A 143176-nucleotide genomic window follows, 5' to 3' on the forward strand; every position below is an offset into this window, starting at 1 on the left:
TTGGTTTGTACATAAAGACATAAGTATATTTTTTAGCTTAAGCTGTGTGCGTGATACACTGTGGTGCATCGTTATGTCAGTTAGGGGACACTGATAGTGCATTTATGTATGTATTATGTGGATGAAAAATAAAATTTAAAAGGGGAGGTGGGAGAATCCCGATGTACATTGATCATGAATTTTCCGCGATAAAGGCGTCCCATTTTTTCTGCCATGTGGTGAAGCCTGTGTCCTTCAGGTGTGCTGGTAGTGAGCTGTACCTGCAACAAGAAGAAGAACGGTTTTAGGGGATTGGATCCAACTTTCCCCCCCAAAAAATCTATATAATTATTTTTTTTTTTTCGAGAAAAATATACGACGACGTTTTTGGACTAATGTCATAGTATAGTATGTCGTCCAAAATTGGTCAAAAACATCATAGTATGTCGTCCAAAAATGGTCAAAAACATCATGCGCGACGTCACATTCTGTGTGCGCTCACCCAGCGCATATGCCAAAAAAGTTTTTTGTGTTTATTTCCGGGTTATGGGGCCCATAGAGCATCCGCAGTAGTGTCACTACCATTTAAAGATCTATAAAAGCCTGTGTCCATGTCTCGAGGTGTCCTGTGGTCACTTTTACAGGCGTCTCTTTTACTATTGCGGTCAATGGGAAAATTGCTTTTTGGGCTTTTATGGGGTTTTTCTGTTGCAGTGGCCACCATGTAAAAACAGTCTTCAAGGCAGAGGGAGCGGAGCTCTGTCCAGTTCATGTAATACATCCATGGCAGGAGGAGACAACTGGGAGGACAAACATGTGGTAACTGGAACCTGGAATTGATGATTGTCAAATGTCTTCTCTTTTTATCCACAAGCCAAACATTATTCTGCAATTATTTCTTTGTTATAAGGAACAAAGAAAGCAGAATATAAAACAATTAAAGAACCACGACTACTATTACTACTATTACTACTTTTACTACTACTACTACTACTTTTACTACTACTACTACTAATTTTACTACTTTTACTACTACTACTACTTTTACTTTTTTTGGACCACATACGATTATCCTATGACGTTTTTGACCATTTCTGGACGACATATTAGAGTATGATGTTTTTGGACGACATACTATACTATGACAAAAATGGTCAAAAATGTCCTAGTATGTCGTCCAAAAATGGTATAGTATAGTATGTATTGTCTTCACATACAAATGTTGTTTTCTGTTTGTTACAGAAAGACAAAGACTCCAGGAAATGTTCATCAATGTTTGTCAAACCTGGAATTGATGATTCTCAAATATCTTCTCTTTTTTTTTATCCACAAGCCAAAAATGATTCTGTTTTAATTATTTCTTTGTTATAAGGAACAAAGAAAGCAGAAAATGTTCAACATGTGTAATAAAATAGAACAATTAAAGAACCAACAACAATTTGTTGATTATTAAATTAATTGCCAATTAATTTAGTAATGATTTAATAATGCAGTAATCCTTGCATCCCTACTTGTTTTGGGGGGGCTTGAGCACAGCCCCGAGCACAACCATCGAGTTATTTCTTGGGACTGCGAGGTGGAATCAAACCAACCACCAGCAGACTGGCACAACCTTACAGGTGCGAATGAAACCACTACGCCACACGTCCCTGTGTGATTTAGGAGTTCTTGGTGCTTTTCAGTATTCACTTTGTATGTGGAGCCTTAAATGTTGGAGTATAAGTGGATTGAACCCACAAGCTCAAGATCCTGAAGGCTGCTCCTTAACCAGTTGAGCTAACTGCACACTCTTGCTTTCATTTTGTAACTGTTCGGCTGCGTGTGCTGAACTGACGTTATTAAGTAGTTCAATACGTTGAGGTCATGGGTTCGATTATTGAAAGGCTCCCAAATTTTGCAGATAAGCGCACAAGGACAAATAGCTCATGGGACTAAGAGAATGACTCAAGTTCCTAAGATTCGTGTGAGTATGGGTTCAAATCTTGCATGGACTGATTTTTAAATACAATATTCAACCAGATAGAGTAAATAGGAGTTGGAAAAACGAAAGAAAGAGTCTGGAGTTAGCTCAACTGGTTAAGAAGCAGTCCTCTGGATCCTGAGGTTATGGGTTCAACCCTTGGTTCCTGTGAGTATGGGTTTGAATTTTAAATACAATATTCAACCACAAACAGTAAATAGGAGTTCGAAAGATATAAGATTGAGTGTGGAGTTAGCTCAACTGGTTAAGAGGCAGTCATCAGGATCCTGAGGTTATGGGTTCAATCCTCTTATACGCCAACATTTAAGGTTCCACATCCAAAGTGAACACTGAAAAGCACCAAGATCTCCCGAATCTCTCAGGGATGTGTGGCGTAGTGGATGAGTTCACAACTGTAAGGTTGACTAGTCTGGTGGAGGCTGGTTCGAATCCACCTCGCGGTCCCAAGAGATTACTCGGTGGTGCGGAGCGGCAATAAAGTGGAGGGTAGGAGTAGGAGTAGGAAGAGTAGGAGAGGAAGAGGGAGGAGAGAGTAGGAGAGGGAGGACAGGAGAGGAGAGGAGAGGGAGGAGAGGAGAGTAGGAGAGGGAGGAGGAGAGTAGGAGAGGAGAGGGAGGAGAGGAAGAGGAAGGAGAGTAGGACAGTGAGAGGAGAGTAGGAGAGGGAGAGGAGAGGAAGAGGGAGGATAGGAGGAGAGTAGGAGAGGAAGAGGGAGGATAGGAGGAGAGTAGGAGAGGAAGAGGGAGGATAGGATAGGAGGAGAGGAAGAGGGAGGGTAGGAGGAGAGGAAGAGGGAGGGTAGGAGGAGAGGAAGAGGGAGGGTAGGAGGAGAGGAAGAGGGAGGGTAGGAGGAGAGGAAGAGGGAGGGTAGGAGGAGAGTAGGAGAGGAAGAGGTAGGAGAGGAAGAGGGAGGATAGGAGGAGAGTAGGAGAGGAAGAGGGAGGACAGTAGGAGAGGAAGAGGGAGGATAGGAGGAGAGTAGGAGAGGGAGAGTAGGACAGGAAGAGGGAGGAGAGTAGGACAGGAAGAGGGAGGAGAGTAGGAGAGGAAGAGGGGGGACAGGAGAGGAGAGGAGAGGTAGGAGAGGGAGGAGAGGGAGGACAGGAGGAGGAGAGTAGGAGAGGAGAGGAGAGGAGAGGGAGGAGAGGAAGAGGAAGGAGAGTAGGACAGTGAGAGGAGAGTAGGAGAGGGAGAGGAGAGGAAGAGGAAGAGGGAGGATAGGAGGAGAGTAGGAGGAGAGTAGGAGAGGAAGAGGGAGGATAGGATAGGAGGAGAGGAAGAGGGAGGAGAGTAGGAGAGGAAGAGGGAGGATAGGAGGAGAGGGAGGATAGGATAGGAGGAGAGGAAGAGGGAGGATAGGATAGGATAGGAGGAGAGGAAGAGGGAGGATAGGATAGGATAGGAGGAGAGGAAGAGGGAGGATAGGATAGGAGGAGAGGAAGAGGGAGGATAGGATAGGATAGGAGGAGAGGAAGAGGGAGGATAGGATAGGATAGGGGGAGAGGAAGAGGGAGGATAGGATAGGGGGAGAGGAAGAGGGAGGATAGGATAGGGGGAGAGGAAGAGGAAGAGGGAGGATAGGATAGGATAGGGGGAGAGGAAGAGGGAGGATAGGATAGGATAGGGGGAGAGGAAGAGGGAGGATAGGATAGGATAGGGGGAGAGGAAGAGATAGGATAGGATAGGATAGGGGGAGGATAGGATAGGATAGGGGGGTAGGATAGGATAGGGGAAGGGATAGGATAGGATAGGATAGGAGGAGAGAAGAAAACAGAAGGATGACTTACTCCTCTCCTGGAGAAGAGTAGGAGAGAAAACATCCTTCTGTTTTACTCTAGTCCTGTCCTCCCTCTCCTACTCTCTCCTCTCCTATCCTATCCTATCTGTCCTACTCTCCTCCCTCTCCTACTCTCCTACTCTCCTTCCTCTCCTCCCTCTTCCTGTCCTCCTCTCCTATCCTCCCTCTTCTCCCTCTCCCTCTCCTACACTGCTCTCCTCCCTCTCCTACTCTCCTACTCTCCTTCCTCTGCTCTCCTCCCTCTTCCTGTCCTACTCTCCTTCCTCTGCTCTCCTCCCTCTTCCTGTCCTACTCTCTTTCCTCTCCTCTCCTACTCTCCTATCCTCCCTCTTCCTCTCCTACTCTCCTCCTCTCCTCCTCTCCTTCTCTCCTTCCTCTCCTCCCTCTTCCTGTCCTCCTCTCCTATCCTCCCTCTTCTCCCTCTTCCTCTTCCTGTCCTCCTCTCCTATCCTCCCTCTTCTCCCTCTTCCTCTCCCTCTCCTACTCTCCTCCTCTCCTACTCTCCTCCCTCTCCCTCTCCTACACTGCTCTCCTCTCCTTCCTCTCCTCCCTCTTCCTGTCCTACTCTCCTCCCTCTCCCTCTCCTACTCTCTTTCCTCTCCTCTCCTACTCTCCTATCCTATCCTCCCTCTTCCTCTCCTACTCTCCTCCTCTCCTTCTCTCCTCTCCTACTCTCCTCCCTCTCCTACTCTCCTCCCTCTCCTACACTGCTCTCCTCTCCTTCCTCTCCTCTCCTCCCTCTTCCTGTCCTACTCTCCTCCCTCTCCCTCTCCTACTCTCCTCCCTCTCCCTCTCCTACTCTCCTCCCTCTCCTACTCCTACTCTCCTCCCTCTCCTACTCTCCTCTCCTCCCTCTTCCTCTCCTCCTCTCCTCTCCTCTCCTACACTCCTCCCTCTCCCCTCTCCTACTCCTGCTCTCCTCCCTCTCCTATCCTCCCTCTTCCTCTCCTACTCTCCTCCCTCTTCCTCTCCTATCCTCTCCTACTTTCCTATCCTCCCTCTTCCTCTCCTCCTCTCCTACTCTCCTCCCTCTTCCTGTCCTACTCTCCTCCCTCTCCTACTCTCCTCCTCTCCTACTCTCCTCCTCTCCTACTCTCCCTACTCCTACCCTCCACTTTATTGCCGCTCCGCACCACCGAGTAATCTCTTGGGACCGCGAGGTGGATTCGAACCAGCCTCCACCAGACTAGTCAACCTTACAGTTGTGAACTCATCCACTACGCCACACATCCCTGAGAGATTCGGGAGATCTTGGTGCTTTTCAGTGTTCACTTTGGATGTGGAACCTTAAATGTTGGCGTATAAGAGGATTGAACCCATAACCTCAGGATCCTGATGACTGCTCCTTAACCAGTTGAGCTAACTCCACACTCAATCTTATATCTTTCGAACTCCTATTTACTGTTTGTGGTTGAATATTGTATTTAAAATTCAAACCCATACTCACAGGAACCAAGGGTTGAACCCATAACCTCAGGATCCTGATGACTGCCTCTTAACCAGTTGAGCTAACTCCACACTCAATCTTATATCTTTCGAACTCCTATTTACTGTTTGTGGTTGAATATTGTATTTAAAATTCAAACCCATACTCACAGGAACCAAGGGTTGAACCCATAACCTCAGGATCCTGAGGACTGCTCCTTAACCAGTTGAGCTAACGCCAGACTCTTTCTTTCATTTTTCGAACTCCTATTTACTCTATCTGGTTGAATATTGTATTTAAAAATCAGTCCATGCAAGATTTGAACCCATACTCACACGAATCTTAGGAACCTGAGTCATTCTCTTAGTCCCATGAGCTATTCGTCCTAATCTGCAAAATGACCAAGTGTGCAGTTAGCTCAACTGGTTAAGGAGCAGCCTTCAGTATCTTGAGCTTGTGGGTTCAATCCACTTATACTCCAACATTTAAGGCTCCACATCCAAAGTGAATACTGAAAAGCACCAAGAGCTCCGGGATGTTCATTCCCACCTGTAAGGTAGTGCCAGTCTGCTGGTGGTTGGTTCGATTCCACCTCGCAGTCCCAAGAAATAACTTGGTGGTGTGGTGGTGGGAGATCGGGGCTGTGCTCAAGCCCCCCAAAACGTAGGGATGCAAGGATTACTGCATTATTAAATCATTACTAAATTAATTTAATAATCAATAAATTGTTATTGGTTCTTTAATTGTTTTATTTTATTACACATGTTGAACATTTTCTGCTTTCTTTTTTTGAGGACTCAGACCTCATAAAGACATCATCTCAAAAACATTGCACGAATCAAAGGAGCTGCCAGAGTCCTGACCAACAGTAAGAAAATGGACCTGTCCTTAAATCATTGCACTGTGTGTCAAAGGATCGAGTTTAAAATCCTGCTACTAGGACTCATTGTGAATCCTCGGATCCTCCAAATGTTGGGAAAACAATGCATGGAAAACATGAGACGCTACAGTTGGCTGTGCTCAAGCCCCCACAGACATGACAGGAGGCGGTAATGACATTTTCTATATATAATAATAATATATATATAAAACAAGTAGGGATGCACTACTGCATTATTAAACCATTCCTAAATGGCAATTAATTGTTGGTTCTTTAATTGTTTTATTGTATTACACATGTTGAACATCAATTCCAGGTTTGAAAAACATTGATTAAAATTGATCAAAAACGTCATAATATAGTATGTCGTCCAAAAATGGTCAAAATGGTCAAAATTGGTCAAAAACGTCATAGCATAGTATGTCGTCCAAAAATGGTCAAAAACGTCATAGTATGTCGTCCAAAAATGGTCAAAAACGTCATAGTATGTCGTCCACAAATTGTCAAAAAAGTCATAGTCTGTATGTTGTATCATAAAAGTCAAAAAGTATAGTTCAGTATGTGGTAGTATGTGTGACATACACGTGACAAAATGATACCAAAATGTTGCCAGAAGCTCATGATGCAGTAAAATGTGGTATAAATCAGATGGATCAGGTATGGATTCCTACCTTATAGAATTGAGGGCCAGTTCTTTCAAAGTGGCCAGGTTTGCTTTCAGTCCTCCGATGCCCACAAAGGCTTGATAGAAGTCGTAGGACAGGCCTGTGGTCCCAAACAGAGACGGGTCATCAGAGCTGATGACCATGGGGTGACCCTCAGACATCAGCACAGCAGCAGGATGGTTCCTCAGGTCCGACACCAGCTTCAGCACCTGGAGGACACAGGTCACTTAAGTTGACATTTTTAATTCCACTGTGCAAAAATAAGAAAATAAAGTTGTCTGACCTGGTTTGAGATGGGGCACAGCTCCACAGCCACGTTGTTTTTCCTCGACAGCTCTTTGGCAAGTGGGTGATGTGCCAGAGCAAAGCCGTGACCGATACGTGTGGTGTTGAACAAAAGGGCGTCGAGAAGGTTCTGATCTACATCGGTGCCTTCATCATCTACAGCACACACACACACACACACACACACACACACGGCAGAAGTCAATAAAGTGCTTTTTAAATTAAGGACTTAATTATCCACTGCAGCACAAATATCAGTGATCTTTAGTTTGCTGAGACACAGGATTTGTCTGTTGGGACTTCAAACACAGGGGTTTGACACCCCTGTCCCTGCACTACAGCTTTAATTATAGAACCCGTCACCCGTCTCTCCTGCGTGAAAGAAGTACGGTAGTGTGACTCCCATGTCAGCGGGCAGCGACAGAGCCTCTCTGAAGTTCCACAGTGTCCTCCCAGCGTCCTCCCTGCCAACCTGACAGAACACAACTTTGATTTAAGAGAAATTACAACCCTCAGTGTTAAAGAGTCTGCAGAGGACAGGGTCACTTCTTACCAAGTCGAATCCTGCGACCACGTCTGGAAAGTCCCTCTGCAACTGAATCGCCTCTTCAATGGCGGCTTTTACCTCAGATACACTCAGCGCTCTGAAGGAACAAGGATGTAAAGTGTTTAAATAAGTATTTATATATATATAAAGCTGGAGCATTCCTTCCATTTAAGATGAAAGAACAGTTCAGTCAAAAGACAGTGATGTCCTCAACTGCCCGTTCAGTGACTGACTCTAATTTAATAAGCTATTCCATGAAAAAGCTAATTCAATTGGGAAAATATTTTTTAAGTAAGATTTCATCTAAAACTGGGCCATTGAGAGATTAGTCTCAAAATGTCCATCTGGACTTTGTTTTTTTGCTTATTTTAACCATAAAAACAGTTTAAAACCGACCTGTGGACAGAAATGATGACGCGGGCCCCAAGAAAGTCTGGATGATCGGCTTTAAACTTCCCCAAAACGTCTTCAAACATCTTCAGAGTCCAGATCTTATCGTGGACGGTTCTGTCGAGCTCGTACGCCTGCAACCCAAAAATACAGATATGTGAGATCTGCTGCCGCTCTACTGAGGGTGGTGCTGTTAGGGGGTCTGTAAACAGCGTGTAAACAGACACCTTAGACATTCCACTCCGCAGCTCCAGGTACATGACGTTGTCTTGGTGAAGCTCCTCCAGGCCTTTGTAGTAGTAATCCCTCATCACAGGAGCATAAGTGATCAGCCCTGCGGCTGCAATGAAGGCGTTCTCAAACTTCTCCCACACGGCGTCTTGGTCTGGATACGCTTTGTCTGGATCGTCGGTGAAAAGAGTGAGGTGCTGCATTAAACTGGAAAATAAACAACAAAAACTGTGTTAACTCAAGTTCTCACATTACATTCAGAAGTGTACAATTTTGCTCCTGGTCGCTCTATGAACCAATTTTTCCTTTCACCCCAACCTGTCTAGGCAGCTGCCTGCACATATTTGATTTCTTCCTGTAGTCCATTAATGGTCAAAACGTCATAGTTTTATATGTCGTCCAAAAATGGTCAAAAACATCATAGTATAGTATGTCGTTCAAAAATGGTCAAAAATAATCAAAAACATCATAGTATAGTATGTCACCCAAAAATGGTCAAAAATGACGTTTTTGACCATTTTTGGACGACATACTATACTATGACGTTTTTGACCATTTTTGGACGACATACTATACTATGACGTTTTTGACAATTTTTGGACCACATACTATACTATGACGTTTTTGACCATTTTTGGACGACATACTATACTATGATGTTCTTTACAATTTTTGGACGACATACTATACTATGATGTTCTTTACAATTTTTGGACGACATACTATACTATGACGTTTTTGACCATTTTTGGACGACATACTATACTATGATGTTCTTTACAATTTTTGGACGACATACTATACTATGACGTTTTTGACCATTTTTGGACGACATACTATACTATGACGTTTTTGACCATTTTTGGACGACATACTATACTATGATGTTCTTTACAATTTTTGGACAACATACTATACTATGACGTTTTTGACCATTTTTGGACGACATACTATACTATGACGTTTTTGACCATTTTTTGGCCACATACTATACTATGACGTTTTTGACCATTTTTGGACGACATACTATACTATGACGTTTTTGACCATTTTTGGACGACATACTATACTATGACGTTTTTGACCATTTTTGGACGACATACTATACTATGATGTTCTTTACAATTTTTGGACGACATACTATACTATGACGTTTTTGACCATTTTTGGACGACATACTATACTATGACGTTTTTGACCATTTTTGGACGACATACTATACTATGATGTTCTTTACAATTTTTGGACGACATACTATACTATGACGTTTTTGACCATTTTTGGACGACATACTATACTATGACGTTTTTGACCATTTTTTGGCCACATACTATACTATGACGTTTTTGACCATTTTTGGACGACATACTGTACTATGACGTTTTTGACCATTTTTGGACGACATACTATACTATGATGTTCTTTACAATTTTTGGACGACATACTATACTATGACGTTTTTGACCATTTTTGGACGACATACTGTACTATGATGTTCTTTACAATTTTTGGACGACATACTATACTATGACGTTTTTGACCATTTTTGGACGACATACTATACTATGACATTTTTGACCATTTTTGGGCGACATACTATACTATGACGTTTTTGACCATTTTTGGACGACATACTATACTATGACGTTTTTGACCATTTTTGGGCGACATACTATACTATGACGTTTTTGACCATTTTTGGACGACATACTATATACTATGATGTTCTTTACAGTTTTTGGACGACATACTATACTATGATGTTTTTGACCATTTTTGGACGACATACTATACTATGACGTTTTTGACCATTTTTGGACCACATACTATACTATGACGTTTTTGACCATTTTTGGACCACATACTATACTATGATGTTCTTTACAATTTTTGGACGACATACTATACTATGACGTTTTTGACCATTTTTGGACGACATACTATACTATGATGTTCTTTACAGTTTTTGGACGACATACTATACTATGACGTTTTTGACCATTTTTGGACGACATACTATACTATGATGTTTTTGACCATTTTTGGACGACATACTATACTATGACGTTTTTGACCATTTTTGGACCACATACTATACTATGATGTTCTTTACAATTTTTGGACGACATACTGTACTATGACGTTTTTGACCATTTTTGGACGACATACTATACTATGACATTTCTGACCAATTTTGACCATTTTTGGACGACACACTATACTATGACGTTTTTGACCATTTTTGGACCACATACTATACTATGACGTTTTTGACCATTTTTGGACGACATACTATACTATGATGTTTTTTACAATTTTTGGACGACATACTATACTATGACGTTTTTGACCATTTTTGGACGACATACTATACTATGACGTTTTTGACCATTTTTGGACGACATACTATACTATGACGTTTTTGACCATTTTTGGACGACATACTATACTATGACGTTTTTGACCATTTTTGGACGACATACTATACTATGATGTTCTTTACAGTTTTTGGACGACATACTATACTATGGTTTTTTTTGACCATTTTTGGACGACATACTATACTATGACGTTTTTGACCATTTTTGGACGACATACTATACTATGATGTTCTTTACAATTTTTGGACAACATACTATACTATGACGTTTTTGACCATTTTTGGACGACATACTATACTATGACGTTTTTGACCATTTTTTGGCCACATACTATACTATGACGTTTTTGACCATTTTTGGACGACATACTATACTATGACGTTTTTGACCATTTTTGGACGACATACTATACTATGACGTTTTTGACCATTTTTGGACGACATACTATACTATGATGTTCTTTACAATTTTTGGACGACATACTATACTATGACGTTTTTGACCATTTTTGGACGACATACTATACTATGACGTTTTTGACCATTTTTGGACGACATACTATACTATGATGTTCTTTACAATTTTTGGACGACATACTATACTATGACGTTTTTGACCATTTTTGGACGACATACTATACTATGACGTTTTTGACCATTTTTTGGCCACATACTATACTATGACGTTTTTGACCATTTTTGGACGACATACTGTACTATGACGTTTTTGACCATTTTTGGACGACATACTATACTATGATGTTCTTTACAATTTTTGGACGACATACTATACTATGACGTTTTTGACCATTTTTGGACGACATACTGTACTATGATGTTCTTTACAATTTTTGGACGACATACTATACTATGACGTTTTTGACCATTTTTGGACGACATACTATACTATGACATTTTTGACCATTTTTGGGCGACATACTATACTATGACGTTTTTGACCATTTTTGGACGACATACTATACTATGACGTTTTTGACCATTTTTGGGCGACATACTATACTATGACGTTTTTGACCATTTTTGGACGACATACTATATACTATGATGTTCTTTACAGTTTTTGGACGACATACTATACTATGATGTTTTTGACCATTTTTGGACGACATACTATACTATGACGTTTTTGACCATTTTTGGACCACATACTATACTATGACGTTTTTGACCATTTTTGGACCACATACTATACTATGATGTTCTTTACAATTTTTGGACGACATACTATACTATGACGTTTTTGACCATTTTTGGACGACATACTATACTATGATGTTCTTTACAGTTTTTGGACGACATACTATACTATGACGTTTTTGACCATTTTTGGACGACATACTATACTATGATGTTTTTGACCATTTTTGGACGACATACTATACTATGACGTTTTTGACCATTTTTGGACCACATACTATACTATGATGTTCTTTACAATTTTTGGACGACATACTGTACTATGACGTTTTTGACCATTTTTGGACGACATACTATACTATGACATTTCTGACCAATTTTGACCATTTTTGGACGACACACTATACTATGACGTTTTTGACCATTTTTGGACCACATACTATACTATGACGTTTTTGACCATTTTTGGACGACATACTATACTATGATGTTTTTTACAATTTTTGGACGACATACTATACTATGACGTTTTTGACCATTTTTGGACGACATACTATACTATGACGTTTTTGACCATTTTTGGACGACATACTATACTATGACGTTTTTGACCATTTTTGGACGACATACTATACTATGACGTTTTTGACCATTTTTGGACGACATACTATACTATGATGTTCTTTACAGTTTTTGGACGACATACTATACTATGGTTTTTTTTGACCATTTTTGGACGACATACTATACTATGACGTTTTTGACCATTTTTGGACCACATACTATACTATGACGTTTTTGACCATTTTTGGACCACATACTATACTATGATGTTCTTTACAATTTTTGGACGACATACTATACTATGATGTTTTTGACCATTTTTGGACGACATACTATACTATGACGTTTTTGACCATTTTTGGACCACATACTATACTATGACATTTCTGACCAATTTTGACCATTTTTGGACGACACACTATACTATGACGTTTTTGACTATTTTTGGACCACATACTATACTATGACGTTTTTGACCATTTTTGGACGACATACTATACTATGATGTTCTTTACAATTTTTGGACGACATACTATACTATGACGTTTTTGACCATTTTTGGACGACATACTATACTATGACGTTTTTGACCATTTTTGGACGACATACTATACTATGACGTTTTTGACCATTTTTGGACGACATACTATACTATGACGTTTTTGACCATTTTTGGACGACATACTATACTATGATGTTCTTTACAGTTTTTGGACGACATACTATACTATGATGTTTTTGACCATTTTTGGACGACATACTATACTATGACGTTTTTGACCATTTTTGGACCACATACTATACTATGACGTTTTTGACCATTTTTGGACCACATACTATACTATGATGTTCTTTACAATTTTTGGACGACATACTATACTATGACGTTTTTGACCATTTTTGGACCACATACTATACTATGATGTTCTTTACAGTTTTTGGACCACATACTATACTATGATGTTTTTGACCATTTTTGGACGACATACTATACTATGACGTTTTTGACCATTTTTGGACCACATACTATACTATGACATTTCTGACCAATTTTGACCATTTTTGGACGACACACTATACTATGACGTTTTTGACCATTTTTGGACCACATACTATACTATGACGTTTTTGACCATTTTTGGACGACATACTATACTATGATGTTCTTTACAATTTTTGGACGACATACTATACTATGACGTTTTTGACCATTTTTGGACGACATACTATACTATGACGTTTTTGACCATTTTTGGACGACATACTATACTATGACGTTTTTGACCATTTTTGGACGACATACTATACTATGATGTTCTTTACAGTTTTTGGACGACATACTATACTATGATGTTTTTGACCATTTTTGGACGACATACTATACTATGACGTTTTTGACCATTTTTGGACCACATACTATACTATGACGTTTTTGACCATTTTTGGACCACATACTATACTATGATGTTCTTTACAATTTTTGGACGACATACTATACTATGACGTTTTTGACCATTTTTGGACGACATACTATACTATGATGTTCTTTACAGTTTTTGGACCACATACTATACCATGATGTTTTTGACCATTTTTGGACGACATACTATACTATGACGTTTTTGACCATTTTTGGACCACATACTATACTATGATGTTCTTTACAATTTTTGGACGACATACTGTACTATGACGTTTTTGACCATTTTTGGACGACATACTATACTATGACATTTCTGACCAATTTTGACCATTTTTGGACGACACACTATACTATGACGTTTTTGACCATTTTTGGACGACATACTATACTATGATGTTCTTTACAATTTTTGGACGACATACTATACTATGACGTTTTTGACCATTTTTGGACGACATACTATACTATGACGTTTTTGACCATTTTTGGACGACATACTATACTATGATGTTCTTTACAGTTTTTGGACGACATACTATACTATGATGTTTTTGACCATTTTTGGACGACATACTATACTATGACGTTTTTGACCATTTTTGGACCACATACTATACTATGACGTTTTTGACCATTTTTGGACCACATACTATACTATGATGTTCTTTACAATTTTTGGACGACATACTATACTATGACGTTTTTGACCATTTTTGGACGACATACTATACTATGATGTTCTTTACAGTTTTTGGACCACATACTATACCATGATGTTTTTGACCATTTTTGGACGACATACTATACTATGACGTTTTTGACCATTTTTGGACCACATACTATACTATGATGTTCTTTACAATTTTTGGACGACATACTGTACTATGACGTTTTTGACCATTTTTGGACGACATACTATACTATGACATTTCTGACCAATTTTGACCATTTTTGGACGACACACTATACTATGACGTTTTTGACCATTTTTGGACGACATACTATACTATGATGTTCTTTACAATTTTTGGACGACATACTATACTATGACGTTTTTGACCATTTTTGGACGACATACTATACTATGACGTTTTTGACCATTTTTGGACGACATACTATACTATGACGTTTTTTTGACCATTTTTGGACGACATACTATACTATGACGTTTTTGACCATTTTTGGACGACATACTATACTATGATGTTCTTTACAGTTTTTGGACGACATACTATACTATGATGTTTTTGACCATTTTTGGACGACATACTATACTATGACGTTTTTGACCATTTTTGGACGACATACTATACTATGACGTTTTTGACCATTTTTGGACGACATACTATACTATGATGTTCTTTACAGTTTTTGGACGACATACTATACTATGATGTTTTTGACCATTTTTGGACGACATACTATACTATGACGTTTTTGACCATTTTTGGACGACATACTATACTATGACGTTTTTGACCACAAAATAATAAGATAATAACACGAATAAACGTTTTTATGCAGATATAATACATAAAAAACAATCGTTTTTTTTCATTTATGAACGTTAAGAACTACAAAATGTTTAAACAGTTTATACCCAACCTCTTATAAAGTGGAGCAAAAATAAAGCCCATATTGATGTAGACCTGGTTCTTCCATTGTTTCATTCTTTGTGACAAAGGATTGAAATTAAAATGAACCCACTTTGAAATAAATTAAGATGGAAAGGACATCAAAATGTGTGCTTAATATTGCATTTTACGTCGACGTTGGATGTGATGCACACACTTTTATTTGTCGCCTTGTTCTCTAAAGCTACAAGGAGCCACTGCAGAGTGGTCAAAGAGCCACATGTGGCTCTAGAGCCACAGGTTGCAGACCCCTGGTATAGTATGTCGTCCAAAAATGGTCAATAACGTCATAGTATAGTATGTCGTCCAAAAATAGTCAAAAACGTCATAGTATAGTATGCCGTCCAAAAATTGTCAAAATTGGTCAGAAACGTCATAGTATAGTATGTCGTCCAAAAATGGTCAAAACGTCATAGTATAGTATGTCTTCCAAAAATGGTCAAAAATAGTCAAAAATGTCATAGTATAGTATGTTGTCTCATCAGATACCTATCGTGCTTGCTCAATGTGTGAACTGCTGGGCTTCTCTGCGCTTTATAATGTTGAGATAACGTATAAACCAATTAAATATTTTCAAAAAGTGTCATCTCCGTTAACCTGTTATCAAAGCGGGTCAGGTCTTTCGTTTGGGCCCTCAGGGTCTTGAGCAGCTGCCAGCGGAAACAGTTCCATCGCGGTAAAGGCAGGCTATCGGAGAACAGGAAGCGGACCGAGTCGTCCCACGTGAAGCACACGTGGCAGTGAGGCCTGTAGGTGACGTTCTTCACCAGCCACTCGGCGCTCACCAGAGTCGAGCTGTGGACGTGGAGCGCCGCGCCTGGAGGTGACACAGCAGCAGCAGCAGCAGCAGACTGAAGGTCATGGAAAGTTCTCAACAATGATGTACAATTGTGCAAAAAAACAATTGAGTTAGTGAACACTTTGGGTGCTCTGTGTTGCAGTTTGAAGGCTGGAACGTCAGCCGCTGTACGTGGTGTGTACGATTATCAATGCGGGGGGGGGGGGATTTTGATGGTGCCATTGTTGACTTGAGCTGGTTATGGAGCATCCGTGGAGTAACATTTGGCTCACCAGGACATAAGACGACGGAAAATAAACACATATTTTTTAAATATGTGACCTTGCGTCCCCTCACCTTTCGGCATCTTCTGCAGCAGTTTGAACACTGCACTCCTCTCAATGAGCTCCTTTGCTTTGAAGAAGTGTATCGAAGGAGGGAAGCGGGCCGCAGACATCTCCTGCTCCTTTAAGCGGTGGAGGTAAGCGTCCAGCTTCTGCTCGGCCGCTGTCAGGGTCACGCGACCCCCGGTCTGCCTGGACGCCTCCTGAAGCATGAGCTGCTCCCTCTGCTTGGAGTCGGGCATCCCGTCGGTCACGCTCGCGACGAGCCACAGCAGGGACAACAAAGTGACCAACATCTCCGCGTCCTTCAAATTCCACCGGAGAGGCGTTCTCATGACAACACACACACACACACACACACTACAGCCAGCTGTAGTCATACGAGGTGAGAGGTGAACAAATGACATGGGAATGAAGTGGCAAACAAACTTGACAAACTTGTTTCGGGGGTAAGTGACGTGATACCAACAAACATTACAGCACTGACTCCATTCATCGTCTTGGCTGAAGGAAAAGGACGAATAATTCTAAAAAGGACACTTAAAATAATAAAGAAACGCAGACAAATAAAAGTACTTTAAATCATTAAATAAGCACTCACAAGGAAGAAGGAGCTCCCGGCGTCCTGCTCTCACTCAGTCGTCTGTCTTCCCTTAAAGACTCTGCTTGTTTGTCCCCACACTGAAGTCAAACCATCAGCAGAAACAGACGCAGCTGCTGGATAATTGGGAGCAATTTTTTTGTCTGAGAAACAGCCATGTGATAAACTAATGAATGAATGAATGAATCACGACTGAATGAATGGCCAGTGTCTGGCAAACAAACGCGTCGAAGACAAGGACAGACCGACGGAAGAGGAAGAGCACGTGGTAACTAATGATTTAGATTTTATTACGTCGCACATTTCCACAACAATACATTATTATCAGTTTGAGACACAATCGAAATAAACATAAAAAAAACAAAAAAAACAACCACACATACATATATAATTTAATCTGGAAACCTCATATACATACAGTACAGTACAGTACGGAACAGTGCACCCCTCTGGAATGATCTCACCCACTCTTAACTCATGACAGAAGAATAACAGACAGTTGATAATTAACTCTTAAAAGGTCAACGATGTTTGTTTGTTTGTTTTCCCTCTGATTGGTTGGAGCAGACATCCATTAGCAACACAATGCCCCCGTGCAACTTAAAATGTGGGGAAGAGGTTAATGAAACTCAGATGCTGCGTGCGTGTCACTCAATGAGAGGAGTTCAACCCATGTTACGTCTAACGATTGAACTTAAGGTTGTTATTTTTTAGACTAAAGGAGGTTTTCCTTACCTTGTTAATCGCCGTGTATCTTCATTCCGTCTTCCTCAGAACTGCCACCTCATGCCAGGCGGCGACACACCTACTCAACTATTGTTGTGGAGGTGTGGTCTACCAGTCCAACCTGACAAGGAAGGTCACCATTATCAGGTGACAGATTTGAGGAAGGGCGGAATGAAGATATGAATGAAGAAAACCAGAGGGAAACCTGATCCAAACTGACGAGCCGGTGTAAACCCAGACTCAGCACCAGTAAACTGCTGCAGCACACGTCACGTCCCTTAATTCACAGGAAAAAGAACAGCAAATACGCCACACACACAACAAGGAGTCTCACAGACAAAGAGGAATGATATCTTCTTTTTTTTTTTCTTCTCTCTCTCCGTACGATAACAAAAAATAAAAAGGGGGATATTTTTCCTTCATCTTCTTCTCCTAATACAGCACAGATACTCAGTCCAGGAACTTGCGGTTTGGATTAGCACCAAACAGAGCCACGCGGATTTCGGGCATCATCTGCGAACACAGAAACATCAATGAGTAACGCACCCACAAATTAATTATGAAGATGTGAGTGTGCCGGTGTCTCAGGTGTGACGGAGTCTCCAGCGGCTGACAAGCGCACCTGCATCAGCTGTCTCTTCTGATGAAAGGTGCAGCGGTGGAAAGCCGAATGACTTTTTTCGCAGTTATTTTGTCATCGTACGGATTAAAATGTGATAAGGAAATGTTCTACTCAACGTTCAAGTCCCATTTTCTTACAACAAATTAGCCCGTAACTTTATTTTGGAGCATTTAAAACATTGTAGACTGACGTGTCTTCACCTCAGCATCCGTTTGTCTATTACCACAACGAAAAGTTTATTTTTCTTCCAGTAGCTGACATCTTGCTGTTCAAATACTCCTTACAAACATTACAACCTCTTAAAAAAATAGATGCAAAACAAATGGATTAAAACTACAAAAAGCTTCTTTGTTTTCGTACCTGCTGAGCCATGAGGTCCAGTCTGCTCTCCAGGGTGTTTGCCACCTTGATCTTCCCGTTACCGTTATAGATCTCCACTCCACCAGAGCTGTGACGAGGGGGGGAAAAACAGTCCAGTCAAACATTTAAAAATAAAGTTTCATTACACTCAGGAGTCACTTTTTTTTTTTAATGCGACAGCGCTCACATGTCTGGAGACAGGAAGTTGTCCTGATCGACGCGGACCTCCAGGTTGTTCTTCACGGCCGCTTTGTAAATGGGAATATTCCTCTGGATGGAGGCCTGGAATAATATAAAAACACTTCAACTGTCCCGTAGGGCTGGGAATCACAGGGTAGCACACCATACGACACCAATAATATCCCGATACAATATCAATAATATCCCGATGCGACACCAATAATATCACGATGCGACACCAATAATATCACGATATGACACCAATAATATCACGATACGACACCAATAATATCAGGGTACGATATCAATAATTTCAAGATGCGATATCAATAATATCACGGTACGATATCAATAATTTCAAGATGCGATATCAATAATATCACGGTACGACACCAATATCACAATACGATATCAATAACATCACGATACGACACCAATAATATCACGATGCGACACCAATAATATCACCGGACGATATCAATAACATCACGATGTGACACCAATAATATCACGATACGACACCAATAATATCACGATACGATATCAATAACATCACGATACGACACCAATAATATCACGGTACGACACCAATAATATCACGGTACGATATCAATAACATCACGATGCGACACCAATATCACAATGCGACACCAATAACATCACGATGCGACACCAATAATATCACAATGTGACACCAATAACATCTCGATGCAAGACCAATAACGTCGCGATGCGACACCAATAATATCAGGAAACGACACCAATAATATCAGCATTGATATCGTACCGTGATATCGTATCGCGATATTATTGATATTATATCACGATACGATATCACGGTACGATAGCAATAATATCACGATGCGACACCAATAATATCACGATATAAGATCACGATACGATATCAATAATATCGCAGTACGATATCAATAATATCACAATACTATAGCAATAATGTCACGATGCAACACCAATTATATCGCGATACCAATAAAATCACGATATGATATCAATAATAATACGATAGGACGATTTCTGCATTAGTTATGTGAAAATGTGAATCACATCAAACTGACTCTGGGGAAATCAGTAGAAATAATCGTCTGTTTTCATGATGTCACTGAATTCACTCACCTGCACCAGCTGCACGTCCTGTTTGCGACAGCGAACGGTCACCTTGGTCTCCAGAAGCTGGTAGAATCCCTGATATACGACAGATTATGAAAAAAATATTACACGAGTGCCAGTTTTTTATGTACGTCTAATGCAGCCTGTTACAACAGAACTATACATTGTTATGATGTGGATAATGTCGAGTAAAGACTGTTGTCGTCTATTGTGCCAATTTCTTGTGCAGCTTCTTAAATGTGAATATTTTCTCGTCTTTTCCCCCCTCCACTCTTCTAAGACTGTAAAAACATTAGAAGACGTCTTTGTGAAGATTTGACATTTAAATGACCAAAGAACTAATAAATTCATTGAGGAAAATAATCACGAGATTAATTCATTTAGAGTGAAGTGGTAGAAGATGGATGTATGGCTGTATCCCTAATTGATGACATAAACCTGTATAATATAATATAGTACATTAAATATATTAACAAACCTGTAGCATGAGTCCGTCTAAAATAGCCGGATACCTCGCCGGATCTTTGGCGACTTTGCCAAGTCGCTGACGAGCCTCGTTCAGCATTTCCTGAGGACGCAAACACACAAATGTTTTGATTGAATGAATGGAATCACAGTAAATGATGTGTTTTATTTACTGACAAAACAATTTCAAAACATAGGAAAATCAGAACTATGAAAGCATGAATTAATGGATATATATAGAATCAATATCAGGCTTTTATTTATGTATTTTTTTTGAATGCTTTTATGCAGACTTTTTCCAAGACTTTCAAGACCTGTACAAGCTCATGTGATGGTTGGGTAAGTCCCTAAATAAACACTTGACACTCGACAGCCAGTGTTTAGACGCTCACCGAGATCATGTCATCGCGAGCCTTGAGGACTTTCAGGCGAGCCTGGTTCATCAGGTTTGACATCTGACTGTTTACGAGGAGACAAATAAGACACAATTCATCAACTCATTGTCAGTGAAGAAGCCTAAAGAAAACTGTGTGTGTGAGACACAAAAGAGTCACTGTAGGAAGAAGCAACTGAACACAATTAAGGAACATTCGGCATCACACACACACACACACACACACACATACACAGGTTTATCTTTGTTCTAAAAACGGCAGCGACTCGTCGTCATGACTCACATTTTCTTCTGCTGCTCGATCTGCTTCTCCTTCTTCTCGTAATACTCCATGATCTTCAGACGCTGAGTTTGGACCAGGCGTCCCTTCTCGATGTTGAACTCTTCCTCCGCCTGCAGGGGGAGACACAGTTCACTCACAAACCCTTCATGCGGAAAAAACCACACACTGGAATTACGTCGCGTACATTTACACAAAACTAGATTCTTTCCATCCTCATTTCAAGTATAGAGCATTTTTACAATTAATTTGTCTATTAAAGTTACTCCTTTTTTTCCCCCTTACACATTAAGAGCCCATGTGACCGTGTTAGTTGCAGAAATACCAAGAGACAATACAAAATAATTCATTTTTCAAAGGTATAAAGGCACAAAATGCAAATCAACAAATGTTCAGGGGGGTTATATTTCTTGAAACTGACAAAAACTGATAAAACCAGTTCCAAGATCAGATTAGAAAGTCATTATTTGTTATATGCTTATTAGCTAGAACTGAATATCTCAGTTTGGTGTCTTATTTTTTAAGGGGGGTAATTCAAGGCATTTGTTATATTATATTATATCATAATAATACTATTTATGCTTAGTGCAGGACTGGTAGCTATCAGAGGTTAGCAGAGCTGTTCTTATGTGCACAAAAAACACTGACTACAGGAAGAATAAGCTCCCTGTTTGGGTTGTGTAGCATTCGATTAGCCGACGTTCACGTCGTTGATTTGTTTACTGGAAATAGAAAGACGCGTGTTTAACGGAGATGGAAAATCAAGCGAACATTGGAAGAAAATCTGAAGCAACACAACTTATTCTTCTACAATAAAAACAGGCCTTCAGCACGTGGACATAAAGGCACACGAACGCCCTCCACTGTGTGCTCATACCTTTGCATCAATCTCCTCTGCTTTCTCATTGGCCTCCTGCTCGATGAAGGCCATCATGTGCTTGATCTGAAAAAAACAAACAGGAAACGCACGTCAGGGCAACTGATGATTCTTTTCATAACTGATTCATGTGTCCATAATACTCTTGTTTGGTCCATATAATGTCAGAAAAATGTTGATCTAGGTTTCCCAAATGTCTTATTTTGTCCACAAACCAAAATTGTGTGTGTTTTTTTTTGTTATAAGAAGCTCAAAACTCTTAATTATAAGAGAAATTGATTATCCTTGAGTATACTTGTTTCAAACAGAAAACCAAATAATACAGCGCTCAAAAACGAAACCAATGACACTTTATTACAACTGGTGATCGTCGGGTTTTTCCAGAATCAGCAAAGACTCCTATAATAATAATCTGGATGAAAAAAATACTTTGGATTCTGTTGCACAATAAAGGTTTAAACCAACTTCCCCAGTTCTCAGATTACTTCCCTGATTTCTTAATGTGACACAATCTAAAACATCCGTAAATATATAGAGAGAATAACAAAGGGTTTTATATGCTAATTCTATGTTTTAATATGGGATGATGCAGGGCAACGATGTCCACGGCTCTTCACGGTGGCTTCCTCAAAATTAAAGAAAGGTTTTTCTCGCTCTGCTGTGAATGAACTCTGCTGCCTGTTTCTATCACTGTGGTGAGGAATGAGGCTTTGATTGTTCCTGTGACCTGTAAAAACCCCACTATGTCACTTTACATTAGTGCAATAAAGATCACTTTTTGTGTTTGTAAGACTTGTAAGGCTTGTTTTTGTGTGCTCTCTGTTTATGGTCCGGGAAAAACAGAAAAACTGTCATTTAGTTTGGTGGGCGTGTGTTTCATATAGGTGTGCGACCACTTTGAAATAATAGTTTTATGTCAACTTTAGGCAAGGGTCTTGATTTACAGAGGCTGCCATCTTGTGTCATAACATTTCTACAGCGGCCTGTGAGGACAAATCAGCCGGAAGTGTGTGTTTTTGCTTTTGGAATTTGCTTTTTGGGAATGCAAAATTCATAGATCACAGTTGGCAGGGAGGAGACTCAGCATCTTAAGCTGCGTTTCCACAATGGTACGGTTAGGTTTGGAATAGTAGAGAACCTCAGTCATACTTGCATTTCGACTAACAACAGTCTCTTTACTTGGTAGATTTCACATATTTCCAATTGTTATAATCCACAAACAGAGAAGGCACAAAGACCTGAGCCTCCACAGGCTGATTTTTGGTGAATCATCCAGAACATTTAGCACTGATAATATGTTTTGTTACCACTCTGCATCATGTGTATTTACTATAAATAGTCTAACATAGCCACTTAGCCTTGATTGAACAATAAACCCTAATGAAATCAATCTTATTTAATAACCTAAGTTGCCCCCTCAGTCTCATCACACTGTTATCAGGCCTTCAGTTATTTCCAACTTCCTCATCATGTGTTCATCATGTGACTACGTGGAAATATGAGTCTGTGCATCCTCGGCTTCAGCTTCACTCAACACAGGACACACAATAACTGCTCGTTTCTATTGTTTATCCTTTTCACGCAAAGAAAAAACACCCACAAGTGATGTTTTAATGGCTACTTGTTTGTAGCTAACCCCATGCTAATAATGCACTGCACCTTCGTCAATGTCATTCTCCTCGCAAACACCCACATTTGAAGGAGAAATACAGCACAAAAAGACACAATTCGTGGTGTTTTCATGAGACGAATGTCAGCGCACACTGCGACTGCAACATTAGCGTCGTGTCAGCGGTTAAATTGCGTCATTTTGAAGGTTAAATCGCTCCATTACCTGCTTCTGAACGTCGGCATCGCTGAGCGCCATGGCTGCGGTTGTCAAAGATCCGCCCGGGCCTGGACACACACAGAAAAAATACAAAAATAGTCAAATCAAACACACCCGGAAATATAGGAGGTCGTATGTTACATATGTGGCGTTTAAATGTCGCAAAATTGGCGTCAAATCGACGGTTATTTACCGGAGAATCACAGACGAAGAGGTTTGAATTAATCGCCGCAGTCGTGACTCGTAAAGATGTCCACGGAGGGTCAGCTGATCTGCGAGGTCACGTGATGTTTACTTCCGGGAAAAGGCAAACCAGAGGAGAGCGCCAGAGAGGCGTTTAAAGGTAAAAAAAGAGGAACTATATTTGTTTATTTTCATTGATTTAATGTTAGATTATATTATTTTTGTCCCATAATTCATTATATTTTTGTTGCTGCTTATTTTAATTTTTAGATGTTTATATACTGTGTCAGAAAACATTAAAACATATATATTTATTACATTTTTGGTTATTTTCCATGATGTTCCTCCCTTTACTGACTTTGTTTATAATCAATGTGAATAGAAACATGAAATCTTACCTGTCATGTGCAGTATTATTTTTTTCCAGTGTGAGCAATAGTATATATTATTATATATATATATTATGTGTAATTTTACACTCATTATCATGTACATTTTTATTTTAATTATTGCATTTATATTGTTATTTATGCCATATTTGAGTAATATCTAAAATGTTATAGTTTCCACCATATCCTCTTACAAAGTATTTTTCATTAGATTTATTTTTGTAAATGCTTAATTTTAGTTTTTATTAGTTTTAGTGTTAGATAAAAAAAAAATAAAAAATATATCTACTAACACGCATCAAACAACAAAAGGATTATGTATGAAATTAATTAACAAAGACATAAACTAAGCACATTTTCAGTACAATCTTACTTAGTTTTAGATGAATTGAAACCACAGATAAAAGCTGAATTTGTGTAAATCAGTGTGTGATCCTAATCTTTTATTCACCCAGCGTGTACGAGCGTGTGCAAACACGCTGGTACTGGAGTTGTGTTGTGTTTTGCCAGCAGATGGAACTGTAGGGTGCAAAGTCAGCGTCAGGATCAGCTCCTCTTTCTGTCTGATGTGCATTTTCCACTCACTGTGGACTCGCACGCTGTGTGAAGCTGCTGTTTGAACAGCAAACACAGAACCGAGACCACAGACCACTCCGCCACCGATCTGTAGCTCCCCCACCTCCCAGCCCTCCTCACAGAATGAACACAAAGGTTAAAGTCTGATTCCAGGCAGACAGATAATCGCAAAGTCACCACTGACGCGTCTCCTGCCAACTGTTGTGTCACGGATTTGAGGGGAGAGAGAGAGTGAGAGAAAGAGAGGGGAGGAAGGAAGGGAGGAAAGAGGGAGGGAGGGGGACAGAGAGACTCTTCAACAGCTTGTCCAGCTTGTCATTCTGGTGCCAGGCCCAGCTCGCATGTCTGCCGCCTCTGTGTCATTCTGTGGCTTCGTGTCTGAAAGCGCTCTGATTTTTCCAGCACCTGCTCCTCACCTCTCAGCTCATTCAGCACGACACCGAGAGGACGCAGGTACGCCACAGGGGTTTCTTTTAAAGACGACATAAATAAATGAATGAATGAATGCATGAATGAATACATAAGAATGAAGAAAAGTTGGAGCAAAGCTTGTAATCACGAGAAAAGTCTGTGTGAAAACCAAAGATGTGATTTGATCCTGTGTTTCTGTGACAGCAAGAGTGTTTTCATGTGTTAAAAGAGTCACAGTGGTTATGGGTCACTGATGTGGTCAGAGGACAGAGGTGTTTTGTCTTTAATCTGATAATCATTATGTCCTCTTCAAAATCACAGCAGCACAATAAAAACCCACTGATCATTGATTTCAACACAAGTCTGTTGTCTCTGGACGAGGATCAATGGGAATCCAATTACTCAAGTAGGCCAGTGAGTGAGGGAGGATCACAGGGGAAAAGGTCGATTGGTCTCTAAAAAAAAAACAGGAACACAGTCAGTAGGTGTGTTTGTTTTGTGTGTGTGTGCGTGCGCGTGTGTGTGTGTGTGTGCGTGTGTGTGTGAGGATCGAAACAAAAATGTATAAACCAGAAGAAGCAACAGAGGTGGAAATTTCAAATTTTACTTCAGTGCAAGTAAATGTACTGGTCTCAAATTACTCAAGTTAAAGTAAAAAAGTAGCTTGTTTAAAATGTACTCAGAGTAAAATTTACTTAGCTTCTTTCTTGTGTCATTTAAAAAGGACAAGGGAACACAAATCTCATGTGAATTTTTTTCAAATATTATATTGGCAAAACTTCACAAATTAAAAGTGCTGACGACAAAATAGAATATGTAAACACAATGTATCAGTCAACATGGGTCAAAGGTCACTCAGGGGCCAACGCAATTCACCTGTCCTCATCGGTCACCTGTCCTCTTCACTCACCTGTCCCCTTCATTCACCTATCCTCTTCATTCACCTGTCCTCATCAGTCACCTTTACTCCTCAGTCACCTGTCCTCTTTGTTAATCTGTCCTCTTCGTTCACCTGTCCTCATCGTTCACCTGTCCTCATCATTCACCTGTCCTCATTGGTCACTTGTCCTCATCGTTCACCTGTCCTCTTCGTTCACCTGTCCTCTTCATTCACCCGTCCTCTTCGTTCACCTGTCCTCTTCGTTCACCTGTCCTCTTCATTCACCCGTCCTCTTCGTTCACCTGTCCTCATCGGTCACCTTTACTCCTCGGTCACCTGTCCTCTTCGTTCAACTGTCCTCATAATTCACCTGTCCTCATTGGTCACTTGTCCTCATCGTTCACCTGTCCTCTTCGTTCACCTGTCCTCTTCATTCACCTGTCCTCTTCGTTCACCTGTCCTCATCGGTCACCTTTACTCCTCGGTCACCTGTCCTCTTCATTCACCTGTCCTCTTCGTTCACCTGTCCTCTTCATTCACCTGTCCTCTTCGTTCACCTGTCCTCATCGGTCACCTTTACTCCTCGGTCACCTGTCCTCTTCATTCACCTGTCCTCATCGTTCACCGCTTTGCACAGCATTAATAAGGTCAAATAAAAATAAAGCTACAAACGTATAAACGTGTAAAAGGCTTGAATGTAAAAAAAAAAAAGTTAACTTTTAAGACACTTTTTTGTCATTTCTACCATAATCGTACAAACTGAGACAAGAGAAACAGAGAAAACCCACTTCATTTAATTCAACCTCATGTCACAACTATCATGTCATCACCAATTACAACTATTTGTTCTTTCTTTTTTTTTGCATCACCTCTTATGAGTTGAATTGACCAGTCAGTGTGAGTGAGTGTGCCAATGTAACCGATATTCAAGCTCCAGAGACACCGTTAGAGGCGGGGGATTTGTTCTTGTTAAGAGACGCGATGTGAAAGCGGAGAAGCCTCAGACACAAGGCCATATGATGAGAGCGTGATACAACATTAGTCAGTGAGGAACAAGTGTTGAGGAAATCTATTCTGGGGCAGACACGCGAGGGTGAATAATTACGAGGCACATGGAGGAGACAAGAGTCACCTCAGAGACGTTTGAGCTGAATTCGTTCAGTCATGCTTCACATGTGGCTGTCCTAACTTATCCTTTATTTAGACATTATAATATCAATAACCAGCCACTTTATTTGCGCACACAGGACATCTAATAATCTAACATCTAATCCTCTGTTTGAATCTCAGCAGTGCCATCACGTCTAAATACACTAAGCTGCTGCCATGTGATTGGCTCACAAGGTTGTTGTTGTTCACAAGCATTTAAGCAGCGGGTACCTAATAAAGTGGCACTGACCGATCATTTTGTCACTTCCACGAGCCAAATTCTCACGACACGTGAAATCGCCGGAATAGCTTCCACTCCTGCGCGACACATGGAGATGCATATGGCGACTAAACATAGTAAGGCATGCAGGTTGAGGCTATAGATAGCCACAGCCGCTGTACCTCAGAGCAGCCAGTGAGCAAACTTTTTCCATTCATCAGCATTGCTGATGTCACCGCAAGAGCCGAGGCACAGCGGAAGAGCAGAGCCAACAGATTCAGCAAGTGAAATATCATAAAGTAAAGGGGCTTAATATTATGGAGATGTCACCATTTCTTTGATTCAAAACAGGAAAAATAGTTTGCACAACTATCGGGAACCAGGTGTGTAGGGAACAAGATTATAGGACATAAAACTGCACAGAAATCATCAAATATGTACGGGTGTAACTGACTTGAATTCAGTGTATTTATCCAATAATAATAATATTTTTTGGACTTATTTCATTATTAAGGCTGAAGATATTTAAGATAACTGGACTTATTTCAAGGTATGTTTGATCTTGTTTCGTTGTGTTTTCATTATATTTGGTCAAAATTGGAGATAAATTTGAGCAAATTATAATTAAAGAGTAATTGTTTTCTCATTTTCAAAACTGTCTATATGACATTTCTTGGTTGCCTGGTTTGTGGTTTGGATCGGTGATGTTGCCTCACTGCCCTCTGCTGGATTTAGTCAACCATTACTTCCTCTCCGACCCACTGAGATCACCTTCACAATAAAATCTGAAGCAGCCTGTATCTTACCATGTTCCCCATGCTTTTATTATGGTAACCCACTTTTTAAAAAAGTGACAAATCACTTTGACCTAAAAACTGTAATTTCTATAGAAAAACTATGTTTTCATTTAAAAATTGATTAATTCTGGTCTAGATTGACCTGCTGCACCCATAACAAAGATGATTAAAAATGCTGTTGACCACATCGGCTTTGTTGAAACTGTAGCCTGTAACCATTAAATACTAAGGGACATTCAAACCATTAAAGTACACACACACACACACACAAAGCTGGTTTTAAGCCAATCAGACAACACACACAAGTTCCTCTGTGCAGCCGTGTCAAGACCTCGTGCTGGAAGTGATTTCATTTATGTCTAGACAGACTGAGGCAACAGCGTCATTGCACTGGTCAAATGAGAGAAAGTGAGTGTTGGAGTTTATTGTATGACCTATGAACTTCTTGTATTATTAAAAAATACAAAGAAGCGTCCACGAGAAGTTCTTGCCTCCTGACTTTCTAAAACTTCTTTTGTTTTAGAAAGCATCCAGCTGTCATTCTGGAGGGAAAGGCCCCAGTCCAGTTCAGCAGGGAGGATGAAGGTGGTGAGGAGGCCACCTCCTCAAGCCCCGGCCTCACCGCGCTGCCTCTGACCCACGCAGAGAGCGCCACCCCTTGGCAGAGCGAGAGCCTGCTGGCAGAGTCCTGGTCCACGATGGGCGACGTGGACGTGGAGGACTCCAAGAGCCTCGACAGCAGCGACGACGCACTTCAAGGCGAGGAGGAGAACCACTTCTCCAACAACGACATGGTCCACCTGGAGCGAGAGGAGGTGGAGATGCTTGAGGAGGCGGATAAGAGACGAGAAGAGGAAGAGGTGGAAGACGAGGAGGAGATGCAGATGAGCGTGATGAGTGTTTTAGGTGGGGAAAAGGAGCTGGAGGAGCTCGGGGAGGAGGAGCAGGACATCGAGGCTCCGGAATCTGAGGAGATCCTGGTGTCAGCAGAGGAGCCTTATGTGGAGAAGGAGCCAACAATGTTCAGGCAAGTGGTTCCTCCGATGGCGCTGCCTCATCTGCCTATCCTCAAGCTCGATCCACCGTCCGCAGCATCCACCCCGGTCTTTTCATCCATCCCCTTTGAAGCTGAGCAGCTTTATTCCGGTCAGGGGCTCCACCCTCCATCTATCCTCGCACCGATGGAAGCGGAGCCTCCAGTAGTGGAAAGTGTGGAGCATCTGAAATTCTCACAGATCCCTCTTTCAGATCCAGAGGAACATTCAAAGTCTGAACCGGCAGCAGGAAAGGTGAAACCACAGCCACCTGTTCCAGAGACTGCCAAACATCTGAGCTCCACAGAGCTGCTGTGTGGAGGCGCTGCTTTAGTGGCCATTGTCGGCGTGGTGGCGTACGGTGCGGTGGCCTACTGCAGGAAGTAGTGAACCTCTCCTTCAACCCTGAATCACACGTTCAACACAGTCTGTTTCTCAATCTATTCCCGATTCATTCATTTCACTTCACTCTTTCTCAAACTCTGGTTTGCACCACAGACTGTAAATAAACAGTGGACGCAGTCTTCTGGTTGCAAAATGAACTCTAATGAACTCTAACTCTAACCTAACGGACGACATCAGCATATGCTCCATGATCTATCATCAGCATCATCTAAGAGTCACAAAAGCATCAAGTTCCACTGAAGAACTCATGACTGAGACATTAACTCTTCAGGACAATGTTTACTGACTATAAATCAAATGAGAAGGAGCATCATTTTCCCCATTGAGTTATTTTTGCAACCAGCGGAGTCGCCCCCTGGTGGCCTTCATATGCTTCACTTTTTGAAACTGAAAGACTGCATCCATTTGTATATACAGTCTGTGGTTTTCACTCTTTGTGTTGCAGTTATTTAGATTTTTTTTTTCCAGGTCTGTTTTCTGCTACCTCAGCTCGCCTCAGAGCTCATGGCCTTTGTCATTGTTGTGTGTGTTTTTTTTCCTCTCTATTCAATCGGAATGTAACTGATAAAGTGTAAAATCGTGTAACGTACAATTTTAAAGAATCCCTGAAACTTGACATTGTCTATTTGAGGTTTTCTTTGTGTGATCGCGTCTCTTAGTACATCAGCAGAACTCAAACATGGAGGATGAAATGAGCCCCAAGCTAAAAACCTGAGGACATGACGCGACGGATCAACACACACTCACAACCATGTTTGCAGAGCATTTCGTATACATAATGCACCCTTAACCTAACCTCAACCATCACAACTAAATGCCTAATGACCCTAAACCCAACCTAAACCCAATTCTAACCCTAACCCTAAAACCAGGTCTTAACCCCCATAAAAAGCACTTTAAGGAAGTGAGTACCAGCCAAAAATGTCCTAACTCCTGGTGGTTTGTACAATTGTTGGTCAAAGTTTGGACAGTTTACTCATGAGGGTGTATTGGTTTGGGTTGAATCTCTCCACTGCCACCTGCTGGTCATGCAGCAACACAACCGAGTCCAACCTTAGGTCAACAGGACGTCCTGTTCACATTTTAACTGATGGGCCAAAAATAGATAATTATTGGCATTAAAAGCTGTAAATTATATATATTTCCTAATGATTTATTTTAGTGAGACTAGGCTTTATTTGGGTAGAACAGATAAAAAAAATGAATCATGGATCAAACACATTATAACATGGATCTGTCGTGTATGACTTTCAGATAATTCCAACCTTCAAAACTGTTCATTTACGTCGGGTGCAAATCGGCAAAATGGACGCCACAATCCAAAGCGGCCGACTTCTTGTTGAGTTGAGGCCATGGTGCCAGTGGACTTTTTTGGTCGTCTTGGGCTATAACAAGTGCCCACCAAGTTTCATGAAATTTGGTCGAACTCAATTTTGGCTTCAACACATGGGTCCGAGCACTATGACAATATCGCATTTTCGCCTCCACCTGACCTCCGTGCCAAGCGTCCAGAGTTTTTATGCACGTTAATCTGCTCAAAAATAACTGCAAAGCCATGGATTTGATAATAATCTGAAGGAAAACAACAGGGCCTGAGCACAAATTCATGGCAGGGGCCGAAGAATCACCAAAAGTTACATACTGCAGCTTTAAAAATGGAACAAGTGGGATTATCTGAAGAAAAAAATAACTTAGCCAGGCCGCATTATTTTACAAAGTGGAATAAATGGTGATAAAAAATAAAATAAAAATAAAAGGGAAAATAAGTGCATTTTAACAGCAGCAGTTTATTTTACCTGGTGTTCTCGCCCTGCACACGAACATGATATCACTGCAGATAATGATTGTAATTCTGCGGTCGCGCCCGCACTCGGGGCCTGACAGACTAATCATACACCAGCGGCTTCAACACTTCTTGATTTTCATCTGGTGACAGTAAATAAAGAAGAACAATGGGCCCGACTGTGCCGCGGCTGTTTCCCACATCAGTGCCAACAAGCACGCAGCTATTGAATCGAGAAGGGGAAGGAGAGCTCTTCTTTGTTTGGAAAGATAAAGCTGCAGCGGTGTCGGCCAAAGACAGACAGTGTTACAGTGCCACGCTCACAGATTCACATCAATGCACCATCTCACCGCATATTAAACACGGGGACTCCCTCCACATTAGAATGTCCAGATAACAGCTCCACTTGAGCCAAATGTGAGGACATTAAAACCATTATCTGCTTTATTTTACAGGTGAACGCAACAACACAGAAGCTCAACTCAAATATTCATCAGTGCGCGTGTGACAATAAAGAGGAGAAGAAAGAGGAAACACTGAAAACCACAAAGGTTTAAGACTTTCAGTATCGCGGTAATGAGGAAGTGGACACATGGGTGTCAAATGTGGTGACAAATGGATGTGAACACACAAAACAACTGGTCGGAAACAGGCGGCTCGTGGACCACAAGTGGACCGCCCGGGCTTCAGTATTTGGCCCCTTAATTCAGAGCCTTTACTGTGAAAAAACAGGATTCGGCTGCTAGAATTAACCATAAAGTGACATAATATTTAGTCTGGATAGAATAACAGATAAATAAATAAAACACACTTTTCCTGAGAGTAAATGTCCTTAAAATTACTATCAGTATATGTTCAGTCAGGCCTCAAGCTGATTGGTCCAATTTCACAATAACGTCTACTGATTGGCTGGGTGAAATCCACGTGTTTCTAAGACACTAACAGTCCAAGGTGTATTTTAGTTACTTTTTTAAATCAATACATTCACTAAATTTGTTTTTTTTTTATGTACAAGATTGGATAGTTGAAAAGGTTTTACCTGACAGATAATGATGTTTTGGCTCATTATTCAATCGCTTAGAAAAAAATTGGCCCGAGGCTGAGCTTACAGCTGACGTCTAAATCTAAAAGAAATGACGAAATTAAAGATTAAGGATGATATTCAGTAAAGATAACGTGGATTAAATTTCACTCACAGTACGTTTTAGAACAGGGAATGTTAAAGAATGTCAAATAAAAGAACAGAGGTCAAAATAGCTTGGGATTTTTCTTTAGTTTTATTTTTTTCGTAATATTGAGTATTTCAAAAAGTTGATAATAAAACTATTGTGTGTCAAATACAACCTTTTAGAAATTGCAGACAGAGAAGAAATAAACACACTTCACATGAACACTAAAGGATTATGAATGACATTAATTTACAAAGATGAAAACTTTTAGTTAGTTAGTTAGTTAGTTAGTTCCTTTGTTTTCGCTCTCTGTAATAACCTCGAATAGAACAGACCAAAAACAGAATGAGATAAAAATGGATAATAAAAGAAAAAAAATAGGACAAACTCGTTACTCGACACTCTGCAAATGAGTTTAGTGATTTCTGACGACAACTTTATCTCAAAAAGAAAGAGGAAAACTGTGTTTATGCAGTAAAAAACTCTCATTACACACACACACACACACACACACACACACACACACACACACACAGCTGTCAGGCCGACAGGTTGTGGTCTGTAATTTATGAAATTTCACAGTGAATGGAGAGGAGAGACGGAGCAGGGGAGAGGACGAGGTTTGTGGTTCTTTGTTGTTTTTTTTTATCAGCGAGCAGCACTGGCAGGAAACACACAAACACACACGCGCACACACACACGGACGCACCCCCGCACGCACACGCACACACACACACACACACACACACACACACACACACACACACACACACACACACACACACACACACACACACATTATGGCATTACTTTTGATTAAAACCTTTAATGAGTGACAATTACAACACATACTGTATATAATCAGTCATGTATAAAGTTACCAGAAAATGACTTTGGTAGAAGTATCAAAAAGTAATTTTCTGTTTTAGAAGTAAAAGTATTAAAAATAATTGAGGAGTTAGGATCGAGCCACGGTGGCTCAGTGGCAGGGTGGGCTGTCTTTCTGGAAGGTTGAGGGTTCAATTCCTGGCTCAGCTAAGTCTATATGTGTCCTTGAGCAAAGACACTTAACCCCATGTTATAACAAACTGTAGTGTAAAGCAGCTCTATACAAATACACACCATAATACCAACTCTACACAATACAAATTAACGTAATGAAGTTATTTGTTACTTTGTTACATTACACCATGGGGCATAATCTGACATAATCTGTGCAGCATCTAATCTTTGCGTCTCACTTTCCGTGACGTTTCCCCGGCGCGACTGCTCACGCTCAACCTCAGCAAAAAGGCCAAAAGGGGAACTTCAGGAGCAAGTCAGTTGATATTTAAACTGCACGCCTGAGATAAATGCACTTCTCAAAAAAGAAGCCTGTGTTTATTTGAACAGGAGGGGCGGCGTGTGTGTGTGTGTGTGTGTGTGTGTGTGTGTGTGCGTGCGTTGTTTTGCACACACACTTCAACAGCGATCACCACAACATTAACCATTAACCTTTACCATCGCAGCCACTTGAAGCTTATGACACGGTCAATTAATTGATAAAGACTTTAGATTTAAAAAAATATATAAATGTTTTTTTAATTTACTTGATGAAATACAGAGTGAATACTTTACAAAAAAAAAAATAAATAAATATATAATTATAATAATTTCCCCCCCAGCTCTATCATGAGAAAAGTTTCATAATAAAGGATAAAAAAGACCTTTAATATTGTTTAAAAGTTGTTAAACATGTTTTTTAAGCCACTTTTAATGAGTTTTATCACTTTATGTTCAATTTATAACAACAATAATACTCACAAAAATAATCTTAAGATACTCTGTTGTGAATATAATTACTTACTACTATTTACTGACGAATAAAACCACAGCAGATGTTGGTTTGATTGAGCTATAGAAGAAAAAAAACTGAAGTAAATCAGTCAATAAATGAAGAAAATATCTTAAAGTTGAACATGAATGTAACTGATGATAGTGGACGATAAACAATAATAATTTTAAAAAGGACACATTATTGTTGTATTCTTGACTTGAGATGGTTTATGTTGCTTTGTGAAGCATGAAAATTTTTTAATTTAACATTTTAGCCATTTTAAATTCGTTTTCATCACTTTTAGTTCAATTTAATGAACTATTTCCAGTTTAAGCAACCCAGTGATACAAAAATAAAAGCCTTTAGTTTCATAATAAGAGAAAAGATCAATTCATGTCTAAATCAAGTGGCCAAAAGTTAATAGTATTTGTGGTTTGTTAAAGAAGTGCAACCAGTGAGTCTCGTATCTTTTTATGCAAATCTTCATCACTCACATCATGTTATTGCCTGACAAACAATCAAGTGCCACATGGTTAAAAATTCCCAGCACTTCTTCAGAGCGAGAGGGGGAGAAAAAAAAAAACAACCTTTAATTTAAAGGAAAATGTAATACTGAACAGCAGCAGCGAGTCAGACACATGTATCTCTGGCCTGGTTTATGCAAATTCCTTGGTCAAGTGTGGAGAATCAGTGGTTTATCCCTGGTGTTGAGTGTTGTTTGTAGATTATGATCGACGAGGACGAGGGTGACGCTCAGGTGTCAGCTCATCATCTCATCTGTTCGTCCCGACAAAAAAAAAAAAAAAAAAAAAAAAGAAGAAGTGCGCGGCTGCAGTCCATCGTGAAGTTAACATATTATTTAAAATTGACCCGCCCTGGAGGTCTGTGACGCATATATATGTCCCTGTCCAAAACCTGGACACCTGCACTCAGGCAGACTCACACCTGTTTGCACAGTAAAAATGGCCTCAATGGAGGGAAACACTCAGATTTATAAGCAGGTGAGATATTATTATTATTATTATTATTATTAGTATTGTTCTTTTATTAGTATTGTTTTATTATTCATTCACTGACGCTTCTCTGCCCGTGTCTGTGCATTCTAGACATCACTGGATACTGATATCAACCAACACTTCCAGGACGCCATCGATGTGATTCAGCACCATTCGAATAATTCATATTATGACTCAGGTACTGGAGAAAAAAGAGAAGAAAAGCAATTATCATTATTATTATTATTATTATTGTTATTAAGTCTAATTTGTGCTTAAGAAAACAAAAACATGTCTTCTTTTATAATTAAATTTAAAGATTTTGAGGTTTTAGTTCACTTTGATTTATTGTCAGAATTAGCCACAAATAAAGCAACATTTATTTAACGTATAAAACACAGTAATTAGTGAGTTATACCAAGATTAAGTTCATTCAAACTTAACTAAACAGTGTCTTTATATATATAACTCACTGACTCAAAGTCTGATTGTGGAAACACTGCTGTGATGTTTCTACCACATCTTGTTGAATGAAGACATGAATTTATCCCAGTAAAACTATAAATAAAAGTCCTGACTCTCACTCATAAATATCTTCTATATATATTCTGTTTTTCAGAGTACCCGCACTATGAAACCCTGGTTGCTCAGCACCACTGCCTGGTGACTCCTCCGCCAGACGCTCCAGCTGCTGCATACGACTGGAGTGACGCGGCTGTGAGTACATGAATGATCATAAAAGACGTGGAGATATTTGCTTTTTTTTACAGGCGTTTTTAAATTGGGGGGGAAATATGTGTCTCTTGCAGCAGCAGCAGTCGTGGCATCAGGTCATCCCCGATGTCTCGCTGGGTCACTCCATACCAACTGAATCTCCTCAGTTCTACTCCATCTTACCACCACAGAGGACCAGCAAAGGTAACCAGAAGCTTAAGAGTTTGAGTCCCCACCAGGTCACAAAAAGGGGCTAGGAAAGGTAGTCAACCCCCACAGGTGACTAGGAGAGGACGGGTTAAATGCAGAGAAGGAATTTCCCAAATAAAAAAGTAAACTAAATCATAAAAAAAGGCCTAAGTTTTCAAGACAAAAATAATGGGAGCTGTGTAAAGTAGTGCACTTTTTCCTTTTTTCAACGGTCAAATCAAGTCAACTTTATTTCTAGAGCATATTTAAAAATGTCGACCAAAGTGTTTTCCAGCAACATAAAAGGTATAAAAACATCAAATCAATATAAAAAAGTAAATGGTTAAAAAAAAAACTAGATGTAGGGGTCCAAGTTGACTATTATTTTTTATCCTGGTGAAGTCCAAGAAGAAGAGGTGGATGTGATTCAAAATTTGAAATTCATAATTCAAAAAATACAAACAACACTAGAGAAATAGGAAAACAATTACCAAACGATTAACCCCCTAAAATAGTCCAAATGTAATTCCAATTCACTGGTTTGTTTGCCTTTTCTACATGTGTCTACATTGTTGTTTTTAAAGAGCCGTCTTTTAATGTTTTACATATAATTTCTTCTGCGCAGTTGTTCCATACAGTCGCTCCTGTTGTTTTTGGACTTTTGGAACAATCAATAAGTCAACAGTTATAAAAATTTTGATTTTTAAGGACAGAGAAAACATGTGTGTCCGACTGTCACCGAGTATCTCTTGTCAGTTGCTATTGATTCAATGACTGTACTGCCGCACCAATGAAGATGTTGCAGTGAAAAACCCTACACCCTACACCCTACACCCTACACCCTACACCTAACCCTACACCCTAACCCTAACCCTAACCCTAAATTTACCCAAACCCAACCCCAAACCCCAACCCCAACCCCACATGGACAATGACTTTCTAACCCTACTCCGTCCTCTCCCCGCAGGTCGAAAGAAGCTCAGACTCTACGAATACCTCCACGAGGCTCTGAACGACCCCAACATGGGCGACTCCATCCAGTGGACGGACAGCGGCAGCGGCACCTTCCACTTCATCTCCAAGAACAAGGAGAAGCTGGCCGAGTGCTGGGGCCAGCGCAAAGGCAACCGCAAGACCATGACCTATCAGAAGATGGCGAGGGCGCTGAGGAACTACAGCCGCACGGGCGAGATCATCAAAGTGCGCCGCAAACTCACGTACCAGTTCGACCCGGCCATCCTGCACAAGCTGGGCTCCACGCAGGTGTCCCTGCACCTCCCCTGCCACACTGCACAGGAGGAGGTCCACACCCAGCAGAACCAGAACCAGAACCAGGCCGAGCAGATCTACTTCGGCGGCTCTGCAGCGGGCGACTGGCCCACCTGGTACGGACACTACCAGCTGCAGGAGGACTACGACCTGGCGTCCAGCTTCACCTCACACAGCACAAGCAAACTCTGAGCCGCAGGATTCAAATTCAAGATCGGTTTTAAAACGAACCAAACAACACGATTTTAATCACTTGGACACTTTAATACACTTTAACTCTGCCTGCACTACACACACACACACTATATACTACAATCTGATTCTATAAATACATCGGTTAATGGGTCAATACCCACTGTTTTGGGGGGAAAAACTATACAAGAAAATTACGTTTAAAATCATTTGTTATAATTCTGTCTTTTGTTTTGTTTCTTTTAACCGTTAAAATTAAAATCTTTTAAGCCGTAGTTTAATGTCAACTTTCCATTGAAGGCCATATGCAGCAAATTTCAAAGAAATACAGCAAAAAACGTTAAAAAACATGAATATTTTTCTTATTATGTTGTGTTTTTATCTTGCCTTATTGTCAAAATGTTAAGTTATATGTAACATGATGTCATCTTTTTAATGTTTTCTTTTTATACTATGTATATTTATTGTGTATTATTATTTTTATCTGACCACTAAATTCATATGTGTGCTTTCGCATGTGCTTAATAAAAAGTAAAACAAAATAAGTGGCATTTTCACTCAATAATATATAAAAAAAAGGGTATGGTGTTGTATAATTTGGCACTTTCACTACTGGAGTGAAATATTACAACAGGCAGAGCTCAGAACAGAAAAATGAAGACACATCCTGAGAGGAAAAATATGGCAGCAAGTGTGTTTTTCCTGAAAAGAGCGCTCTGCGCCTCCAGGCCAGGTCTTATCTGCTTGAGCGGGGAGGATGTGGTCAGCTCTGGGAGGCTTTTTTGACGGGTTGACTGCTGGTGTCGGGGCTGTTTGGGACGGTGGTCATTGTTCCTGTGAGAAGGGGGTAATAAGAACATGTGTGTGGGGCTTTGCACAGAGCCCCGTTCCTGTGTGTGTGTGTGTGTGTGTGTGTGTGTGTGTGTGTGGGTGATAATAAGAGTCGCGGTTCTGGAGCATTTCAAAGTCAGAGTTTGTGAAATTCTCCCAAGACCTCATCTCTGATGGTAAAGAGGCGACTTTAACTGCGAGGGGCAACAGACGCTGATGCTGTGTTGTTGTTGTTGTTTTAAAACGATTTTATCTTTGTCGAAATTATCTTTCCAGGAGACTCAGTCTGACTTTGAGGTGATCTTGGAGTTCCTGGAGGAGTACTACAGGCAAAACGCCACAGGGAACGGTAAGAGGGAAGATTTTCTTATCGTGAAAGACGATTTTTACTTCTTTGAGAAACCTTTTGGTATTAACTTATTCCCCCCCCCTTCCAGAGGATAAGGTGTACGGCACTGCACCTGTGGATGAGGCATCATGTGAACAGCGCTGGATGTGCTATGATCCACCTGTGAGCATTGAAGAGTGATTTCCATATTTTCAATTCCAATTTGATCTGCTCTGTTTTACTATAATGGAATATGATATCGATACATGACAGCGCATTTGGTGATATAGAGGAAGTTTGACAGCCAGTGCTATTTAACTGCTCAGGATTCATTTTCTCCATCCTTTCCCTCATATGTCAAGCGTAACCCTCAGCCATTCCTGGCACACGAAGCCCCGGCAACGCTCTGCCAGAGCCCAACAGCAACACTGTCTGAGCATGGGTCACTGCCAGACTTTGTGTCAACAAGACAAACAACCAAACACAGGGCCACAGCAACAGGGAGTGGTGAGTTCTCCTTTTTCTGGTCACTACATACTGTTATTACCCCGGCTGCTAATAGCCCCGAGGGAAACAAAAACCAAGAGAGCAAATAAGAGACCTTCCCTTTATCGTAAAAAAAACAATGGAGGTGTGCGCGGCTTAAGCTCAGAAGCGGTTTTTACATATCCATCAGATAACAACATTTACGGCTCTGGCGGCTCCATGAGATTAATGGCATCTCAGCAGTGAAGATTTTTCAGGGAATCGTTGTATTTGAGGAAATGATTAACCGTAATCCAGCTCCAACTGCTTTACTGTGGCACAGCAGCTGTGATCTTCTTTTTCGTACAGGGTACATGCAGGAATCCTGAAGTTCATTTCAATGACCTTAATCAACAACACATATTTAACTTGCAAAACAGTTGTAGTTTGCAATCAAATATTATTTCGCACCATAACTTCTAATCAGCCCTGTCATAAATAACACGCCCTGTTTCCTCACCGGCTGCAGGTAGAAAGGTGCGACTCTTTCACTTTCTCTTTGAGATGCTGGAGGATCCAAACATGGCCCACTGCGTGTCCTGGGTACCGGCGGCCACCGCCGGCGTTTTCCGCTTCTCCTCCACGAACAAGGACCAGGTGGCGGCGCTTTGGGGCCAGAGGAAAGGCAACAAGAGGCCCATGACTTATCAGAAGATGTCGCGGGCGCTCAGGAACTACGCCAGGTCAGGGGAGATCTTCAAGGTGAAGAAGAAGCTCACCTACCAGTTCAGCCAGGACACTCTTATGTCACTACAGAGGTGTCATCCAGGAGACTTGTAAATGTTGTGTTCCATCGTCATCTAAAACTCTAAATGTGTATATTTTTAGCCTCTTTTTTTTTAAGTCTAAACATCTTTCTTGACAGCTACAGGTGTAAATATTACAACATAAATATAAGTTACTGTTATTAGAGGTAGTGGTTTTACGAGTTGCGGGCGGTGGCGGTGACTGAAAATCAAGGAGTAGATAAAGAAGAAAAGATCTAGTTAATGTCTAATTAAATATGCAGCACACAATATAAATATATGCTATTATTATTATCCAATGTTATTATGAGTTATGTCTGCATTCATGTCATCCATGTGTGACGTCCTGCTGTTTGTATTGTTGCGTTGTTTTCTTTGTTGAGTTCTGCAATCTGTCATTACCTGCATCTTCAAATTTACTGTATAGTTATTTTATATATAAACACTATATAAAAACCGACTCTGCTATGTCACAATTTTTCAGCATTTAAAACTCTTGGAATGTGTCAACATATTTTCTGTCCCCACCATAATAAGAGTAAATCACATTTGTGAGTATATTTCTTGGCCGGTGAACATTTCCACTATAATCCAAAAGAAATTAGCCTAACAGCAAGTTTATTTTGGGTTTATAGAGCTGTGACGTGTCTAATGAGGGTTATTTATTATTATTATTATGTTATGTCGGCTATTTGATTTTTACCATTTTGCACTTCAGGGTAATTTATTGTAGAAATATACTTGATTCGGAGATGGTTGTTCATCATGTGTCCTCAAAAATGGCATCTTTTGTTGAGTTTTTTGACACACAACACTTATTATAACCTTTTTGAATCTTGCACCTGGCAAATACTCCAAATTACATGAGCAAAAAATAAAACCCACTCTAAAAACTGATTAAAACTAACTCATTTTAAAAAACAAAAAGCCAAAACTAACAAAAAAACTATTATAAATTTGCTCTCAGCCATGTATGTTGCTTGTATGTGTTTTTTGATGACTGTGAGACACCAGAGGGTGTCAGTGTCGTCCTTGTCACTGCTTCAAGTGTCTTTGTTGGGGTGTTTTTTTTTTCTTTTTTTTAGAGACCTGACCTCATGGCTAAACAGCCTCAGTGATGTGAACTCTCTGCTGTCCCGGGCAGCACCAAATGGTTTTGTGGTCGTTGTAGTGGACCCGCGTGATACTCCCTTAATCCTAGTATTTACTGCTGGAGCCCGCTCTAAAGTTATAAATGGGGCTAACTGAGCTACAGGTGTCTGGTTACTAAGAAAAGGCCACATTCTTTGACGCTAAATGATGAAAACTGTCTTTGAAGGGAAAGTGCACATTCCTATATATATTGACATGTTCCCGCATTAGATTGCGTGCATCGGCTTGGATTATATGTGTATTTACAGCGCGAGGGATCTCCTCACATGCTGTGGTTGTCGTGAGTAATGATGGTATGAACAAAAAAAAGCTGCATTCTGCTCTCAGACAGTAGACATGGACCGAAAATAGAGCTGCCCTGCTGGCGTGTCTGAAGAAATAATTGTGCATGCTTTAAATTCACTTCCACGTTGAGATCATTAGTACTTTAACACAAGGGCTCGTGATATTTTTACTGCATTTCAATATGTTTTTTTTAAGCCTTTCCTGAATAGGTTTCTGAAAGATGAGAAACTTGCGAGTCAAGAAAGAACTTGCAAGTCAAAGTCAACGTGTTGAGGTTATTACGGTAATTTCACTCGTGCTGTTGCAGGAAGCCGGAGAATATTAGTTTTTGATAATTGAAATAAAAACTCACTCAAACAAATGCTACTTTAAATGTGGTATGCTGTTCACATTTCAAATTAAACACATATGGTGTTCATACATATGGTGGTACTACTACAGTTTTTTTTTTTTTTTTAAAATAAAACGTTTTGTTTTTCTTCATTTCAAATTGTTAATACACTACACTCTTAGAAATTAAAGTGCTAAATAGAACCATATAAGGACTTCGGCTTGTCCTCATAGGAGAACCCTTTTTGGCTCCAGGTAGAACCTTTTCTATAAAAGTTCCACTAGGGACCCTTTTAAAACTCTTTATTCAGGAAAGGGGTTTGAAAGGGTTCTCTGTATTAAAATGGTTCTTACTGGAACCATTAGTGTTACCAAGAACCCTTGAAAAACCCTTTCTTTTGGGAAAGGGTTTTTTAGAAGCAAATGGTTCCAGGTAGAACCTCAGCCCTTGTAGAAGGACCCTTGTGGAACCCTTATTTCTAAGAGTGTATTTTAACATGCAGACAGACATTTTGAGGCTTACGTGTTAAAGGGTTAAAAGAAAAATCCCTGCTCTTGCTGCTGCTTGTTTATCTAAGCATCTTTCAGCCTCTGTGTTTACTGCAGGACTCTTTGGTTTTCTTTGCTGTTGGATGTGCTAAACAGACTAATTAGGCCCAAAAGAAGCAAACTCAAAGACACAATACACAATGAAACCCCCGTTTCATGTCAGATTCACACGTCAAATGTCAAGGTTTATGGGAGCTTCTAAGTATAGGCCACAAAACCACCAGCCAGGCATCTCCCCCTGTATTCATTTGCCAACTCAAAAGGCCTGCTGTTCTTGGACAGCGTTCCTCCCGGATTAAACTGATATCTGGCATCTGGCTTTAGTGCAACGCATGTCATCTCAGTCTTTTCTTTTATGAAAGAAATCCAGAGATTCTCTGACCATGTTGTATATATCGCCTGACCATAACGCGGGATTGTCGGAAAGTATTACATCAGCCTCAGACCTGTGACAATGACGACACCTCGTCCTTTTAGATGCCACCGCCCGATGTCCCGAGTCCACTCCCTCTTCACCTACTTCTGTAGTGCAATAACAAATGATAATAACAATAATAAAAATAGCACCTGTTACCGCTGATTTGTCACCGGCAGCCGCACAACTCCTCTGGGACGACAAATGGGCAACAAATGCAGTTCAATTCAATAAAGAGAATACACAAAATCCAACATAAAACCTTTTTGTGCCACTTGTGCCACACATACGAGGCAGATATACAGTACTCCAGAAAGCACAATGGATGCGGGCGGTTTATTTTTAAGTTGATCCCACACACACACCATCCTGCAGCTTTAAATACTTGGTGGGACACTAAATCTGCAGACACAAATAGTCCCCCAATACATTATTTTCTTGTGATTAAGTGTAGAGCTGGAACTATTTTGATCATCGATTAATCAGTTTGGGTGTTTCTTAAAGTTTTTCCGCTTCTCAAATGTGAATATTTTCTGGTTTCTTTGCTACGTAGAACATTTTTTCAACATGTCCTTACATTTTACGGACCAAACAGGTCCTCGATAAATCCACAAATTAATCACCAGATTAACGAATATGAAAATAATCCTTAGTTGCAGCCCGAATAACTACAGTGCACAAGCCATCATTTAAAATTTGCATCTGCTTTAGATACTAAAGAGCTTAGCAGAGATCAACACATCATTGCCTCTGTGCTTAAAAAACATAGATTTGTTTCGATTTGACATGATTCTGGAAACTTCTCTTGGCGACAGCTGCATTATCGTTTTGCTGCAACCTTTAAAAACTTGGAATATGAGGTGTCCAAGTTACAGAGACATCAAGCGAGGGAATGTGTGCTTCACCACATCGACATGTCCGATCGATGTTGTGTTGAGCTACAGTCAACTTTCCAGTGCTTTGCGTTGGCAGAAAGCCCTCAACAGGCTGGAGAATCACATTCTTAGCTTGGTCTCTTCACTGGATTTGGTCAACAATGACAAAAGAGAATGAAATGCAACTGTTGTTTTGAAGATAATTTCTAAAAATAAGTACTTGCTGTTGCCTCTTTTCCACAAAGCTGGCACAGCAGCCGCCAGTGGATAGGGGGACAGTGATGCTGCAGACATTGTAAGACAGAGCTCCACTGTTAATTATAAAGAGGAGGAGCATGCCACCTTGCTATATAAGGCCTGAAAGCCTGTCCCCCCTCCTGTATCTGTCACTGGTCCTCTCTCCTCCCCCACTGAGATTTCCAAGCCGTATCCCCGCGCCCTCCTCATCTCCCATCACTGTGGCCTGTGGGGTCCCAGAGGTTTATCCTGCCACTATCCTGTCCTTATCATCACCACCGTCTCTCTCTCTTCATCTTGGACTGAACGGACTCCCAATCTTAACCTGTCCTCCCACAAGGTGTCCACTGACCTGCACCTTTTGACTCCTTGTCGATTTTCTTTGGACACGGCTCAAGATGCCAGAGCCCACAAAGAAAGGTAGGAGTGTTGACAGAGGAGATGGACTCGGCATGTTGCCTGCAGCAGCGAACAGATCTAACGTGCTGCGTGTTTTGACTGATTCATTGAGTTTTGACGGCTGCAAACAGCAAATTTTGATGTTGCATGTCAACCGTCTTTGATCAAAGTTGATACTGGCTGCAGGGAGCTCCATCACTTTGTGGCTGGCTTGCCAGCTTGTTCGCAGGAATTCTCAAAGTGACTTTGACAGTGGTGTTGTATTACTGATGTATGTGAGGTTCCGCCATCCTGTGGAGCAACACAAGATCTGAGGTCCATGCACAGATGCTATTGTTGCTATCTGGGGTTTGCCAGGTCTGATAGTTCTAGGTGTTGCAACTGGAGAGAGGCACGATGATGAAGCACGGCAGAGGAATGTTGATGAGTGGCGAGTCGAACACAAAGTGAATATCCATGAAGGATGATGCAGTTAGGATAGACTGCATGAATAATAAACCAGTGTCGTCCCCTCGGACCAGTTCTCCGCCCATAATTCCAATCCATATTTAACCACACACATCATCTTATCTCATCTCATCCCCCCGGCCCCGCCCCGCCCTCATGTTCTCCACACCATAACGCCACTCATCTGCATCATCATGTCCATCAACAGTCCTGTTTAATCTGGTCCTGTCTGTCGTCTGTCATTACGATATGGTATTACTCCCACCCTCCCCGTTAGCGGTACTTTTTTGTTTTGGTTTTGGGGGGGTTGCTGATGAGCCAGGCATGCCCATGTAGCGAAAATAGAACATTTTAGTTGGCCTCTTGGAAGCCACCCTAATGACTGCTGGTGCAAAAAAGCATTAAAGATCCGGGTGAAAAAGATTAACTATGTCCTGTCTTTGAAAGAATCAAGATTAACTTTTTGAGACTGGGTCTATTGAAGCAAATTGGAGTTTGGAACAAACTGCTCAAATGTCCTACTTTGCATCATCAAAACAGCCAGAAGCAACCAGCCAAGCCTCTAAAATGAATGTATGTACCTTGGTGCAGATGATTGTGTGATGAGTGTACGCCCCAAAGTGATCATCCACTACCATAAACATCTATGATCCCCTCCGAGACAAAGCTACAGAGAGAAATAGAAGCAACAGATTCCAGCCTGCTGCAAACACTCCCCAGAAATAGCTGCACGGCCCAGAGAAGCAGATATATGAGGGTAGAAAAGTATTGTTCTTTAAGTCTGAACAGCTGAAGAGGAGGAAGCCAGCACTGTTGTTTTAGACACCCCACTCTCAAGCCTTTAAAAAGTCTGAACAAGAGATGACGAACTGGCTGGAGCGGCTCGGAGATCTCTTGGGACTGGGATTCTTGTCCCGGGAATAGTTCAGAATGAGTGCCCTTTTAATCCCTATCCCTTGTTCCCTGCCATCTCCCTTCACTGCCACCTACCCCAACCCCGCGCCCCCCACCCCACCCCACATCTCTCCTGTGCCACACGCCAAAACAGACACCTCCCCGCTACCCCTGCATTAAAGACGGATCACTCAGAGGTCACCCATCAAATGTCTGACCCTTTGCCCAGAGTTGCGATACTGCAACGGTTTGGGTTTCAGTCGTGGTGAAAAGTCTGTGTCTTCGCATCATGAGATTTACTGTCACAGTCCATCACTCTCCTTGGATTCTGCCCTCTGACATTGTAGCTTTGTGTTACAGAATACCACCTCATAAATCAAACAGGGGAGAATACAAAGAGAAAGGCCTGTCAGCAGCTAATTGTCACCCAAGTGAGGCTCTCACCCCGCACGCAGATTCTTAAAGGGTTATTTAAGTTCCATGTTATGATATTTTTCCAACCACAATTGCAATAAACACGTGTCAATCTAAAACACAGAATGAGGGCTCATCCTGATTAAAGTTATAATGATCTATACACGGAAAAAAGAAGCTGTCTGCAGTTTGGCTCTTGCTGGAGCCTGTATGAGCCCCTCTGTCTGCAAGCCAGCAGGAGCAACAGCTGAAAATACCTGCAGCTCCGTCAGCTGCACTGGGAGTCCTCAGAGGTAAAACAAAACCTTTCTCCACTCTCATTATCTCAGCGGTGATGAGACAGAGAACGAGCAAGGCCCATTCTCGGGTGCATGATGTGACCCTCCAGGATTGTGGCCTGGTGGCCAGCAACACATTGTTTTGAAGTGAAGTGAAGCGAGAGAGCAGCTAATTCTGACAAAGGAATGCTCAGCGGGAATCGTTGCGAACAGAGGAATATTAGGAGGGGAGGAAATGGAGGGTAAAAATGGTGCCAATAGTCATACAAGGAGTTGGGTTTGCAGTACCCACCTGGGAGATGCAAATAGAAGTGACTTTGATAGTGGCATGTTAGTTGGTGCCAGACAGGCTGGTCTGAATACTTCAGAAACCATCACTAGGGATTACAGAGAAGGGTCAGAAAAGGAGCTAGTTCTTTGGGTGAAAAGGATTTGTTGAGGTCAGAGGAGAATGGCCAGGCTGGTTTGCGACAGAAAAAGTCATTCAAATAATCCACATGTCAAATCTTAAAGCAGAAGACCACACCAGCTACTACTCCTGCCTCTTTTAGGGATCCAGTATACCTAATAATGAGGCCAGTGAGGATACAACTTTAGAGAAACTGCTCTTGTATTATTTTTCTACATTGATGCACTTGGTCCACCAATACGCTTTCCAATCCATGCGTGAAAGAAGGTCACATCCTGACCATCCTCAATAGCACCATCAATCTTCACCATCAATCTGAAAGTAAAGACCACCCACCCAGGTGGGAGTTTTTGGTTTCACTGTCACCTACAGATCTTCAAATCACCTACGAATTTACAAATATCTGTGATTCAGTCAACAGTTATGTTTTAAAATTGGAGTTGCACCATTTGTTTCCAGGTGAGGATCGAACTGTTTGAAGTACCCTTGTAGGATTGCTTCCAATGGATCCAAGGCCAAGAACCAGGCCTAGGTCTGGGGGTTGTAGAGCCCAAAGCCATGTCTGTCAGCTATACATTTGCCCACCTTGCGTTACTTGTCTGAAGCTCCCCTGTGTTCAGGACAACCTCTGGATGCTCCGTGTGCCATTAACCCACTAATAACAAAAGAGGTTAATTTTTTCTAAGCCAGTCATAGCTTGCCAAAGAACTGTATGGATGCTTTGATCTGCTGAGGCCTCGTAGTGAGTGTGAGTGTGAGTAAGTCTAGACGAGGCAGAGGGCAAACAAATGGTGTGTCATGGGGGCGTCCTGCGTAATCACTTAAGATTACATAGGTCTGAAGATCCAGTCACCCAAGGATTAGTGCTGAATCAATAAAGTGGGTCAATGTTCACAAACAGAAGGAGGTTTTTTTTGAGTGTTTGTGTTGATTACATCAGAGCCACATGATCTTGATGTCCTGTTTGATTTTTATCTCTCTTTAGATGAGATGCCCAATGGCCAGCCAGAAGGTAAGTGAATGGCGACACTCATCAAATCTCTCCCCCGACAACTTAATATTCTTAATATGATTCTTTACAGATCATATCTCGACAAAAACTATCAGATCATATCTCGACAAAAACTATCAGGTCACTCAAAAAATGCAGATCGTTTCACAAGAGAGACAAAGTAATCATGCGGTGTCGGTACCCGTGTCAAAAAGTTTGCAGAACTGAACGCGTCTTTGGGTGTAACGCAACAATCGATATGCCGAGCTCCAGAGTGAGCTGCGGCGACAACCGAGCTGTGAGTATCTCTAACATTCCACTCGCCGCTCAGCTGATCCTTCTTTGTTGATTCAGCTGACGCCCCCCCAACCTCCCAATGTGTGTCGGTGCTGGGCTTTGACCTTGGAGCCGCAGCATCTTGAGGTTCCAACATGGTTGTCTTTTTAGGGCTAGACTAAAAATGTTCCCGTCAGATAAATACTGCATAAATTTAGTGATCCAAGGATGCCATTCAGATCGTCATCTTATAAAAAGCAATTATCAATAATAGAGTACTGTATGTAATGTCTTTCACGGTCTGTAAAAATGTCCTCATGATGCGTATCTATCAATACTGGTCATGATAAATGAAATAATGTACAGAGACAAACATACAGAAATGTGTCATATTTCCAGGGCATTAGTATCAAAATATAATAATATATAGAATATAGAGCAGAATGGACACATAATACTGTTTGATAAAGCATGACATTTAAAAACTGTGACACAATTATCAACCGTTAACAAAAACAACAACACTGAATGGTATGATCCAGGCTTGTCCAGTCTTGATAAAAAAAATCTCTTTAACTCGGTGTGTTTATTGATAACGACGATTTCTGCAAAAACCTCTAATACAGCCTAATCTTGAAATATTAACAGCACATTTTTCACAGAAAAATAGTCAACAATATATTGAAAAATAAACTATAGGTCCCCCCCCACGAGTTATATGTTCAAATGAACTGTGAGAATGGTCCAAAACGATATCTGGTTCTGTACAATGTGATATGTTGTGAATGTCTACAGGAAGAGGCAGGTGGGTGGATGTACACATATGTGTTTCCATGTCTGTTTGTGTCTGTGTGTGATTCTGTGTGAGACTGAGAGACGCAGTGCAGAAGCTGCAGCTTTGTGCTTATTAAAAAGCAGCTCTTCCATCCACCACTATATTTGTCACACGCTCAGAAAGTGTTGCCCCAGACAGTAACGGTGCTCCGCCCCCACCTGAGATTACCTTGGAGGTTTCTCCACCACCAGGTGGGTAAACCGTGATGGACACCCTGACCCCCACCACCCGCTTTCTACAGAATGTTTAGGTCTTTTCATCACACTCACATCACTGGTTTGTTTGGAGTGTGTCGTCACGGTTTTTTTTTTGGTACTTAATTCACTCTGAGAGGCCTGAAACTGCACTTTTCTTGTGAAGGTATGATTATTAAATACACCTTTATGTTCACGGAAAAAAAAAAGTTAACTGGGTTATCTTTAAATCTGCCACCCCTCACTCACTGTGCACATATACCTGCACTGCTCTACTGTATATGTGCTTGCCTTGGGTCTTTAGTGCCGTCTCTAACTGCTGCCGTGTTTTGCTTCTGATATGTGTGAGTTAATACAATGTAGGGATTGAGGAAGTTGGGATTTACTGATTGGTCAAATGAAAATATGGAGCACTAGCAGTGATATAACAAAGTAAAAGATTTTATAGTGCAAATAAAGTATCTTGGGGTTCTGAGCTGCGTATTGGACAGAGTAGTAGATTCTAAGACATTGCAATCATAACCTTGTTAAGAGCCAACAACCCTTGTTGTTTAAACCAAATTATTGATCACTTAATAAGGGAAATAACTGTCAGATTAACTGATTATTGAACTGATAATTGTCCAATGTGGTTTCAATTGTTTTTATATTTAGCTATTTTGATTTTGATTGCAATAGTTTTTACACATTATATCCTTAATGTTCAGTAAATCCAAACCTCTTTGATCCCTTTCAGTAAAGATACCGTATGACCAGAAAGACAACCTATTAACATAGACATCATGGAGATGCAGATAATTTATTTATTGGTTGAATTTTGAACACAATTGTGGCTTTCTGGTGATATGATATCTACCTAATTTAAGCAGCCGTTGCCTTGCAAAGGCATTGTCTTGCCTGTGATGCTTGCTGCTCCAGCCTGGCACTTTGTCTGATGTACAGAATCGGTAGCAGAAGTGAAAGAGCCAGTAGAGACTGTTGGGGAGAAACCAGAGCCCTCAGAGCCATCAGAGCCCTCAGAGCCATCAGAGCCCTCAGAGCCCCCAGAGCCCTCAGAACCCTCGGAGCCTGAGCCGTTACAGGCTGTGGCAGCTCCAGAACAGGGTACCACCACTGAGAATGGCTCAAACCAACCGCAGCCTGGTGAGACTCAGGCCAAAGAGCAAACAGAGTCTGCTAACTCTGCTGTAAAGGAAGAGGGCCCTCGCTCTCCCCCACCAGTTGGTAAGTATTCTGTTTAAATACACACAACTCCCAGGTCGCTCCTTGTTTAAATGCATGTTTCAATCCCTCCAGCAAATCAGTCGTAAGCCTTGGAAATCTTCTAGATGGCTCAGCAGCTTTGCTAAACCGGCCCTTTTTTATCCTACAAGACCTAAATGTCGGATTAATTTGCAGCAGAAAGCTCAAAAACTGATTTAATTCTCAGTGACTAGAGCCAAACATTGATCTGACCTCAAAGAAATGCACAAAATATCATTGCACCTGGCCTGGCCACGTCCTCCTACTTCCTCCAAATGTCTTTCACGTTTTTTCTTGTTGGATCTGAGGACATATTCGGGACAGATTGGGAGTATTTAGATAGGGATTTCGCATGATCTGCATCACTCAGGACAGAAGATAATGCCATGTTTGAACACTCAGAAATATACTTTGGTACGGTCAAATTCCTTTTGTCCAAAAGTTGCATGTCATGGTCCACTGAAAGTCATGTCCCGCATGTGATCGATGGCCTCGTTGGCCTGCCAGTCTGCCAGTCTTGAGTCTTGTTGGCCTGCCAGTGATGGAGCTTTTTGATAGGTGGGTCTATTTGTCAACGACATCTTTATTGCAGATAATGATGTGACAGCAAGTACCAAATCCCCAACACCCCAAGCAGGTTGGTACCCTTAACAACCCTACCACTTCCTATTTTTGTCCCTCTTCGTATTACTCTCTGAGGACGGTTGCAATGGCAATGGACCGCAAAGCATGAGATGAGGTCAAATCAATGCCCAAAATGGTGCTTTGTGAAATTTGTGATGAAAGTATGGAAGTATTCATACGTATGTTGGTGTTAAATCAGCAAATATTCCTACATGTAAGTCTCTGCACAGCCATACATGTAGTAAAATGTGTGATTTATTTATGCAAAATGCCTCCTAGAAACACATCAACCTTTATTTACATATCTCAAATAAAGGTAAGACTGTGTCAATATGTCACATGTATATATCCTGAATAAATACATGGATGATTTTGATGGGTTTACGCATATTAATGCACTCGACCGCTTATTATTTTAATCAGTGAACAAGCTTGTGTGTCTATTAGAGGGAACAGTATTGAATTTCAGATTTTGTTTCTTTGGATACTTTGGATGAATTCTCAGTTGTTCACATAAATGTCAAGTGTGTTATATTTAGGAGGGTTTATTGGCAGAAGTGTAATATACTGTTAAGTGTATAGTCACTTTTTGACGTTTATAAAGCTATACAAAAGTTGTCTTCTTGCTCCACCATGTTTTTATGTCTTGTCTTCCAAAGTAAAAGTTTACTACACAAACAAAAAAGGACATCTTGGTATGCAAAGACCACCGCAGTTTCCCCAACAAGCTTGGGGAAATGGAGGGGTGACCACAGGAGGCACAATATTGTTCTAACATGCAGTGTCACCATTAGATGTCACTGGTTCTGACACAGCGTATCTCCATAACTGTGCTTTTCTTCACAGAGGACGCCAGTCCACACAAGAAAGTCTCTGTTGATCTGCCTAGTAAGAGCCCTCTGTTAAATCCTTCCACGATTTTAGTGTCAAACACCCAGTTGCTCACTCTAAAATCGGAATGACCCACCGTCTGAACACACTGTGTAAAACGTGTTTATTCATAGGTGTTTTGGTGTGTATAGAATTTTGGTTTTCAGCACAAGGACCTGACGGTGTTGGACTTTCCCTTTCTAACGTATTAATCTACACCCATTAATGGACTGGTGCCATTCTTTTCATTTTCCATTTTAATTACTATTATACACATGTCGTGTTCTTGTTTTCTGTACACATAAATTGCCATTTATGTGAGTACATTTGGAATTCTGGTCAGTCACATCTAAGTGACGCTCCCTCCAATCACCAATCAGTGTTCAGTCAATATCCAAAATTTAGTCTGAACTCCAAAAAGAGCTTTTGATTCAGAATTCCTTGGGCCTAAGCTTGGAAGTCTTTAATCGCTTGCTGGTGAGTGTGTGCTTGCTTCAGTGGACTTTACAGTACTATTCCTTACAATATGCTGTAAATTTCTCTCTGTCTTTGTTCAGATGATAGCGCCTCTCAGTCAACCAGGGGGAGAAAAGACTCAGGTAATAAAGTGACAGTCGAACTGTAAGATACTTATATATATATCTGGTCAAATCAATCCTTGCCCCGCAGCTTTCCAGGTATTCTGAAGAGTGTTTTACGTCTGTAATGTCAAAGTGTAATGAATTCACATTCACAGCTCCAGGATCGCACAGAAGAGCGGAGCATCACGGGTTCACAAACACAAACATTTTCTTTATACATCCAATTTTGTGTTTGGTTTACATGGCCTGCAGAACAAAGGATCTGCCTTTGCTGCATTTCATTATTGTCCGTTTCATGCTTTCCATGTTGCAAAGAGCTTAAAATCTGTTGCCGTATGCGGTGCGAATGTTGAACGTGAGAACATGTGCGTCTTTTAGTCTTTCTGTCTGTCTCTGTTACTTTACCCTAAACTTTAAGATGAAATGTGAAAGGTGGGTGTTGTGAATTCCTTAATATTCTTACACAGTGGCTGTCGATGAAAGATCTTTGGCTCACAATTGTTTTTTTCCTGAATGACCAGTGTGGTCTCTGGGCGAGGGCCAGAACCCAGACGACCTGGACAAGCCCATTGACACTCCACCACTGTCTACACTGCTGATAGAGAAACCTCAAAGTGGCTCCATCCCCGTTGGTGAGTCATGGTGCAAATAATAGGTATTAAGATAGAGAAAATACCACTAAAAGCAGCCTTGGCAACAGTAGAAACCATAAACACAAGCTGTCTCCATACCGAAGATAAAGCTGGCCTTGCAAACGTTAGCCACCATAAACTACTGGTCATAAAAGACCTCAACAGTCATCATCTATTTTCAATGTAATATCTCAGGAATATCTTGAAGGATTCCCTTCAAATTTGGCATGAACATTTACTTGGACTTGATGATGACCACATTTGATCTTGGTGGTTAAACGTCTCGATCTTTACATCCAAAAGTCATAGTCAAGGTCATGGCTGCCTTAATCAAATAATACACATAATCAAAATAGGTCTGGAAAAATGTAGACTTAGACTGTTGATAGGCTGAAAATAGTCTTGTTATTAACGTGACTTAATTGACTTTCTGTGTCCAAAGGTGGAGACATCAACTTCGTTGCCAAGGTGGAGGCCAAAGATCTTCTCCGCAAACCCACCGTCAAGTGGTTCAAAGGAAAATGGATGGATCTGGCCAGCAAAACTGGGAAGCACCTACAACTGAAAGAGACTTTTGACCGAATAACTAAGGTCCTTCTGTCATTAATGGGGTTGTGAGCACCATACTTGTAATACTACATAAATGTTGTTACTAAACTCCTTTGTATCGCCCCTCCCTGGCAGGTCCACACCTTTGAGATGCACATTATCAAGGCTAAAGACAATTACGCTGGGAATTACAGGGTTGAGGTCAACTACAAGGACAAGTTTGACAGCTGCTCCTTTGACTTGGAAGTCAGAGGTTTGTTAAAGCGGCATCGCTCATGACATCAATCAATCTCGGCATAAAATGGCACAAAATGCAGACCACTGTGTTGCTGTTCTTACAGAAGCTGGACAAGGCTCACAGAACATTGACATACGATCAGCGTTCAAACGAAGGTAATAAAAAAGAATGTGATGTGACTGCAAGGCGTGCTTATTTTGGACAAAGTCGACAGCAGCCATTTTGAATACAGTATTTTCACGGTGTTTCCTTTGCAGCTGAACTACAACCAGAATAAATGACATCTAACAATCTCTCAGTACTCATGAATAGACTTGAACTACAGAGAAATGTAGAATAATGAACATTTCATTGGTTGTAATGTCATTAACCTTTTACAATCCAACAGCTCCTTGTTGAATTAAAGGCCAACACTTGCATTTTTTTTTAGAATTCCTCACAAACAATGGAAGGCAACACAAAGCATCACAGTTTCATCGTGTTATCACAATGTTGCTGCTCAGTAATGTTGCCTCAACATTGTGGCAATGATTCATGGGACATCTGATAATGTCTTACACAAACCACCTCATGTCGTGGCACAAAAAAAGTGCCACGATGCTTGTGTAAGCATCAATCGCGTTAGCTCGTGCGGCTAACGCAGTGATTGACGTCAGAGGCTGTGCTTTGTGTTGCTCTGTTAGCATTGTTTTATAATGCAATATAGTAAGTGTTTCCTTTCTGATTAAATCTCTATTAATCTCTCCTTGTTAACAACAGCAGTGAAGGACAAGAAGATGCAGGGGAGCTTGACTTTAGTGGTCTCCTTAAACATAGGTGAGAATCACATCCCCAACACCAATGGATTTTGGTCTTTTCACAGTTTTTAGGCCGCTTTTTCTTTTTGGATGTGCTTATTTTGCTTCTTTAAAAAAACATTTTGTGAATTTGATTTGTGTTAGGTTATGAGTGGCAAGCACATGTCTACATGAGGAGTACAACAGGGGTTTTCAAAGTCTGATTTGCCTGTATATATTTAGGTTTAGGTTACATATCGCCACGTCCCGTCTATGACTCACTTTGAAATCCAAGAAAGCTTAAAATCGCAATGCTTCAGACACGTTTGAAAACCTCTGTGCTACGTGGTGGTTCAAAACACACACCATCATGCATATATGCATATTTGAGATGATACAGTGCAGCGTTTAAGTGTGAGTACTAAAAGGATGTAGGCGGCTGCCAAAAATATACATTTATTTTGGGCTTGTCTCTCTTTCTCCCCCCTATATATTCAGAAATCAAAGGTTAGTACAGAGAAAACCATATAGGTTTTAAAACGATTATACCTTACTGCGGGTGAGTATGTAATCCTGTAGAGTCCCCAGCATGACATGTAGATTTAGGAAATGGACGAGCAAGAGTGTTGGCCTTCTGTAGTACGGTAACACTTCATTTGAAGGCAGCATTCCTAACCGCTCTGTCGGCAATCAGTGATGATGGAAATGGGCTTTGCATCATAAACAGCAAACTGAGGTGACTGCTTTACACTGACCTGTAAAAGTCACCCTTTATGAGGTAAAGATCGCCATTTTGGATCATTATGGATGTGCACGTGGGCCACTGAGAAATGATGCTGTAGAATAGTGTTATCGCTACATTGTCGCTTTATTTCGATTTAGAAATATTCAGACAAATTACCACCATTGTTTATTTTTCCGTAATTGCCTGAAAATAAACGGATGAGAAACACATGCAACGATATGGAATAATACTCTATGCTATTCACTGCCAATCTTTCAGACATTTGGGTAAATGTCAACGAAAGACTTGACTGAATGTTCTTTATATAAACTAATGTAAACTCTACACTCATATCCGGGGCAATGTCTCCTAACATCTCTGCTAACATCTCCTATAGTCGTATACATCATCTAACAGCGCCAGAGCATTTTCTGAAGTGATCACTCAAACCAAACAGTAAACAAAGGGATGGGCCAAACAAAGTAAACATTATTTCCCATGTCACGGTTGTTGCGACCACACGTTTTCATGACGAGACGTACGTACTATTCTGTGGCTTCTCCTGGTGAAAGATTGTGTATCGCGAATAACTCATCACAAGACAGCATATCGCGTAGAGCAGAATTGAATATGACTCGGGGCGGCATTAACCAGAAATGAGCCCCAGACCCGAATCAGACAGGTGTTCTGTATTGTTATGGTAAGAGTCAGACACAGCCAGGGTAAGCTAAAGCGTACTCGGCACAAACCAAAGCCAGTCTAGGGGCCAATTCCTATCTTAACCCTCAAGCTCAACCCTTAATCTTAACTGGCCCTCAAAACCAAGTGTTGAGGGTTATTTTGTCACTTAGAAATGGGACACCCCTTAAATGCAGATACGTCTTCAGACTGTAGGGGGCAGAATAACGCGAAAGCTGCGTCCAGTCTGTCAACTCCAAAAAAGAAGAAGAAGAAGAAGAACACATTTACGTCACGATTGACAGTTACCACACACGGCTTATTGAAAAGTAAACGATAGCAAACGATCGCTTGTCCGCACCGGCCGGCTATTGACAAAAGATCGTAAAATAAAAATAAATGTTGCGCAACAATGACGTAAGTAATCCATAATATGGGCCTAAACTAAGATAATACAATGGTTTTCAAATTTCATATTCATATATTCTATTAAAAAAGAAAATACTGAATTTGTAGTGTTTCGCTGCTTTCGGCGCCATCTGTGTTCTGTCCAAACACACAATGCATTCTGGGTAGCCCTTGCTCCCAAGGGTGGTCTCGGAAAATCTCAATATTGAGGATGATACAGCGCTTAAACTTGCCCCTCAACTTAATTTTTCTGTGAATCGGGACAGCACTTGCACTAGAGGGAGCGTGCATTTTTGAGATTGAGGGTTAAGAAAGGAATTGGAATTCACCCTAGTTCCCTCAGGAGTTAGTGAAGACCAAAACAGAGCTCTACCAGTCTGTCTTGAAGAGGAAACAGGGCATATTTAAACCTCAACAACTACAGATGATGGAGAAAACACATCTGTGTTTTGTATCAATAGTGCTGCTACCCTGTCCCTGTTGACATAATGGCTCCAGAGCCAGTATTAAAGCACAGCTCACTATGCCCATCCCTTTGTGTGACATGTCCCGAGGAACACTCTAAAAAGAAGTAGATTTAAAATTACTATCAGAAAACATTGTTCCAGCAAAAGAATAAAATGCTGAAGTCAAACTTAAAGCAGGTGGGAAGCAGCGATAAATCTCCTACCTTTCGCAGCCTCTTCCATCAGAGTTTAGTGAGCAGTTCCTCGGGACACGTTGCAAGACACCAGCCAGTGACTCCTTCCCTCACAATGTTCCTTCATATACGGCACCACTAGGGAGCCGAAACCGGACGACACTCCTGAGGTGGATGTGTGGGAGATCCTGAAGAACGCGCGGCCAGACGAGTATGAGAAGATTGCCTTTATGTACGGTATCACAGATCTGCGAGGTCTGCTGAAGAGGTTGAAGAAGATCCCAAAAGAGGAGAAGAAGAGTGAAGGTGAATTAAATAGCGTTTAGTCTGACAAACGCACATTGACAGTGACTTTCAATGCCGTGCACTGATTTTGTTTGTCTTTTCTAAGCTTTTGCAAAGAAGCTTGAACCATCCTACCAGGCGGATAAAGGTGGAAAGATCCGCATGGTGGTCGATCTGGCTGACCCCACTGTGGACCTGAAGTGGTACAAGAACGGACAAGAGATCAGACCCTCGCCCAAGTATGCAGCGACCTCTTCTTTTTTTTTCCATCTGCTCTACTTCCTGTCAACACAGCACAAATGAAAAGCATTTTATTTATCCAAAAAAAAATGCAACTCATTTGTGAAGATTTGAAGTATTGTGTGTTTTTCATTCTGTCAACACTCAAAAGCACAATGGTTGATCAGGTCAGGTTTGTAGTGTAACCACCACACTATAAATCACTCTCCTCATATGTGAACCATTGACAGCTGATGCCAGTGAACAAATAACAACACCTCTACTCTAATGTGGCTCTAATCAGTGTCCGTACAGTCTCATACACAGACATATTATAATAATCATGATGTATTATTATAATTACCACAGAGCTACATTTGGGTGTCAACGCAGTGTATGATGTCTACTGTTGCCAATAACTGTTGTATATGTCCTTCTTTGTACAGGAAAAAGGTGGTACCTCCTTCACAGGTCTTTAACAAAGTCTGGCTTTGCAACAGATAAAATAGATTAAATACAGAGTATGTTATGTGAAAGGTGTCAAAAAGGAAGCTATAATAAAACCACAAAAAAACTGAGAAATAGCAGGTGGATATAATATTTCGTAGCTACACAGCCAGCCTAGTTTCCTTCAGGAGTTGGTGGTAACCAAAACAGAGCTAAAAGGAGAACAGACAGCTGCTTTTGCCTGCTACGGTAGAGTTTGGAACAACCCTTATATGGCTTAAGTTTCCATGGCAGGGTGTGTAGACCATAATATATGATATGACACGTCCTGCTAGGGCAACATAGTGTTTTTGCTTTTTTCATTCTTTAGCAAACTATTAAGAAGTGCATGTGTCTCGTTGTAACCTTTACCCCCCGCACAAAGGTGCAAAACCGTGGGACAGTACAGATCAGTTATTTTGGTGGACAATAAAGCAAATACTGTAACCAGGCAACGTGTCAAACTGAACTAAACTGTGCTTTAAAAAGTGCTAATATGGTTACATCTTCAACAAATCGACTGTTACTCACTAACATTATGCACATAAACTCAAACTACTGTTCAAAGCCATTCCAAGTTAAAGCCATTTGGGAGGTTATTGCTGTTTTCTGGTTTTGGTCACCTGTGGCTCATTCTCCAGAACACCGTGTTCTTGAGACCTCACTGTCTGCTGTAACACTTTTGCTGACTGTACCCATCCAGGCATGATGTCTCTCTGTCTTTTGTCTGTTTGTCTGTAATGTTATGGTGCTGCTTCCTCTCTGTGGCCCTATTCTGGCTCCACTGCCGACCTTTAGTCAAAGGAAGTAAGTTCAATTGTACAGCAAGTTCTGACTTCATCCTATCGTTAATGTCAAGTCCAATTTGTGTGCATTTGATGCATGTCTTTTTTTGTAATGTAATTGGAATATTTTTAACTTTTTGTAGCTTGTACTGTGATTGTTTATTGACCTCTCTCAATACTTTATTCCCTATTAGAAATGCTTTACACACCATATTGCCTTGTGCATATCCACGGTTCCCTTAGTTGGCTTGTGATGTAACTAATGGACTTCCTGTTTAGGTATATTTTTGAACATAAGGGCACACAAAGGATCATGGTCATCAACAACTGCTCCATGAACGATGATGCAGCCTATTGTGTGGCTGCAGGAGATGAGAAGTGCACCACAGAACTGTTTGTCAAAGGTATCTGGATTCAAAAAAATTGGCAGCTTTTCTTGACAGATGCTTTTACTCAAAGTAATCAAAAACTGACTTCCGTTTCCTCCTTCCCATCGTGTCTTAAAGAGCTGCCAGTTAAGATAGTTAAAGGTATCGAGACTGTGAAGACCACAGTGAATGAGAGGATTGAGCTGGAGTGCGAGGTTACAGAGGAAGGTGCTCAGGTCAAATGGTAAGTAGAAAATAATCTATTCAAAGGCGTATGATTATGTCAGTACGCAGGAGCACTGCATTGATGAATGCGTCCTGCTTTCAGGATGAAGAACGGTGTTGAGGTTCCAACAGGAGTGCGCTCCAGATACCGAGTCAAATGTGAGGGAACCAAACACTACCTGGTGATTGATGATGCCTCCAGAGAGGACACCGGGACATACTCCATAATGGCCAGTGGTGGCACATCTGAGGCTAAAGTACAGGTCGACTGTATGTAGAATTTTGACTTTCCTTTTAAGTGTTTTTATTACTTAAAAAATTGTAATTATAACATCCTCTATTATGATCTACCCTTCAGTGAAACCACTGAAGGTCTTCCAGGACCTGCAGAATATGACAGTGAAGCTGGGCCAGCCCTTTAAATTGCACTGTGAGATTTATCCAGGCAACGTCCCAGGCCGTTGGTACAGGAATGGACAGCTGATCCAGCCCAACGACCGGATCACCATTATACACAGAAATAGGTACACTGTCTCTGATAAACTCAGTCATTCAAAAGCAGTTCCAAAAAGACGATAAGATGATATCAATTTGTTGTTTTTTTTAGGGTCCACCGCCTTGAAATTGAGTCCAGCTCTCTTCACGATGCAGGAGATTACACTTTTGTACCCGAGGGATATTCACAGAGCCTCGCTGCCAAAGTTCACATCATTGGTATGAACAAAAACAATGCATCCCTCAATTGGAACATTTAAGAACATTTCTATCTTTTCATTATTTTATTTTATTTTATTTTATTTTTACAGACCCTCCACAAGTGCACTTGGAAGGCTTGAATTTCCCAGACAACACTGTGACAATTGTGGCAGGAAACAAACTTCGCTTGGAGATACCCATCAGTGGAGAACCAGCACCAAGAGTAGTGTGGATGAAGGGAGAACGAGTGAGTCTCAGTCTTAAACTCCAGCAAAATCTGAATACATGGGCAGAAGTTGTTTGTAGAGAATCCTTCATTGCTTCATTGTCTTGTTCTTCAAAATGTCACCTGGTAGTCACAAAGCCTTCTATTATACTTCCTTTTAAAGGCTGATTTTGAGTTTTTTCTGTCTCTCTTTGTCTCAGGTCATTCTTGAGACAGGCCAGCGTGTCCGAGCTGAGACATACCCCGATCATACCAGTCTGACAATTGAAGTCACAGAGAGGGAGGACACTGGGAACTATAAGATAGTGCTGCAGAATGAGGCTGGTGAGGCCACAGCCAGCGTCAAAATCAAGGTAGTAGGTAAGACATCGCGAGACTTCAATCTAAAGAGCACAAAGCAAAAAAACAAAGTTTTTTTAAAAAAGGATTTTTTTTGGATGCTCAATACAATTCTGTGTTTCCCGCAGACATTCCTGATCCTCCAGAAGCTCCATTGGTCCCAGTGGTGGGTGGTGACTGGTGCTCTATGACATGGGAACCACCAAAGTATGATGGGAGTTCACCAATATTAGGTATAATTATTGTCTTAATTATTACCCCAGTTTAAATGGAAGTGTCGGTTTTACACGTCAAGCTCTCTGATCCTTTGGTATAGGCTACTTCATCGAGAGGAAAAAGAAGCAGAGCTCCAGATGGATGAGACTGAACTTTGACCTGATCAAAGAAACATCATTCGATCCCAAGAAGATGATTGAAGGCGTGCCGTATGAAGTGCGGATCTTTGCGGTTAATGCCATTGGTGTTTCCAAGCCCAGCGAACCATCCAAAGCATTTACTCCCCTTGGTGAGTAAGGTCTCCAAACTCTGGCCTTCAACATGTTACTTGTCAGATAAGGCTTCACTTTATCTAACCATCATCTCCTAGTAATGGACAGAATTTCAAAGTGTGGGCTTATGATAGCCCATGTGTGATCTGACCCTAGTTCCCGGGCAACACAGCTGTTCCTCCACCTACTCCACCATCCCAAGCATTCTGACTGTGACATGCAGCGGCTTTAGAGGATATTAAATATGTCTTTATAATCGCTGCCAAATAATCAGTGGATTAGAGGTTCAGGAGCGCAGCTCTTTTGGGAGGTGGGTCAATAGAAGTATGAATCAGAATACAAGAATAGACTGCAAGAGTGGGGAACAATGAGATCTGATAGGGAGGTTGACCAGCCTCCCCAGTGATTTACCAAAATGGATGTTTTCTGAACTTCACTTTCATTGTTGGCAATTAAAACTCTGACCCTTCTGATCACTCAGCTGTGACCAGTGAGCCCACTATGCTGACTGTGGACGATGTTACCGACACTTCAGTTACCGTAAAGTGGCGCCCTCCGGAAACTATTGGCGCTGCCGGTCTGGACGGATACTTGGTGGAGTACTGCATAGAAGGAAGTGAGTCAATTACCAAGCCAAGAAATAACCCTTGAGACTGTGCAGTACAACACCTACAAAAAAGTTCCAAGCCTTGGTCCCATTTACAGTATAGTGTATGATAGATACATTAATTCAGTGGTCCTAACTGGACTGCCTAACTGGACTGTTATTTTCCTACAGCCGATGAATGGATATCATCTAACAATGAAGTGACAGAGAAAACAAAGCACACCATCACTGGTCTGACTCCAGGGTCTAAAATCATAATTCGTGTCAAGGCTGTCAATGCTGCTGGAGAGAGCACTCCGAAGACCCTTCAGCACTCTGTCATGGTCAAAGAGGTTATTGGTGAGCTGTGACAGCTTTGTTATGTGTTGTGTCGAAGTTTGGAATAGGTTGAAAAGAGAATGTAACATACCTTCTGATCCATCTCGGGCAGAACCACCCAAGATCCGTGTCCCACGACACTTGAAGCAGACATACACTCGTAGAGTTGGAGAAGCGGTCAACCTCGTGGTGCCATTTATGGTAAAAATCTTCCGATTCGGTTGTTCTTCTGCGTCTTGGTGTAGAATGATTAACCCATGCTGATCGGCGTGATGTGTGCAGGGCAAACCCAGGCCGAAAGTCAACTGGTTGAAGGACGGTAACCCCATCGAGCCAACCCACGTCAGCATCCGCAACACAGACTGCGACAGCATCATCTTCATCCGCAAGGCAGAACGCAGCCACTCTGGGAAGTATGAGATGACAGTGCAGGTTGAAAACCATGTGGACACAGCTATTATTGACATACAGATTGTAGGTGAGAAATTGGACCATGCACTTTAAAGTTTTCACTACTGATACTACCAACACTACTGAATCAGATGATAATATGCGTCTATAGCAAACTGTGAGCTCACTGTCCTTTCACTGACCGTTAGATCTACCTGGACCTCCCTTATGTGTGACGATTGAGGACGTATGGGGAGGAAATGTGGCTCTGGCCTGGACACCACCAAAGGATAGCGGAAATGCCCCAATAACAGGCTACACCATTCAAAAGGCAGACAAAAAGACAATGGTAAAACATGGATTTATGCTAATAGTGATATTTTACTTATATTTGACTTCTCTACAGAGTAAACACCATCTGATTCACTCTGCTTTTCAGGAGTGGTTCACGTGCATTGAGCACTACCATCGCAACACCATCACCATTACAGAACTGGTGGTCGGGAACGAGTACTTTTTCAGGATCTACTCAGAGAATATGTGTGGCCTGAGCGAAACTGCCACCCAAACAAAGAAAAGTGCCCTCATTGTCAAAGAAGGTACTGGTGACTGTGGTGTTACTGACTGTGGTGCGACTGGATGTGAATGGTTATCATTTCTGATGGGGGAAAATGCTTCCAAAGTTTTTACTTTGGAACAAATCACACTGGTATTGCAGACTGAAACTGTTAATGAAGCATTTGTTTACTTTTCTGTCTTCTGTCAGCTCTAAAAATACGACAAGGGTCAGTCAGGCTATGACCGACAGGCCCTTGAAAGTTTGTGTCTCAGTCTCAGCCGATGATAAATAAAGAACAATTGTCTTTCCCTCATCGCTTAGGCAATTCCCCGCATGATACCGCCCAACGACAGTATCATGCACGACCCCATTCCTTTACCCTTCCCCCAACAGGCATGCAGCTTAAAATACCCGAGTACAACGACCATGACTTCGAGGAGGCGCCAAAGTTCACACAGCCGCTGATCAACACTTTCGCCGTCGCCGGCTACAATACTACTCTCAACTGTAGTATCCGTGCCAACCCTAGGGTAGGTGCAAGAACAGCAGGTAAAAATGGTAAATGCTCAAATACTTCTGTCATTTCAATCATTTCTGTGTCTGCCCACAGCCCAGAGTGATGTGGATGAAGAATAAGATCATCATTGTTGACGACCCACGCTACCGCATGTTCAGCAACCAGGGAGTATGTACTCTAGAGATCAGGAAGCCCAGCCCCTACGATGGAGGCGTCTACACCTGCAAGGCCATCAACAATTTGGGAGAGGCCCAAGTGGAGTGCAAGCTGGAGGTCAAAGGTCAGTGTGCAGTGGGAGGCTAAAGCGGTGTGCCTACCTGGGTATCTGTCTATATCAGAATCTGGTTTCCCAAAGTTCCTTTTCTTAATTTCTGTTAATGTTTTCATTAGTCACATCGAATATTAAAGCATCGCTCTTTTATGGGGATCTTTACTGAATCGTCTTCATAGAAAGAATTAAAGAAGCATTTACGATTACAGTCATCGTTAATTTAAAGTAAAGAGTGTTAAAAAAGGCAACTTTAGGAAACCAACTCCACCAGATATTGTTGTGTTTGAACTGTGTGTTACAGTCCACCAAATGGCTGACCATACAGGCGATGGACATGTAAGTATCTCGACTGGGTTGCACCAGATATTTGTAAATTCATTGCTGAGGTTCTTGAGCCAAAGTCTTTCTTACAATTACAGAGACCTATAGCCAGTTTCAAACTAGTCGTTTTGTATCAAAACTTAATGGTAAATTTTTGAAATTACTTATTAAAGATCAAAATCAGATGCTAGGAGACCCAACATTAATCATATTTGCATGCATTGATAAATATGTGTGGATAAATGTAAAATATATGATGAGAAAACATGATTTGGTCATTTAGTTGTAAATTATTACAACTTAGTAGGCTAATGTTAGCTTTGACAGTAGCACAAATAGCTACATATGTGGCGTAACTGGGTGTAAATATGAAGTAATAACTCATTTAAAATGCAAAATCTGTAATTTGATTATAACCAAGGTTCGAACTTATAAACATCTGGTGCAATGGACTCCTGGTCAACCATTTTCCAAAGAGACATAAATAATGACATCATGATAATCCAGTCACGTGTGTGCACAGCGCACACGGTGACACTCCATCACCACAACATGTAAAGGTTTATCCCCCCTTGTGTTACTCAGCCATCATGTCCATCATCACAACACACCACATCAGCACCAGTCACACCTCAGTAGACATAACGTGTAGAGCCGTGATGTTCTTTTGTGTTGTATTATTTTATGTCTCCACAGATTCCAGTGTGACCCTCGGGTCACGCTGTTAACTCCTCATATAAAAGAGTTCAGTAATAACCCCAACTGTATTCCCTGGTGAACACATATAACTCCATGTAAACATTGTGTTAACCCCTCTTCTCTTTCTCCTCTCTCTCCCCCAGTCCAAACTCAAGAATTGTGAATGTAATGTTCTTAAAAAGGTAAGCTTTCATATGGTTTTGACATATGAAGCTTATGTCACTCATTATGCATCTCTCGACCGGTGTTAGCAACCTCGCTATTCTCAGTCAGTGGCACTGAAGTGGCTTCTCGTCCGCCGAGAAATCAGGAACCGCAGAAAAAAAAAAGCAGGATTTGCATGGCTGCTGTTTGCTAAATGATATACCACAAAGAAACCCTTAGCTGGCTGGCCTAAATCCAACCCTGTTTTGAATGATTTAATTGAAAGTGTGTGCATTTAAAGACTATCTGTCATGTTACTTGAACCACAGAAAAGGTGAGTAAAAAACGTGTACCAACTCAACTCAATAAAACAAGCAAACTTACAAACAAAAGAGAGATAAAAACAAAACAAACTAACACTGGGTATGTATGTTGTACGTGTTTGGATATAGGATTTTGCTTTTTGTAGTTGACTAAAGACAGCATTCACATGGATTATTGCACTATTTCAGAGCAATCAACTACATTTTAGTTCCATCTGAGCACATACTAATTCCCACGATTGTTAGCAGGCTTTAAACTATACATTAATAAGTTAAATTGTATAATTAAAGCCACTACCATACACTATACATATATAGCAATACATTATATTCTAATTCTAACACGCAAAAAAAAAAACCAATAGGTATGGAATCAGCACACACAACACGATAATTTAAAGGCACAGTGTAAAATTTTGCGTGTGGGAGGACCTATACAAGTTGGAAATGTTTAGTTTGTCCATTGTGGGCTATTGTAAAAGAAAAAAAAAGGGATAGCACTATACCACTTTTCCGTGTCCGGTACCAATATCTCATACGATACTGATATCGGTCCGATACTGTAATTTTAGACCCTTTAAACTATGAAGCTGTTAACAACACATTTGTGCAATTTCAAGCTATTTCAAAGACATAATTGTCCAACTGTGTGACAAATATTCTTCTCCCATAAAGAATAAATAAACAAGCTACAACATGAGTGAGCAAAAATGCTGTTGCAGATTTATATTTACTTTTTCACAGTCTTCGGATTTCAAATTTGTATCCTTTCCGATATCTGATAAACATAAAAGGCTCAGTCTGGAGTTATATCAAACAATTTATACAATCATGTGATTGTACATATTGAAAAAACAAACTTTTACACACTGCACCTTTAAAAATGTTTGCACTATATATTCGTATATGAGCTTCTCTCTTTTTACTCTCTGTCCAGAGCTGTGAACATCTTGCTTTTGTTTGTTTTTTTGCTTCATCAGCCTGTTGCTCTTCCTCCTCCTCCTACTCTCCTTCCTCTTTCTGTTCTCCCTTCTTCACATTTTGCCTCTGTATCTCCTCAACAATATCGTGAGAGTTTTTCCCTCTCGTCCCCCAGGGGGGTTCACCTTCTACGAACTCATGCAACGTGGAGTGCCCCTCAATCTGATTGACAAGTACATGAGCGAGGCGAAGGTTGTGGAGCAGGAGAAGTAAAATCGGACAGAATGCGATGAGACTTTTTTAGCTTGACGGACTTCTGCTGCTATTTGTGATCCTCTTCTCTCACCTGATCGAGGCTGGCGGCCTGAAAGTGGACGGAGGCGTGGATGGTGGGACAGATAGAAGGAGTGTGTGTGTCCTTTGTCTGGGCTCTAGTGTGCTTTTTACCATAGGGATAATAAAGTTCACTTCTTCGTCCGTCACCCTGTAGTGTTTTGAAAGACTATCAGCTCAGATGCATGTCAGCAGTGTTTTGGTTCCAGCTTTAACTAAGTTCATGTAGTGTGTAAAAGAAAAAAAAAACATATACAAAGCACTTATACACAAACATTGACACACGTACAGTAGTTCTTTTTGGGGAGTGCTTGTCAAAGAGGAGATAAGGGGGAAAGTTTGGAAAAAAAAGACTTGAGTGATGTTGTATAATGAATGTGTTCAAGATAATTCACTCTGAAATGATTCATTTCTGTGTAAGTTATGTCTAATAGAAAAATGTAGAGGTTTACACACAGTCCACTGCATGATACATTATGATTTGTGAATTCATATTGGACTTGATGCTTGACTGAGGCTCAGTCATGTGTGCATGCCTTTACCTTTGTAATTATGGGAAAAATAAAATAGTACATGTAAAATAAATCATAACAAAGTGTCATTCTTGGGGAAATTAATCTAAGTAAACTAATACATTTGGTACGATCCAAAACCTTTAATATTGTGATTCCAAATACATGTAACCAGCCAGAATTATTTAGTTTTCAGTAGTATATAAAAAAATTGATATTGACCTCATAAATATTGGTAAACAAGATCATAATTACTAGTTAATATACATTATTGGGACAGGAAAGTACATCAGCTTAAGTAAATATAATAGCACTCTATTGTTAATCCATTGTTAGTTAATTTGATGTAATTCAATTTCTAAAATGTAAACAAATAGTCTTATTTTTTTTAGAAAATATTTTCAAAAATACATGTTAAATTTAACCACAAGGAAGATAAAACAGCCCAAAACAAATACCACTTAGGTGATAATTTTTTACTTAGGTAGAGGTGAATTCTATAACTTTTGGAGGAGTAGTATAGTGGATATTATTTAATGATTATCTACTATAATTTGTGAATTTGGTGTATGAAGCGTTTACTTTTATTATTATTCGGGTATATAAATAAATATATGTTTTATTAAAGTTTAAAACAAAATGTTAAGATGAGGAAAACATACCTGTTTGATATCTCACGGTTTTCTTGAGGGTTAGTCATGACCTCACTGTAATAGCTGAAAATAGCTGTATATGAATTAAAATCCTGTAAATAGACGAATAACTGTGCTTTTAAAGCCCGTAAGTTGCTATATAAATTGGGTGTAAAATGTTGTAAATGGCTAAATAAACAGTATTTATGAATTATTGAACGTAAATAAACTATAGTTATAAACATTCTAAACATAAATCAAATCCCGGCTCTCATTCCTCGTTTGAACTTCCCGGTACATCAGTCATTTCATTCCCTTCCGGTCTCTCGCTTCCTGCCAAGACGTGACTCGATCAGAAACGTACGAACTATCGACATCTTATGGTTCCGCTGTGGACATGGCCTCGTTGGACTACTTAGCTATAAACGCTAAATGAGCCTCTGTTCTTTGGGGTCGCCCGAGAGAAGATAGCCCCGGTCCGAGTAAACTACACGGAGCTTGTTTACGGTAATTTGAGGCGGTGACGAGGCAGAAAGAAAAAAACTATGCCACATTTCCTGTGGCCGGAGCCGCTGTCAGCAGCTCAGCTGAAGCGGCTGGAGGAGCATAAATACAGCGCGTCTGGTCGGTCCCTGTTTGAGCCACCGTGTCAGATCTACTGGAACTGGCTGGTCCAGCAAATTCCGACATGGGTCGCACCAAACACGCTGACTATTGTAGGACTGCTGGTCAACATCGTCTCCACGGTGGTGCTTGTTTATTATTGTCCCACGGCAACAGAGGAGGTGAGTGGAGCCACCATGGCTAAAGTTCCTACACGTCAACTATACCGAATTGCGAAACCCCCTTCCAGAACTTCTTTAATTTAAGGTTTTAGCAGCTATTCGCAGCCTTGATGTGTATGAACGCCTGGATATGTTGACATTCTCTTCATAAACAGGATATGCTTGTTAATTCGGCGCAGCAATGTTAAATTATTAGGGTTAGGTTTGCTGACGCCCTGGGCGTTGTAGTGGTAAACATAAAGTGGGTGTTTTCATTAAATAGAATATGTTTAGTGCACACAAACATACCCCGAACTGTATATTATCTTGTGTTGCTTCACTGATTTATAATCTGTAAAGGTGTTATGACCACATACACTGTCAGAATGCTTAAAACTCTCAGATTGTTAATGGGATTCAGTAATCCTGCAAATCTGACATCATCATCATCATCATCATCACAATCAAGATGCTGCTTTTTTTTTGTTCAGTTCATCTTTTATTAGAGACAAGACTTTTTAGTTCAACAACACGGGTTATTGGTAAACACAATCATCAGTGCATGTGACCTAAAACTATGTAAATGTTGAATTTAATTTAATTTGATATGGAATGTCTGAAGATCCATCTCATATTTAGACCCAGCCACATAACGCTAAATCCTTTTTAACCTAAAATCAACTGATCCACTTTAACTGTGTCTCCAGGTGATTCAAACTTTCTTAGGACGGTTCTGGGAATGCATTATGTCAATGGGTGTCCTCACTACGACTGCTGTACAAGAATGTGTGTGTGTGGGGTTATCAGATGTACACCTTTGTTCAATCCAACAATAAGACCCTTGCAACCGAGTCCACAGTCCATTGCAGGCTGCTGTTACTATCAAATTCCACGAGTGCAGCAGAGGCCTTTCAGATTTCTCAGATAATACAACAGGGACTGAGGGAAAATCTGCCACATGAATGAGATAAGAAAGAGCTGCGCCAGTGCAGACGAACGCAATATGATCGGGACTTGTGTATGTATGAACCCACGGCTGCAGGGCAGAGTGTCCCCTGAGGCAACCTCTGTTTCCCCCTAAACAAGCAGACTCTCTCCGTCGATGAGCGTCCCCGGGCCGCGGAGTTTTAAGGACAGTGTGGAATTCTTGATCCCTCCAGAAAAACAGACTCTCTTTGTCTCTCACACATTGGCATTGTCGTGGTTAAAAAACGCACTGTGTTGTTGGCCAGAGCTCACGTCCAGATGGTCGCTAACCTCCACCCTAGTTGGAATCCCTCCTGACAGCACACACACACACACACACACACACACACACACGGTGTGGTGCAACTCCAAAATACAATTTGTTACAACATGTTTTTGTCGTCAGAAGAAACCCACACCCATATATTACTGCTTCAGACAGGGCTCTGCTTCTACAGACAAATAAATTAGTACAAATTAGTTGGGAAGTAAGCAAGGAAAGATAAATAATGCGTAAAAGTGGGAAGGAAAAATATGTTATCGAGTGCATAACTATGTCCTAGATCTATAAATGAATGATCAGATACCCTCATTAGCCACTTTATTGGGTACACACGATGACTCCTAATGAAGTGTGGTGCCCTAGTCTATCAGCTTTTGGTTATATATATATATAATGTGGTTATGAGTCACTGAACTGTGGATCACTGGATATTTCCTTCTTTTCATTCTCTGTAAACTCAAGATATGGTTGTGTGTTTTAAAAAAAAAAAACCAGCCTGTCTCGCACCAACAACCAGGTCACGTTTAAAGTCATATAAATTAAGTTTCTTCCTCATTCCTATGGCTGGTTTGAATTTCAGCAGGTCGTCTACACGCATAATAAACTCACTGAGGAGCTGCCACGTGATTGGCTAGTTAGACGAGCAGTAGAACGAGCTATAATCTGCCAGATATTAACCTCATGAATAAAACAAAAAAAGTCATTTTGAGGCAAGAAAAACCTTAAGGTCACAAGGTCAGAGCTGTAATCACTTTATGACAAGTGCAGGTGAGCATTTTATGAGTTGTACTGGTCATTTCAAGTTATTCAAACTAGTAAATGAACGGCTGAGGTAGAATCTGCCAGATGTTACCCTCATGGATGAAACCAAGTGATTTTGAGCCAAAAAGGTTTCCTCCCAAAACAAACAGAGGTCAATTGGACGCTCCAGTGACCCATGGCCCTCATGTGAAGGATAAAGATGATGAATGAGTGAATGAATGAATGCTCCCTAACACTTTGTCCTGGTTGCCTCTCAGGCTCCGTGTTGGGCCTTCTGTATGAGCGCCCTCGGCCTGTTCATCTACCAGTCTCTGGACGCCATCGATGGCAAACAGGCCCGCAGGACAAACAGCAGCTCACCCCTCGGGGAGCTCTTTGACCACGGCTGCGACGCCGTCTCCACAGGTGCTTGTCATTCAGTTGTTCTGCCGTTTTATTTCTGGAGATAATTATAAAAATGGACTCGCTGATTGTTGGTGTGTTTTTTTTCTTCCCTCCATTTATTTGCAGTGTTCGTCGCTATCGGAACATGCATCTCATGTGGAATTGGCAGATTCCCAGACTGGACGTTCTTCTGCGGATTCATCGGGATGTTCATGTTCTTCTGCGCCCACTGGCAGACCTACGTGTCCGGCACGCTCCGCTTCGGCCTGTAAGTCGCTCCGCTCTGTCCGCGCGCTCACCCGCTGAGCTCGTTCCTCCGGCCGCTACAGCCGAAGCTAATCTCGCTCTCCCCTGTCACTCTCTGCACAGGGTCGACGTCACAGAAGTGCAGTTCGCCATCGTGATCATGTATCTGATGTCCGCGTTCGGTGGCGTGAGCCTTTGGCACACCATGGTAACCGAGTAGAGAGCTGTTTTGTGGCACATACCGTACACACGCGCACTCACAGAAACACTGTCATTTCACCTGGAGTGTATAGTAAGAGACTCTTCTCCTTTTACTTTTTCACACTTTTACTAATCTCTCAACTGCATCGTTTCCTAGTTTTTCAGTCGTCTTTCTTCTACACCTTAAAGTAGAATTTGTGTTTTACTTTCACTCTGTGCTGCCTTTGGAGGCTTGACTTAACATCACATGAGCGAAGTGAGAAGGTAAATATGGGTAGCTAATGCCGTGGCCACAGGTCATCAACTGGACATGATCTGGCTCAAAAAGCTGATGATGTCACCTGCATTTTTTTTTTCCTTTCTTTTCTTTTCTTTTCCTTTCCTTTTATTTATTTGCTTTGCCTTCCCATCATGCTCAGCATGCCAGCAGCTTCCATTGAGCACCATTGTTGAGTTCTCGTGAGCAGATTTCCATCGTCACATTCATTTGACCTCCGTGTGTTTCCGTAGTTGCCCGTCCTCGGGCTGAAGATGTACGTCTTCCCCATCATGGGCATCATCGGCGGCGCCCTCTACTCCTGCTACAACTACTTCTACGTCATTTTGAACGGAGGCGTTGGCAAAAACGGCTCGACTGTGGCTGTGAGTGAACACACATTTACACGTTAATGTAAAAGAGTGTGTGCGGACGTTGACTAATAATGAACCTTCCTGTCGTGTAGGACACCAGCGTCCTGAGTCCTGGTATGCACATCGGTCTCATCCTCACGTTAGCCTTCATCATTTTCAAGAAGTCGTCCAGCCACTTGTTTGAGCACCACCCGTGTCTCTACCTGCTCACCTTCGGCATGGTCATCGCCAAGATTTCAAACAAGCTGGTGGTGAGTTTCAGAATTGTCACTGTTTTGTTGTTGTTGTTGTTGTAGTGCTGTTTCCATGATGTCGTTTATGATCATGTCTGCGTCTCTGTTGCAGATCGCACACATGACCAGAAGTGAGCTTCATCTGCCAGACACGGCCTTCATTGGCCCCGGCCTCCTCTTCCTCAACCAGTACTTCAACAGCTTTGTAAACGAGCACATCGTCCTCTGGATCGCTATGGTTAGTATCACGTTTCTATTTTATTTTTGAAGGGCTGTGTTAGGAACATTACAGGAAAGTCAGTATGTAGTCCAAAAATTGACAAAAAAAATATTTTTTAAATAAACAAATAAATTGTCCAAAACTTGACAAAAAAAGTAAATACATTTTTTTTTCAAAATATTACCAAAAAGTCATACTATAGTATGTTGTCCAAAAAATAATTTGCCCAAAATTTTACAAAAATGTCATAGATTAGTATGTTGTTCAAAATAAGTCAAAAATATTTTGCCAAAAATCTGCCAAAAATGTCACACAAAAAAAATGTGTCAAAAATTTGACAAAAAGTCATAGTATGTCGTCCAAAAAAAAATTTGCCCAAAATTTGACAAAAATGTAAAAAAAAAAATTGTCCAAAATTTTACCAAAAAGTCATAGGTTAGTATGTTGTCCAAAATAAGTCAAAAAAGATTTGATGCCAAAAATGTAAAAAATATGTGTTCAAAATTTGGCCAAAAGATTAAAAAAAAAAAAAAAATTGTGTGATGTATATTTAAATACATATTTGAGGTTTGTGTTCACTCTGTGTCGTTTAATATTGAAACTCACACTAAAACACGGAAAGGAAAAGTAAGTCATAGGCTGCTGCGACTGTTGCTGAGTCACTAAACCAGAAAAACAACCAGTCAGTTCCAGATTTCCAGATTTGAACTTGATTTGGACGACGGCTGCAGCACAAACCTGTACGACAGGTACAAATCTCGAGGATCCACCCCGGGGGGAAAAAACAACGCAGCGTTATGTGTTACACGTGAGGTTCAGTCACGCCAGCCACCGGCTGTAGGGTTTATATTCCATCTAATCAGAGACTCGCTGCACCTGTAGTTCAAGGTTCACTGGACACTTTCTCTGAGAAGAACCAGATAAATCTGACTTTGCCTTCTCTCCGTGAACTCTAACGGCACAATCTCTCAACCGCACGGCGATAAAATTTGACTGCAGATGGGTCAAAAAGGTAACGACAGTAAAAACATCAGACAATAAATAATCACTGCAATAAATGATAGATAATTAAAGACTGGTTTAAGCTGAGTGAAAGTGGAAGAAACCAGTTATTGAGGAAAATTATATAATTCCTGCTTTTTACCATTCAAAGATTTGTACCAATTAAATGTGTATTTAATGAAGTTTGTCATATAAAGCAGGACTTGATCAAACAATGTGTTTTATTTAAGGTTTTACCTTAAATAGTCTGTCGCGTCCAGGCGTCCCACAGTGACGGTGACTCGGCGTAAAACGACACCAGGACCCTGAAACTGAACTGAAACTAGATTCAAGTGCATTCAAAACCATTGTGTTGATTTTTTTTTTTAAATATACCTTAATTTGCATTTTCATTATAATTTTTCTCCATCTCCGATGTCGTATAATGATCGTTTTTACGACCAAATGCGGCACATTTGAGATAAAAAAAAAAAAAAAAAGATTAGCCTTTATCTGAACAATGGTAAGTCAAAGTAATAAATAGTACGCGTTTTATGCATTATCAACACCGTAAAGTACAACAAAGATAAGAAATATTAACATGCTGGAAAGGTTTAATGTACATGAACTCAAGTAGGTAAATAGTGCAAGTGGCTGTACAGTCCAACCCTAAATTTGAATTAAAACAGTGCATGTCAAAAACAAAATAAAACATGTTAAAACTGTGGTTAAAGGAGTTTAGTGATGGCTGTACAGCCTAAAAGCTCCTCAGACCTTTTTTCCTCTTTTTTCCCCGCGCACTGTACCTTTAAATCACATGCTCCTCCCCCCGCAGGTCCTCTCTCTCGTGGATCTAGCGCGCTACTGCACGGGCGTGTGCCTCCAGATCGCCTCGCACCTGCGCATCCAGGTCTTCAGCATCACGCCGCAGACGAGCCACGCCCACGGCGACTGACGGCTTGCCCGGCGGGAGAAGGCGGGGGGGGGCGCGGACCTCTCCCCGCTCCTGGAAGCAGACGAGGACGTGGACGACGACGACGACGTCGTTGTCGAGACGTCCTCGACCCTGAGCCACTGCAGCCTTGACAAAGTGACCACTTCAGAGTAAAACTGCCTCCTACCACACGGTACAATAAAACCAAAAAAATATTTAAAAAAAAAAAAAAACCGGTGACATGAACCAGAAATGTACGAATGTATCATACTAAACTATTACCAGAGTTTCCCTTGAATACATTTTAATTAGTGCATGTCAAAAACAGAATAAAAACCTAGATTTTTACATTAAAAGGGCGCTCTACTCAAGTTTTTTTTCCAGCGGGTAATTTATAGCTTGGTCAAATACCGATTCATTTAAATTTAAAAAGATATTTGTTAAAAATGAAGGCTCTCTTGCATTTATTCAACACATAAATAAATAATAAATAAATAAATAAACAGCTAGTAAACTATCAAATATTTGCCCAAACTGAATACATTACCCATTGGAAGAGTTTCTTAACATCTGTTTTTATTTATTCAATGAATGTGACTAAAATACGAAGTAATCGGAGCTTGAAAATCGTTCATTTTTTTTTTTTTTTTTTTTTTTAAATGACCTCAGGAACCTCAAATAATTTCCAGTTAAGTTTTTTTGCGACTTTGTGGTCTGGCAGATTGTCAAGGAGCGAGTGTACGTGAAGGGTTAACGGTCTTTGTGTTAATGCTGAAAATGTGGCGGCTCGTGTTTTCCCCACGCAAACTCTTCTCCAGTTTTTTATTTATTACCCTTTTTTTCTCATCTCATCTCATCCATAAAACCTGGAAAAAAAAAATAAGGAAACACGGCACCCTAACCTGCAGCCTTCTGCGCTGTGAGCTGATGACGCATTAACACTCGACCTGTTCTGCTCTCTCTGTTCTTCTCCCTGAAGGGCTAATGCTTATTAATTATATGTGATTGTACAGAATTCAACTGAAGACGCCTTAAATATTTTTGTTGTAATTACCGTTTAACTTGTGCATATTTAAAGGGGTGTTTTTTTTTTTCCTCACTGAAATGTCATGTAAACATGAACAATACCAGTGCTTTTTAAAAAATTAAAAAAAAATCGTAAATAAATCATGACATTTCTTCACTTATACACACGTAGAGGATGATGATTTGTTTTCTGAGTTTACTTGTAATTTTTTTTTCAATCATATATAGAGAGATTACTTTACATTTGATTCATTATTCAGGTGTATTGGGATCAAAAGGGATATTTCTGTAGTGCCGGTAAAACAAAAAAAGTATTCTTGATTTTACACGTTATAAAAAGGGGGAGGCGTGCGTCCAAAATTACGAAGAATTTTGGCGCTATGCATCGAAGTGTACATTCATCGTTCTCAACACCACATTGCACTGTTGTGATGACACAGTAAAATGCCTTTCTACTAACAGGTATGAGTGGAAAAGATTGTAATAAAGACGATATTTTTCCTCCGCGTGTTTGTGTGAGTGATTGAATGACTCGGCATGAAATAGTTGCAAAGTTTGGTGCCATTTTACAATTAGACTACAGGGTTTTTAAATGCTCGCTTATTCATTGTATTAATTAATTAATTAATTGATTAATTAATTAATTAATTAATTACCATGTAAATACTTTGTTGATAAGATGTTAAAACTCATAAGACAAAAAGGGCAACAGTCATTTGTCGCTTGCCAGATAGTGAGCCCTTGGCAAACTTGCTATGCTACTGAATTTACACGATAGCGCCATCAGATAATATTACGAGGATTTAACCTTCGTCTTCGGGTTAATCTTCAAGTTTAAGACTTGACAACTTGATAAGACGACTTTTTATATGGAGGTTTTGACAAATGTTTACCTGGATATTTTCAGCTTTCTCGGTCATTTTCACAGAAGAGAAGTTCCTGATTTGCCTTGCATTACATTTGTTGCATGGTGGACATTTAAGTTATTCATATATAATATAAAGGCTTTTTTTCATATATACTTGTAAAAATATGAAAACATTATAATTATCAAGTATTACTCGTGCTATTTACTTAATGATAATCCATTTCTAATGCTTTCTAAGGGTAGCATTAACTGTGAATTGGTATGGAGAGTGGCACTAGCTAGCTAACCAGCTAGCCAACATAATGCACCGGTTTTAACCTTTTTTTATATACTTAAATATTAAAAATATGTATATAAATATTAAAATATTACATTTAACTTTGTAAAGGTAGTCTTAAAATCTGTTAATTGGTATGGTGAGGGGAGCTAGCTAGGTCACAAAGCTAGCTAGCTTTTTTTTTTTTATAGTCTGTCACAACAAAGGTCTTGCTTATATATATATAAAAAATGGCCCTTATAAATACAAAATGTTCATCGTGGTGAAAATACTCATTTGTACCACATGTTTGAACTTTAAATAAACGCTAGAGTGACATGGCAAACAACAAGAGGACTGAACCAAAACTCTTTTATTTCAGTCAGGAACCTCATAAAAAATCTGATGATATTCCATTTCCGACAACATGTTACTCATCGCGTGACTCTGAGGAAGCGGAAAACTGCTGACGGCGTCAAGGAGTCACTTCCATTTGAGTTTGACATTCTATTTGAACAACAACAGCCAAAGTAAACACATTTCTTATCTTTAAACTGGTGACAAGCATTGAGGCTACAGATGCACCGGTCACTTGGCTCACTGTTACGATAATATTTCACCAAAAATAAGTTACACAACATGCTGAGGGAGTCTGAATTTCAGACAAGTTGCGACCCTGTCGAGTCCCACAGGGACGCACATACAGGCGGCTGCAGTATCACATGTTGCTCCAAGAATCAGATGCATTGTACCACAGTAAGAATTATCATATCATCCAATATCTCATTCATTTTCATTGTAAATAACTAGATAAGGGTGCGACGAGCACGGGCCGACACTTACAATATCATAAAAAAAAAAAAAAAAAAATTCAAACAAGCAGGAATGAACAAAGAAGGCACTTCAAGTTTTCATGTCATGAATGACAACAGACAAAGACGACACACAAATTAACTCTTCATCCTACACGTACTTCATGCTCCTCATCCTTAAAATGAACCCACGTCACGAGTAAAAGGTAAAACTCAACCCCACAACAACAAAATGTTTGGCATTTTCAAGCGAATCAGAATTATTAATGTTTAAAATAGTGGCACTATTTTCTTTTTTCTGTGTGTTGATCCATCTTTTAACTTCAATAATGACCCACATTTCCACAGCGATCCTTTTAAGAACTCAAAGGGAACAAAGCCTTATATTTTCTCTGAACTCAACAACAACCACTCAATGCCTAACCTTAACCTATACGACAGGGTTAGGGGTTCTCCTCAGAAGTTATGTTCCGTCTCATTCGGACCAGATTTTGGTCTCCTTGACACACACACACACTTTCTTGTACTTGCTGCATACTGAGGACCGGGTAAAAGTGCTGACAAAGTGAGGACCAGCATTTTCCACTTTATAAATCAACACAATCACATTTATAAAGAACTACTGGGTTCAGTAATGTCTGCAGGTGGAGCTGGAAAACTGTTTTTCTTGTACCAAATTGAGGTCCTCTGTCAACTGTGTTAAAAACAGAGTATAGCATGTTTACAACCTAAGGAAGTGATTTCAATGAAAACAAAGTGAGGACCGGCCAAAATGTCCTCACTTCGTAAAAATGACCTCACTTTGTTGGTTAAAAACCATCCCTGGTCCCCAGTGTGACGCACGTACAAGAACACACACACACACACACACACACACACACACAAGTCCTTACCTGCTGCTATCAAGTGTTTCACATGTCAACACCACATCAATCAATGACACAGAGAGGACGTGACATGAGGAGTGGGTACAGTGTGGAGTGTTTTATGTTTGTTTGTGTTGTGTAAAAGTCTCCGATGCCCCCCGGTGGCGGGAATGAAGACGCACAATCGCGCCTCGACACTGTGGCGGTTATTTTTGTTCGGTCCGTCCGTCAAAAAAAGAAAAAATGTCATCACCATCTCACACGGGTCTCTGTCATCCACGTGCGCTGATGCAACACAAGCACAGAGGACACCCACGTCCACCCTCACCACCACCACCACCCTGTGTCTCCCGTCCACTGCACTGAGCAGCAGAGGAGAGAGAGTGGAGGATGAAGTGCAAATAGAGGAGGAGAGTCTTCCTCAATCACACCCGCTCGGAGTTGCTGTCTCTATTCGCCCTGCGTCTGGGAAACAGCTTTCGCTTTAGCAGAATAAGCTGCAGGAAGAAATGGCTTCATTACAATTTGCACACACACTGGCCACTTTATTAGGTACACTAAATCACAACTACATCAAAGTCTTAATATAGAGCAAATGACTTTGCACGCAGATAAAAGAAAAAGTCTATCTGAGGACGACTGATACACGAGGAGGGCGTCGAAGTGCAGCCGCGCTTGAGAAATAGAGGTAGTAATCACTTTCGAGGCTGAGTGTTAAATCATTAAGCGTTACTTTAAAACGGTAGCAAAAAAAAAAATCCACCGGCCAGGAACTCGTCTCCTCCACAGCTTAACACTCGCTTGATCATAGCGCACATCAATCAAAACTATTTTAAATAATCAGAGAGCTGCTAACTTCCTCCTTAAAGTGTTTGTAACAACCTTTGGACATCTGCTTATGTAAAAGTCTTACATTACTTCTTGGACGTCCTCAAAGACAAACCTTGTTTAATAATTTGTAGAATTATTTATTTTATTCATAACCAAACTAGAAGAATTTGAGCGAGAAATCCCCGGCGACAAAAGAACGTTAAAAAAGTAAATATAAGAAGCGTCTGATCCAGGATCTCGCCTTTCACAGAGGACGACTGGGAGCGTCTTTCATTTCTGTTAAGTCAAATCCTGGCTCTGCTCGCCACAGTAGCGCGATACATGAGACGCTCCTAAATCATAGCTCAACTGTGAATCATGGAAAAGGAGAGGTGTGTGCATGCAAGTGTGATCCAAAGTGTGTGTGTGTGTGTGTGTGTGTGGTCCTGCTGTGGACGCACTGACCTGTTCGGCAAAGAAGGACAAGATGGTGAAGATGACGAGCGTCACGAGGACACAGTGCGTCCAGAACTTCAGCTTGTCCCGATACACCCGCCTGGAAAAAGAACAGCAACGGGATTTCAATTAGCGTCAGACAAAGAAGCCGACATTGTCCTCGACAGATTGCGGACATAAAAACAAACGTTTCAGGCGCGGCACGTCTCTCACAGGAACGACACACGCGAGATGCGATGGAACGCGACAAGACGGAAGTATGCACGATCCAGAGGTCGGCGGGGCAACAGGGTGACAGGGTGACATCACCCGACGCCATCCGCCTGTCACTTCATAAACCACCCGACACAATGTGAGAGGAGGAGAAGAAGCGGCGGGAGTCGAGACCAGAGAGGCTCAGCTGTGCCACGCCGTCTCGCAAGCATCTCAAAAGCTACCGACTGATCTGATCTAAGAGGCCGCGGGTCTCGTCTTACAGTCTCCATGAGAGGCTGGAGTAAACACGGGAGCTGGATCTCTGAACAAAAAAGAATCCCTCTAAAGCCCCCAAAGGATTCCCACTGCTGCGAGCCTGGCAACACTCGCCATCATATGGTTACAGCCACAAATTCTCAACTTGGAGGCGACTGGAAAAAAATGAGAGCTTGATAAATTACCAGCACACGTGCGACACGGTAACCACGGTCTACGAGGTTTACAGTTTTTCTCTGTCAAAGCCTTTGAATTGTTGGAATAAGATGAGAATATGGAGGAGATAATCTACAGAAGAGGATTAGGGCCACACAGGAAAAGAATATTTGAGTTCTGAATTCAGAATTCTGAGGTTTAAAGTCAGAAATTCTGAGAATAAAGTCAGAATTCTGAGTTTTAATGTAAGAATTTCTGAGTTTTAATGTAAGAATTTCTGAGTCTTAAAGTCAGTTATAGGTTTAAAGTAAGAATTCTGAGGTTTTAAAGTCAGAATTCTGAGTTTTAATGTAAGAAATTCTGAGAATAAAGTCAGAAATCGGAGTTTAAAGTCAGAATTCTGAGAATAGTCAGAATTCTGCGTTTAAATTCAGAAATTCTGAGAATAAAGTCAGAAATTCTGAGTCTTAATGTCATAAATTCTGAGGTTTAAAGCAATGGAAATGCTTTCATATATGCACTGAAGTCCAGACTTCAGTTGTGGGTGAGAACACAAATGTCCACAAAAGTTGCTCTGTGCATTTTCCTCTGCTGCCAGATCCTGAGTAAAATCTCAGGATAATCAAGTGTGGATAATTCACAGTGAGAGCCAGGGTCAGTGTCCCGTCTCCTGCAGCTCGATCCAGACACCAAACCTCGTCTGAATGTTCCAGACAATCTCCAGCAAACTCTGGACAAGTATATTTATACACGTACCACTCCTGGAGCTCCTTCATGTGCAGGAACCTGTTGCGATACTCTCTGGGCAGCTCGAACTGGGACGGCAACGGGAACATGGACTCGTAGAAGTCCCTGAGCACCGCTTTGACCGTGACTGCGTCTTTATGGCTGTGGTCGATGTTGTCGTTCAGACAGATGAACTTCCTGTTGGACCAAAAAAAACAACTGTAAGGTTACTGTTCAAGTTAAGAATATAGAAAAGATGCATAGCAAGATAAAGAGACTGACCTGGGATTCTTCCTGATGTCGTCCAACTGGCCGACCACGTGCGACACGTTGGTGCGCACCATCTTGAAAGCGATCTCCTCCTCTCCCATGATCTCGAACCTGACAAACATAAGCAACATTAACACCAAACATGGAAGGACATGTGTGTCACTTAGAAATGTCTTTATTTTTGAAGGAAAAGCACTTTTTTCAATTAATATATTATTAAATGAATCAGAAATACACTCTATAGATTGTTAATGTGGTAAACGTCTATTCAAGCTGCAAACGTCTGCAAAATATTTTCTATTCATTTTGAAACTCTATTGATGAATAAAAGTGTGACTTTTAATGGAAAACACAACAAAATTGCATAGGTGACCCCAAACCTTTGAGCAGTAGAGTATTCAAAGACTCACTTGTATTTATTCTGGTCTTTAAAGGCTTTTTGGATGCGCTCAGTGATGGCTTTGCAGTGAAGGATGAGGCCTTTTGTGACAGGAGGCTGCAGATGGAAACGTTTAATTCAGCTAATGCAGCAACAAAAGTGAAATGTGGCTATTTTCATGACGGACAAACTCGGGCTCACCATGCTGGCGTCGTAGTAGGTCTCGTGAGTGGGGTTCACCAGGTGGAGCTGGGTCAAGTTTGTTGGTAGAGTCTTAGAGCAGTTTATCAACATCTGCTCCAGACTGGTCAGATCCTACAAGAATCCCAGAATGAAAATGAAACCTCAAAACCACAAAGATGCTTCACCAAAGCTAACATAACAAAGTCTTTTTTTTTAAAAGGAAGGACTGACCTGGAGGCTCAGGGGAAGATCGTGGATCCTGGTGGCGAGCGTTCGAATCTCTCGGTCGGACAAAATGCCCGAGTGATCCGTGTCGATCTCGTCGAACACCTCGGAGACGTTGAGCTGCTGCTGAGCGCTCATGAGGAAGTAAAAGTACGAAAAGGCGAACTGCATGTCCTCCGAGTGGCGCACGCGGTGGCCCGACGTCTTGTCAAACTCCTCTGGGAACCTGAACGAAATGGAACAGAAGAGTTTACATCGACTTACCTCAAGGAAACCCGAACACTAGCCCCAAAATGAGTTCAAAGTCTGCCTCACGTGTCCTGCAGCTCTTGCATGATGAGCCGGTCGATCATGTGAGGCATATGCGCGGGGACTTTGCGGGACGTGAAGCCAAACTGGCTGTTGAGCAGCTTGTTCACGTATCGTAGGGAGTCGGCGAAAGTGTCCCGCAGCTTCCGGCCAGTGGCGCCGCCGTCGGTGTCATACATGAGCTCTTTCTGCAGACGTTCTTCCTCCTACGCAGTCAACGCAAAGTAAATCAAAGGAAATCCACGACTGTAGATACAGAGTCAGACATGCAGGTAAAACTTACCTCAATTAGTTTCTGAAAGTACTTCCTCCTCTCCCACGGCAGAAAGCCTCTGTCAAAGGAGGTGAAGTGTTGGAGTCTCCTCCCAACGACAACATCTCCTCCTGCGGCGTCGTCCGGCTCCTTTTGATTCTCAGCACCTCTGATTTTAGAAAGGCTGTTGAGTAGTTTTGAAGTCATGGGCCTTTCGATGACAGCAGGAACTGTAGCCATTTCAACGTCTCCCTTAGGTTTATCGTCAATATGGACCGGGATTAGCGGAGTGACTGGTGGGTCCTGGACGGCTGCATCACCCCTGGACGTTTCTTTTTTTGCATTTTGGTTTTTCTGAACAATATCTCCAGCTTCCTGCTGTAACTCTGCGTGCCCTCCCTCCAAATCTTTATACGGTTTACCTGGGACTTTGGCTTCAGCCTGTGGATTTATGCCCTGCTGCATCTGAGCCAGTGTCTTGTAAGGTCCGAGGAGTTCAGCTATCGTGAGGTTATAACCCTTCTCAGTGATGTCGCCAGTCAGAAGCTTCTCCTCCAGCTTCTGCAGCTCGTTCCGCACGACCGCTGGTAAAAGGGACACGTCGACTGAAGGGACCTCGATGAAGACCTGGGATTCGTCGTGTGGCATCTTCTTGATCTTAGGACCACGTTTGTCCTCAGGAATATCTGAAAAGGCAAAAACCGGCTCTGGAGTCGGCGTCGGCTTTGGCTCTTTGTTGGCGTCTTCGTTCACCGCGTTGGTCACGTTGGCCTTGGGAACCTCGCGGGTGTCTACAGCCACACTGAAGGTCATCGTGAACTCGGTGTCGTCTTCTCTTTGGAGAGTGAGGTTGTACTGGATCTGGGTGGCGTTGTGGCCGGGGTAGAGAAGCAAATGGATGGTCTTCCACTTGTTGGCGACGGAGGTGTGGCGAACCGCCGGGTTGTCGCTGACGTGGGCCTCGGAGACTCTGCGAGCGAGGCGATCAAAGCTGAAATAGGGCCTCGTCTCCCCCACAGGGAGGGTGTACAGACTCTGGTCTGTCAGCAGGGTCACATGGTGCAGCTCATCCAAATGCTCTACAGACATCATGATAAAAGATAAGGCAGCATCATCAGACTCACTCTTTAACCACCTGACATTTGTGGAAAGGAAACCTTGGTTTTAAAACGTACCTTGGCCACAGTCGCCCACGTCAAAGCCACACGACAGGACGTTGCACGCTTGGTCACAGAACTTGTCTGCCAGCCACGAGTTGGCACAGCCTTGATTGCAGTAGGACGTCCCCCCCAGACCTCCGAGGCCACCTGGAAACTGCCACACCTGTGCACCGGCTTCCCCAGCCCTGCCGTTACCAAGCCCCACACCGAACCGATTGTTCCCAACGACACCTGCGAGATAAAGGTTAAAAAAAACACATAAGTCACGTGGACAAAAATGATTCTTTTTGCAGACACAGTGAAGGACGTATTCTTTTTACCCAAGCAGTCTCCTCCGTCCCAGTCACACGCCGAGTTGTTGCAGGTCTTGTCGCAGTACCCGTCTTTGATCCAGGATCCGGGGCAGCCCTCAGCACAGTTGGGAACAGGCCAAGTGAGATAGACCTGCGGAGAGGACGAGAACATGTTCACGATCCTACAACTTTGATCAACAGTGTCCATAGAACCCTGAAACCAAACAGACTGGAGTAATCTGATCATCTGTATTTAGCCATTCGCACCTTCTGCCCCTTCGAGTGGCTGTAGAAGTCGTCCGGCCAGACGTCCTTGCCGAACATCACGTCGTCATTGAGGTAAATAAACTTCTGCGAGAGACCTGGGATGCGGTGGATGTGGGTCTCTATCGCTGGGGAGCTGAAGCTGGGAAGGTGGCTGTGGTTCAGGAAGACATCCTGTGAGACAAATGTGTCAAAATGTAGAATCAGGAGTTTAATATGAAGGTAACAATCCAAAGATCCTCACTGGAAATACAATTATACAATTTTAAAACATTATCTTCATCCATAAAAGATCACCTGATGCGAGACAACAGTAATTCGGGGGTTGTCCAGGTTGAGCCAGGAGGGAATCTGTCCGTTAGTGACGATGAAGATGTGCCGCACCCAGGGGGCGTGCTTCTCCACCGAGCGCATCGAATACCGCAGCTCCTCGTTGTCCTCGAATCTGCTGGCTGAGACATCTTCGTCCTGTTTAGACTGAGGAGGCGAAGACAGAAGAACATTTCTTGGCTGCTCCCAAAAAAAAAAGTCAACTTGGGGAATCTTTTTTGAAACTTACCTGAGAGATGGCAGTGAGGTCCCAGAACAAGTACGCGGGGCTGATGGTCAACTCTTTCCCGTCCAGCGTCAGGTTCTTCTTGGCCTGCTGCGTCAGGTCGGAGAAGTCCTGCGGGGTTTTCAGGTGGAGCAGGGCGATGCTCGCTTCAGAGTACAACTCAAACTGTGAGACAGAGGAACAGCCAAGTTGGTGGACTTTTTACTTCCCAGAATGTGTCAAATTTGATCCTACATTTCCCATAATGCAACTCAATATTGTTACACTCTCCTAGCGTGAGGCTACAAATTCTCGGTAACACTTTAGATTAGCGAACACATATTCACCATTAACTAGGTGCATACTAACATGCATGCAAGTAGCATACTAGCCCTTAATTAGCACCTTATGTATGAAAAATCTAATTTCATGTCATAATAGAGGTATTTATGTAGAATTAGGTGTTACGTGCTTAATGATTAGTATGCTACTTATATATGTTAGTAAGCACCTAGTTATTGGTGAATATGTGTTCCCTAATCTAAAGTGCGACAGTAATAACTTTTCCTCTAGTGCCACCTTGAGGTTGACACTTTTTTTATGTGTATAAATATGAGTGAATATGAACAACAAAGGTCTTTTGAGAATCAAGTCTTTGGTGAGTCCAGTTCAACTTACATCACACCACGTTGGTTGATGAACAAAAGCATGTAAAACGACAGTTCCACCAGACTCAGTTGAACTTAATATAAGTATTAAGTATATTATAATACTTAATAATAGCATGATTTTAGCATTTTAATTTCTTAAAAAGCCATAGGCGATGCTGTGATGCAGTGTTTTGGTAAATGTCCTGTTTTTGTGAATTACGCTCCTCTATCACGTCCTGACCTTTTACTCCCACTGTTGAGACAGTTCGGGGTAAAATTCTGTGATGTCATTGTCTTCACCGGGTAGGTATCACGGTGGTGGCTCGGTGTCTGACCTCGGGGCAACTAGTATGCGAAGCATCGGAGTGACTCCGCACGCGAGCATGTGTACTTGGCATTTGTTGCCTCTTTAGGACTTTTACTGGCATGATCCCTGACCTTGTCGGAGACCACTTGTCCTCATGGGGATTAAAGCCTGGCTCTAATGAGGCAAAAGCTCATTTCTGAGGAGCTGGTTTAAGTTTAGGGCTAAGATTGGTTAGCGGTGTGTGTACTATTACTGTACATGTACATATTTGCAAGAGAGTTGCCCCTCTCCTCCTTCTCTCATCCATCAAACCTTTAACTTCCCAAAATAATCCCGACCTCGTCTCCCTCTATTGTCCCGAACGATGAACCCCGAACGTGACTGACACGATCTCGTGTTCAGCCTCGACTCAACTGTCTGTTGTTTTTTTCTTCTTCTCTGCTGTTTTTAGGTGAAGAGGATTATAAAACACAGCGGGGGTCCAGTGAGGAGAAGAATGCAGCCGTCATCTTTATTATAGCTCAGCACACAAAGCTGGCAGAGGCAGAGGCATGTGGCGGCCTCTGTTCTGCCTGACTGTAAACACGTCAGCCTGTTTACTCCAAATCAAATGCAGACATTTTTTAAAAATCAAGTGAAAGCCTATCGATTAATTTCTTATTTTTTTATAATTTGAATGGAAAAACAGCCTCAGAAGAATTTTCTGTTTTACTGCAAAAATGTTAAGTTTTTTGAACAGTGACAGACAACTCTAACTATTTTGTGACATTTTACTAAAATTAACCGAGCAGAGTTCAGTGATTAAAAGGGCAATTATATATATATATATATATATATATATATATATATATATATATATATATATATATATATATATATATATATATATATATTTATATTTTGGTTCTCAGACAGGTGCCTGGACTGCGTAAACATGGTCAGTCGTCATGGAAACGTGTCATGCTTTAACGTGCGTTAACGTTGACGCCTTTAACCGCCACTAATAGTTTATACATTGTTTTTATTCAAATTATAATGGCTTTAACATGACTGTTGTTCAATAAAGTAAAGCAATTTTGACAGCTTATTATAAACCTGTCAAACAGAGGAAATGTTGATGTTGAAAATCAGCCGTCAAACGTGAGAAATTTCACCGTGGCTACTTTTTGCATTTAAAACATGGCAAACGTAGCCAGTGACAGGAGGAATCAGTGGAGCAGACAGCTACAGCTGCTCCTCACTACTCTATGAATGTGTCCCGTGTGAATTCTGCTGTCATTACACACTACAACACTGCTGCTTGTAATACACAACAGAGGAAAGGCTGTGTAATTAGTAAAAGGAGAGAAAAACGTTGGGTGAACTAGTTAACCGAGTGGTGAGAGATCTTTTCAAAGCAGCTGGATTGAGATGTCAAAGGACGACTCCAGAGATGAGCGACTGTGAACATAGACGATATAAAAAAAAAAAACACAAACAAACACAGACACATAAGAAGCAGGAGGGCCCGGCTCTGGGGAGAAGTTGTTTAACTGGTTTTTAAATGACAGAATACTGCAAACAGAGGCTAATTCATTTCTGTCTAACTGCACACCAAAGAATATAGAACGGCCCTCGATCGAACCAGGATCTGAGCCTGTGACCTTCTTGCTGTGAGGCAACAATGCTATCCACTGCTGTTATTACAGTTTGCTCACGAGGCAGCACTGAAGTGTATTTATATCCATATAATGCCTTGTTTACATTTAGTTTCTGGTTAATCTTTTCCTCCCATGTGGCACATATGACCCATGTACATGTGGAGGACCAAAGAAAGGACACGGATTCAGATCCTTAGAAATAAGACGAGTGACGTAAATACGCACATGCACACGACTCTCTTTCAACCACTGGAAGACAAGGGTCCAAACTAATAGCGAACAAACCATTTTCAGGTCTCCCCATGGGTGACAAAGGTCATATATTGGCATTGGGCATGAAGACCTGCAGTGGAAATGCAGCCTTTGTTGTCGGGGCGAGGGTGTTAATAGTCGAAAAAACAACAAACAAAGTTTTGTAACACGACTTCACAGGCGACAGCGCGGGCAGATGATGATCGGGGGTCTCGGTTCAGCTTTCATCGCCAGGAGACACAGTCTGACAGCAGCTATAAATACACGACATCGTCCCTCAACGCTCCAACCGCTCACTCCACACTATGCACATCATCCCTCTTTCACAGAACCGGCCCAGCAACACCGGGAAATACCTTGAAACCCAAACTGTGCATTGTGTGGCAGCCTCTTGTCGCTGAGAACGCCAAACACGCACACATGCACACACACACTTTCCATTCTACTTTCTGAACCCTGAGTGACTCCACATATCACTCCCTCTATTTCAGTCCTGCAGCACCACTTCCAGTTTTTCCACCCATAAAAAACATCAGCAACAGGTGTAGATAAAAACATAAATAAATAACTAATAAATAAATAAAAAAGAAGAGAGTGCAGGGGAAGGTCAGTAAAATACCGGCTGACCTTTCCGTGCACTGGCTGGCGCCACGCCACTCCAAACAGTTGTTCTAGTGTTAACCCCCGCACCGCCAGCTAAGGTTACAGGCAGAATACCGCCGGTTATTATCACATGACATGCAACGGCGCAAGAACCATGTGGAGACGCATGGACCAGCGGAGTGATGGGACAACTGTGTACGATGATGAAATGTAGGTTAAACGCCGTTAACCTACTTATCGTCACTCACAAAGTTACAGCAAAGTTTCGCTCCCTCAAGGGTCTCGGTCTCATACGTGTTTATCTGTGACCACTTCATCCGTTTGAAGTACGGCAGGTTTCATTTTTCCATGCCGTTGCGACTTCACTGTAACATCTAGGGCTGCGACAGACGGATTATTTTTATCGTCTGTTAAATAGTCCAATTGGTTTGTCGATTGATCGATGAGCTGTTGGGTCCCCATGTGGTCCTTTACTGTCCTACCCATTAAAAGGCAAAAGAAGCCCCCCAAAAACAAACAAAAAAACAATTAACTTCGCAGCTACGCCTGTTCAGACGCCCTGCTGAAGACCAAACTGAGCATCAGAACGAGGAAAAAAGGTGATTTAAGAGACCGTGAACGCAGCACGGTTGTTAATGCCCGACAGGATTAAGGTCAGAGGTCAAAGGTCAAAGGTCAGACTGGTTTGACCGGATACAAAAAGACAACAGTAGTTGAAAACTAAGCAGGAGATCATCTCTTGAACCTTGGAGCAGATGGGATCTCCTACAGTGGCAGAAGAGAACACCACGCGTCACTGCCGCCACTTTATTATGGCGTCTTGTGTACCTAATAAAGTGGCTGGTGAGTGTGTATAAAGGGACTAGGTCTAATTTTGCAGAAATATGGTATATTGGTAGATTAAAAACGGTGATTATTAAGATTATATTATGTTCGCTCTTCTATTGTTTTGCTTCTTTTATACAATGCCTGATTTTACTTTGCATTTATTGTTTATTCAGTGAAGTGTTCTTGGGTTTAGGCGTGAATAAATAAATGATACAGTTAATATTATTGCTAAAACTATGAATACTTCTTCTGGAAGCTTATAAAAAAAGTGTTCCATAAAAACACAAAACGTTAATGCAACTGGATCCTAGCACTCCACAGCCACAGTACTCAAAGAGACTGTTATGACATTGTATTTTTCCACTAATTGATCATTAATCCTCATCAGCCTTGTGATAATGTGAATCCTGTCAGGGTGGAATAGAGAACAGCTGACTCGTGCCACATGTCCGACACACGGTGTGACACTCGACGCGCTCCCTCTCGGCCTTTTCGCGGTTCTGTTGTCCTCGATTATTTCGGAGTAATCCGCTCTCATTAGTGACATTCCTCCCGCTCGAAATACACGACGTGCGTTCTGATTTGAGAAAATTATTAGATACGGCAGGCCGGGGGCCGGCAACAGCTCTAAACAAAGGCTCTTTATCCACATCACAACATAACGGTTTTAAATAGAAAACAGAGTGAGCGTCATGTGCCGCAGAACACATGATACAAGTCAATGAATGATGTAATAACATCCTTTCATTTACGCTTATATATGTATTATATATACATGCAATTTCTCACACCTGTGGACAATAAAGTATTATTTTTATCCCTCAGATTTGTTTTAAGACATTGCCACAGTGACATCTGGTGACCAAACGTGTGAAGTTCACGTGACATCCCAACAGAACCTCTCTGCAGAAACGACCCCCTAATAATCTATCGCACACAGCTCGGTGTGTGTGCAACGCTGCCCCCTGCTGTCTTCCAACAATCTTAAAATATCCTCTATTTTTTTTTTGGTCGAGTGTCTAAAACCTAATTTTGTCATTTATGTACAAAATATTTTAACTCAAACTATCTTAAAAAACAGTGTCATCAATTCCTGGTATTTTCCAAAAATGTTGCACGTGTATTAACCACTCAAAAGCAAGACATTTCAAAATAAAAGCATTCCATTGGTGTTTTAAATTAATCTTGTTAACCAGTCATTTTCAGAGATGTGGGTCGCAGGACTTTTTTTTAAGGGTTACTAAATACATTTGCAGATTTCTTTCTTTCAAGCTTTTTAACAACAAATCTCAAAGTTTTTTTTACCTGTTTGATCTTGTCGGTTATAACAGCGGGGATTTTGACTCTCAGCTGCTCCGTCTCTTTGATGGACGCCGGGAAGCCACTCAGATAAGCCAGAGACTGGATACGGATCAGACCTGGAGCTTCTTTATCTGTCGTCTGCAACAACAACAAACAAGACATCAACTTTAGACGTCCCACACATGTTTAATTCCCTTGATTCTGTCGTCATAGATATGATTGTGTGCTTTTTTTAAGCGAGGACAGGAGGGTTGGCTGAGGACATCGGACTCACCAGGTAACATCTGGACACGGAGAATTTGTGCACTTCTTTTGACACATCTGTGTAGGCTTTATCGGCTGTAAGAATCAGATAAGAGAATTCAATTTAGTATCTCAAATTGAATCAAATCAGACAGAAAATAGAAGCAAAATCAAATCAAATCAGGGCCCTGTGAATCGGAATCAAATAGACTCAGGAAGTCAGTGGTGATAACCAGCCGTGGATGCTTTTTTGTTAATGTAATTGTTAATGGATATCTGAAATCACTTGAGGGGTTTTGTTTTACCATCAGCCTGCAAATGGAAGACGACCACAGAGGCCGCGGTGGACGGATGGGTGGGTTTGGTGAGCAGCAGCAGCTCTTTGGCGGCAGAGAAGGACGGGAAAAGCGACGGCAGCTCTTTGAGCGTGACGTTGGCGGGCAGAGCGGGGTCCAGGGCCAGCATGGGCGCTACGATGCAGTGGGACAGCAGGCATTCTGGTTTTGCACTGAAAACAAAAAATCCCATGGTAATTGGACGCACATTGTCCTCATATACTTATACACACACACACATCAGGGTCTGGCATATGCATTAGTAGGATTAGTCAAACCTCACACATTTAACAAACGGTTTCCTTTGTGGTAATGCTGCATCAAGCCCCCTCTGTGTGTCTTTGGTTATTAAAAAAACAGTGGGTGGGGGTGTTAACACAAACAGGAAACATCTTCACAGTCGCCAAATCTTCACATTTTCCACATCTCTATGTGAACACGTTAGAGTTTCCATTAACTGCTTAGATAGATAGATAGATAGTTAGATAGTTAGATAGTTAGATAGATAGATAGATAGATAGATAGATAGATAGATAGATAGATAGATAGATAGATAGATAGATAGATAGATAGATAGATAGATAGAGCTTGTTAGCTAAAATGAAAATGTGCTTGCTAAAATATAGAGCTTTCTAGCTAAAATAAAAACTTGCAATCTAAAAGATAGATAGAATAGAGCTTGCTAGCTAAAATTAAAAATTTGCTAAATGATAGATAGATAGATAGATAGATAGATAGATAGATAGATAGATAGATAGATAGATAGATAGAGCTTGTTAGCTAAAATGAAAATGTGCTTGCTAAAATATAGAGCTTTCTAGCTAAAATAAAAACTTGCAATCTAAAAGATAGATAGAATAGAGCTTGCTAGCTAAAATTAAAAATTTGCTAAATGATAGATAGATAGATAGATAGATAGATAGATAGATAGATAGATAGATAGATAGATAGATAGATAGATAGATAGATAGATAGATAGATAGATAGATAGATAGATAGATAGATAGATAGATAGATAGATAGATAGAGCTTGTTAGCTAAAATGAAAATGTGCTTGCTAAAATATAGAGCTTTCTAGCTAAAATAAAAACTTGCAATCTAAAAGATAGATAGAATAGAGCTTGCTAGCTAAAATTAAAAATTTGCTAAATGATAGATAGATAGATAGATAGATAGATAGATAGATAGATAGATAGATAGACAGACAGATAGATAGATAGATAGATAGATAGATAGATAGATAGATAGATAGATAGATAGATAGATAGATAGATAGATAGATAGATAGATAGATAGATAGATAGATAGATAGATAGATAGATAGATAGATAGATAGATAGATAGATAGATAGATAGATAGATAGATAGATAGATAGATAGATAGATAGATAGATAGATAGATAGATAGATGTTCTGTCCACAAACCAAAATGATATAGTTTTTTAATGATTTCTATGTTCTATGGAGCAACTTATTTGTATTATTTAACTCCATGTCGGGGCTTCACACGTGTGTCTGACTGCCGTCTTCCCCGTTTGTTTTATGCACTAAATGAAGACGGAGGCGAAGGCACGCGAGGTTAGTTAGATAACGACAACACACAAAGATTGACTGATTTTAAGATGATGAGCTTCAACTAAATATGCAAATATCTTCTTCACACTCACTCACCTGTCTTTTGGCACTTCCGTTGTCTCGCTCGCGTTCCTGCCCAGTCGTTCCCTGTGTGCGACAAACCGGAGAATTCATCACCTTATCAGCATTTTTTTTTCTCACTGCACAGCACTGCGTTGTGTGTTCCAGGAGGCGAGTGGGAGGCAGCGGACGCAGTAACTGCATCATTTTGTCACCGTTTATTTCCGACGCTATTAATGTTTAAATTGTGTAAAATCTAAATCCAACCAGACAGAGGTGGGAGTATTATTTTCCATCATCTTCCTCCTACTTCCTCTCCACCCACCACCCGACATGCCATTTCATAGGGAAGTATATAAAATTACACAATCAGTATTGAGGTTAAAGTTGATATTAGTATTTTGTAATCCAGCTCAAAAATCAAAGCATGTCTCCTTTCACACTTATATTCATGTGTACTGAAACATCATTAGATCCAAAGAAAATATTCTCCAGTATCTTATAGACGTTCTTTTTTCTCCTGAGCATCACTCCAACCTTTGACCTCTTTTTCCTAAACAAACCAATACAGAGTGAAGATGATAATGCTGCAGCATGTGCCTGTATGCTAATTCTGACTGTAATTCAGATTAAAGACACTTCCCTCAGCGGAGATAAAGGCTCTTATGTAATCGCAAGGGTTTTCAGCAAAAAACATCAGAATTTACTGCAGTACCAAAGCCACGGTTACCTCAGTGCTCTTTGTTCCTCCTCCAGCTGCTCCTTGACCGTCTTCAGCTCCTTCAGCAGAGCCACGTCTGTGCCGTTCACCCATGTGTACACCACATCAATAGGCATGGGCAGACAGAGCCTGCAAAAACAGACGAAGAAAACCCCACTCAAAATCACTCTGACAGAGCTGAAAACACAACAAAAAAAATGTGGCTCCGCTTCCCTCCCAAGGCCACATCACTGAGTCTGAATAGGTTTTTTTGTTCATGCACGACTGCACGTCATCCACTTCTTTGACAAGTCTCTCCAACTGAAGGACACTTGAGGCATTTGAACATTTATCCACAAATCCATCACCTCACCTGCTTTGGAAGGACTTCCCTCCAACATTATCTCTGTAGGAATCAAACAGCACATGATACTGGTCTCGACTCCACTCCACCACCACCTGTGCGACAAGAGGAAGACGTTGCATGACTGTGCACCCACCACCGACAGCCAAGGGCTGCACAATTCATCAAAACGTTATCAAAATACAAAATCTTCTTCTTCAGATGAGAGAACAAAAATCACACATTTTAATTATTTTTTTCCTGGTAAAACTCCTTGAAACATGGAACGGAGAAACAATGTCTGCAGTTAACAATGACTTCCATTTCATTCCCATGATCTACTCGTGTCTCGACATTTTCCTCAGTTAATCGATCAGTCGCTTTGTTCCTTGAAATGGTTTTGTCCACAAACCAGAGATATTCAGTTTCCCCTCACAGCAGAGCAAATAAACCAGAACAAATTCTCAATATTAAGACACTGAAGGCCACAGAAATATTAGAAAATGTTACGATGTTCATTTAGAGATAATTTAATCATTGCAACCCTCATTTGCACACTAACTCATACAAAACACTGTGTGAGAATATAGCTCTTGAAGTAACTACTCCATTATTGCCTACGTTAAAACACAGTGGTGTAAAGTCATCATCCTGCTCTTCCACACATATACTTCAGACACAGATTAGATTAAGATGGATTGAGAGATAAGGTGACTAGAAGATGCATGCATGGAAATCATTATTATTATTTGTGTTGTTTGTTTCATGTTCTATTCCTCAGCTCCAGTACAGTAGAACAATATTTCAAATTTGTCTCAAGTACCACCAGAGGAAGCTAGCGTACCATTGGTGGTACAGGGCACAGTTTGAGAACCATTGCAGTCCCATTTTCATTACATTACATGTCATTGAGCAGACGCTTTTATCCAAATACGACTGATTTTCAATTCAACAAACATCCAGAAGAAATCATACCACTTACTGTACCTTACTCACTTAACAAAACAGATCAACTTACAATCTATTTCTCACAATTAACTTTGATTAGAGCAATACATGTGTGACTTGTTCATGCCGGAGTTTGCTGGCTACCTTTAAGATGTATGTCACGTGTAAACTGTAGACCTACAAGACACTGTAGTGGAACTATTTGTTCGTATTCGCTAAATTGACCGTTTTTCAAATGGAATCCGGCGACACGGCGCTAGCTTAACTAGCATCAACTGTCGGAAACATATGTTAGCTAACGCGAAAACATAACCGGTTTCAGTGGAGACACTGTGGGGACACACACAAGGAGCTCACCTCTCCGAACTGGAAGGCGGAAACAATCATGAGGACGATGCCCCCGAAGCAGAGGTAGAGCCCATATCGGTGGGACAGACAGGTGTACGTCTGCCGCTGCACGAGCTTCAGCACCGAGTTGACGACTGCCATGGTTCTCCGAGGCGACGCATAGCGCTGCATTCATTCAGGGGAATAGCGCAAGTTAACGCGCTCGACTACGAAAAGTAAACACATCACGCACCTTCCCGGATCTGTCAGCTGACCGCCGTCAGCAGCAGGCCGACTGGATAGCGAACCTCCCCTTTGGCGCGTTCAATAGAGCACCGCCCCTTTGGCTCCGTTCATTTCTATGGAGCTGGTAGCTCCATGTCGAGAACGCGGACGGCTCGTTCACGTAGCCGAGAGGCATTGTGGGAGTGACAATAGCACGACCCGGAAATAAACCAGGAAGTCAGAAACCCCTACTTTCTAGTTGGCTGACCAATTCGCGGCAACATTCAACTTAATTTATAATGTGACAAAATAAACTATACAAAACATTTAACATCTGTTTTCCTTGGTAACCTTTAAAAACATTAAACATTAAATGGACTCTTTGTGGTCCTCTAACCAAAAACACTGTTAAAAGGGAGGGGTTTTTTGGGGGGGGGGGGGGTGCATGATATCTGGGATGATAAAGTGAAATTACTGGATTTCACTGACTGACTGGACTGGATGTGATTTACCTTTTGTGAGTAGACAAACTGATTTCTTTCTGTTTTCGTTCATTCTGTCCTCTTTTTCAGTTCCCTCTTTTTGTTGGTTCTGTATCTTCTTCTTCTTTCATCCCCTCTGTCTGTCCTTTTATTTCTTTCTTTTTCTTCTTCCCTTCTTTCATCACTGCCTTCTTTCATTCTCTTACACCGTTTATTGATTCCCCCTTTTCCTGAGCCTTCTCTCTCCTTTCTTTCTTCCAGTCCCCAGCAGGGGGCGTCACAGCCACATCATCACATCAGCCTCAGCAACAGCTGGAAAAGCGGAATAAAAATGTGTTTTTTCTTACATTAGAAAACCGCTCTAATTATTTTTGTCTGTTTGTTTTGTTGTTGTTTTTTTACTTAAATTTGAAAAGTCGATTGATTCTTGACACTTTTTTCATTTATAATTCACACTTTGAAGTATTGCCTTGGTTGCCGTTCCTTCTTTGAAGCACCAGGATTTATGAACAATAAGTTGTTTATTTTTGTCATTGTTGTGTAAAGCTAACTGCATTTTCCTCAATACGGTTACATTTTTACTTTGATCTTTCTACGTCTTTATAATCTTTTTATCTTGTTTAATCTTTTTTTTAAATTATTATTAATTTATTTTGTTTTTTACTTTTTTGCTTTGAAATGACATTGAAAATAACCTGGTCACTGCAATTTATTTTAAGTCGCTCTCTCAAGAACCCTCTTATATTTGTATAACTATTTATTTATATCTGTATTTTATTATAATTTTTATTTTATATTTATGTATTACTTTTTGATTTTATATTGATGTATTATGTTTTATTTTATATTAATTTACTGTTTATTTTTATTTTATATTAATTTAATTATTTATTATTTATAAATTTGAGTAGCAATAAAACTGTAACTCATGTGCTACATATTTTGAAGTTTGGCACCCCATACAGGAGAACACCATCGTTCTTTTCGAGTCAAAGTCCATGTTTTTTATGAACATTTAATGTCCAACTATGGTGTGTGTGCGTGCGTGCGTGCGTGTGTGTGTGTGAGTGTGTGTGTGTGTGTGTGTGTGTGTGTGTGTGTGTGTGTGTGTGTGTGTGTGTGTGCGTGCGCGTGCGTGTGCGCGTGTGAGTCAAACTCGGCCCACAGTCAGGGACACGTTTTGGGGAAGAGGTTGTTGTATTTCACTTTATTGGCAGAGGCTGACTTGATTCTCCCACACACACACACACACACACACACACATACACACATACATATACCATGTGACTGTCGTTAACAGACTCACTCTTCTTTTCGTCTTTTCTTTTTATTGAATGGCTGCGGCCGTTTTTGCGTCAAAGTCGCTAAAGATGCTGTGGTTTCAACAGGGACTGTGTTCGCTGCCAGCGTTTCTGGTCATCTGGTCCTCCTGCACTTTCATCATTTCCTACGTGATTGCTGTTTTCAGACATGATGTCGACATAGTCTTTCCATACATAAGGTAAGTTTACCACACACACACACACACACAGTCACAACAAAGCAGAAAGACAACACAAACACGCGCAAAGTCTGAAAAGCGGACTAGTTTTTTTTTGCGTAAAGTTTACTTTCGTTTTTGGTGAATCCGCGCATACTTTGGCTGAGAGTCAAACTCCAGCTGTTACAGTAGAAGAGAGAGCGGTGAAGCAGCGACTTCCTCTCACTGCTCCACGCTCACAATAACTCGTGTTCTAATTCTAAAAGACTGTCAGTGAGTGAAATATATAGGTTAATGATCCAAAAAAAGTCAAATAATGAGATTATAGGTCGATGTTATGAGATAACAGAGAGTAAATCACTTTTATGAGATGAAAAAGTGACATTAGGAGACTAAAAAGTCATAACTATGAGTTCAAACGTCATTGTAATGAGATAAACGGTCAAATTATGAGCAAGTAAATCACTGTTGAGGTAAAAATCTGAGATTAACAAATCAACATTATGAGATTATAGGTCTTATAGGTCGATACTATACGATAACAGAGACTCAATCACTTTTTTGAGATAAAAACGTGAAATTATTAGAGTAAAAAATTCAACATTATGAGATTATAGGTCGTTACCATAAAACAACAGAGTAAATAACTTTTATGAGATTAAAAAAGTGAAATTAGGAGATTCAAATGTAATTATTTCAGTTTGAAAGTCATTGCCATGAGACAGACAGTGAAAATATGAGATTATAGGTCGATACTATACGATAACAGACTAAATCACCTTTATGAGATAAAAACGTGAAATTATGAGAGTAAAAAGTCATTGTAATGAGATAAACGGTCAAATTATGAGCGAGTAAATCACTATTAAGGTAAAAGTATGAGATAACAAAGTCAACATTATGAGATTATAGGTCGATAAACTATGAGAAAATTATGAGAGTAAGTCACTTATGAGGTAAAAAGGTAATTATTATAGTTTAAAAGTCAGTGCCAGTCAAATTATGAGATTATAGGTCGATACTAAATGATAACAGAGATAAAAACGTGAAATTATGAGAGTGAAAAGTAATTGTAATCAGATAAACAGTCAAATTATAAGAGAGTAAATCAGAGAAAAAACTCAAACATGAGTTAAGTGAATAATATGCGATAAAAAGTAAAAATTATGAGATTATAGGTCGATACTATAAGATTACGGAGAGTAAATCACCTTTATGAGATTAAAAAAAGTCGATATGAGAGAGTAAGTCACTATTATGAGGTAAAAAAAAAAAGGTGAAATTATGAGATTAAAAAGTCATTACTATGATATCGAGAGTCCAATCATGAGGTAAGTGAATAGTATGGATAAGAAGTCGAAATTATGAGAGATTAAGCCACTATTATGAGGTAAAAAGTCAGAAAAAGTCCAGTCATAAGTAAAGTGAATAATATCAGATAAAAAAGTCAAAATTATGAGATTATGGGTTGAAAGTTGTAATTATGAGTTCAAAAGTCATTGTAATGAGATAAACAGTCAAATTATGAGAGAGTAAGTCATTGTTATGAGATTACAAATTCATAATTATGACAGAAAGATAGAAAGTTTGTTCCATCAGCTCTAAAGTCACTCGTTTTCTTCCCTGTGTTTTTTGTCAGTGACACGGCAGCATATCCTCCTGAGAGCTGCGTCTTTGGCCTGATGACGTTCATCTCTGCTTGTGCAGGTACAGTGAACGTCCGTGTGAACGTCCGTGTGAACGTCTGCACAGTCAAGGTCACATTTCTGTAAAACAACTGTCATTATGCAACAGCAGGTTTTCCTGAGTTAGGAACCAAACTTTCCGGAGAAGATGTTCACGGTTCCTCTTTTTAGAAAATGAAAGCAGATTTGTCACAGCTGGGAATGAAGAGTTAGTGTAGTCTTCTTTATGACATATTTCTTTTTGCACAGGAATCGCCACCATCTATGCCCGATATAAGTTTGTGGCTCGGCTGGGTGAGGACAGACTTGTGACGGCTCCACGTCTCAATAAAGCGGCTCTGTGTTTAGGGCTGCTCTCCTGCCTGAGCATGTGCATCGTTGCCACTTTCCAGGTTGGTCTCGACTTGTCGACGTGCCCACTCACTGATCGTAATCACGCGGTTATAACGTATAATCTTCTTCTTTTTCTCTTCTGAATGCAGGAAACGGCCGTGGTGTCCGTTCACGATTTGGGAGCTGTGCTGTTCTTCGTCTCCGGTGTTTCGTACACAATCGTCCAGGCTGTTATTTCGTACTATATCTGTCCGTTTGGATCCTCGCCGTCTGTGTATCGCATACGTGTGGGCATCGCCGTCCTCGCTACTTTGGCACTTTTCCCCAGTATCCTTTCACGAAATATATATTATACTATAATAATAGTTAAAAGTGTATGGAAGTCCAAACATGTCATAATTGATGCCTTCAAAAAAGTTATATTAACACGCCTAGGCATGAGTCCTTTCCATACATATCAAATATTAACATATTTGAATATTAATATTAACACAACAAAGGAATTGTTTTGTTCATAAGAGGGTTAAACAGTGTTCTTTATATACATACATATATAAATACACATATATATAATAGTATAATAATAGTTAAAAGTGTATGGAAGTCCAAACGTCATAATTGAACCCTTGTTTTATTGTTATTAAATGTTATTTACTATTATTATTATTTTTTATTATTTTTCAAACCAACATGAATCCCTTCCATAGATATATGGAAGGGATATGACATATTTGAAGATTAATACTAACACAATAAATTAATTGTTTGGGTCATAAGACGGTTAAACCATACATATAATAGCATAATAATAGTTAAAAGTGTATGGAAGTCCAAACATGTCACAATTTAACCCTTCAAAAAAAGTTACATGAACACGCCTGGGCACCAAAATGTATTCATAAATCATAAATTATGCTATAAAAATTGTATTTACTATTATTTTTTTCCATACATATTAAATGTTAACATATTTGAATGTTAATATTAACACAACAGATAAATTGTTTTGGTCATAAGAGGTTTAACCAGTGTTCCATGAGAAACCCTCATGCTACATCCTATGATCCTACATACTGCAGCTTTAACTTGCATTATATACACATATTGTTGCTTTCCTTAAGTGTGTAATTCAGCTGTGATCTGCGCGTTCTTTGTCAAACAGAATACGCTGCATCGACGCAGCGACGAGAAGGTGAGCTGTCGTGTGCCTCGAGCAGTCGTGGCTTATTCCTTCGACTTAAGTTGCCTTTGACATTCTGCATATTTTTGGATTATCAAGCTATAATTTCCATTTCAAATCAACAAACAGTTCATTTTGCTCAGTCCTGACTGGGTCCATTGTGAGTTTGAGGCCCATGATTTATGTTTTTTCTCGATGACTTCCTTCTCGCAGGACTATCCTTTCCATCTCGCCAGTGCCGTGTGCGAGTGGGTCGTCGCCTTCAGCTTCGTCTGCTTCTTCCTCACGTACATCGATGATTTCAAAGTGAGCATCGGCCCAGTAAACAAATATAATAACATATATTATATACATCAGTGGCGGTTGTTGTTGTTCATGGGAAGCTCATTGCAGGCGGTTATTTACGCATAAGTTCTTGCATAAACTCTGCAAACGGACATCTAAAACGGGGGAAAAGCGATAATAATTATGATAAAGCTGAAATGCTAATATAGTGTTTTTATTTACAGTGTACGTGTACAAATGGGCGATATATTGCCGAGCAAATAACTAGAACACAACGATTGGCTATTTGTCGACGGGCTTCCCTCGCAAGACTTGTACCGCCACCCGATGGTGAAGTGGGATAGTACAGGACCCTGACGCGCGTGTATACCATGTTTCTGCAACACTGTCAATCAGAAACTGGCTCCGCCCCTTCAAACAGTTCCTCCAACCACTGCTCCGTTGACTCCCAGAGAAGCCGAGCTTCCGTGGAAGTGGAGTTTTTGCCGCACTGTTCCGCGTCGTCCCGTAGAGAACAGTTGAAGCTGAGATTTTAAGTGGTTTTAAAGCGGAGGCCGCTACGGGAATATGGAAATCACGTAAGACTCTCCCGCCATCTGCGACGCTGAGCTTCCCTTGCCGTCTCACAGCGATCGCCACTGATACGCTTTGTACTTGAATGAAAATGTTTTCTTATGATCTTTCATTTTTGTTTTTATTCCCCACAGCTTTTCACCTTACAAGTCCGAACAGAGTTTGAGGGATTATGAGGAACCCTTGGTTTCTCAAGGTGCTGCTGATGTCATTTGTTGGAATTTACAAGCACATGAGGTACTTACCGAGCGTCACGTGTCGTTTTACTGCATTTTTTTTTTATACGATTGCAAATCATTCCCTATTCGAGGGTTCACTCGATCGTCACTTTCGCAACATTTGCACTCCTGACTCTGGCGGCCACAGCAGCGTGACACAGACCTGTGACCGCTCACAGAGGAGAAGTTTGTCACACACACACACACACACACACACACCCACACTGTGAGGACTCATGTTTCCCTGTGGGTTTCCTGCTCAGAGCTGATGTGAAAATGTTAAATTATATACCACACTGATACTGTACATATACTGCTATTTTTTATACACATTCTCCAGATGATGCTAATTTCTCAACGCAAAGTATTTTAAAAATGTATTTTTTTATTCTTTTGTACCATTTTCCAGTTGTATTTTTTTTATGCATCAATGTACTGTGTCGCGACAACAAATGAAGGAGGAAGGCCTGAATCACATGCTACTACTACTGTACACGCTGTAAGCAGCACATGCACTTCTCTTCGTAGTAGTAGACAATTCAGTCAATTTAGTTCATTCGGTTACTCGCGTAATGGTGTAATTCCTGTTCAAAACAGGAAACGGTGCAGTGGCTCGTTAAGTCGTTCCCGTCGGAACAAAAAGAACTTTCTTTTCTTCTGGAGAACTGGCCTAAACCGTTCCACACGAGTTACGTTCCTTCTCAAAATCGTTCAAATATTGGATTTAAAAGGACACAAAGAGGAGAATAACTGTCCAACACTGCCTCAGATACACACAGGCCCAAATTGACATGTATTATCCATTCATAAACCTACATTTTCACTTTTTTTATATATATGGCTAACCAAAAGTTCAACCCGTAGTGTATAAATCAATCTAGATTTCAATTTATAGTCACATTTTTACAAGGAAAATACTTTTTATTGTGTACAGTGGCCTTGTCTGAGAAAAGTATTATATTAAGGACATTATATTCAGCTGCTGGACATTTATTTTGGCAGAATCCCTGTTTACAATCAGTCTTTGAATGGTGCACCTCCTTCATCAATGAGATTAACATATACTGTAATTCTCCAATAAATGGATGAATCCTATGCCTTAAAAGGAACAAAGTGGACACAGATAAACACCATTGATACTGTATTTACCGTACAAGGGAAATGTTGTTTTTTTACTTTTCTACATTGCTTGTGCCGTCATGTACTGAACTAAATTAAAATGCACTGCTGCTGCTGTACTGATTCATATCAACGTTACGATCAATAAACATTAAAAATGCACTTTTTTTAAAGTCGAATGTACGAGTGTTTATTATCACGGGAGAATTAAAAAAAATCACACTTCCAGCAATTCTTGCTTTCGTAAACAAAGTGCTTTGTGGTAACATCCATTCAGAGCAATCTTCTTATCAAAAGGCAACATACATTTTGAATTTTTCACTGTGCTGCAACATTCTTGGCACCATCTGTGAATATAGTCAACAATCTACAAGAGGGGAGTCAAATATCAGACAAAAAAGGGGTTTAAAAGGTTTAACTGACTTATTTCGACATGATGATGTGTGTATTGTGGAAAGAAAACAATCAATCCAAAATGAAACCTGTGGAACAGTAAAGTGCAAATACACTGCATCTACAGTAATTGCCTCTTTTGTTTTGCAGCAGTAAATAAAGTTTAAGAGTGGAAAAAAAGCACATTATTCTTCTTCCACTGCAACTTCCTTACCTTATCCTGTTGTAGAGTTTTACTTTTGTGTACTTGTAAATCACTAATTATACTTTAATTTTGTATAAGTGTATCATCACCTGATTATATTGTGTTTTACAGTAGCCCACGATGGAGATAGTAGCTCCAGACGATAACAACATTAAAGTCTTACAGTATTCCTCAGATGAGTGCATCTTTGATTGTAGCGTCACTACCACGGACGAACTACGCGACAACTGCTGTAAAAACTATTAAACGTGAGGAAATGATTCCCTCTTTTTGAAAATAACAATCAAAAACGAGGAGGTCTGACTTATCCGTGGCAGGATACACTTCCAGGCATCTTCATTATCTGTACCTTCCGTCACAGAAACGCTACAAACGCCAACCTCTGAAGAGCAAACGCCTGAAGCGAGAGTCTATGTGGTGGTGGTGTTGCAACACAGGAGAGACGTCAGTCGCTGAAAGACGACTCGCTGTCAGAGCTGGTGGCGGCGGCATCTTGATCCTCTGCGCTCCTCGTTCCTCCGTCGGGAACTGGGGCGTCCGGGGTTCTGTGATCGGCCGTGACAGGATCGTGATTAAATTAAAAAAAAAACTTGCAGCAAAAACACAAATTCATAACAAAAGCAGGGACAACTAGAAAATTCTACAGTGGAAATCTGACAGTAATACATTACTATGTGATTCAAACTTTGACCAGTCGTGAGCCACAGTCCTCGTTTGTATAGTGTACAGTATCTCCGCCTGTCACGCGGAAGACCGGGGTTCGATTCCCCGACGGGGAGTGCAACTATTTTGTGTTTTCCCCCCCGAAGAGGAATAAAGTAAATTCAAATAGTATAGCATGTCATTCAAAATTAGACCAAAGTCATAGTATGTCAGGAGCTTCCACATTAAAATTTGCGAAAAATGGGCATGATTTGACCAAGAAATTACAGTTTGAAAATCACCTTCGTCTTCATTTTTTTAAAAGTTTTAACATGGGAGTCGATGGGAGGTTTGACCGGAACTCTCTGCACTTTTAGGTGATTTTAAGAAAAACTACAAGTCGTGTGAAAATGAAAACAACAACCATAGCAACGTTTATATGTAAAATTTGTTTAGAGATTTTTCTGATTATTTTCATGGACCTCAGCTAAAAATCTGAAAATGTCCCCAAATAGAAAGTATAAAACTTAAACTGTGATTGTTTAAAAACTATATAGATAAAGTATGACAACACTTTATCTATGTGCGGCTCCGAAATGGTAATTATTTGCATTTTTTTTTTTGCAAAGCAGGCACTCTAATAAGCAATACGAGTTGAACGGATTAAAACTCACTCAAGCAAGGTGGAATCCAAACCCTCCAGGACCATCTTGTTCCTGATGGCCATCACTGGAACTCCCTGTTACAGCAGTAAAACAGTTACATCCATTAAGATACACAGTTTAGTGCGTGAGCAGACACTCTTTTTCTTTTTCTTTTTCTTTTCTTGTGATCGACTCACCACTTGAACCATCTTCAGATATCGGGCGTAACGTGGGTCTTTGGCCACGGTCATGATGTTCTCTGCAGCTGCTTTTGCTCTCTGTGTCGGTGCTGGTTCTTCTGCTGTCTGAGTGGTCTAAAGGGTGGAGGGGGGGAATGAGAAATTGTTACCACTCTTACAGACTCCATGCAGTCAAAGTACATAAATGGTTTGGTAACGCTTTCTTTTACAGTCCCCTAATTACCAGGTATTTACCTGGTAAATTCATGGTAACACCAAAGTGTTACTAGGTAATTACCAATGGTAATAAGAAAGTAAATACAGTGAAACTGTTGCCAAAATACTGGGCATTTACCTGGTTACTATATAGTTAATTATAGCGTGTTATTACTGCTGTTAATAAGAAGGTATGTACAGCTAAACTATGGCAAAACTATGGTAAATGTAAGTGTATTATTGGTTTATAAACTGGTAATAAGCAGGTACCTAATTACTAGCTATTTACCCAAGGGGTAATCTAACAAACCTAACCCTAAAAATGTGTGTAATTACATGGAAACAAGCTTGGCTTTCTTTTACAGTACAGTTTTACTTTACTTACCGAGTACATTACCGTGCATTACCCAGTATTTTGGCAACGGTTTCACTGTATTTACTTATCTTATTACCCTTGGTAATTACCTAGCAACACTTTAGTGTTACCATGAATTTACCAGCTAAATACCAGGTAATTAGGGGACTGTAAAAGAAAGCGTTACCAATGGGGTTTTTAATAAAATACATCAAATGCAATGACTGACAATTAGGGAGTATCTGCCGGTACCGGAATCAGGAGGAAATACACAGCCCACAACATGGCTCCACTAAAATGCTGTTCATTGACAGTGTTAATGAAGCATCTGTATACAAAACATGCTGCAAATTCTATTCACACAGAAGTGTAAATGTCAGTAGTTGTGGTTTTATGACCTGAAACCATTTCCCTCTCTTGGCGCAGCGACTTCCTTCAGACACATCATCACACTGAGGTCACAGAGTAGAGAGCGTGTGAATTAGGCTGAAGCTACAGGCTGTAGCATGTTAGCGTCTTGTTGGTTTTTTTTTTTTAAATGAAAACTATGGTCAGAGTTTCCTTTATGCTAAACTATGCTAAGCTATCGACTTCCTGGATCAAACCTGAAGCGTAAAAGGTCAAAACCAATCATGCAGGATGGATTATTAGCAAAAATTTAATACAAGTATGTTTTTATACAAGTATAGAATTGCTTTAAAATAAAAAAATATTTTGTTTTTTTCGCTTTAAAAAAAAACTTTTATCTGTACTTAAAACGTGGGCCTTTCTTTACAGACCCTGCCCTGTGCCACAATGTTTTACAGCAGCTAAAGCCTGTGTCTAAGAGGCCTTAGTTTGCAACAAACTAAAATTTCACCATTACAGGTCACTAGATCTTTGTTGAAATGATCGTCTTTGTACCTCTGGGGATTGTTGTGTCTCCGCCGGTGGAGCAGCAGCCTGTGAGGTCTGGTCGGCAGCGGTCGCTCCATTAACCTGTGCACTTTGTTGCTGGTTAATTCCATCTATTTTCACGTCCTCTAGTCCAGGAATAGACGACAGCTGTTTCCGAGCACAACAACGTCAACAAGCGGAGCATAAACTGTGCAGGTGAACCGAACGGCAGAGGCTCAGAAGAACTCACCTTGGCTTCCAAGATGCACAGAGTGGTTTCAATCTGCTGTATGCGAAGAGATATGTTTGAAAGTTTCTGTAGGTGGGGAAAAAAGAAGTACAACAAGTACCGGCGTTTAGTGGGACATTGACAAGAAAGCAAAAACACAGATATGTGAATGTAAAGAACACAAACCTCTTCACAAACTGTGGAGAAGCGGTTTAGGAAGCGAACTGTGTGCACAACAAACTGATTAATGTAGGCGACGATTCGTCTCTGTTGGATGGCAGGAACCTGGAGGGAACACAAAGAAGTGATTTAAGTCGCAGAAAAGCAGCACAGAGTATAGCACACAAAATTAGAATGTATTAGTTCATTCTAAATAAAAAAAAAAGTTTTTTAAATATGTGAATTATTAACCTTATTCACCCTCTCCAACAATGATTCAGTAAAAACTGTTGCATGCTTTTAATTAATGTAAAATAGATGGTTAACATAGTAGTTTCACTTCATGCTATTTACATTGTATTTATCTCATTAAAACGTATATAGTTTATAATTTTTGTGAAAATGTTTAATCTGCTGTGTTTTCAGTGACTCAGACACTGCAGGAATCAGGCATGAACCAAATCGCGATTTGAAAATGACAGACTTAATGAGAAAACCTCGCAGGGCAACATCACTGTCATGTCGACAACTCAATGTTTGTCATGGTTCGAATGCGCTAACTATAGTGACATAATCGGCTGTAAGTATTGAAGCCAAATAGTCTAGTATTATCAAATAAACAGCTGTGTAGCTCCGTGTTGACCCGTTTTCCTCATCTCTTCGACCACTGATGTTAGCTAACAACACAAAAACAAACCTTGGTCAGATCAACTCCAGACCCCACTATGGGCAGCCCGTCTTCGTCCATGTTGGGTTACAAACTTCCTGTAGATAAAAGTATAGTCTTTGTTTGACGAGAAAACGTTTTAGTGGAATATCTTTTAAGAACAGAGAACCTAAACTTCACAAAAACAGACGTTTACTGTATGAAACGTTTCACGTGACACTGGGCTGTGTGATCGCGCCGTGACGTAACACGCAGCAAGTTCCGCGAGAACAAAGAACTGACGGGAATTGGTAGAACATGCTTGATTTCCCCGCATTACAGTGCGTATAGCCACGTTTTATACTCATACAAATGTGCTGTTAAATTCTGTGATCAATTTCTGTTTCCAATGAGAAAGCAGAGTCGTTTCAAAACGTAATTTACATTTGCAAACATCGACAATGTGCTCGACTGTATTTGTGCTGTTTTTACAAATTATTAATTTTTCTGCTGCTTGTTGATTTTTTTAAATGTTCGTATACTGTTTCATCTTACTTGGGAATATTACTAAAACTGTGGTGGGTAGTTTTACCTTTTAATTTGAAGTCCGTGTGAGAGAAAAAACAACATCCGGTGGTCTGTCTGGTGGCTTAAATACTTTTCGTTAACATTTTTTAAAGTTCTCGTGTGAATCTAGGCAACAATGAAAAATATCATATTATTCAAAAGGTCCGAAAAGGACCATAACATGTGCTAAACACCCCACAGTTTCCGTCTGTTGTCATACTTTTATTTTGAAAATAGGAAATGCAGGGTGAGACTTCAGGAAACGGGTGCTTGCGTGCTAATAGCGCATGTTAGCCACGAAATTAAACAACATAAGATTACGCCTGTTGTTCGGCGTTACTATATTTATATTGCACCAATGGAGGATCTCGGGTCAACAGAGAAAGCGAACGGTAGATAAACTAATGTTCGCATCCGCAGGGTTTTTAAAGCAAGTTGAGTTAATGTTAGCCAGACAGTTAGCCGGGTCCGTCTATTTAAAGTAGTCGTGCGTAAACCGTGTAAGCTGTCAGGCTAGTGTCTGTTTGTGTCATCTTTTATTAACCATGTTTTAAACGCTGTGTTACATTTGTATTACTCCGAGACCCAAAGCGCAGCAGCAGATACTTAACCAGGTTGAAAATATAGTACTACGTAATATAATAATTACGCAGTACATTTACGTGTCAAGTTATGTGTTATTTAGCTAATTCTGTCCCCCATTTTGATTTTTTGCTCTGTGAAGAAAACGCATTTTAGATGTATTATTGTTATTTTTAAATGCTTTGAATTGCATCTGTGTTGTTGAGTTGTACTTCCAAGTTGTGTCTCTGAATCAAAGGCTCACTGCTGCCCTCTAAAGTCCACCTTCAACATCACACGTTCCTGTTTCAGACCCAGGCCTCCCTCTCGCGTCCCTTCGCCTCTTGGTTCCCCCACTGCAGCTCCTGTCTGCCGCCATGTGGCAGCTGGCGAAGCAGAAGGATGTGATGGGTTACGAGAAGCTGCAGGAGTTTGTGTTCATGGTGACGGAGGCAGTGCCCGGACTCATCAACCACAGACAGAGAGCCCAGCTCATTCTGGGTCTAAGAGCAAGGGTAAGGCACAACCCGCTTATATGGTGATATGGTATAATTCATCTCTTATACACCCACTGACATGTGTTCATGTTACAGTTGGTTCTGGAGCTTTGCAAAGGATCAGCACGAGGTTCTGTCGACTGTCAACTGATCCAGAGCTATTTGGATCGACTCCCAATAACCTCTGCAAGCGCAGAAGTGAGTCCTTTATTTATATGAACACAAATGTAAACAAAGGTGTGACAGAACCCATTTTAATGACACAAACTCCCATCTGTTGCAGTGCAGGGACGCAGAGGTGAAAACCACAGAGTACACGTTCATCGCTCTTGTTCAGAGCCTCCTCAAGGATCCTGTGGAGAGAGCGTACTTCTTCCAGGTCAGACAGATTTCAACAATTCATCTCCGCGCTTAAATAAACACTGAGTGAAATCGAGCGACATGTACAGTGACCGCTTCACCTCTTTGCAGGAGATTTTCCCAGTGGAATATGGACCACAGTATGACGCGGCTCTACATGTGTTATTATGGGAGTTGCTCTCAAAGCTGGAAAAGCTGTTGCCTGTGCCGGACCTTAAACAGGTACCAGTCTGCCTGAGTGTTTCGTGTTTGTTTTTACTCCTCTCTGCAAAGTGTATACTGAAGAGCAGCTGTGCTGCGGTTACAGACGGCGGCGTGGCTCGGATCGGCTCCCTCTGTCCTGGAGGAGTGTGTCCAGACTTCACCTCAGGAGCTGGGCTCCACCTTCGAACACTACAAGAGCTCGGGACTGTTGAAAACGCTGCGTAAGTCGTAACTGACAGACAATATATGTAAGATAAGTGTAATCATCAGTGTTTCCTCTAAATTACTTTGTTTTTTTATTTCTCTTGAAGGCACTTTGGATTGTTTTATGTCTGGATGAATGGTGCTATATTAAAATAAATGTTTACCATCATGATTCAGTAGTTACATGATGTCATGACAACGATTTAATCACCCAACTGACCCAATTGAAAATGTATTATTGAAGTGTGGCCTTATTGCCTCCATTGAATATAACTAATGACATATTTATTTTTGCAGATGGACCTTCGTCCACCATCGGCAGCTGCATCATGTCGGCTCTATCCATTCCTCCCTCACAAAAGACAAGCGTCTCCATTGGGTTGGAGTCGATCCATAACTACGCCAACGTCCTGAACCCTGTGACGTTAGCCGAAGTGGACCAGTACAGCGTCGTGACCGTTTACGCCGAGGTGGAAGCCGGAGCGTCTGACGCGGACGGGACGGCGATGGGGTCGGGTGAGCTCCAGGTTCACACGGATTTCTACGAGGAGGAGATCGTGGCCGTGAGCACCGAACCCGTCGTCGGCGATGACGAGTGCGCGACGAGCGAAACCGTGGACGTCGCGAAAGCGCTGGAGACTCTGACGAAGACTTTTGCTCTCAGGAAGGAGAGCCTCGGTCAAGATGTGCTGACGGGGAAAAGCAACGACGAGTTTGCTTCTGTAGACGCGGCAGACGAAGAGAAAACAAATGAGCAAATTGAAACCTTTGACCCGATTGATGATGACACAGAAACCGTTGAGGAAATGAAGGACAATCTGGGGGCTGGAGACACAGAGAGCACAGAACTGAAGGATAACCATGAAGCCACAGATGTCACCAGTGAACCTCTGCTTCGTGAAACGCAGCAGTCGGCCAGCTCGGCTAACGTCCGCAGATCCTCCCGTCTGCAAATGAAGACGCCGCCGAGTTGGCAGGGGATACGGACGTTCAAGACGCTGGAAAAGGAAAACGCACCGGGACCAACAATGTACGCAAATCAAAATATACAGCTTGTCTAAATCAGTACAAATCACTCACCTCAATCACTACACCCCCATACTACTGTATTTATTGTACTTCTATAATAACTTCCATCTTTTTTAGGTGGTATTTTACAGAACATAGCTGTAAATAAATGTTCAAATATTAACGACTGTTTTGTATTTTCTGCCAGGAGCAAAGCTTTCTTATCAGTCGCCTCCTCTGTCATCGCCATCAAAGGACTGGACAAAGGTAATACGTTTGTCTTGAAGACATTTTAAGTCAACACCCACACGTTTAAACCCCTCTCCACTCATTATAGATGATGTACAAATGTGAAGTACACATTTCTAAACTGTAGGTCTGTCTGAAAATAAGGCTCGTTGCCAAATGCTCGGAAGAAATGTGCGTAAAAGCTTTGCCACTTAATTTAAAATTCCTAAAAATGAAGAAAATGAGGAAGAAGAAAGAAGAGCCGACTCCTGCTGTGAGGCTGCTGCAGTACCACTGATAGAGAAAGAGGGAGACAGAGAGCAGAACTGTAGCGAAACCTCCAGCAGACACAGGTGAATGTTGCTTCTCGACCTCTTTGTTAAACAGTCAGTTTGATTCTGGTGCGTTTACGTCAATATTCTGTACACACGGCAACGTTCTGATACTTTGGATCTTCACCAAAGCTTATAAGTCTGTACTGTATGTGTGTTTGAGTGTGCTTTTTAGTCATCGTTTTTCTTTTGTTTACAGGTGATTCAGACGAAATGACCTCCTTCATCTTCACCTGTTCGCAGTGTCCCTTCCACATCGCAGACGAAAACAGCCCCCCTCACTTCCACATGCAGAGCGTTCCAACAGAGGAGTACAGGACTCTGTCAGCAGCGGAATTCACGCCGTCTCCTCGCAGCAGTGATGAAATATTCACATCCATCAAACTTTTTCCGAAGGGAAATACGGAGCAGAGCAAAGTGGAGCTGTGCGATGACAAAAGCAAAGCGAACGACTCGCAGTCGCTCGGCAGACGGAAGGCTCTCACGTGCGAGACGTGCGGCAAGACGTTCACCCGCACGTCAGACGTCCGCAGACACCAGCTCACCCACACTGGAGAGAGACCGTTTCACTGTTCCAGGTGCGAGCGGACGTTCCAGCACTCGTGGGACCTGGCCAAGCACGAGAGCAAAGACCACGGCGTGGCCATCTCCTTCTCCTGCCCGCTGTGCCGGAGCTCCTTCGCCAACCTGCGCGCGTTGACCATGCACCACAAGAAGATTCACGCCGAGGAGAGCCAGCTCCCTCACATCTGCTCCATCTGCAGCCAGAGCTTCGCCACTTCCTCCGAGCTGCTCGAGCACAGGAAGTCCCACGTCAGCAACAAGCGCTACATCTGCCAGCAGTGCGGCGAGGGCTTCGACTCCCTGCTGTCGCGCTCCCAGCACCGGCAGATACACCAGGTGAAGCATCAGTTCAAGTGTCAACACTGTGAGAAGACTTTCACTCGGAGGTCTGACGTGAAGAGACATCTGGCCGCTCACACCGGGGAGTGTCCGTACCAGTGCAACCAGTGCAACAGACGCTTCTCACTCCACTTTATGCTCATGAAACACCTCCGCGTTCACACCGGCGAGCGGCCGTTCCAGTGCTCCCACTGCCCAAAGAGGTTCACGCTGGTGTCCGTGCTGGCCAGACACGAGCGCATGCACACCGGGGAGAAACCTTTCCTGTGCTCCCAGTGCGGGAAAGGCTTTTTGTCTCGAGGGGAACTCTCCAAACACCACCGGTCGCACGTGGACGACAGACCTTTCTCCTGCCCTCAGTGCGACAAACGCTTCAAGAGCAAGAAAACCCAGCAGGAGCACATCGTCTCGCACACCGGCGCTCGCCCGTACCCGTGCGCCTACTGCGGGAAGGGCTTCACCAAACCGTACGCGCTGACCAGACACAACCTCATTCACACGGGCGAGAGGCCGTTCCCGTGCGGACACTGCGAGAAGTCGTTCCTCACGCTCAGCGAGGCTCAGCTTCACCAGAGGATCCACACGGGGGAGCGGCCGTATCCGTGCAGCGTGTGCGAGCTGAAATTTAAGAGCTCGTCCGAGCTGGCGCGACACAGACGCAGCCACTCGGGGCCGAAGGCGCCGAAGCCGCACTGCGAGCAGTGCATGAAAACGTTTGCGTCCAACGCCAAGCTGAAGAAACACATGGAGACGCACAGAGAGGAGGACAGTGCAGTGCAGTCTGTAGAAGCAGATGTATGAATAAATAAATTACCCTGTCTAGATCATCAAATTAGTGTATTTTTACAAGTTCAGGTCAGGGGATAACATTTATTTAGATCTGGTACTGTTGTATTTAGCCAGTGAGAAACCGATTTTTAAAGATTTCAAACACATAATTAGCTTCACTATCTGAGTTCCACTTTAAAATGGGAAAAATAAATTAATTTGCAACCTTATATGAACAAAAACCTTTCTTACAGTTGTTTGTGTGGAAGCGTTCAGGTTTAAATCAAAACATGGGTCTGTGCGAGCTGTCATTTGAGAAGAAACATCGTAGCCTCCCTTTAAAAATGTAATACTCACTGCTCCTTTAAAGTGAGAACACCTTAAAAGGAGGTTAATTGAATTTAGGATTAAATTAAATGTATTTTAAGAACAAAACACACTGTGATATTGAGCTTGTATGTCCATGTGTAGGCGTTAAGTTTTATGGCTTAATGGCCATGTCTGTTTAAAGGTTACAGTCGATGTAAAGTGGGGGAAAAGTTTCAGCGATACGCCGCAAACCAGAAACCTGTATCCTGTCATTCCCATGCACTTACTTAGGTTTTGCTGATGCGGCAAAATGAAGTCGCAGGAGGTCTGACGAGGACGTGACGGCACGTTAACTGCTCAAAGTTTGTTCTTTTATGTCCAAGAGTACATATATATAACTATATAACAGTTCTGTGAGCAAACATTAACCATGAAAACCACATCATAAGCTGTCTGCGGTAAACTCCCACCCGTCTTCTCATGTTCATATCAATCATATAAGATGCTTTAAAAAACGCCAGATAATTATATATATATATAGCTATTCTCTGCAGCTCAAAGAACAATCTATAATGTGAGATGGAGCTTTTAAACCCACTGCTCCCACCCATCTGTCTGGGCATCCCCCTCTCTGCCATCATACCGCTATTACGGGTGTCTTTATAATAAAAGAGTCATTTTTGTGTTTAATTAACTGAGAAGCTTTATTTATGGGAGGGAAGCCGGTCGATGAGCAGGAAACGCTGGAATAAAACCGGCTCTTTTGTTGAACAGGGGACTCACAAAATGCCATCTAATGGTCAGTGACTTTAAATTGCATTTCTATATTTAGCGTGGCTAATATTTTTATGCGTGTTTTCATCAGGCTCTAAAAAAATACAGGATGAGTTTTTGTGGACGAAAATGGCAAAAACCTATTTCTTCATTATTGTACCAAGTAATGAGATTTATAAATACAAAGTACATATAAATAATCAATGAAGTCATTAGTTCCACATTTATATGAGGTGCCTGTATATCCCTGACATTGATTAGTTGATTCAGTGCTATTCTATTTCATATGTTAATATTAAATATTCATGAAGTGGTAAAGTATAAAGTAACAACATTCTTATTTGTCATTAAATCTCAAAATCCCCAAAATCTCAGATGCCTCCTCCACACCGAGAGAGGGTGTGCATGGCCAGACTCTCACTCCATCCCCCTGTAATCGGTGTCTGCCTGTACCGGAGCAAGGGGCGACAGTTAGCGCGCAGATGTCTGGCTGTGACCGTCGGTGTAGGAATCTGAAGAGCTGGTGACCATGCAGGTGGAAAGAACACCCGGAGTAAACAGATAAATAGGGTGGAACAACCAGGGGGCTGCGGCGGCAGATAACGGCACGACGCAGCACCCATCAGCAAGATTTACTGTCCCATCGGATGTGGTGGCGGTGGGTTATTAACGTGTCATAAAGAAGCGGGAGGGGGATTGTGTGTTGCAGAAGGACAAGAGTGGCAGCCCTGATAGAGGAAGGAATAGAGAGGGGGAGTGTGTGTAAAAAGAGAGAGAGAGAGAGGGGAGTAGATAAAGCCGAAATCATGAGCTCCGCACTGCCATACAACTCGCTGTCGGCTCGACCGAGTCCCAGCAGACGAGCTTTGGACTGGGAGCGTGAGCAGTTAGCCGTGCGAAGGCTGTCCTCTCCTCGGGGTCTTGACCTGCTTACTCCTCCTCCTCTTCCTCGTCGACCCTCTGCCATCCCTGGCTACCTGCTGTCACCGTACCAAGAGCAGGAGGGGCAACTCCACCAGCAGCAGCAGCGTCTATCCTTGTCCGTGTGCTCAGAGGCCTCCCTGGCGCCCCCTCCACCTCCACCTGTGGGTGCAGCGCCACCCTGCTGCCGCCCAGTGGGAGTCATGCACCTCCTGCGCCTTGGTCTCCTGGCGTTCAGCTGCCTCTTCTGGGCAGCCGGCTTGGCCCTCTTCACCTTGGGTGTGTGGGCTCAAATCTCACTGGCAGACTACATGCTGTTGTCTGCCAATCGCTACCCAAACGCTCCACTCATCCTTCTGTCCACAGGTGCCGCCGTCACCACCTGGGGGTTCCTGGGTTGTCTGGGTGTTGCTGCAAACCTGCCCTGCGTGCTACGGGCGTACGGGTTCTTTCAACTTGCTGCACTCATAGCCGGTTTGGCAGCTGGACTCTCGGGCCTCTTCTACCGCGAAGATATTGCCGGAGGATTTCGCAGTGGCTTATTGCGAGCGGTGGCCGGCTACACAGAGGACGAAGGCCGTGCCGATGCCCTAGACAGCCTGCAGAGGGCCCTGGAGTGTTGTGGAGCTGAGGGTTGGCGTGACTGGCTCACTTCAGATTGGGCTTCCCAACATATGGTCTTCCTGCCAAATGAGAACGGCACCTCGGTGTCCTTGCCAGACAGCTGCTGTATTAAGCGCAAGGGTTGCAAGAATCGACCGCTTCTGACAGACGACGATGAGGGAGTAGATTCTGCAGGAATCCATCCACACGGGTGCTTCCGCAAAGTCTTCAGTTTGGTCAACGACAACGTCTTCCATATTGCTGCCACTGTGTTGGGATTGGCCTTCACCCAGATTGGAGGCATTGCCCTGGCTTGTCTGCTCGCCAACAAACTAGCACCAAGGCAACATCGCCGTGTCGTGGCACACTAGTGGTTGATTTTAAACCAAGGACTGACCAAATTGTAGATTAAGTTTGATGAATGACCACCATTTTCAAAGAGTAATAGAGTTGCAAAGTTGGAGGAGTTTTTGGGCATCTAGGATACCACAAATTGAAGTCCTATTTATCTTCTGACATCCATAAATGACTGGTGTGATGCCAAGTTCAGGGTGGTGGATGAAACTCCTCACACTTTGCAACTCTTGGAGACTCGAGGTTTGCATGACTCTCTTTTCTAATATTTCAAAAAAAAGTATTGATTTAAATATCTTAGACTAAAAGAGTTGTAAAAAGGTGCGTATTGTCCATCCATTCCATTCAGTTATACCCACAAATATTGTTGTAGTCAAAGCCACACTAACAAGACCAGACCATACTTAGACCAGGACTAAGCCAGGGCAAGACAAAGACTGGGAACATAAGCCATGTTTCCACGGATCGGTATGGTACGTATTATTTCCATTAAGAATAGTACCAAAATACCTGGCCCGAATGCGTCCGTTGTGTCACGTTCGATTTCGTTGTCGTTGTTTGTTGTCGTCGCACCGGTTTGACGCCATGCTACGTATCTCACGATGAAGCCTCATCCAGGGCTTTACCACACCAAACTGTATCTAGTGTACCAAACTGAACTGTGCCATGATGGAAACACAGCTACGCAGACCACTCTTGCGTCTTGGCCTTGATCTTGTTAGTGTGGTTCTCCCCATAAGAGATAGTCTATAATTGCACAATCTTGGGTCCATCTTATTGTACAAAAGGAGCTCATAGACAATTGTCACATTCTTGCGGTCACATAGTTTGGACTTCCATCTCAGCATCCATCGTTGTGGTGGTCATAAATTGAGGTGTAGTCGGGCGCATGTTGTTGGTGCAGAGCTATCCTGAGGTAGTGGATAGCCATTGCACTTTTGACCAACAACACCTGGTCTGAGGTCTGAATGGTGCAGTACTTTATTGCTACTTCAGTGGTGTTTTATCAAGATAGCACAATGTTCATACATTCTGCCTTATGTGCGACTCTCCAACACCTGCTTCACCTCAGGGATCCTGCTGTCAGTTCATTTCATTTGAGCATTTTTATGGTTTTCTTTCTTTCATACTACAAATCTGCCATTAAGGAAGTATATCCACTACTATTTGCTGTAAAGAGCAGAGGAGATGGCACTCCAACTGTATTATAGAACATTACACCCTAAAACATACCCATGCTTGTTGAGAAGACTAAGTACAAGCCTTGGAAACTATGCTTTTATGGTGCTGTGATATTTTCCCCTCACTGTTAAACCAACAAAAGTGCATATGGACACAATCTGTGTGCTTTGCACTGTGCATTAAGAGGCCTACGTGGTACGTTCAGTGATGCTTCTCTGCCTTTTTCTGTATGATTTATATTCAGCAATATGTAAATACTGGCATGAATGTATGTGTCGTTAATGATAATATTTATATGTGTCAATTGTGTAGCTGGTTTTTCCTCATGTAGTATATTTGGTCTCGCCACTGAATGCACAGGAATGTTCACCAGCACTTTTTTTCCACTTTAGAAGGTTTAGTCTGGCTGCGTTCAGCAGGTGTTCGTATCCACGTCGTTCACTGTTTCCTTCACATGGACTAAACTTTGCTTGAATGGTGCTGTAGATACAAGGCTTAATATTGTCTGTGAGGTTTTGTGCCATATGTTTACTGTTCACCTGACCTGAGGCTGTGCCGTGGTTGCTCGGCAGCTTAGACTCTACTGACTGCAATGATTGGTAGACGGCAGTAGGTGGCGCCACATGCCAAAACATGATTTCAAAACATAAACATGATTTGCAGACTGCAAAATATTTTTTCTATGCAAATATTTTGTCTGTACTGTTGTTGTTGCTGAGTTCAGTTTGTTATATGAACATTATTCCTGAGTCTCTGTGACATATTTTATGGCCAGTTGTTTTAGATTTATCACATAATGCACCTTTAAATGATACAAATCCATTGGCCTTGCTTCTTGTCATCATACATCTCTTTCACGGGTATAGAAGCTGTGATACACGTATAATTTAATATTGCAGTCAATAATGTAAATCCATTCTAATGATTACCGAGCACGAATTAAACTGTAAACTACAGCGTATCTTTTAACTATGAACAAAAAATGAATTGTTGCCTCATTATATGATATTGATTCAACACTGAGAATGTCAAGGTCTGCTGCACTTTAATATTGTGGACATATTAACAGCATACATGTGATGTAATGGAAGTGCATATGTAGTGTGTGTGTACATACATGGATATTAAAGTTTGTGTGAATGACTGCAATCTCAATTTCTTCATAAAGTTTTTCCCTCTATTAGATGGAAATAAGTGGTTTGCATTTTAAAGACCTCTGGAAACACGTCAGCTTGTATTTTACTGGCTGTGGGAGGGTGCCACAGTGGTAAATTGTGCATCGGTGGAAACGGTCGATCCTCACCATGAGGCCTCTGGCCGTGCAATTCAGAATTATGGCTCTAAGTGAATGACATCTCATTTTCTAGCACCTGACGCAATGGTGATTAAACGAGAGGAGGGCGACGATGACACACAGCAGCCTGTCACAGCATTGATTCGTTCACATGGAAGAGAAAATCAGGAACTACTGCGCGTCCTCTGCTCGCGCTGGATCATATTATTTGTCTTACAAATGCACCTTAGAACCCGACGCACATACACGGACGTCTACAGCCTTTGTTCTGTGGCCTCTGAACCACGACGGGACCATTTTCATGACCTAATTATGGTATTGATTAACCTAGATCACGCTCTGACGAGGCCTGTGGACGCTTTCTGTCCCACGGTCCTCGTTTAACCCGTTTTTGCCTCGAGTTTTTCCAATTCTATCATATGTGAAACTCATGTTGATTTAACGGATGGAGCAGCAGTGTTTGTGGTTTTCATCCTCAAAAATGCATCTAAAATGTGATCAGCTGTGACGTAAAAAGCCTTAGATATAAATAATCAAAAATTACGTATTTGACTTCCGTGATCCACAAGGAACGCCTAAAATAAATCCTTATGAAATTGAATTACAGAATAGAACAGTATAGAATGCCTTTGTTGTCGTTGTACAGGAACAGCAAATGTTGCTTTAGGTCAGGGGTTCTCAAAGTTTTGATACCTGAGGACCAATTTAGGAACCCAACAATGGACTGAAAGAAATCCCATTTGTAATCATTTTAATGACCAGATTGCAGTTCTACAGTTTACACTCATTGGTCTGTATCCAGTAATCATTGTGGGCCGCCAGAAATGTTTCTGTGGGCCGCCATTGGCCCCCGGGCCGCACTTTGAGAACCAATGCTTTAGGTCCAATGAAAGTGCAGAATTGAATAGAATTTAACAAACTTTTTTGAATTGAATCACCTTTAACAGAAATCTTTGTAATTGTTGTCTTCATATTTAGAATTGAGGTCATGTTTTTAAGTGGAGCCAAACTTTAACCTCATCTTCATCAAATTGCACTCAGTTTTTTTCTACATTTATATGTCACTGGACATGTTCACAAATGAATATAGCTTTAGGGCATCAGTACTAAAGGGTGTGTCCATAACCCTATTCAATCAGATAACAACACTGACTGATCTCTTGTACTTTTTTTGGGGAGCTTTTTCAATCTGAAAATACACGCTGTGCTGCTTGGATTTAACCTCCACACCCTGGAAAATAACCTTTTCCAGATATTCCATCTGAATATCTGTTTCTTTCTATTCAAACGCTTGTTTTTTTGAGAACAACGTGTGAAGAGTGACGCGTGTGGACTCCAGGAGGTTTTTTTTTTCTGTCCGCCTCTCTTGAAGTCTGCCCTACATCTGACTCACTTTAGTCCTACTGTAGTCCGACTGCGCTCTGCGCCACATTTTATTTGGCAATTCCCTCTACAGCTGCGTAAAAAGCCGCTGCGTAAAAAGCTGCTGCGCCTGGAGAAGAATGTAGTTGTTTTTGCGCTGAAGAGGTCTCTCCCTCCCCAAAAAAACGGAAAATGGACTTAAAATCCGAACTCCTCAAGTCCATTTGGTACGCGTTCATGTCGCTGGACGTGGAGAAGTGTGGTAAAGTGTCTAAGTCGCAGTTGAAGGTAAGCAGACTTTTTTCTTCTTTTTTTTCTTAAAGATCAGGAAACTGAGACAGAGTGGCCACATTGTAACTTCGGGAAACAAACGAGAACTCGTGACTATAGTTATTATATTGTTGTCTTTGTGCAGTTTGTACTGTTATTTGTGCAATAACACTGGAACACCGAGAAATCCATGGCAAACAAAACGCCCTACAAGCTCAAACAGAAATCCCTCACACAGACACGTAAATCTGCTCAGTCCAGAGCAAAGTCCAGCTTTTGCTGAACCTCTACAAATCTCAGTGTTAGGGTGTTTTTTTTTCTGTTTTTTTCTTTAATAAAATAAGTGCACAAACAACCTTATTTTTGCCATCTGTTCACCTCCTCAGTGAGAGTTATGTTCGCTGCTGCTCTTGTCCAGTTCATACATGTCTCACTGAGCCTCCATAGGAGAGAAGAATCCAGGGGAAATGGCAGAAAGCTGTCCTGACATGCTCACTCACTGGAGACCAGATGTCTCTGTGCTTGTGTTGTTTGTGCATATATGAAGAAATATGGACTGAGAAGAAGACTTTTACACATTTATTCCTTATCCCGCCTATTCCTCTTGACGTCTTGAATACATGTTTGGCTGCGACAACATTTTCATTTTGGGATAAATAAAGTGATCCACCTAACTCCCAACCTACCTACCTACTCCTTACCTCCTTACACCTAACTACGACCTACCTACTATTTACCTATTACTATCCTACCTATCATCCTTCCTTCCTTCCTACTGACCTAACTACCTCCCTACATACATACTTACCTACCCACCTTAGTACCAACTATCTACCCATTACCATCTTACCTACCTATCATCCTTCCTTCCTACTGACCTCCCTACATACATACTTACCTACCCACCTTTCTACCAACTACCTACCTACCTACTTATCTAATACCTGCCAACTATCTGCTGACCGACCTATCTACCTACCAACTTCCTACCTACCTATTTACCTACCCACCTTCCTACTAACTATCTACCTACCTACTAACTTCCTACCTACCTATCATCCTACCTACCTACTTAACATACCCACCTTTCTACCTTCCTACTTATCTAATACCTGCCAACTACCTACTGACCCACCGACCCACCGATCCACATACCTACTTACCTACCCACCTCTCCACCAACCATCTACCTACCTACCTACCTACCCACTACCATCCTACCTACCTACTGCTGACCCACTTACTTACCTTCTTGCATAAAAAACCTACAAAATTCCTAACAACTTTTCTACCAGCCTTCCTATTCACTTTCTACCTGTCAACTAAACTAAACGACCTACTAACCTAATACCTGTCAACAACCTACTGACATACCAACCTGTATGTATGCATGTACCTACCCACCCTCCTACCATCTATCTACCTACCTACCTACCTACCTACCTACCTACCTACCTACCTACCTACCTACCTACCTACCTACCTACCTACCTACCATCATCTTTCCTTCCTATCTTCCTACCTACCTACCTACCATCATCTTTCCTTCCTACCTACCTATCTACCGACCAACCTACGACCCACCAATCTACCTACCTACCTTGTTATTATCTACTGCCTACACATCTACCTACATACATCCACCAATTTCCTCTCAATCAACCTACCTATCTAACTTCCTACTCACCTGTCTCATCCTCAGGTGCTTTCCCACAACCTGTACACAGTGCTGAACATCCCACACGACCCCGTGGCTCTGGAGGACCACTTCCAGGACGATGACAGCGGGCCAGTGTCTAATCATGGCTACATGCCCTACCTCAACAAATATATACTGGACAAGGTACTTCCAAGTTCAGGAAGTCGTAACATTCACTGAAGCAGTTGAGCGGTTTCCAAGAATCAAGGCTTTGTTTTTAGGGCATAGACGTACACAACATCGTATAAACTACGTGGGAATGTTTCTGATTTGTCAGGTCAAAGAGGGGATGTTCGACAAGGAGAAGTTTGACGACCTGTGCTGGATGATGACCATGAAGAAGAACTACAGGGCAGTACCACAGCTGCTTTCGGAGAGAGACTGTTTCAAGCTCTTCTGTTTATTCAACCTCCTGTCTGAGGACCGATACCCTCTGGTGATGATCCTCGAGGAGGTAAACTAACTACAGTAATGGCCGAGAAGACTCAGATCCACGATTTAACATTTTTCTGAGTAAAAGGGGTAGAACTTTTGACCATGTGTGTCAACAAATTGATGAAAACTTGCTTAACTCTTAAGTTAAGCAAGACCTGGATGATTGAGAAGCTTCACAGACATTTTAATGTCTCTGTAATTGTCTAATTGCTTGAAATACGTGAGGTAGACTCAACAAAATCTGACCATATCGCACAGCAGAGCAAATAAGTCTGTTAATGAGTCTCTTCCTTCCTGTACTTCCTCCATAATGCTTGCGGTTTCCTCCCAGCAGAGACCAAAATAAACTGCTTTTGTACAATCGGCACAGTTGCCTCCCTCTGTAAAGAGGAATCTTACAGAAGTGTTCTGACACAGTTTAGTCAGGATCTGCTGATATTACAGCAGCTCTTGTGTCTGTGTGTGTGTTTTTCCATGTAGGTGGAGTATCTGCTCAAGAAAATCTCCACAGCCATGAATGTGGAGTGGGACGGGAAGCTCTTGGACGACTTGGTGTCCCTGGATGCCACAGTGCAGGAGGAAGGAATGTCTTTGTGGACATTCCTGGAGCACATGAACGCGGGGCGACTGCTCAGGGTCCCCAGCGCCGAGGCCTTCCGCGTGGCTTTGAACGACGTCTTTCTGGAGATGTATCACAACGTGCTGAAGAGGGTGAGTGTGCGTGTGCAGTTTTGTTCCTTTTCATGTTCCTATTTATGTACTATGTCTTCTTTTTTTTTTTTTTTTTTTTACAAGGGTTATATGTGGAAAAAGGGCCATATGCGCAGGAACTGGACAGAGCGCTGGTTTGTGCTGAAGCCTCAGTCCATGGAGTACTACGTCAGCGAGGGCATGAAAGACAAGAGGGGAGAAATCCTGCTGGACAAGAGCTGTGTCATAGAGGTAGGTGTGGAAAGTGGAAGGTGGCAGGGTTTATGTCGTTGGTAGGAGAAGAAAAAAAAACACTTTGACTAAATATCAGCAGACTAACTCACTGAAATGCATCACTCTTGAGTCAGACTCTCCATCCCTTCCCTCCTCTCTGTTGCAGCCTCTCGCAGACAGGGAGGGGAAGCGCTGTCTCTTCTGTGTGAAGACGCACAACAAAACGTTTGAGATGAGCGCAACGGACCAGAGGCAGAAAGTGGAGTGGATTCAAGGTGTGTGTTGTTTTTGAAGCCTCTTAAAGAGGTACAGAGGACTCAGTGTGGTCAGATGGTTTCGACTGTAGAGTCTTGATGCTGTTGCCGTTCTGCCATTTTGAACCATTCTGGTCTTGACTGGCATCATAATCCCACCAGATCAGCAGTTTTGGTGTGTGACGTAAGCCATAAAATAGATTTTTTGTAGTGTGTGGCATGGATGGACCCCGAAAACCCACAAAATTTGAAGGTTGAAATCCAACATTGTGTTGTTTTTAAATGGCTGGTGAGTGTTTATGTGTGTTTGTGTCGTCGCTGCTGTGTTGCACTCATGTCTTTCGTGTCCTTTCTGGTGTGAAGAGGAAAACTCTCTGTGTGTGGTCTGTCTTCATTGTCTTTGAAGCTGTGATGGTTTCATTTTCTGGCAAAACATTAGGATGGATTTTGAGCGCGTTTGCATCACGTACAAGCGTACATTTTTGTTATTATCATCACTTTTGTCTATTTCTCTGGTTTCCTCAGTCCAAAAACATGCAGATTAGGCAAATTGGGCACTCTAGATTGACTGTAGGTGAGAGAGTGAATGGTTGTTTGTCTCTATGTTGGCCCTGTGATGGACTGGCGACTTGTCTTTCGCTCTATGTCAGCTGGGATCGGCAGCTTTGATGGCATCAGTTTCAGGAAATAAAACTATTTGTTGTGTCACAGATTACACATGTGATTCATCAAGACATCAGTCAGATTAATGGCCCCTGGTCACAGTAAAAAAAAAAGAACCACAGGTGTAAATAATTTATTCGCTCCTCACTTCCTTACTGTCCTGACCGACATGACCTCGATTGATAAAAAACTGTTCTGTTTCCTGCAACAACATGTAAAAAATAGCTGCTGATTAAAGGGCCCATTGATAATGAAATGATCGTATCATTGGTGCTGTTTCATGAGATTATTAACCTGGGTGCAGCACGTCTGAATTCACAGCCCTGTTCCATCCAGATTGTTCTCCTTAATCCGAGTTTTCTCCTCCAGCCCTTCAGACGGCGCTCCACCTCCAGCGCGAGGGCAAGTCCTCGCTTCACCAAGACCTCAAACTGAAGCGGCGCGTCCAGCGGGAGAACGGCCGCAGCGGCCGCGGCAGCGTCAGCAGCGTCAGCAGCCAGTCGGACGAGTCCAACGACCAAGAGCTGGAGAAGATGGAGAAGGAGAGAGACAGACAGGATCTGGAGATCGAAAGCATCATCCAGGTGAGAGCGGGGGAAGGCTTTCTTCTTGCAGTAATCCCTCAGTTTAAAGTGCGCTTCGTGTGACTGTGTGTATCCGTGTGTCGCAGCAAGCGCGAGAGGTGGAAACCCAGAGGAGGGAGGCTGAGGAGAAGGAGAGGAGGAGACAGAGGGAGGTGCAGATGGAGCTGGAGAGACAGTTGAAAGAGGCCGAGATGGTAAAAATGAAAAGATTAATTTACTGTTCTGCTGAAACGGGATTTTCTGGTGCCATCCCATTGACTTTGATCTCTGGGAACGTCGTGAAAACATTGGCATTATAAAACTCAAATTAAACATTCAGTGATTTTTAGTGGTGGAGAAAAGCTTTTTGGAAGAGGCGACTGAAGAATAGGTCAGTTCCTTCTACTCACGCTGTGTATGTGTGTGTGTGTGTGTGTCCAGTTGAGAGACAGCATGCAGGCCAAGATGCAGGTGAAGGAAAAGGAGTCAGAGGAGCAGAAGAAGAGGATTCAGGAGCTGGAGCTGACGCAGCAGAAGCTGGAAGCTGCTCTCAACATGGAGATCCAGGCTCGACTGGAGGAGGAGCGAGCCAGACAGGAGCTGGAGAGGTAAGACGCGGCCGTGGACTGTGGGCGTCCAACTCTGTTACGTACTTATTTTCTTTGATAATCCTGTTTTTACACTATAAAAACTACACTATAAAAGTGCTTAAAAAGAACCCTTTTAAAACCTTTATTCAGGAAAGGGGTTTTAAAGGGTTCTCTGGGTCAAAAGTGTTACAAAGAACCCTTGAAAAAACGCTTTCTTCTGGTTTTTCAGAAGCAAATGGTTCCAGGTAGAACCTCAGCCCTTGTAGAAGAACCCTTTTGGAACCCTTATTTCTAAGAGTGTACTCGGCTCTGCTCTACTCGGTTTGGTATCACCTCCTCAGCGGTGGGCAGGGTCCTCATAGCACAGGAAACAGCCGTGACGTGGTTTTATACGTGACACAAACCAGTGACGAGCAAAGCAAAGCGGCTCCCTGAGTCATTAGAATCGGCTAATTAAGTAGATAAGTTGAGTATTTCCTGCACCACCAGAGCACAGACTGGAGATTAACATGCGCTCAGGATTTTTTAAGGATTTTCAACTGATCTAGAGTTTCATCAACAACCCTGCCGTGTTTAGAGCCACATAAAGGTCCAAGTGTATAACATTTAGTCGGGTCTACTTCCCCCTTTGTATGAGTTTGTAATCGCTTAAAAAGCCAGAAACGGATGAATGTTTTGCATGAAAAAAACACGATTTGTTCAGACGTAAGCAGCACATTTTGTTTTCTACGATTTCTAAGCAAATTTTTGGATCTTTGTTTGCGACGGACATTGGAGACAATGACATCACCGGAAGTGTAAGTTGATGCCCGCTCTGATGAAAACCACGTCTGTGTGTTTGTAGATTTTAGATCTGAGGAACGTGACGCAACGTGTGCTTCTACCTTCCCTTTGTTTCTAGAACACCAGCATGCTCACGACCTTTAGTCTTTACCTCACGTGTCTGATCTTCTGCTTCACACTGAGACAATGTCTAATCTTCTCATACTCTTTCTCCAGGCTGCTGCAAGCCGAGGAGGAGAAGAAGAAGCAGTTCCAGCTCTTGAAGGAGCAGCAGAGCCACAGCCCCAAACCTGAGGCCTCGGACGACAGCGCGGCGGACAAGGACGCGCCCTCAGCGCTCTACTCGGCCTCCCAGGAGCTGCAGGATCTGCAGGCGTCTCGCCAGAGGAGCCACCAGCACCTGGAGGTGAGAACCAGGCGGTGTGTGTGTGTGTGTGTGTGTGTGTGTGTGCTGTTTATTTTTAATATGAACGCCCTCATGAGATGCTTCTACTTTCAAATCTTCCGGCTTCAGGAGGTCCAGGAGAAGCTGAGGAACGCCAGTCAACACGTGCGACACTGGAACGTGCAGCTGAACCGCCTGATGACGCCCATCACTCCCGGAGGTGAAGTATTATCTGCTGTCTTCAGGTTCAGAATATCAATAAATAAATAAATGTATTTAATTTATGTAATAAATAAATACAGAAATTGAAAGAGGTCTCAATGAGATATCAAATCGTAGACATAAGACATAAAAACAGCAGTACGGAATAAACTAAAAACTAAAAAAAATTTCATTATTATTATTTAATGTAATTTGCACATTAACAACGAATACAACTCTTTAAAAACTAAAAATATTTTATTTTATCATATATATATATATATATATATGTATATGTAAGTAGCTCATAATTGTGCTAAGTTGTCCAATTTTTTTTAATTTTGCACAAATTAGATCTTGATAGTGGCTTTCTTTGTTGTGTTTTGTTCATTTTATTCAGTTTTCATTATTATTTCATGTAATTTGCACATTCCTAACTAATATATACCCTTTAAAAACCTATTAGATTTAATTTGATGACAATGTTGTCAAAGTAATATATTATTTTATCAGATATACTGTATGACAGTAAGAAATCTACCTATTTCAGTCTGTAAGACTCTGTTTTTAATTTAAAATGTAACAATTTTGCACAAACTTTGATGACGCACGCAGATCCCAATATTCCTATAATTGTATACAGCGATAAATAAAAAATTAGACACATGTTTGACACTGAATAAAATGGACAATTATGTTACAGACTCTGTATCTGACTCTACCACCGAAATGTTTTTTTTTCGTAGAGCGTATGCAACAACGTCCATCGACGAAAAAGAATTGTCCCCAAAGGGAAGGAGCGCTGGCGAGTAACGAGTTCATCTCCAAGTTCAAGAATCGGGTCGTTCAGGAGGACGAGCCGGCGGTGGAGACGCGGCTGGAGGCCACTCACCTGACCGACACGCCGGACGAACCCAACGGACAAATGTGAAAAACCAGGCTGAGTTTTTAATGATTTAAAGAAAAACGTTTTTGTTTGTGTAAGACTGAGAATGGTGGGAAAATCAGAACAAAAACCAAACCCCACCATGGTTTATATTATATTTATATTTACACCAAGATGGAAAACAGAGATGACAAGCTTTAAAATAAAAACACATTTGACCGAGATCAATGGAGTTATTGTACAGTTTTGTACAATTAAAGCATGTTTAGTGAGTAATGACAATTTTTTTTTTTTCTGTGATTTTTTCTCTTTTTTTCCCCTGAACAAACCGTTTGCTAACAGACGTTTACAAATAAAAAAAGAATGTGCAGGAGTGAAATCTTTTGTCGAGTTGCATAATTTCAGTCACAGGGTTCACAAAGTGCAAAGTACTAACATTTCATTTTCATTCATGCTTCAGATCCAGAACAACACGTGTAACATTGAGCTAGAGCATATGAGGAACATTTATTATGAGATTATATATTGTTTTTAAATTTTTTTTTATTTCATTTTATATTTTTTAATTATCTACATCCAAAGAAAATGCCCTTTACTTCCTTTTTTATATATATGTAAAAAACATAAAATAATATAAATATATAATAATATGATAGTTATATAATAATATAATAAATATATATATATTATAATATATAATATAATATACACATACACGCACACGTAATTAAATGTATTACATAATCTGACCCGAAGATGGCGCTGTGGTCATTGTGATCCAGACAATGACCCGGAAGCAAAACAAATTTCCACCGAGTTCACTTCAAACATCATGGTGGCGTCCTGGACGGTGTCACACCGGCTCATGTCGTTGACAAACTTGAGTTTATAGCAGTTTATTTGTAGTAATATATTATGTTTTAACGCGTGTTTACCATGCTGACATCAGCGGTTATCGCCATGACAAACGCCTCCTCCAGAGGGAAGCTGCGGTCTCTGCTCTCCCTGAGCAGGACACTGTCCTCGGGCCAGCGCGGCTCCTCGGACCCCTCTCGCCGTGCTCTGCTTGAAGCCCTCGCCGAGCCGCCGACGGAGGAGCAGGAGGAGGTGGTGGCGTTAGAGGAAGAGCAGCCCCGAAGACTCCGCAAGGAACCGAGCGACCGCTCCGTGCTCCTCTTCCCCGGACAGGGCAGCCAGTTTGTGGGCATGGGTCGAGGGCTGTTAAAGTACCCCAACGTGAAGGAGATGTTCGCGGTGGCGCAGAAGATCCTCGGCTACGACCTGCTGACGCTGTGCCTGCAGGGACCCGAGGAGGAGCTGGCGAAGACGGTGCACTGTCAGCCCGCCGTGTTCGTCACGTCGCTGGCTGCCGTGGAGAGACTCAGCTGTGAGAACCCGAAGGTCACTGTCGCATTAATCCATCCATCCATCCATTATCTACCGCTTTATCCTCCTGTTAAATAACGAAAAAGTAATTGAAGCTTGTTTCAGGTTGGCTGTTTGACAGAGATTTTATTTTGAAATCAGAAAAAAATTACAGGTTTTGTATTGCTTATTATGATATATATATTATATTTATGTAATCATTTACAGTGGAAAAGTCCTATATTTATATAAATATAAATACATTATTATGTTTCTTTGCGACTTTTTTTTTCAAAAGTTGCCATGTCATGTGACCCACTCACTTTTATTTATTTTTGTTTATATTTTTGTGCAGTGGAATTTGGTGGCTTTTATATTTTATATATTTGAATTCAAACAAGATGCAAATATCATTATTATTACCAATTATATTGGATTATAGTGCTTGTATTTTGGTGGATATTAATGTTATTTTTATTTAGAAATTCATATAACATTAAATATGTACTCAAATAAATAATACATTTTGATAAACTGAATAAAATTGGAGGTTATTACTTAATATTAACTTAATATACAACTTAATAATATTTAACTTTAATATTTAAAATATGTTATATAATTTGACCTAATGACGACAAACCAATGTCACTAAGATTAGCATTTAGCATTACATTTAATTATTATGACATCTCCACAGGCCATCGAGACGTGTGTCAGCGCTGCAGGTTTCAGTGTTGGAGAATTTGCTGCTCTGGTCTTTGCTGGCGCCATGGACTTTACCGAAGGTAAATATGATGTCAACTCCGGTTGGTTAAAAACACTCCAAATTTCTCTCCACATTTTAACGAGTATGCCGTACTGAGCACTGCTCTGTCTTCCAGCTCTTTATGCGGTGAAGGTGCGCGCTGAGGCCATGCAGAAGGCCTCGGACATGGTTCCCAGTGGGATGCTGTCGGTCGTCGGTAAACGTCAGGCTCAGTATAAAAGCGCGTGTCTACAAGCGAAAGAGCACTGCAAGAGTTTGGGGATTGAGGCGCCGGTTTGCTCCGTGGCTAACTACCTCTTTCCTGACGGCAGGGTCATCGCAGGTCACCAACAGGTATGTGTTAAGGTTTCTCTCTTGAGTTAGCAGAGTTGCACCGAGCCTGTTGTGCGATATCTCTTTAATCGAAGCGGCGGTGTCTTCGCAGGCTCTGGATTTCCTCCAGCAGAACTCGAGACGGCTCCAGTTCATGAGGGTCAAACCTCTTCCCGTCAGCGGAGCGTTTCACACCGAGCTGATGGCATCAGCCACTGAGCCCCTGAGAGACGTCCTCAGACAGGTGGAGGTCAGTCACACAGCAGCTACAGGCCCCCCCCCATACCTCATACTCAACATATGACATGACCGAGGGGTTTGTCAGTGTCTAATCTGGTCAGGAGGGTGCCAATCAAGTCAACAATCTGGTTATTGTAGTGTTTAGTTCTTATTTCTTCCATTTAAATATCCACTTTTCATGACATTAGATATTAGGTATTACAGATATAGGCGTAAATTAGCTGCCTCATTATTCACACATTTGATCAGGATTTATTTGATATTTTTATGCTGCCGAGAAGCAAATCTTCCAGACCTGAGGGAGCGTTTGTGTGTATACAGCAGCAGCACACGGGCTGGGGCAGGGGTAAGGAGCATTTATCCCTTCAAACTACTTCAACTTTTGTTGATATTCAAAAGTTGCACTCTATATCTTTAATGTCTCCTATAAGTAGAAATGTGTTTTGACACACAGCCGATTCATCATTAATCATATACAGTGGAAGTTAGATCATTTCCTGATTTTCAAAAATTCATTAAGAAAAATTCATTTTCAACAGATCCTTGTTCAGGGCAACGCTGACTATTATTGTGTAAAATGTCAAGTCATTCCGAGGATACTTTTTGTTTTTTTTGAAAAATGTCAGCTCACTGTCGAAGTGTATCGGTAAAATGCATAATTTCCGGATTTTCAAAAATTCATTTAAATTATTCCTTAAGAGAAATGCAAATATTTTCATCGGATCCTTGTTCAGGGCGATACCGAGTATTATGATGGTAAATTTCAAGTCATTCCGAGATACTTTTTATTTCAACTTTTTTGAAATGATCCAACTTCTCTCCTGGTCAGGTGCGGCGTCCTGAGATCAACGTGTACTCCAACGTCGACGCCAAGCGCTACATGAACGAGAGTCACGTACGCAGACATCTGGTCAAGCAGCTGGTGTCGCCGGTGAAGTGGGAGCAAATGCTGCACGAGATCTACGAGAGGGCGCAGGGCGAGACGTTCCCTCGCACCTACGAGGTCGGCCCGGGGAAGCAGCTCGGTGCCACGCTTCAGAGGTGCAACATGAAGGCCTTCAAGACATACACGCAGGTGCAAGTCACCACTTACGAAGACTAATATAATGCAGAGGTGTGGACTCTGTGGTCAAACAGGACCCGAGCAGGAGGATAAATGCGCCCTGAGCAGCTGAACCTGCAAGTTTGTATGATTATTTTGTAATTACATTTCTTTTTTAAATAAATAAGACTGCAAACATTGTCATTATGAACTTTATTTCGCATCATGTGAAAAGCAGAAAGTCCAGCTCCCTTTATTTTATATTAAACCAGGGTACATATCTTCTGTAAAAAAACAAACTCGGCCTCTCAAACCAGTAAGAAACTTCATACTTGATACAAAAGACTGCGGGCCAGCAACAGTCCAGTCATTGGAACATGCTTGTGACAGTGTCAGTGCTACAGTGTGCTGGCCAACTCCTCGGGCAATGCTTTAAAACTTAATTAAAACACGTTTTAATACAGAACATTATTTTCGTTTCTGTTTCCAGTTATGAACGGTGTTCACAGTCTTCTGTGTCAACTTCAATACCACTCGTTAATATAGTATAAAAAGAGAAGTCAAGGTAAACGGCAGAAACAAATCAATAAGCAATCATTTTCACTCATTTGCAAACTTTTTTTTTTTTTGTCAAATTTAAAAATAGATAAAAACAAAGAGGAACTGTCTTAAAGCCTTAAAGTTAGCCTTTCCATTCCATCCACACGGCACTGACGAGGGTAACTGCAGCCACCAGTGCCACAGTCATTAGGCCTCCTCTGGTCCAGTCAGTGCGGGTTAGCGGTTTCAAATTGGACACCTGTGAAATGAAGCGTCATGAGTGACAGTTCAGTCACTCAATGTAAGCTACAAATGCTAAATTAGCTAGAAACATTAAAGTTTGAGTGCTGTGCTGTGATATAAACTGCAAATGTTAGCATGTCGGGTTCTCCCCAATTACATTCAAAAAGAAAGGGTGTATTCGCTAATTTGTTACATAGCTAAATTAGCAAGAAACGTTAAAGTTTGTTTGCTGTGCTCTAATATAAACTGCAAATGTTAGCATGTCTGGTCTGCTCCCCACCGTACATTCAAAAAGAAAGGGTGTATTAGCTCATTTACTACATAGCTAAATTAGCTAGAAACAGTGAAGTGTGTGTGTTGTGCTCTAATGTTAGCTGCAAACATTAGAATGTTTGTTTAGCGCACCGCATATTATTTTATTAGCTAATTTAATAGCTAACTTGGCAAGAAATATTAAGGTTTGTGTGCTGAGTTCTAATGTTAGCTGCAAGTGTTAGCATGTATGGATGGCTCACCACCTTACATGCAGTGAGAACGGGCGTATTAGATAAATTAGCTTATATATCTTTACTGTCTATATTAGAACACTTTCTTTTTAACACAAACAGGTCTTTCTTGATCTTCACTTGAGGATTTAAATCTAAATTTTTACAAATGTTTTAATATATATGTTTGAGTAATGTCTGCTTTAGTTATAGTTATTAGATCATGTGTTTGACTGTGTTGTCTGACTTTGAACAGCACAACTCAAAAGGTCAGTGATTGAGTGGGATGAAGTTTTCTGGGGATTATTTAGGTTATGGCTTATAGATAAAGAGTCCTTTGTCTCGTTTCAAAAGGGGTTAAGGATTCAATCTGATAATCTGCCACTGAACAAACTAGGTGGATTTCCAAATAACTAATTTTTCAATTTGCAAATGGAAAATCTGTTTTATTTTGTTGTTGGGAATTGAAATAACTAAATGAACCAATATTACCCAAGCGGTCCAGGCCTCAGCTCTGCGGACACCCTGCCCAGGCACAGAGGTCACGACCCAGGCCTTCACTGCAGCAGAGAGACCCTGGAGGCCCCACAACTGGTTGTGGATGTCCCTGCAACACACCAACACCAGATTACAGCCATAGAGATGTGTTGAGTGAATGGAGAGGTACTATTTTATTTTTATTATATTTTTTTTATTTTACCGATACATGGTCCTGGTCAGGGCCTGCACAGGTCGCAGCATGTGCAGAGGAGTTGGTAGGCGGTTTGGCTGTCTGCTGGTCCACTCCCGGTCCAGCTGGTCTCCAATTGCAGCCAGTTGGCGAGCAAGGGCACGAACAGACCTGTCACTGATTCTAGAGAAGATATTTGCAATGAATTGATTTGAAAACCATACAACATACATACTAGAAAATGCTAGGGCCACTGTTTTTTTGTTTTTTTTTAATTTTGAGTATATACTACTTATTCCAATTTATTCATTTTAGGAAAAATGGGTTAACACAAAATAAAAGTGTCACAGACACAGATGATTATCCAAACAAGAGCCTGTTTGTTTTTGGTTCAACTGATCCCACATGGTGTGTTGCCTGACACTCACTCTGTCTGAATTGTGTGGTCATGGTTGTAATTAACAGTCACACACACACACACACACACACACACACACACACACACACCTGTGAGGAGAAAAGGGCGTCTACTGTACCTGCGGTTTATATCAAACATGGTGCCAGTGTCCACCTCACCAGGTCCAGCCTGGAGAGAGACGACACGACTCTCACGTCTTGTTTGTTCCACCATCTTTGTTTACTGCCAAAGAAGAGCCAGTATTATGCAAATCAGTTACATATGTTCACTTGAGAGAAATGGCATTAACCGTGCAGGACGGGACGCATAATGGCTCCATGGTTTTGAGAGTGTTTGTGCTTTCTCTTTGCTCGACTCCTAACGTTCATTAACAGGCTGTGTAAATAGTGTCTCAGGTTACCAGGATAGGTGTGTTACTGAGGGGAGAATCCAGGTTGATAAAAACAGGCTCTCCTAGGTTTGAAGAGGTGACATCACCTGCTGGATTAAGTCCAACCGTTGCCGTGCACATACTACTGTATACTTTGAGCGTGTTTCACTTCCCAACTGGATGCGATATTTATGAATACCTTTATTGTTCAGATAGTACGTGTGACTTGTTATTTTGTGTAACAATCAGGCCTCTGCTCAGGTTGGACAACGTCGTACACCTGCTCTACCAGTTCCTGTTGTGCCTGAATGCAAATGTTCCATTTCCATAACTCAAATCAACCAAACTGCCTCTTTTATCTCTAACCGGAAAAATGCGTCTGCTTCCAAATCATTTGTACATAATTATAATATATATACTCTATGTCATACAATTTACTAAATGTGTGTATTTCTATGCATACTCCAATTTCCTCCACAATTTATTTGACAAAAAACATATAATTGACACAAATCTGGATGTATGATCACACAATACAGCAAAAATTATAATCCGAAGGAGAATTCTGATTATGAATCATGTAATTAAAATACAGTTGTTTGCCATATTGTCACAACAAAGAGATGAAGAGAAAACCCAAAGCAAACAAAGGTCGCTTCCAAGATCACATATTGCTCTTATTTCATATCTGCAAACATCAACTCATTTCAACTTTTCAAATCAACTAGTAAATGATATCATATTGTCACAGATATTCATCGAGTATCAATGTCACCTGACAGTAAACACGTACTGCAGGCTCATCAACAACAAAGAAAGTAAATCCTACCTTTCGTGTAGATTATAGCGGACGCCGCCCTGTAATACATATAAAAACATTGTAATTAAAATGTATTTCTGTAAATAATTGAAAATATATAATTATTTGTTACAGGTGTTTTTTCCCAGTACTCACAGCAGCGTCCTTTAATCTCGGTGCTCTCAGGTTAACTGCCACAAATGTGTTGGACCACGCCTTTTACCTGATGCTGCCAACAGTGTCCATCAGGTGACGACATGCACTGATGTGACTGCACATCCAAAGCACATGACACTAAAAATATATATATATATAATTATAATTATTATTTTTCATAATTTAATGCTTCTGGATGCTCTTGGTTTAGTATAAATGTGAGGAAAACAAGAGCCAATTTTATTTTTATTATCTGTTGAGATTTATATGATTCCTTCAAGTATACTTTTTGAAAGAAAAAATATAATAACAAATAATAAATAAATAAATAATAAACAATTCATACAGGAAGTATACTGTACCTAATATAAATGTAAATCCCACAATCTGTCCAATACTGACCACTGCTGGTGCAATGTGGTAATGTCACATTGTTTTTATGAATTTATTATTTTGAGTGCCCTTATTTTAGCAGTAAAATGAAAACACAAGTCATTTTGTGAACCTGTTAACACAGAAACAGCTTTTATGAATAATTATTTTATCTCTCAAAATGTGTTTTATAATTATGTACACTGTATATATGTACAAGAAATAGTTTCTATATTATTTACTTCAGGAATAGCTCAAGTTAAAAAAGCATTATATACAAATGAAATGAAGTGCAAAAAACAATATTATATTTATCACATGTATTACATATATAGTCTTTTAATGATAGTTTTATTGTATTTTGTTTAGTTTTTTGTTCTTTTTTTAATTACATTTTTTTTATTGTGGACTATGTAGTTTCATATCAAAACAAAGACTTTTACTTTGAAATACTGTGGAAAAACAATGCAAGATTTATCAGTGTAGATTCCAGACTGGTAAACACTGACCCCTGCTGGTGTTATGAGCTAATGACACCTTGCAATGACATCAGTGCGTCCTCCGTTGCTAGGTTATTTTTCCCAGACAGACCAAGCCGTCAACGTTGTCGTTGAATTTCTTGCCATTTTAAGATACACTATTCTCGGCGTAATTTAAATTAAATACCAGGTTAATTGTCGTTGTTGATAACGACAAAGACTTTTATTGTGAAGAGTAGTTTCTTCTTCTTCGTCACTGTCGCAATTACTCAGACGAATTGTGACCCTCCAGTCTCACGACGCCGGGCTTTACTGTACTTTTTTGTTTTAGCTCGCTAGCATAAAAAAAAAAAAAAAGCTAGTATGGGGGCCGTGGGATGTACGCAGTGATGCGAACGCACTGTGCTGCCGGGGTGAGTGTGTCGAAGTGTGGGTGTGGTGTGGCGACAGTACTGCATCACCGGTGGATGTTCATCCGGCCTCTGCAGCAGCAGCAGCAGCCCGCTAACAGCTGAGCTCAGCCCGGCTAGCTGGCGCCGATGACTGGCTCTTTCACCGACATCGATTTGCAGGTAGAAGCTTCATTGTACACCGAAAATATGCCACGTTATCAGCTATTCTAGGTGTGTATTAAAGGTAGAGAGTGTAAAGAATTTAGCAGCATTAATGGGTGAAGTTGCAGGTGAATATTATATATTATATTATATTATATTATATTATATCCCTCACATGATGAATAACCAACACATGTAGCCTTGAGTTAGCATAAAAAAAACCTCAAAAAATATATGTAGTTTGTCCATTGTGGGCTACTGTAAAAAATATATACTGGTCCAAAATGGTTGCCCCAGCCGAGCTGACCTATCTCCTATATCTGATAATATTAACTGTTCATTCTGGGGTTAATGAAAAACAAAAAAATGAACATAATATTGTGTATTATTAATTAAATTCCACTTCATTTTGTAGAGACATACACATGAATAGAAAGAGTGATATAATTTATCCCTTGGAAAAATTGTGGATAACTTATATTTGAATTTTGCCATACAACAGTCATTCATCTCCTCCTCCTTTATCTGCCTTTTTAAAAATGTAATGCTTTACCGCAGTGGGAGGCACCATGGCCGGAAAGGTGAAGTGGGTGACAGATATTGAAAAATCAGTGCTTATCAACAACTTTGAAAAGAGGGATTGGACTCAAGTCACAGAAAGTGAGGACTGGAACTTTTACTGGTAGGTTTTCCATGCATGAAAACACTATTTTGTATTTTAATATGTGTGTAAACCATTTTGTAAAATGTACCTTTTATTAACTCCACCAGTCAAAGAAAGTGGGAAGGTTTAATTGTACAACATAAACATGCAGGATGAGCATCCAGACCATCAGGAACGTCTTCAGCGTGGACACCGGCTACCGCCTGTCAGACGAGCAGATGGTTAACCACTTCCCCAACCACTATGAGCTGACCAGGAAGGACTTGATGATCAAGAACATCAAACGCTACCGCAAGGAGCTGGAGAAGGAGAGCAGCCCGCTGGCAGAGAAGGACGAGAACGGAAAATACATTTATCTAGGTATCTATCAGAGGATAGAGGTGGGGGAAGAGTGTTACAGCACATGCAAAGAGACTCACATATTTGACTTTTTTCCCCCTCGTATCCTGTGCAGATTTTGTCCCTGTGACCTTCATGCTTCCGGCCGATTATAACTTGTTTGTGGAGGAGTTTCGAAAGAATCCGTCCAGCACCTGGATCATGAAGCCCTGCGGGAAGGCCCAGGGCAAAGGCATCTTCCTCATCAACAAACTGTCACAGATAAAGAAGTGGTCCAGGGACAGCCGCACCTCCACGTATGTTAACAAAGACTCCCTGTAATCTGTCAAACATTCCTTCCCATAAGTGGCAAAGCAAACATAGAAAAACACCACTTTTTTCCCTACTTTCAAGAGCATTTAATTTCCATGTTAACTAACGGTTGGAGGTTGTGGTCGGTTCATTCTTGCCCCCAGGTTTATGGCGGCCTCTAGTGGTAAGGAAGCGTACGTGATATCCCTGTACATCGACAACCCTCTGCTGATAGGAGGGAAAAAGTTTGACTTGCGTCTGTACGTTTTGGTGACCACCTATCGGCCTCTGAAGTGCTATATGTAAGCCCCGCCCCCTATTATTCAATAATATTTAAAACTTATTTATGTGAAATGGAAAAGTGTGAGTCTCTCTCTCTCTCTGGTGTTTACCTCTCAGGTACAAACTTGGCTTCTGTCGGTTCTGCACAGTGAAGTACACGCCCAGCACAAGTGAACTGGATAACATGTTTGTACACCTCACTAACGTGGCCATCCAAAAACACGGCGTAAGTGTTCTTATATCAGTGTTTACGTTGTTTTTGCACCAAAACTTGATATTAAAACACATTTCCATTCAAATGTCTGCACGTCTTTTGACGCAGGACGACTACAACCACGTCCATGGAGGCAAGTGGACGGTCAGTAACCTCCGCCTGTACTTGGAGAGCACCAGAGGGAAGGAGGTGACGGGACGACTGTTTGACCAGATCCACTGGATTGTGGTGCAGTCGCTGAAAGCGGTGGCCGTAAGTAGAAGATGTGATTGTTTTCAAACACAGAAATACAAAAGCAGGCAATGAATGCATGTTGCAATTGTGTCTCTCCTGTTTATGTGTGCCTCTCAACATTAGCTTAGCACACACTTCTCATTTCTTACTTTCCTTTCTGATCCACTTCCCCCCTCGTAGGCCTACGTTTACATGCTCACATCCTTCCTCACTGACTCACCATCACTCAATTCACAATCACCCAATTGCTCAATTTGGCCTCTGTCTCTCTTTATTTCCCCCCTCAGCCCGTCATGAACAACGACAAGCACTGTTTCGAATGTTACGGCTACGACATCATCATCGATGACAAGCTGAAGCCGTGGCTCATCGAGGTGAGCTCATACACACACACACACACACACACACAAACACACACACCCTCAGACTCAAATAAACGTATGCTTCATTGACTCTGAGACCCAACCTCTGCCGTATAAAAACATGTTTTTCCTTGCTCATAAAGGCAGCCGTTGGCACATTTTACCGAGATACCTGACGTGCTTGCACAGTGACTGTACCTTTCTGTTGTGCAACTTTAAATGCCCTCGAGGTTGATCTTTGTGTGCGCGCGTCTGTTTGGATTAGCGCGTCTCTGTATTTAAATGTGTGCTGAAGGCGTTTTCTTGAACTTAAGAAGTAACACGCTGGTACCGTTGTGTGTATTCCTGCCGGCTGGTCTTCTTCTTTTCTCAGTGTACAATTCTTGTAGGGCTATTTTCATGATCGATTCATCTCTTAAAATTATTTTCTAAACCAACGGTTCTCAAGCTTTTTAATCCAAGTACCACCTGAGCAAATATTGAGCTCCTGAAGTAACACCAATAAGAGAATTCTGACAAAATTCCACGCGTACCGGTGGTGGTACACGTACCACCGTTTGAGAACCATGGTTCTAGATCCATCGCTTAGTTGTTTGGTCCAGAAAATGTCATAAAATGTCAATTGTTGTTTCCCAAAACCTCAGAATTACATTTTTCTCAGATGTTTTGTTTTGTCCACAAACCAACATGATTTCTTTGTTACATGGAGCAAAGAAACCAGGAAATAAAAAAAGTGTTTTTTAATTATGTAACTCTGTAAATGTAATAATCGATTAATCACTGCAGTGTGAGAACACTGTGCTGGCCGTGTAGCTCTTTGTTCTTTTACTGCACTGATGATGAGTTGCTGGGTTTCCAGGCTAGGTCTCCACTATTACCGTTCTCAGACACCAATCTGCTCTATTTTTGGTCGACACCCAGTTGGTTTTAGGGCATGAACGCTCTTCGGTGACAGTAAAATCCAAAAATGTGTCACAAACCCAGTGAGAACTGAAATGCTTGTCTTTTTATACAGCTGTTGCAGCACATTAGTTGCTATATTTCCTGCCAGATTAGTGTTTTTATACGAGAACAGCAGGAAATTAAACCATTTTGACCTGACAGTACTTTATTAAGCTCTCTGCTATAAGCTCTGTGACCCCAATTTCAACGACTGTGCTCCTCAGGTCAACGCCTCTCCCTCGCTGACCTCCAGCACGGCCAACGACCGCATACTGAAGTACAACCTCATCAATGACACCCTCAACATAGTCACACCCAACGGGGAAATCCCAGACTGCCGCTGGAATCGCAGCCCGCCCCGAGAAGCCCTGGGCAACTATCAAGTTCTGTGAGTGTGTCAGTTACGCTCAGACGCACACACACAGTGTTATCTCAAATAGCCTGGGGACTGAGTGAGGTCAACACCCTTCGATAGCTCAGTTGGTAGAGCGGAGGACTGTAGTGGTCAACAGAGATATCCTTAGGTCGCTGGTTCAAATCCGGCTCGAAGGAGTGACTTTTTGGACACACATGTTGAGGCTGAACTGTAACTGATTAACCTCCAGGTCACTCATAGATTTCATCAGAACATTGTGAAATCGGCTTTTCTCTGCATGTTTTGGCTGACACTGTAAATAACTAATCCTCGCTCGACTCACTGAACTTGCAACAGCATTTTAGCCGAGTTGTGCTGTGGGCTGCTTATTTGTTATTAGTTGACATATCATATAGAGAGGTATAGTTTAGTTAGCAAATGAAGGATTACCCTTCTCTATCCATACCTTTGCCATGTATTCTTTTTGGAATTACGAGTGTGTTATTACAGTGTAATAATATTAATCCTTATCCTAACAAACGATACAAGCAGAGACGTTCTGACCCTTATGAAGTGTTTTGAAAGTAATGTGTACCCTAACCAGTTTACTTATAACACTAAGTTGTAAGAGTACATAATAGTATTCCTTCGAGCCTGATTTGTGCTCGTTCAACATTCTCTCAAACTTTGCTTATGGCTCAAAGGGCGAGTTTTCACAAAAATTCATGGGCCCCAGGTAGATACACATCCCTTCGATAGCTCAGTTGGTAGAGCGGAGGACTGTAGATGATAATAAAGATATCCTTAGGTCGCTGGTTCAAATCCGGCTCGAAGGAATACTATTATGTACACTTGTAATGCCAACGAGCAGAACTAACAAGGAGATTAACTTGTACAATGCCAACAGTATTGATAAGGATGAAGCACTGTAGCAGTTCAATCACCCTGCCAAAACAGCTCTGTTCAGAACGCTCAGTTTAGTAGTATCTCTATAAAAAAAATTATAAAAAGAAGTAAAACGAAACTTTAGGGACAGGAAATGACATCATCATATATAACATGTATCCACTGGACGGATAAATCCTCTGAGGCTGGAAGTTTGTGTAGGACTCTGTGCTGTACTGTGGAGCCAAGAATAGAACTTTTTGAAGACTTTGCGGACTTCCGGTTTTCGGATACCATTGCCAACACGCCAGTAAACATCCCTTCGATAGCTCAGTTGGTAGAGCGGAGGACTGTAGATGATAATAAAGATATCCTTAGGTCGCTGGTTCAAATCCGGCTCGAAGGAAGTACATTATGCACACTTGTAACGAGAATGAGCAGAATTGAAAAGTGCCGTTAAGTGCATCTATCTTAACTGGTACAATGCTGTAAACTTTACCTTCAAAACACTTCAGCTCGCATCGTTGCTTCGACGCTGTTGATTCAACACACTCTCAAACTTTACTTTTGGCTCAAACGGCGAGTTTTGACAAAAATGCATGAGCTCCAGGAAGTGAAACATCCCTTCGATAGCTCAGTTGGTAGAGCGGAGGACTGTAGTGGTCAACAAAGATATCCTTAGGTCGCTGGTTCAAATCCGGCTCGAAGGAGTACTGTTATGTAACGAGCAGCACTAACAAATGCTATGTTGAACAACGTTATACATGTTATCTTAAAAAACTTCAGTTTGCATTGCTGCTTGCCATAGAGATGTTCTGGGCCTCACAGCCTACCTGTTCAGCGTTGTTCGAGTTCATGGGCTCAAGATTTTCTGTGAAAACTTGCCCTTTGAGCCAAAGGTGAAGTTTGAGAAATGGTGTTGACTCAGATAGGAGAACAACAACACAAGCAGAGATCAAGCAGGGGTCAGTTTCACAAAGCAGGTTTAGTGAAAACTCTGACTCTGTTAACCCTGAAATGAGGGAAACTCTGAGTTTTCCGTTTCACAAAGGGTTAGGGTTAGGGTTAGGCAAACCAGAGAAAGAGGAGTAACTCTGGATGAATGTGCAGCATTTCTGTGCAGAGAATTAAATCGGTACATAATAGTATTCCTTCGAGCTGGATTTGAACCAGCGACCTAAGGATGTCTCTGTTATCATCTACAGTCCTCCGCTCTACCAACTGAGCTATCGAAGGGATGTTCCTCTTGCTGGGGCTCATAATTTTTTGGGAAAATCCGGCCTTTGAGCCAACAGCAAAGTTTGAGAACGTGTTGAACCAGCATTGTTGAGTCAGAGATGTTCTGACTCTCACGGCCTATCATGGAGTGTTCTGATGCTGAACATGAGGTTACATGGTCTGTGTTAGTTATGTCGGAATATAATAGTACTCCTTCGAGCCGGATTTGAACCAGCGACCTAAGGATATCTTTGCTGCCCTCTACAGTCCTCCGCTCTACCAACTGAGCTATCGAAGGGATGTTTCAAATGCTGGACCTCATGTTTTTTTTGTTTTTTTTTAAACTCGCCGTTTGAGCCAAAAGTAAAGTTTGAGTTTGTTGAATCAACACTGTTGGAAGCAACGATGCGAGCTGAAGTGTTTTGAAGGTAAAGTTTACAGCATTGTACAATTAAGATAGATAGATGTACTTTATATATCCCAAATTGGGAAATTTCGGCACTTTTCAGTTCTGCTCATTGCCTACAAGTGAGCATAATAGTATTCCTTCGAGCCGGATTTGAACCAGCGACCTAAGGATATCCTTATTGTCCACTACAGTCCTCCGCTCTACCAACTGAGCTATTGAAGGGATAGGTACTTTTTTTGGGGCTCATGATTTTTTTGAAAAATTCGGCCTTTGAACCAAAAGTAAAGTTTGAGAATGTGTTGAACCAGCACTGTTGACTCAGAGAGGACAACAACAACAACGCAAGCTGAGATGTTCTGACTTTCACGGCCTATTCTGATGGTAACTTGTTCTGTGTTAGTTATGTCGGAATATAAAAGAATTCCTTCGAGCCGGATTTGAACCAGCGACCTAAGGATATCTCTGTTATGATCTACAGTCCTCCGCTCTACCAACTGAGCTATCGAAGGGATGTTCCTCTTGCTGGGGCTCATAATTTTTTGGGAAAATCCGGCCTTTGAGCCAACAGCAAAGTTTGAGAACGTGTTGAACCAGCATTGTTGAGTCAGAGATGTTCTGACTCTCACGGCCTATCATGGAGTGTTCTGATGCTGAACATGAGGTTACATGGTCTGTGTTAGTTATGTCGGAATATAACAGTCCTCCTTCGAGCCGGATTTGAACCAGCGACCTAAGGATATCTTTGCTGCCCTCTACAGTCCTCCGCTCTACCAACTGAGCTATCGAGAATGTT

The 143176-nt window shown here is 41.4% G+C and overlaps 13 protein-coding genes across 18 annotated transcripts in view; 9 read left to right on the forward strand and 4 right to left on the reverse strand.

The window, feature by feature from the left end:
- Positions 1–122: 122 nt before the first annotated feature.
- ada2b (adenosine deaminase 2b) lies at positions 123–16705 on the reverse strand (the record flags this gene model as incomplete). Its single annotated transcript, XM_083906638.1, has 9 exons — positions 123–260; positions 6736–6938; positions 7013–7170; positions 7378–7486; positions 7568–7658; positions 7958–8085; positions 8179–8389; positions 15939–16158; positions 16477–16705. 9 exons carry the CDS (start codon positions 16703–16705, stop codon positions 173–175), a joined length of 1437 nt encoding a protein of 478 aa, XP_083762764.1. The 3' UTR covers positions 123–172.
- A 1426-nt stretch (positions 16706–18131) lies between these two features.
- atp6v1e1b (ATPase H+ transporting V1 subunit E1b) lies at positions 18132–24192 on the reverse strand. The gene is made up of 10 exons (XM_083906923.1): positions 24118–24192; positions 23931–23992; positions 22097–22162; positions 21223–21332; positions 20938–21004; positions 20559–20648; positions 20087–20155; positions 18960–19054; positions 18773–18860; positions 18132–18303 (listed from the first exon to the last, which is right to left on the reverse strand). Exons 2-10 carry the CDS (start codon positions 23961–23963, stop codon positions 18241–18243), a joined length of 681 nt encoding a protein of 226 aa, XP_083763049.1. The 5' UTR covers positions 23964–23992; positions 24118–24192; the 3' UTR covers positions 18132–18240.
- A 1206-nt stretch (positions 24193–25398) lies between these two features.
- On the forward strand, positions 25399–30492 carry LOC310941395 (uncharacterized protein). The gene is made up of 2 exons (XM_083906559.1): positions 25399–25525; positions 29053–30492. The coding sequence occupies exon 2, from the start codon at positions 29228–29230 to the stop codon at positions 29948–29950; it is 723 nt and encodes a 240-aa protein (XP_083762685.1). The 5' UTR covers positions 25399–25525; positions 29053–29227; the 3' UTR covers positions 29951–30492.
- A 5206-nt stretch (positions 30493–35698) lies between these two features.
- LOC310941891 (transcription factor Spi-C-like) lies at positions 35699–38095 on the forward strand (the record flags this gene model as incomplete). Its single annotated transcript, XM_083907139.1, has 5 exons — positions 35699–35737; positions 35843–35930; positions 36351–36448; positions 36544–36649; positions 37602–38095. The coding sequence occupies 5 exons, from the start codon at positions 35699–35701 to the stop codon at positions 38093–38095; spliced, it is 825 nt and encodes a 274-aa protein (XP_083763265.1).
- A 6431-nt stretch (positions 38096–44526) lies between these two features.
- Positions 44527–67562, forward strand: mybpc1 (myosin binding protein C1). Of its 6 annotated transcripts, XM_083906955.1 has the most exons (33): positions 44527–44788; positions 48195–48221; positions 49431–49502; positions 50448–50729; positions 52218–52259; positions 52799–52840; positions 53344–53454; positions 53897–54045; positions 54139–54256; positions 54345–54396; positions 55001–55057; positions 57610–57773; positions 57859–57991; positions 59256–59264; positions 59522–59646; positions 59749–59854; positions 59939–60105; positions 60194–60359; positions 60443–60549; positions 60642–60778; positions 60958–61117; positions 61225–61329; positions 61413–61601; positions 62066–62200; positions 62363–62530; positions 62622–62710; positions 62792–62987; positions 63109–63248; positions 63339–63498; positions 63852–63988; positions 64069–64255; positions 65410–65448; positions 66830–67562. In XM_083906955.1, exons 1-32 carry the CDS (start codon positions 44767–44769, stop codon positions 65427–65429), a joined length of 3774 nt encoding a protein of 1257 aa, XP_083763081.1. In that variant the 5' UTR covers positions 44527–44766; the 3' UTR covers positions 65430–65448; positions 66830–67562. The 6 variants fall into 6 exon arrangements, with proteins under 6 accessions (XP_083763081.1, XP_083763078.1, XP_083763079.1 ...); XM_083906952.1 differs by lacking the exon at positions 65410–65448; XM_083906953.1 differs by lacking the exons at positions 59256–59264; positions 65410–65448.
- A 931-nt stretch (positions 67563–68493) lies between these two features.
- Positions 68494–76217, forward strand: chpt1 (choline phosphotransferase 1). Its single transcript, XM_083907172.1, has 8 exons — positions 68494–68916; positions 71164–71311; positions 71417–71558; positions 71660–71744; positions 72248–72379; positions 72460–72618; positions 72713–72838; positions 74637–76217. The coding sequence occupies exons 1-8, from the start codon at positions 68677–68679 to the stop codon at positions 74754–74756; spliced, it is 1152 nt and encodes a 383-aa protein (XP_083763298.1). The 5' UTR covers positions 68494–68676; the 3' UTR covers positions 74757–76217.
- A 2483-nt stretch (positions 76218–78700) lies between these two features.
- Positions 78701–95358, reverse strand: gnptab (N-acetylglucosamine-1-phosphate transferase subunits alpha and beta; the record flags this gene model as incomplete). Its single annotated transcript, XM_083907316.1, has 21 exons — positions 78701–79060; positions 79839–79929; positions 81213–81380; positions 81465–81563; positions 81863–81948; positions 82033–82146; positions 82246–82465; positions 82555–82754; positions 82832–83880; positions 83977–84192; positions 84282–84405; positions 84522–84692; positions 84816–84995; positions 85078–85239; positions 90639–90773; positions 90910–90974; positions 91184–91386; positions 92885–92935; positions 93579–93698; positions 93922–94007; positions 95197–95358. 21 exons carry the CDS (start codon positions 95356–95358, stop codon positions 78989–78991), a joined length of 3774 nt encoding a protein of 1257 aa, XP_083763442.1. The 3' UTR covers positions 78701–78988.
- A 1885-nt stretch (positions 95359–97243) lies between these two features.
- Positions 97244–101585, forward strand: dram1 (DNA-damage regulated autophagy modulator 1; the record flags this gene model as incomplete). The annotated part of the gene is made up of 7 exons (XM_083906763.1): positions 97244–97374; positions 98993–99060; positions 99288–99430; positions 99521–99698; positions 100505–100563; positions 100765–100872; positions 101544–101585. 7 exons carry the CDS (start codon positions 97244–97246, stop codon positions 101583–101585), a joined length of 729 nt encoding a protein of 242 aa, XP_083762889.1.
- A 956-nt stretch (positions 101586–102541) lies between these two features.
- Positions 102542–107546, reverse strand: washc3 (WASH complex subunit 3). The gene is made up of 8 exons (XM_083906639.1): positions 107502–107546; positions 107342–107409; positions 106672–106770; positions 106507–106572; positions 106284–106424; positions 104828–104944; positions 104661–104725; positions 102542–103889 (listed from the first exon to the last, which is right to left on the reverse strand). Exons 2-8 carry the CDS (start codon positions 107390–107392, stop codon positions 103790–103792), a joined length of 639 nt encoding a protein of 212 aa, XP_083762765.1. The 5' UTR covers positions 107393–107409; positions 107502–107546; the 3' UTR covers positions 102542–103789.
- A 7265-nt stretch (positions 107547–114811) lies between these two features.
- On the forward strand, positions 114812–115900 carry LOC310941433 (tetraspanin-7-like; the record flags this gene model as incomplete). The annotated part of the gene is made up of 1 exon (XM_083906609.1): positions 114812–115900. The coding sequence occupies one exon, from the start codon at positions 114812–114814 to the stop codon at positions 115898–115900; it is 1089 nt and encodes a 362-aa protein (XP_083762735.1).
- Positions 115901–119887: 3987 nt separating this feature from the next.
- On the forward strand, positions 119888–127664 carry LOC310941384 (differentially expressed in FDCP 6 homolog). Its single transcript, XM_083906547.1, has 12 exons — positions 119888–120009; positions 121694–121834; positions 121968–122144; positions 122606–122836; positions 122921–123067; positions 123216–123324; positions 124336–124550; positions 124637–124744; positions 124971–125137; positions 126119–126308; positions 126417–126507; positions 127235–127664. Exons 1-12 carry the CDS (start codon positions 119914–119916, stop codon positions 127417–127419), a joined length of 1857 nt encoding a protein of 618 aa, XP_083762673.1. The 5' UTR covers positions 119888–119913; the 3' UTR covers positions 127420–127664.
- A 670-nt stretch (positions 127665–128334) lies between these two features.
- mcat (malonyl CoA:ACP acyltransferase (mitochondrial)) lies at positions 128335–131196 on the forward strand (the record flags this gene model as incomplete). The annotated part of the gene is made up of 5 exons (XM_083907015.1): positions 128335–128775; positions 129440–129527; positions 129624–129841; positions 129933–130070; positions 130890–131196. 5 exons carry the CDS (start codon positions 128335–128337, stop codon positions 131160–131162), a joined length of 1158 nt encoding a protein of 385 aa, XP_083763141.1. The 3' UTR covers positions 131163–131196.
- Positions 131197–136754: 5558 nt separating this feature from the next.
- The window catches only part of ttll1 (tubulin tyrosine ligase-like family, member 1), a gene marked incomplete at its 3' end in the record, with an annotated part of 9940 nt that continues 3518 nt past the window's right edge, over positions 136755–143176 (forward strand). The window contains exons 1-8 of the mRNA XM_083906644.1: positions 136755–136870; positions 137004–137212; positions 137307–137487; positions 137647–137784; positions 137882–137990; positions 138087–138230; positions 138500–138586; positions 139741–139904. Of these exons, the coding sequence (XP_083762770.1) occupies positions 136758–136870; positions 137004–137212; positions 137307–137487; positions 137647–137784; positions 137882–137990; positions 138087–138230; positions 138500–138586; positions 139741–139904 (1145 nt within the window). The 5' untranslated portion in view covers positions 136755–136757. The remainder of the gene's footprint in view (positions 136871–137003; positions 137213–137306; positions 137488–137646; positions 137785–137881; positions 137991–138086; positions 138231–138499; positions 138587–139740; positions 139905–143176) is intronic.

The sequence above is a fragment of the Microchirus variegatus genome (genome assembly GCF_963457635.1).
Source record: "Microchirus variegatus genome assembly, chromosome: 20".
Classification (NCBI taxonomy): Eukaryota; Metazoa; Chordata; class Actinopteri; order Pleuronectiformes; family Soleidae; genus Microchirus; species Microchirus variegatus.

Bases quoted from the DNA above. Each gene is read 5' to 3' on its own strand.
- washc3 (XM_083906639.1), bottom strand. From the start codon at position 107,392: ATGGACGAAGACGGGCTGCCCATAGTGGGGTCTGGAGTTGATCTGACC. The intron at 106,573-106,671 runs GTTTGTGTTCTT...CCCCACCTACAG, and splicing joins TCTCCACAGTTTGTGAAGAG to AAACTTTCAAACATATCTCT. The intron at 104,726-104,827 runs GTGAGTCGATCA...CTGCTGTAACAG, and splicing joins ATCTGAAGATGGTTCAAGTG to GGAGTTCCAGTGATGGCCAT.
- LOC310941395 (XM_083906559.1), top strand. From the start codon at position 29,228: ATGGGCGACGTGGACGTGGAGGACTCCAAGAGCCTCGACAGCAGCGAC.
- chpt1 (XM_083907172.1), top strand. From the start codon at position 68,677: ATGCCACATTTCCTGTGGCCGGAGCCGCTGTCAGCAGCTCAGCTGAAG. The intron at 68,917-71,163 runs GTGAGTGGAGCC...GTTGCCTCTCAG, and splicing joins GTCCCACGGCAACAGAGGAG to GCTCCGTGTTGGGCCTTCTG. The intron at 71,312-71,416 runs GTGCTTGTCATT...ATTTATTTGCAG, and splicing joins CTGCGACGCCGTCTCCACAG to TGTTCGTCGCTATCGGAACA.
- LOC310941384 (XM_083906547.1), top strand. From the start codon at position 119,914: ATGGACTTAAAATCCGAACTCCTCAAGTCCATTTGGTACGCGTTCATG. The intron at 122,145-122,605 runs GTAAACTAACTA...TTTTCCATGTAG, and splicing joins TGGTGATGATCCTCGAGGAG to GTGGAGTATCTGCTCAAGAA. The intron at 122,837-122,920 runs GTGAGTGTGCGT...TTTTTTTACAAG, and splicing joins ATCACAACGTGCTGAAGAGG to GGTTATATGTGGAAAAAGGG.
- atp6v1e1b (XM_083906923.1), bottom strand. From the start codon at position 23,963: ATGGCGCTCAGCGATGCCGACGTTCAGAAGCAG. The intron at 21,333-22,096 runs GTATGAGCACAC...CTCCCCCTGCAG, and splicing joins CAGAGGAGATTGATGCAAAG to GCGGAGGAAGAGTTCAACAT. The intron at 19,055-20,086 runs GTGAGTGAATTC...ATATTATTCCAG, and splicing joins AGGACGTGCAGCTGGTGCAG to GCCTCCATCCAGAGGAATAT.
- mybpc1 (XM_083906952.1), top strand. From the start codon at position 44,767: ATGCCAGAGCCCACAAAGAAAG. The intron at 48,222-49,430 runs GTAAGTGAATGG...TCACACGCTCAG, and splicing joins GCCCAATGGCCAGCCAGAAG to AAAGTGTTGCCCCAGACAGT. The intron at 49,503-50,447 runs GTGGGTAAACCG...TCTGATGTACAG, and splicing joins GGAGGTTTCTCCACCACCAG to AATCGGTAGCAGAAGTGAAA.